The sequence below is a fragment of the Megalops cyprinoides genome, chromosome 11, assembly GCF_013368585.1.
Source record: "Megalops cyprinoides isolate fMegCyp1 chromosome 11, fMegCyp1.pri, whole genome shotgun sequence".
NCBI classification, from domain to species: domain Eukaryota; kingdom Metazoa; phylum Chordata; class Actinopteri; order Elopiformes; family Megalopidae; genus Megalops; species Megalops cyprinoides.
The window spans coordinates 18,013,099-18,146,710 of record NC_050593.1 but is presented as its reverse complement, the minus strand read 5'-3'; the positions used below and the strand labels follow the sequence as shown (position 1 = coordinate 18,146,710).

Genomic DNA, 133,612 nt, shown 5'->3' with positions numbered 1-133,612 from the left:
ATTGTCTTTTCCCCATGGGTTTTCACAGGCTGCAAATCCACAGTCGCCATTTAAAACAACCAGGTAAATCCCCCATGCAGCATGGTTCATGTCAAAATAAAACGCTGTTTTTATGGGTTGTGGCAGGAAAGCGCTATTAAAATAGATAAAACATATGAAACGGGCACCTGGAGGATTATAAAAAAAGAATTGCCTCTATAAAGCCACAAACACCCGAAGCTGCACTCTTGTCTTGATAGGCGAAGAGATTTAACAACCACGTGCTCTTTGATAACATTATGACATGCTGCCCCCTTCTGGATACAAATCGCAAATTTATTATTTTTTCCACAGATTTGCGATTCGGTGAGGTTGGTTTGATGCTGGTCTGTTGTAGAGATGAAGTCTGTCTTTCCTTTGAGGTGATTTTGCATTTCAAATGAATTAAAACTGTGTCCATAGTAAAACGTAATTGATGTTAAAATCATTGCATTGATAAATTGCTTAAATTATCCATCTGTTAATAGTGAAACATGGAGAAATATAAATGTGTCATTCTACTTACGTTTTTATTGTGTATTGACCATTGAGAGAAAAGGCATTGTTCTTTTATTGCTTCACAATACACACCTCTAATACATTTAAATGATAAAGCAGCTTTTTTACTTCTTCTAAGTTCATTCACATAGTTTGATTGAATGTGATTGGTATTTAGTAGCTGAGCACTTCTTAATGTACAGGACAGTGAATGGAAGAGCCCCCTCATATCTACAAGTAGTCTTCAAACCATATATACCACTGAGATCACTACACTCTGCAACCATGGGGCAACTGAAAATTAATATTCAGAAAAGTGTTGCCTTTTCTTTTTACTTTGATGTTATGAGTTACCATTTCTAGATCCACTAGAGATTCATGTTCCTCATATGTAAGTCATATTGATACTGTAAATGTAGAATGGTCCTAAAAGCCACAAATACATAGGAGTGTTTGTTATGTGAACGCAGTGCTTATAAAACAATGTGTTAGCATTATCTATAAGGTAGTATAAGGAGTACACATAATATTATTTGTGTGTGTATAAAGAGTAAAGTAAATTTTCACACTCTGCAAAGGATAAAGAGTCAGCCCTGGAGACCCAAATTGCTTCAGACTGTTTTAACAAAATATGCACAGGCTCATGAAATTGCCATTTATCCATACAAATTATGCATAACTTTGTTTTCATATAACTACAAGTTAGGAGGAAAAGGCAGGAGGAACAATGACAGGCAAAAGTTACAGCAGCTGGTTTTCTCATTTTAGCCAGACTGGACTAAAGCACAAGACTGCTCCATCCACGAAGAGATCTAGTTCACTATACTTCAAAACCAGAGAGGCTATAGGAGCTTCCAAATATGCAGTATGTGGAAGGAGCCTTCCAGAATCCAGGAGCAACAGATTCAACCATAAACCTCCAGGAAACTCTCCACCCCGAATATCACAGGAGCTGTGCCTTTATACAGGGCCCCCTGATTGATAGGGCCACAAGCAGCAGGCCCAGTGATCAGTGCCAAGCTGCAGCTGCTCCCATGCCTGTTAGTGGGTCTGACACTGTCCGCGGTCCTGCAGCACAGATACAGTAGCAGTAACAGTAATTGTTAACAATACATACCAGAGATTTTACAGTATTTGAATTTTACCAATTACAAATAACATCCTTTAGAGCAAAGCACATGAATATATTAAACAGATCAAAACCAGCTTGTGTCAAGTTTTTTTTTTTTTTCAAAAATGCATTCAAAATTACACAATCAAAAAAATTAATGCCATGGGGTTTCCAAATGATTTCTACAGAAAGCGAAGACTGTCCAAAAAGTAAAAAAATAAATAAATAAAAAAATACAACAAAAACAAATTCTCTTACTTTTGAGCGTAGACTAAAAATTGGTGTCCCCTTACAGCTGTGATTCCTTCATTTAATAAATCTTATCCTCAAAACGAGAACTCAGAAGAAAATGAGTAAAACCTGTCTGAGAGTGTTATTGAACCTTTTCTCTGGACCTGACCTACATGCAAGTTGCTGACATGTTGGAGGTGGTTGAAGATGATTTGCAAAAATGAAACAGATTTATAGGGATGGCATCAAAAACTATTGCAAATTTCTCTCAGAAACAAATACTTTCAAGTAGGCAGTTTGGGTGGTGGAAATGGTGCTTGTCAGATCTATGCAATACAGAAAATATTAACCACATTGGAAAGTTAATTGCATTCGCGACCTTGCAATGACAGAAGGGGTGGTGTGGGTACTGCTCCCATGCTTTGATCACTGTCATTCTTTCTTCTTCTATTCTTCCAAAACATAGGCAGCCTTCAGGAACTCAGACAGCAGCCTGACCTACAGGCATGCACAGCTGTGGTGATTGGCAGTCAGCCAAGGTTCGGGTCCTTGCCTCGATCAAGCCTTTCATCAAGGCAGCACCTTCATGCTTTTGAAGGGAAACATTCGTGGACACAGTTGCTGTGGGTTCAGACTCCCTGGAAATGTTTTTCTTAACCTTGTCCTGTAGGCAGGGGGGCTACCTTGGAGTTACTCTTATATGGGGATATTGTTCCGTTTGGTCTGTGGTTTCTTTAGTCGTTGCTTCTTTGTTTTCGCCTTGTTGTAAACTGTGAAAGGTAATAAAATGGCTGTGGGCCAAGGTCCAGTCATTTTCAGAGTCTGTGTCTTATCAAACCACCACCTGGCACAGTGTGGCCACAACAGACATCATGTCACAGACGTCCATTAATTAACTAAAGACCTGGTGGCACTGATGTGTCTAACTGTGTTTTATTATTCTACACAAAAGGTAGAATTATTGTCTTTTTTATTATCTTATCCGACCATAATGCTCATTGTTACAGCAGGATAACTCATGCCAAATATTCCTTCAGTTTTGGAAAAGAGGACCTTAAATGGTTAGGTCTCTTGTAGATTTAACCATGCATTACATCTAAGCTTATTTCTTTATTGTAAGCCCTAAATCACATTTACATTTTGGTCACTTAGAAGACAATACAGAGCTACGTACAAGATGTGAGAACATTTAACATTATGCTTACATTTTTGACCTCCTGCACATGCTCCTATCCAGAGAAATGAACATGATGAACACAGTTACCATTACATTTACATTTTTGACATCCAGCAGGCACTAACTAAAAAGATATACATTTGGTGTGGTGTAAATTATATTCACTCATTTGATTAATGCTCTTATGTATGATGCCCCCCCCTTTAACAATCAGAAAGAGCCTTGATATCATCCACAGATGTTAGCAGTGAATTGTAACTGGTAGGAGTTTTCATCTGCTTAAGAAGGGAGGGAGGGAAATATACCATTACTCTGGTGGATGACAGTTTTATAAAGGATGAAAATCTGGTTGCTAAAGCTGTAGATACAGGATGCAAAGATGCTTTTTTCTATTGTAGTGGCCCCCAAACCCGATCCTAGAGATCTACCATCCAGTTTATTTTCTATATCACCATAAGTCATGTTTAGCTGAAGGAGTGGGACCACCTAATAGCCACTTAATTAATACGTTTAACATAACATGTTAACAAAAATAGTTTGATGGACACCTTGGTGATATTATAAGGTGGTTACCGGTCTTAAATTTCCATGACAGCTTAAAAGCAATAAAGCAGTTATAAAGCATTATGTTTTCATATGTTTTGGTCTGATCCTCAATTGGCCCAAGTATTCTCTTTTGCCAGACCTCAGTCAGCATCCACATAATGCCCAAATTACACCCAGTATGTTTCATTTGTTTGTATTAATTTGTGCTGTGACAAAATCATTTTCACGACATGATTCATTTCATGGTTGCAACATTTGCCATCCTTTATGAATTGCGTGATATCAGGTAGCAAACCTACATTATCAGAAGCACACACAAAACAGCTACCACAAATTAATGACATATATTTTGTAAAATTTTGATACTGTTGTGGTGCCAAATGAGGTCCTTTAAAATATTTTAATATCCTCAAAAACTAAGGCATTGGAAATATGTTATCACAACACAACAGAGCACAAAGGAATTATATATGAATAATTGTTTGTGACATTTTTGTAGGTTCAAACATTAGTGAGCTAATTTTTTGTGTCAAAGAGAATCAGTGGTATGCTTATTGAAATTAGACTTCCATGACACTGCAGTAAGCATAACTGTGACAAAAGTCACATAAAAATATTGTATGCTAGCACTTACCATTTGGCTTTGTCAAAGGCCCAATCATTCATACACTAAGTCATAACTATATGAAAATTTTAGGTAAGGTTTTCATATGATTTTTTTCATTCATAAACTAATGTAGAGCTCTGACCATTCTTCACTTTACCTTGCCATCGATGTAACTCAGATGAGTTTTCCCTCTCTCATGCATTGCATGTATGGCAATAATCACAAATCCTATGTCATAACTGTATGAATATTTAGCTTTAATATGCTTAAATACATATTAAATGCATTTAGATCTTGACGTATTGTATTTAAATATAAATTAAATTTTAAACGATATATTCAGTACATTAAAACTTGCTTCATAAATCCTTCATCTATAGACATATAACTGGGATTTGTAGCCTATTTGGTTAGTCATTCCTTAATCCGGTTTTAGGAAACGATTGAAATTAAAAAATGCTTTCACGCGACATTCTGGAGTTGGCACGAGCGCAGATAATCGTGTGAATATTTCCGTGAATTTCCGTTACGATTCGGGCGAAGCTCGGATATATACGTAACGAGTTCGGCATGTTCCGTATCTGATTCGGTCGTTCTCGATGGTGCCGCTGAGTTGATTTTCGTCTCCCTCGTTCTCCGTGTTGTTGTTCCCGGTGACGCGACGGAGGTGTAGCCTGACGCGGTCTCTTACGTGTCGGCCTGAATAAAAGTGGAGCTCCGAAGGCCCGGGAGTGACGGAGGGAGTCTGTATCGGTAAGGGAAGACAAGTGTCCGGGGTGGGAGGGAGACAGGGCACGTCTCAAAGAGGGAGAGAATGTTGTCGTAGTCGACCCGGAGGAAACAAAGAGATCATGGCGGCGGCGAGCTTGTTGCAGGGAGGGGAGGCTGCGGCTGGAAGAATGCATGGAGCGGGGACTGCGGTCCACGAGGGAAGCGCGGCGTGTTTGCAGAACGCAGTCTGTGATGCTAGCTGTCTTTCTAAGGTCTCTCTCCGTGTCATCAAGCACGATATCACTGATGCAGTAGTGCGTTTGTAGATGACATTCTTCGTGATCCCCATCTTGGTTCTCTGCGCACCCGTGCATTGGAACCTTAGCCACAAGAATATTGAAGTGATGGTCTCTAACTTTTATTTGACCATTGGAAAAATACTGCTGTGTTTAAAAACGCTAGATAAGACAGAGCATTAGCATAGTGATTACTGGTTATCTGCCTGGCACGATTATCTGGCAATGCAGCTAACTAGTTAGCTAAATAGTCTGTCTTAGTTTTGCACGCTAGCTAGCTAGGTAGCTAATAATTGGGGCAAGTTTGCAAGTGAGTAACGTTAGCTGACTAGCTGCAGGGGAAAATTTAGCACCGCTCCAAAATTTGTAATGTGGAGAAGTGTCCTGCTTGGGGTTGCACTGTAAGCCTCTGCGATTTTTCGTATTTGTAATCTCGGTACAAATTGGGTACAACGGGCTGCATTCTAACGTATTGATTTGAAATGGGAAAAGGCGGTAACTTGCGTTGCTTGCAGACGACTCCAGCTTTTCAAGCATGTACCCGGAGGCAAGCAGATGACCAGCTGTGGGTTAGCTACTGCTTCAAGTGGCTATAACAAACCACGCGTGTGTCTATTAATTATTCTGTTGCCATATTGTACGACTGTGATTTAAACTTTGAAATAATACTTTGCAACGGCGGGGAAGACGATTTGTCTCTGCAAAAAAAGGTTTGCTGCGAGGCGAAGTTGTTTACATTGAGCTGTTGGTAGCGAGATGTACTGCTGTCTAAACCTAGTACACATAGTATCATTTTTGAAAGTCGCAAGCGACTGAACCTGACAGGCATTGAGCTGGCTACTGCAGAAGCGCACACCCCCGCAGGGGTTCTGAAATCGGTGAATCGTACTGGGTGACACCATCCCAGGACTCGGCAAACGTTTCGGAGACATACGGTGCCTCCCACTGCTCGTGATTCTGGACTTTTAAGGTTTTACAGCATTTGTCATAATCCCGGGATAAATAAAGTCGTCAGTTGTTTCTGTCACGCTACCCTGCTATTTATTTATTGTTTACGTGTCTCCTGCTGTCTTTGCTGTCATTTCATTACCGGCCTATCGAAGACACCATGCATTATGAATGGTTAGTTTTCACTGAGTGTTGAGAGTCCCTCGCTGCCCCTGAATCCCGACACTGAACGGGAATTCAGAAAAAGTGAATATCTACTTCACAGCAAACTCCGCCTTCATGCAATAAATGATCACTGTTCTCACCATAGCTAGGAGTTGGGAATTTCTTATTGTTCTGCCTTTGTTTCGCTAGTCTTAAGAGTAGGAAGTTTATCTTTATCAAAAAACTGAAATAATGAGCATACAAAAGTATTTATGTTCTTGTATGTAATTTACAGAAAAAAATGAGAAGCATATATACTGTTGATGTCTAATCACCTAAAGGAGGGACAAAAACTTGGGGCAATTCCTGGGAAAGTCCAAAAGGGTCTCTCTATAGCACAGAAAAGGTTGCCGTTTATCAGCTTGTATTTAAAAAAAAGTTTAGTGTTCTTGGCTGCATCAGTATTATATTAAACACCTTTTACTTTTTCTCTGCAGTGTCAAAAGGGAGTACATATTGCCCCCTTTATTTTAACATCAGCTCTGGCTGACTTCTGACTTTGTGTTTGCCATGCTCATGTTAACAGCAGCTCTGGTTCTGTTCTGGCTTTGTGTTCACGAGGGATTAAAGATGGGCCTGGAAATGTGCTCTGGTGCCCTGGCTTATGTCTGGCCTCAAAAAACATCAGTAGGAACAACAAGCTCTCTGAGGAAAATTTTAAAACCCTTCCTAGCTGGGTATGAACCTTTATAATTGGAGGGGAAAACACAAACAACCTATTAAACGAGTCTGTCATTGATTTGAGCGCTTAAATGATGCTTTCTTCAGTTTTTCAGCCACATTGTGATTCTTAGTGGAAGCTATATGTGGAATCAGTGGTTTTAAATATGGTTTTAAATCCACTAAAATATATTTAGTTTTAACCCTGCAAGGAACAAGATTCAGTAAGCAATTAATTACAAGTTTTAACAATTAATAACATTTTCCCAACATTCCTATGACATTTTCACACAGCACCATCCTTATGAGGAGGTTCTTTATCAGGTGTTATATTGTTTGTGCAGTGGCTAGCATCTAAGCACCATTTATTGGGTAAGACACTGAAACATTACCCTGGTGCTGCAAGGATATACTGTAAAGGGAAACATTACCCTGGAGCTGCAGGGATATACTGTATGGGCAGACATTGGCACTGCAGGGATACACTGTAAGGGGAAACATTGACATGGCTCCCCAGCGGGTAGCAGCTGCAGGGTGGGAAGTGACACATTCCTCGACCATGAGATGGATCGTCTGGTACAGAATAGAATGGTGCGTGTGTGTTAGAGCAAAGGTGTGTGTGTGTGTGTGTGCGTCTGTCTTAGGGCAGAGGTGTTTGTGAGTGTGAGAGTGTGTGTGTGTATGTGTGTGTTGGAGCAGAGCTGTGACTGTGTGCAGTTTGCAGAGTTCCTGCAGAATTCTCTCTCTCCTCCACTCCAGCGTGTCTTTGAGGTATTTCCTATGAATGCTCTCTGTGGAAACAAAATGGGCGCCTTCTTGTTCCAACTTGCGCAGCAGTTTTCCCTATCTCACTTGTTTTCACTCACTGTGTTCAGGAATAATTGTTCTTTTCCCCACTTCATAGAGTGGCATTCCATTCCCCTTTCTGTGTGTGTGTGAGCCATAATTAACCCCTGAGTCTCTGTACAGCTCTGCCTCTCACCTCCCATAGTTTCAACAGACCACGTCACCGTCTGTACACTGTTGTCAAACAAAGGTATCAGAAACAAGGATTTTTTTTCAGCTCTTAAGAGAAAGTGGAGAGAGAGCCTTATGACACTGAATCAATCAAATAGAAGTTTCCTCCTCCAAACCTGGCAGTGAGACAGTGGCAGAAGTGAGAAGCTCTGCTGCCAGTAGGAGTTTGTTTAGGGTTTTCACACTGTTAAGGTACTGGATCTGGGTGGAACTGGAAACTGGATGAGACAGTAGGCTTTAGAATCTCTGCTTCACACTGTGCACTGACACGAACCACAAACTACACCCCCCCCCCCACCCCCCGCTCCCCAGCCTGCCCCCCGTGGACGGGTGTGGCAAGATATCTCTGTTCTGCCAGGGTTGTTCCTACAAGGTCCTCTCTCTCAGCTCATTGTGAGTGTTGGGGTAGCACTGCAATGCAACTCTAATACCACTTAATTTCAGTGTGATTGATGCTTTGTGCTTTGTATCTGTTTAAGAAGCTACATGCTCAGGGAAGTTTAGGTAAATGCAAGCTTTTATTGCCATGCTGGTGTGTGGTTTCTACTGTGTTATCACTACTTTATCCTAAACTGCTGTTGTAGGTGCCAGTGTAGTTCCAGTGAGTACCCTAGTGTGTAGATGCATGGTGGCTGCCTCTTTGCAGTCCCTGTCAGTGTCCAGCCCGAGCTAATTCCATCCTCCTTGTGTTGTCATATTCAGTGCATCTATTACATATGCTGCCGCATATGCTGCAAGAGTCAGTGCTGGTGATAACAGGCACACCAGACTGGAACAGTACAACAGTGCCTTTGAACACCGTTCTTCCTCCTCTTCCCCTGTTGAGTGCAGTGTTCCCATTTACCTTGGTATGGGTGTCTCCTATGTAACATCCTGTACAGAGGGAGGAGTATTTTTCACAGGAACAGTTTGGAGTAACAGCAGCTGCTTGGAGCTGTGCCAGAAGTGGTTGCACGCGGTTAACTGCACGGCATGAGATGTTTATGTAAGACCATCTCGCGTACAGGTCAACTTTGTCGAAACATGCAAGGAGCACGTAGCTGAAACCTAACAGCCGTGCAGCCATTGGACGGTGTCTCTGAACCAACTCGGCACCGAAATCAGATACTAGCACTGTTGTTGTAATGACGTCTCGGCTCCCTGATCCCTGTGTCTGTTATGCTTTTGGGGGGATGAAAAAAGCTCATCCGTAGTGTGGAGAATTTCACCGCAGTCCCTTAGTGCCAAACAAAGATAAACCTCAAGAGCAGATATACTTTATTAAGGGCAGTCAAGGAATATCCCGCAGTGTTAGTGCAGAATGCACCTGGGAGAATATTGGCTCAGACAAAAAAAGAATCCCATTCTTCATTCCTCCTTGCAACGGTTGTCTGGACATTTTAGAATTGATTTTACAGATGTTTTACTTGCTTTTGACACATTCAGTGGTCTAGCACCAGGATATCTATCCCAAGTTTTAATGAAGTATGAGCCCATGTGTGCTCAGATCTGCTGAAGCTGTCCTCCTCCGCCTTCCTCTGTCAATCACAAAAGAAGTAGGGAGCCCATTTACACCTCTGCCATTTTGGGGCGTAAAAACTATCTCTCACAGTGTATCAGTGACAGTCAGTTGGTATTTTTACAAACCAACTATCAAAACAGATTCTTCTTCTTCATCATTTTCTGTGAAATGAAGAATGCAACCTAAAGTCTAAAATTTGGTTTGCTTGGCTCCGTTTTGGTCAGGACTTTAGAATACACAGCCTAGTTTTTTGAATGAAGAGCCCCCCCCAAAAACACAGTCAGACTTTGTGTATTGACGGCGGTCACCAGCCAGTGCTGTGCTGTTCTGTGTGTCCCCAGCTGAAGGCGGTAACGGAAACACTGCTCTGCTCCTCTTGTGTGTCCCCAGCTAACTCAATGACCATGGAATCAGCTGCCGAGTCACAGCAGGGTGCGGACACTGCTGTCTCTGAGACCGATAGCCAGCAGATTGCACAAGCGCAGATCGCCAGCCTGGCACAGGTAAGCTCCAGAGGACTGATCCAGAATCAGCTCGCATAACCCGTAAGCCTTCAAACAACCAGCATGATTTAAAAAGCTAAAACTGATCCAGCATCAGTGCACTCCCTTTCTGACAGAAAGGGTGCAAGGTGTAGATTCATTCCTGTTTTGTTGACATGAAGCCAAGTTCCACGCTGAAATAGTTCTTACCGGTGAAAAGAAATAGAATTGCTCATTTTATGCTTCAGTAGTCACATATTCTTCACTCAGTGTTTAAATTGCTCATCTTTTTATGCTGAGATTGTCATGTTGCTCTGGTGAGGCACATGTTATTTCCGTAATTTAGTCTGCTAGTCATCTGGAGGTCCAGTCTTTAATTAAATCCATTAATTAATCTTTGTTTTAATTAAAACTTAAAATAAAATAAGAGATCAGCACTCACTGACAGAATGGCGGAGTTGTTTTATCCATTTAACATGCCACACATTGTACTCTGGTAAGCACTGGTGCTCAATTAAGAGAGAAAGAAAAGTCACTTTTGTCCTAGGCAGGTGTGCAGAAGAGTTGGAACAGAAAAGGCTCCTGTCCCCAGTGTTTGTTCTGTGTCAGATGACAGAGCAACATGAAGGTGGGCAGGGCCAAGCCTGCCGTAGCTGGACTGCCTCCCTACCTCATGTGGTAGTGGCACAGTTGAACAGGAGCCTGCAGTGCCCCACCGAAGCACACATATGTTTGAGTTTGGACTGAATTCCACAATATGAGAAGCTGGGTTAGAAGTTTACTTTTTGTTTTTTTGCCAAGTCTCAGTTAGAAGTGTAGCCACGACTGACACTCTAGCTGAGGAGGCCTACTGTGTGGGAATGTGTGTTTGGTGGGGACTGAGTGCACCTGTGTCTCTCGTCTGAAGGTCTCCATGGCGGCTGCACATGCCACCTCAGCCAGCCCCACTGTCACCCTCGTCCAGCTACCCAACGGTCAAACGGTGCAAGTGCATGGGGTCATCCAGGCGGCCCAGCCCTCAGTCATTCAGTCCCCCCAGGTGCAAACCGTACAGGTGAGAACAGACCATGTTCCCTCTATCTCGTGACTGCAGCAGCACCGTGTGGGACAGCACTACTCTGAAAAAGGCTGTGCATTTATGTCATATCCCTCAGTAATACTAGTACGAGCTCATGACCATGGCATGTCCTGTAGTGAGAAGACAGCCTTTTTCTCCACCTACAGATTAATTACCTTAATTGGCTGCAATGGTATTGTCTGAATTTGTGTTCATAGGATAATTCCCCACTGATTCAACAATGCTGGCAAGTTGCTGATGCCTTGGATAAGTTGGGATGATAACTTGACTCTGCTCCGGTGCTTTCAGATCTCCACAATCGCAGAGAGCGAGGACTCTCAGGAGTCAGTGGACAGTGTGACGGACTCCCAGAAGCGTAGGGAGATCCTGTCCAGACGCCCCTCCTACAGGTAGGAGCAGAACTTCTCCTCTGGTGTGTGCCACCTCTTAAAGGGGCGTGCAGACTGCTTCAGATGTTAGCCATGGTGGTGTTTGACTGGAGTGTGTAAGGCAGGTGAAATTTGTGTGTGTGTTTCTGTACGTTCATCCCACATGAGCTGAGTTTAACTCCCCCCCACCTCTTCCACTGTAAGTATTGACGGGTGCGTGAGGCTTCATGAACCCTAAAACGGATCGAGCTTCCATGTTACTGCTTTGAACCAGTCATACAAAATATTTGCTGTGGGGAGCAGTCTCACTGATCCTACATGTTTCCACCTCCTCAGGAAGATCCTGAATGACCTGTCGTCAGATGCACCTGGTGTCCCGCGCATAGAGGAGGAGAAATCTGAGGAGGACTCCGCACCAGCCATCACTACCGTTACCGTGCCAACGCCCATCTATCAGACCAGCAGTGGCCAGTACAGTATGTAACCCCACCTGTTCTTCAAATTTACAGACATGACAAGCAAATACAGCAGAATATATCACGCTGTTCCTTTTCCCATATATACAGATTCATTATCTATTTATAACATAATATGATAAATCTTAATTACATCTGCCTCTATGAAGACTGCTGACTACTGTGTTTCGTGCCATGTTCAGTACAGGCTGTCTCCTCTTTTCTCGCGTGCAGTGTTCTTAATTGGTTTCACAGTTCCAGATTTTTGCACATCTATTCTAGTAATAAACCTGAGAATGATTAGTGTAACTGTTTCACATGAAGGAGTCCTGCCTAGAGCTAGAACAGCCAGCTCCCAATCCTTTCTGCCAGCAGGGAAAGCATCTCTCACATCTCTGTCAACCCCCTAGTCGCCATCACCCAGGGAGGGGCGATCCAGCTGGCCAGCAACGGCACAGACGGGGTGCAGGGCCTGCAGACGCTGACCATGACCAACGCTGCCGCTGCGCAGCCCAGCACCACCATCCTGCAGTATGCCCAGACCAGCGACGGCCAGCAGATCCTGGTGCCCAGCAACCAGGTGGTGGTGCAAGGTGAGCGAGAGTGTGCACGTGACGTCACCAAGCTGCACAGATGGGTGCAGCCAGTCTGCAGAAACGTCCAGCCGCTACGCAGACGGGTAGAGCATATCTGCAGAAGCACCTAGCCGCTGTACGAAAATGTATAGCATCTGCGCACGAAGGTGCCATGATTGCTTTGTTTATATTAGCACAGATACACAGTAATCGCACTCAGAAAAGCTGACTGAATCATTTCACTTACTTCTATGAACTGTTTTATTGACTTAAGCCTGTTTCAAATCCACTCTCTACTCCCACCCAACTCCTGCAGCCGCCTCCGGGGACGTCCAGGCCTACCAGATCCGCACAGCCCCCACCAGCACCATCGCCCCCGGGGTGGTCATGGCGTCGTCCTCCACCCTGCCCAGTCAGGGAGGAGCCGAGGAGGCCACCCGCAAACGGGAGGTTCGGCTGATGAAGAACAGGTATGGGCCGACTCGGTAGGGCCACCTGATGGTGTGTCCTTGGTATATACAGCTAAACCTGTTCCCTAGGTATCATTTTCAGTTCAGTTCATGTTTCCCAAAGAACAAAAAAATCAGTTAGAGAGGGTTGTGTGTCAACCTTATGATGTAATAAGCACGTATGAAAATTTAGTCATACTGGAGCGGTATGTGAAACCGCTGACCGTCCTTCTCCTCTCTGCCACAGGGAGGCAGCACGTGAGTGTCGCCGGAAGAAGAAGGAGTATGTCAAATGCCTGGAGAACCGTGTGGCCGTGCTGGAGAACCAGAACAAAACCCTCATTGAGGAACTGAAAGCACTTAAAGACCTGTACTGCCATAAATCTGAGTAACCCCCCCCTCTTCCCGCCCCGCTTCTGCGCACCTGTACAGAGACTCCGCCCAGCACTAACCCCCTGGGCACGGACACTCCTTTTTTCTAAATGTTTTTTAATGCTACAAACTGCCTATGAGAAAATACAGGAATAAGGAAAAGAAAAACTTGCAACCTAAGGTCAAATTTCCTCCCTTTACTTGCAAAGCATGACCTTAAAAAAAGGAAAAAAAAAAAAAAAGAACTTTTATCACAGAAATCCATTTTTATTTCTCCTGGTTGGTGAGAGCACACAGGATTGATGCTTCTTGGAGAGACGGCAGACTGGTTTGAAGGACAGGAGTTGAAAGGCTGAAGGTTGTATGGGGGGTGTGTGATTGAGGGCTCCAGGAAAATTCAAATATTTCAGGAAAATGTCTTCTGTAAGCTTCTGATGCTAATCTGGTCATTGGATGGTTGGACCTCAGTTCAGAAAGGAATGGAATCTATGTGTCATAACTGAGAAGAAAAAAAGCCTGTCATACCCTCCACATCCATACCACCCACTCCTTTCTGACTTCATGAGTATCAAGACGTCACCAGTAGGAGTAATGTAAGAGCCATCACTACCTGACCCCCCCACTCTTGAAGGGGAGGAATGGAAATATTGGAGTATGGAGTATTTGGATTTGAGCCCTGCTAGAGAGGGCATTGGTGTGAAACCCACGTTTTGTGGGTAATGTCTACCCATTTGTGTGTTCATTTCAATGCCTGTGTCACTAACATGGCTCTGAAGCAAGTGCAAATCTTCTGTTTCAGTGTTTTAGGTTGAATTAATTTTTTCCATACCTCTAATTTCAGCATTTTTGAATTTGTTACCTTATTAAACTATGGCTGAGGAGTGGTTGGCAAATATTTTGAGTGGGGTTGAGGACTGATCCCGGATTACTGTACATTGATTACCACTTAAAGAAACTACAGGCCCTTAACAGTTAGTAGAGATATCTGTTTGTAGTGTGCACGTATCACTATGCTTGCCAGGTAGACCTACTCCAGGACATACAGTCAGTAGTGAAGCCAGTGGAATTCCAGTTACACACTACGACCAGTGCACTCCTTCCTGTCTGTCACTGAGAAAGCTCTGCTCGTCCAGAGAAGTCTCTGTACAGTGCTGTGCTCAGACGTCCCTGTAATACACTCATGCCTCATAGAGCTGTTTCACCCTGCTTTCGTGTCAACATTGTTAAAACCAGTCCATCCGAGGCCCATTTGGAGACGTTGGGGACTGCTATTGGCGTGGAGATGGGGATGTAACCGAGAACTGTAGAACTGGAACGAGCCTGGCTCATTAGACCCCTCTTTATCTGCAGAGCTGGAACCAGCCTGGCCCGTTGTAGCCCTTTTCCACTGTAAATATGGAAATGAACTGGCCCGTAATACCCCTTTTCCACTGTAGAGCTGGAAACAGCTACAACTGCTTCCATCCTGCACTGTGTGATCTGGGCCGCAGCCCATGGCTACAGTTGCAATCACTTGCTCTCTCAGATTCACCAGCAGAAAAGAATCTAGCGGTCCATACAGTTGGGTAGTTTCGATTGGGTTACGTAGAAGACAGCTGTTTCTGCATTGCTTTTGGGACCATTTTTGCAGATTGTGTCAGCATTAGTAAAACAGCTATGTCTGGAAAAGGCACTACAGGGGTAAAACCTGGTTCACCTGTAAAGCCTGGGCCTCCAGCTTCAGAAGCTGGGAAAAAAATCCACTGAAAAGGAAGAGATAATGGGCTACTTCATATTTTCTTTCATTGGATTAAGGAATACCATATTGTATTATTAATGTAACTGTTATTATTGGAGCCAGCAGTCATATGTAGATTTTGCTTCATGCTTTTTTGTAACATTTACTATTTTGCATTAATTTGTAATTATATTTTTGTCTCAACCAGTAAGGAATTTGTTTATTTGTATTTAAAACAAAAACAGCAAAAAAAAAATTGTCTGCCGGGGCAAATATTACACTTTTGGCAGCTATTTGACAAAAAGGCCTTTGATATAGTCAGCGTGTGTTTGGGTGTACTTTTCTGTTGCGTGTATAGGAGGCTGTGAATGCCAAAACCAGCATTAGTGCCTGGCTACTGCATCGCTCATGAGTTTTCACATGTAAACAATGCAATCATTGCGTTATTTTTGAAATGGCATATGAATGTGGTGATATTGAGGCTGTGAAATAGAATTTATCCTTTCGGTTTAACGCATTGTACCCTTTCAGCACCAAATCAGCCGCATCTAAAATCAGCATTTGAACATAATAATGTGTCCTTGGGCTCGTATGTGCTTTGTTACAGGAGTATTTGGTTTCACGTGTCTCATTATGAAACATTAAACAAGATTCAGTTACATGGACATGGATTCAGCAATGAATTCTGGGTAGTTTTTTTTTTTTTGTAACTTTGTTGATCTTCCAATAAGGTAGAAAATTAGCTTGGCATTCATACCGGTGAATTTGAATGGGACATCACACTCCAGCAGTTCAGACAGTGACTACTCCAAGATTCTTCTGATTAATTAATCAATATCTGTATGATTTATTACTAATTTGGTTAATCTTTGTAAATTTTTTGCAGTTTGATAATCTTCATACCCAGGACACATAGGAATATGCTAAGTGTCTTGTGTGAGCTATACAGTCAAACAAAACTATTCTGATATACCTTGCAACAGTGTGGAGATGTGTGTTTCATATCTGTATTGGATATGATATAATCGATTGCTCTTCTGTATAGCAGGTCTTTTGCAATTTGAATGTCTGAAGCCATTTCAAGCAGCTCTGAAAAAAAATGCAATGTAAAAGTTTTGTTCCAAGCCTGAGGAATTTGTCCTGTATCAAAAATGGTATGAGGGAAATGGTTAATAAGAGAAATGTTTGACCATGTTCATAAACAGTTGCTATTTTTCCACTGTGGTTATTATACAGTACCGCTTTGCTAGCTTTATTTGTATACATTAAAGGATTGTTAAACTACAGCATTAACATATGCATTTAATATTTCAAGAAGGAAGAGTGAGGGTAGAAGGGTTGGTCACTGAGAGCAAGCGGTAAGCCTTTGACCTGGTTGTGTATCTGAGATTTCAGGCATAGTGGGTAGAAAGGTGTCTAACATTAAGCTGTTCAGCTGGTGTGCTATATTGGTTTAAATTATTTCTGTGCACTGTAACTCATGGTCATTTCCCTGTCTTCCTCTCTCCATGCGACCTGCAGAGAAACATTTGATATGCTGTTTGTCCGGTGGAATCTGAGTGTGACAGATTGCAGAGGTGAGACCTGGTGGCTGTTCTGCGGTAGACTTACCATGTGCCCTTTCATCCAAAGGGAGTGGGGGGGGGGGGGGGGGGGGGGTTGACAGGCAAGCACACCTTAAAGCACACAGTTTTGCTTACTAAGTTGGTACAGGTCTATGACTGTACATGTAAACTGCCTGAATGGTCTCCTGTTTAAAATGTGTAATTTACGGCACAGATAAAAAGGGAATGTAGATTGTTTGCTGTGCAAGGATCTGAAGGGGGTGGGCTGGAGCTCCCAGCATTCTTCATACAATCATTAGGCCAAAGCAATGACCTGACAGTAGTGTATTTAGGTCTCATTCAGTGAGCCAGAGTGCACTTCAGGAAAGTCACTGAATTTACACCCCCCTCCCCTGGTACTAGCATGTTTCTATCTATGTTCTTTGGACTCTAAACGGTTCCAGCCACGAAAAGCAGGCCGACATAGAAAACCATCTGAGAAAAGTGTGGATGGCTTATGTTCATAACTGTAGCGAAAAAGGACTTGCAGTTTTTTAACCTTTTGTGCTGTTTGTATAATGCCAATTTTACTAAGTAGGTATGGTTTTTAAAAACACTATGTATTGCACATGCTGTAATCCTACTAGCCGCTGCTTTCTTGTGTTCCAGTAGCTGAGCAGTGCACTGTATATACTAATCGCCTGATTCTTGACGGACTCATTGCTTCTACATTATCACTAACCTCCCTCCCTGTTTTAAGAGTACCCCGTGACACCGACCTGTTGTACCACCCTTTTATAGACATTTATGTAAAGCCACATTAAAATTGCTTTCAAAATTACTTTGTCCAGTGTCACTGATCTTTCCTCTGCTCATGCCACTCCTGAGAAGATGAATGTAGAGGAACGTGAGCTGTTCACATTATAGAGGGACTGTGAGAGACTGCCAGTTAATAGTGTTTTCTACGTAGTTTCAGAACCAGGGACAGCAATTTTTCTGGAGTGTGTGCGGTGCTGAATACCATGATTCCCGGTTCATATGGCGGTGCCGCTGAATTACAATGGCAAACAAATAGCAGGGAAGCTAAGAGCTACTTACACAGGCAGTTACAAAGACTATGACGCGGATTAAGGTAGACCGTAACACCAAGTCAATTAATGATTGCTGTTTATATTCCACGCCACGTCTCCTCACAGCAGCACCAGCCCTGATCAGTTCTTGGAAAGAGTATAGCGCTAATAATACGAATTAGGCATGGATAAGGGCAGATCGGAGAGCGGTGTGGAGTGCTGACGGTAACCTCAAACGCCGCGAGTCACCAAAGTAGCACACTTGTAATGAAAAAGACTTTCTGGACCCTCTGAAAATCCTGTCTGTCAGTTAGGACCCCATGTCTATGAATCAAACGTCTGAAAACAGCTTTCATTATAACAGATCGTGTATTGTAATATAGGGTTAAAATCGGAACTGGATTCACTCTAGTCAGAATGTCAATCACATCTCCATCTGCCAGAGCCGAAAGAATTAATCGCACTGTTGACAGTAGTAAAGTGAATCGATAAATCTCAGGATGCTATTTCAGGCTAAAATCATCAATCAAAAGAAGGAAACACGACTGAAATTCAAGTCTGCTAAATACTTCCGACCCTGACTGAATTTCAGCTGATGTTGCAAACAGTAGTTTTCTAATGTGGAGTTACATTAGTCTACTCAACCTTCCGTGTCTCGTGTTTTTTTTTTTTTTTTTTTGTCTAGAATCGGCAGTCTGTATGGTGAAAGCCCGCAGAATTTCATCCTCAGAGACTGGCTTTACTTGATGAAGCGTCCAATGTTGTCAGCGAATTTATAGCCTTTACACATGGGATGAGAAATATTTTTCTGGTACAACAGTGCATTTACTGAGATTTCATAATCGATTGAATTTTTACGAACGAAGAAACATTTTTAAACTGCAAACAGGCGTTTCCATTGGTATGTTTCATCTTTCTTGCCAAATCAAATTTAAGTATGCTATTCTTGATGTGGTTTTGATCTTATAAGAACTCCAAATAATTTATCTTGTATGACAGTATAAATTGAAATTGAGTGAAACAAGAAACGTTCTCCTTCCCACTCTAAACTTAAGGAGGCAACAGAGAGAACGTTACACTCTTCCCACAGTACCCCGGCTTGCTCAAAATAATACACGGAATTCTACTTTAAGAATTTTTTGGGCTGGTCTACAGTTTGTCCAACCACATTGAAGGGTTTGACGAATAGTTGCGACCCTGTTCACTTTGAAGGTGGGGTGAATTGATGGACGTAGAAAACAAGCCGTACAAAACAGGCACTGATATGTTTTAACACTGGAAGACGAATGAGGCGACAGAGCTGTGAAAGTAGGCGGGAAATGTAGAGCGTTGCGTATTTTCAAAATGACAGAAATGTTAACCAATGGATTTCTTCCATCTAATTTCGTTGTCCAATAGTAGGTAAGGAAGCTTTGAGGTGGGTGGTTCTTGCATTCGTGAGAGGAATCGGTGTTCGGAACAGATGGAGGTGGTGGAGGGGAGCGGATCGTTGAATCGGCCGGTGGGGAGGAGGGGATAACGTGGGACCCTCAGTACCGGAGCTGGGGTCCAAAGCCGAGCTTCTACAGATCAAGACCGAGAAAATAGTTGCTCTTTGACGCTGAAACTGCTGGGACGAGAATAAGGGGGTAGGATCGATTTCCAGCTAGGCCCAAAGCCTCGGGATAATGTTGGTGTTTTATCCAGGGTTGTAGAAAGATAGCTTTAGCTAGCTAAGCTACCTCGGAGAATCTGAAAACCCGGACCCGGGGCAGGAATAAAGGGTTGGAGCTGCACGTTGGAAACATCGTTACTTTATTTGATTTGACATAATTAAGATAGCTAACCAACTGCAGCATTGGGGGGGTTATCTCTAATAATGTAATGTTCACTGTAGCAGTTAACGTTAGCTAGTTTTTAAGCTTACAAAGTTGGCTGGGAGTCGTGATAGTTAGCTAATAGCCTTTTAAATAATGTAGCTAGCTAGCGAGTTGACTGGCTAGCAAGCTAAGTGAAGAATGGACGAATTACCAGTATTAGGTAGTTTCAAGTAATGTTTAAGTGGGCTGGGAGTATTGCTTGTTTAGCTCACTTGCCTAGCTCTGATTTCGATGCTAGCCAGAGCATAGTCAGAACCAGCACCGATTTTTCATCTGCAGCCGCCAGATCAGCTCGCCGTAATTCTAGTGCGTCTCCCTAACCGGCGAGCACACCCTCCAATGGAGACAGGCATGCAATCGGACACAGGCATGCCACTTTTTAAATATAAATGACCAGATAAAAGTCTCAATGTGTGGTAGCGCTCCCTTTAGCCATTTCAAACCCTCTGTATTAAACGAAAGCTGTCATCACCTTCAGGGGTTCATGCTAGTGTGAGAAAAGAATAATTCGTTGCTCAGTTGTAGAGGGCTTTCCACAGCCGTAGAAGTGGTAGCCAGCATTGGTGATCGGGTCGGTTCGGGTCAGAAATGGGGAACACGGTATCGTGCTGCATGTCTCCGGGCGGGAGCCCAAAGCTCCCGAGGCAACCAGACCTTGTGGAGGATTATCAAGTCAACACCGATCTGAGCGAGGACACCGGGCCGTACCTGCAGCACATCAGCGACAGAGAGGTGCCAGACGGTATGTTGGCGAGTTTTTTTTTTGAAGGGGGGTTATTAGTTACCTGATGGGTGGTTTATAGTGATGGTGGGGGGGAGGGTCGTGTTTACAAGGCGTGCTTCACAGGAGTCAATAGAGGATATGGCTCTGAAGTGTAAATTGACTCTCCCTCCGTCCGTCTTCCGGTCTGCCCAGCTCACACGGACAGGTTTACGCTTTGCAAAGGCCCACGGCTGCCTTCAGTCACATGAGAGGACAGCCAACATTTGTTGTGTTTTCCAGTATCTGCTACTGCTTCTGCAAGCTGAAATATTGGACAGCGGCATTGGTTAATGATTTAACTGTATTAACTTGTATGGTCCGTGTCCATCTTGAGAATGGCCAAGAACGGAGCTCTTTTTAGTTGAGAAGATTAAATATAGTCAGAATATTATGTAGAGCATTCACAGGCACGTATAACATTTCATCAAACAACTGAAGTACATGAGCTTCATGTTCTGTAGGCTTCTGTGGAACACTACTTGCATTAAGTAGAGGGTGTCCACCCAGATGAGAAAACACTGTTTTTAATGCTGGTCGGGGGTCTGTTGTCAGTGGACATTTCTAGCTTTTCTGTTTGTTGATTTTGTCGATGGCATTTGTCCCTCACAGTAAGCCACACACTAAAATAGCTTCCTGTTAATATACAGCTGACTTTGTAATCCACTTAGCTCTCCCAGCAGCTGCAGGAGTGCACCCTGACTGAGAGAGTGATATCCGCGCTGCTACAGGTCCTTCTGCCTGACACAGCCTGGAGAACTTTGTTCCCAGGGACTCTACCTGTCTCGAAAATAGTGCAGAAGGGGGCCGGGCGTTACAGGAACCCTAACCTAACCCAGATTATCCTTGGCATTCCAAGATTGGATTCTGCTGCACAGCTGCAGGTCACTACACACACACACACACACACACACACACACACACACACACACACACACACACACACACACACACACACACACACACGCACGCATGCATACCTCAAGCGTGCAGGCACACACATACACCACACGTGCATATTTCACACACACATGCACACACACCACACACATGCATGCATTAGGGATGTCAATAACACAAATTTCTGGCTGTCCATTAGTTGATGGCTGAGAAGAGCAATTATCAGTTAATTGGTGTCAGTGGAGGTTGAAATATGTTAATTAATGTTGACAAGTGTTTAAAACTTTGGATAGGATAAATTGCACCAATTATTTGGGTCAATACAGACAGTAATATAAAAAAATAAACAAAAAACAGAAACAAATGTTGCATGCTGGATATATTTTTTGACCAAAAATATCATTTTTGGCTACTTTGTGCACTTTGCAGGTTAAGGCAAGCTCTGTCATCATACTTTATCACAGCAAGCCCTGTCAGAAGAAGCCTAAATTGTTTCAAAAGACTGCAGAATAAGAAACTGCATTTGTTAAAAAAGTAAGGTGTTTACAAGTTTTTGCTAGGATATTGTAATGTAGCACCACTGCATTTATTTATCTTGCTGTAGGCCTCTTCATTATTTGTCTCCACAAAATAATGAAGAGGCCTAGTAAAAAGCCTTGGATTTTCTGTATGAAACAGTCTTCATAATTTCCATAACAAACATTTGGCCATTTTGGTATGTTACCTCAATTTCATAACACTTAAAGTAAGCTAGTTAGTAGTTAGTGACTGTACACTATTCATACTTGTGGCCAATTTGTTGAACATGATTTGGATGCTGGAGATCAGATGTTCTGTGAAAAGCATAAGGATTTTTTTTTTTCAAAGAAAACATAATTAAATTATAATTTAAATAGCTAGGTTATATTAACTATCTTGAATTTTAGACAGTAGCAGTAGAGCACAATGTGATGTCTAACAAGATGGCCATTGGTGAACTAGTGTACATTGGCGAACTAATCTGACATTACTGCTGCCAGATAGCTCATATGGGGGGGGGGGGGGGGGGCATAAATATATTCATGTAATCAAATGAATAGTTCTCACATTACTACATAGGACTGGGTCATTTATCAAAAGTGCATGAGTTTTTAATAATCAACTGTGACTGACAGTTGATTATTTGACAGATTCATTACATCCCTAGCATGCATACACACTACACACACACACTCACAAACTGCATGCTTTTGTGGCCAGTTTTGAAAATGACATCCACGCTTGAATGTGTGTTGAGTAAACACTTGTGTTAACAGTCAGGACCAGCGCGCACTCTGTTCTCTGATAATAGACCCTTTCTCTGGAGTGTTTATCTACAGAGGAGATTCTAAAAGCCCCAGAGAAACTAGCCTTGACCACATAATGAGTGCATAAAATGCACTGTCTGACAGCCTGGAAGGCTTAATTTTGTAGACCGGCAGATGTGATTGGCCTTCTGATGGGCCCATTTGCCTGGACTTGCTTTGTTCTCTGTTTATGCTGTGGTAACAAAGCTGTCAATGTCCCTTTTCACTTAAAGGTGCGTGCCATTCTGTGACTACACTTTGATTTTTTTTATTGGAACATTTAATCATGTCTTATCAAGCCTTGTGACATGTGTGGCAGGTAATGACTTCATGTGCTGCCAAGTTCAATATTGTGCTTGTCATTAGGATGTAAAACTGTGAATGATACCAGTGACATGCAGTGATTAAGATGATCACAGTCATGGAGTTGATGGGGAATGAGACATGGACACGCCCATGGAGTTTCTAGTTTTAACTAGCTTTCAATTAAAATGCAGCACCAAAAATATGTACCCCACATAAAATACTCCACACTGTATGGTGTGTAGAATGAAGGAGATTGGTTGCACCAGAAGATGAGAACGTGAAAATTTAAACCAGAAAGCTGTGTGTTTTCACAGTGCGAACTGCACCGCAACTCTCACCCAATGAAAGTTTACGCCTGTGCTGTGAAGTCAGGGGTCACCACAGTTATGCTGTGCGTGTCGGTGGTCAGGGCCCATGGGTGCCTACACCCAGGGCGGTTCCTGCAGTATGCCTGCTAGTCTGTGCCAGGGCAAACTACCTCACCCATCCCCTCCCCCACCCCCCTGTCTTGAAACCAGAGCTGCGAGGCATTAATGAGAATGCCCAATGGGTGCAGGAGTTGCCGGGGGGGGGGGGGGGGGGGTTCCCTAAGAGGAGGGCCTCAGAGCAGGGCTCTGCTTCACTGCTCACAAACTTTCTCTAAGCTCAGATTGTTCTTTTGTGTGTCCCTGTTAGCTATGAGGTTATAGTTACCGTGTGCGTCTGTTTGCTGTGAGGTTGTACTTAGTGTGCGCCTGTTTAGTATGAGTCTGTAGTTTGTGTGTGCCTCTGTTTGCTATGAGGATGTATGTCTTTGTTTGGTTGTCAAATTGTTCTTTAGGATACGAGATGTTTGCTCAGGTGGATGTGAGTATGGACACTGGGGGTCTGATGGAGGTTCCGTTTGAAGGTGGGACTTCGGTTGGATGGTTTCCTGTCTGACAGTATGTGGAAAGCCATGGTTGTCTTGCAAAGCAGTTAGATCTGAGGCTAGTTCTGTGGGGTTTAGGGATGTTTTTAATGCTATTTTCATATGCATCCCTGTTTGGAATTGCCACTTATATACTGCAACAGTCTCATTCAAGTACTCGTGCAAGAGCGCTGAAGCCTCTGACACACCCGCGTACAACCAAACACTATTTTGCACTGTAGAGGTCACACAGCGCAGCACAGTGAAGTGTGCACTACACCATTGATGTCATCCAAGCAATTTACAAGTGCCTGACAGATCACAGGGTGCCTGAGAGTGGTGTGACGCAGTCGGTTTCGAACCCGGGCCGTTGTGTTCAGCCTGCTCTCGTGGCGAACGTTTTGCCGCCTGAGTCACTCTGGTGTACTTTAGATGTCCACTTTCATACGTTTGATAATATGCATTTTCTGTAACTCTCAAGTTGGATTAGTCAAATAATTGGACCCCACTTTTTCTTGTATGCATTGTATGAAATTCTGATTCTTTCTACATGAATAATAACTTGCTGCAAAGAAATGAATTCATTCACAATTTCAGGAAGGAAAAAGGACATTTCCAGTAGATGAATCTATTTCATGCAGTTGGCTCTCCTACCCTACTGTTGATAAGAGAGAATAAAACTTCACATTTTCCTACATTTTTAATTTATCAATAAGTTTTCTGATACTGGGAGATGTGAGGGAATCAGCATCACAGTGCATTCTGGGAAGTAGAAGCAAAGAACAGAAAAGAAGTTAGAAGTTTTTATAGGGAGAAGTTTTTAGAAGGGATTATACTTGGCCTCAACTAAGCTATAAAAGAACTGTCAATATGTCAGTTAAAAATAAATATCTTAATGGGACTGCCATTTCTATGCTTTGAAGGGTCAAAAAAGGCAACTAGTTGAAGTTGAAGTGTCCATTCGTCACTTGTGCATTGGGGGGGTGTCAAAGCTTACAATCATTGCATTGTTTTGGAAGGAAATGGAGATTCATGTACTTCTGTGAAACCTTTTCAGTACTTTTCAGTATCCATATAGTGTAAGAGAGCAGTGTATTAAATGTTACATTTTTGGGGAAGTAGCCCTGTACAGTCAGGGATATTTGAGCCGTGGTCCCAGGCTAAGCAGCAATGCAAGGTTTATTATGAAAGCTGACTTTGGCACGGGGATGCCCACGTTTGCTGCAGTCAGCAGCACTGCCTGACCCTCTCTGACCTGCATGAGCTGGACGATGAGGACAGCAGGGCCGAAGCCTGGGGCTGTGGTTACTCACTGTGCCCGCGCCCGGTGCACATCTTGGGGTTCAGCCAGGGTAAATTCCCCTAGGGCCAGATGTGTCTGGTCCTAGAGAGGACAGGTGCCTAGGAATTATTTAGGAGCCCACCTGAATGGGGCTTTATTCCCCAAATCAACCATACACTGATACAAGTATGAGTTATGGTTCTGTGCTGTGCATAGTCAACTCGTGTGTCCAAGCTGATTCATTAGGGATTCGCTCGATGAGTCGTAGGCGGATTTTCGGTGGGTAATCTGTCTTGAAGGGCAGACTGCCCATTCTGTGTGCAGTTCTCAGCTGTGTGGAAGATGAGGATTTTTAAAGAGGATCCACAGCTGTTCTCTGAAAAATGACCTGTATTTCACCGTAAAATACCATTGAAGATGCTGATTTGCTTGGGGGTTAAACTTCATATTAAGTTCACCAAAGGAAGAAGTATTTCTGTAGTCAACTCCCAGCATGTGTTTTAGTTTTATGCACCAAGCACACAGCAAAGCCAGTGGACCCCATAAGGCTGATATATAAACTGTTGGCATGTGTGCCTCCTTCTAGGTAGTAGTGTGGCACAGTCGGTAGGGTATATGGAACCAGCCTGGTAAGCAAAAGGTCAAATCCCAGGGGAGGCATTTCTGTCCTGCCCTTGGACCCTGGTACTTAACTGCTTCAGTAAATATCCAGCTGTACAAATCGGTGATGTGTCAAGTATGGCAGTTGCTCTGGATGCAGCTGTCTGTTCAGCAGATACATAAGTGTAGTGATAATAGTTACAGTAGTAATAGTATTCACATACAGTGGTCTTCAATGTTTGCCTTTTTGTCATTCTCAGATCTGGCTCTGGAGTCCAATCCCTCGGACCATGCCCGGGCCAGCACCATCTTCCTCAGCAAGTCTCAGACAGATGGTGAGTCGCCATGGTGAATGTAGCGGAACAGTAGGCAGGCTATCTGGGATAGGATGTGCCAGCCCTTTGGAGTGTCTTATTTGACCTTTTCCTCTGAGGCACTTATGGCAGAATGGGACCCTGATGTACCTGGATTCTGAAGTATATTTTATCACATGTAAATCATGGACTTATGCCATTAAAACCCATTATTATTCCGTGTCAATGACATCCAAAAGGCTGTTATTTTTTGATTGTGACGTTCGATGGCTGTGTTCCTCTTTGGTTCCATCACAAAAGCAGTCTGGGCTCTGACACACCAGGTTATGCATGGCTTATGATTAAACTCAAGCAGGACACAAATTTGTCTTCCTCTCTTCTTCAGAGCACATACTGATTTTCATGTATCTAGGTCAAGACCACAGAGTTTGTTGTAACATGTGCATTAACATGTCTGCTTTTGTCTAATAACCATGTGTTTCCATTATGCACAAGGTTATTAGTCTGTCCCTAACTGTCTTTGAGTTTTCCGTTCAAAAGAAACCCTTACTATTGTTTAATTCTGGAGCCACTGTGAATGTTTACAACTACAATTACCAAGTTCTAATGATCTTCAAGGGTTGTGCCTTAAATGTTTGCAGTAAAACCTGGCAGAGGTGGAATAAAACGTCCAGTGCAGACTAACTGTGTTTGGTCATCCTAACTTAATATTGACGTACATGGTGATCACTGTAAAATACACAGGAATTGTCTATAGAAGATTGGAATTACCCATTGAATTAAAGCGCCTGCAATGTATTCTCTGTAGTGTATTCTCATGACAAGAAACACATTGTTGCATGGCTCTTTTTCTGGTTTCTGGTGTCAAGTTTCACTTTATTTTTTGTTTTTCTGTTTCAGTGCGGGACAAAAGGAAAAGTAATCACATAAACCATGTGAGTAATTAAGTGTAAAGAGTAATATCTGCTCCTTGGAAAGAGAGCAGTCTGCCCCTGAGTCCACTTTCCTCCACACCTCCACACCCTGCCATTGCTCCCATATGTTGCTGCTCCAGTTGAGACTGACTGCTTTCTTCCAGTTTTCTCCCGGCCCCCTTTCCAAGAAATACAGCTCCTGCTCCACCATATTCATCGACGACAGCACAGTCAGCCAGCCCAACTTAAAGAGCACAATCAAGTGGTGAGCTCATTTGGCCGTCAGCCTGCGCAATATACACTTCTCATCTTATTTTTCTTAAGATACTTTCTTAACGAGTATAAAGTGAAGCTGGAGGAAAATGGACATGACGTCCTTCTCCAAATAAGCATTCACTTCAGAAATGGAGATATGCGTATTGTTTATCAGTGTGTAGATATCCAGCGGGTGAAATAGTGATAATGTACCACTTGTAGCTGCAGTGTCCCACTGTAGAGTCAGCAGAGCTAACATCAGCTCCCAGGCTGAGAAACTCGCCACTCATCATGGTGTGATACGGATAGTGGAACTGATGCTAACAGCTTTCAGTCAGAAGCTAACACTCTGGGCACTGTTCTTAACCTCATTTTAGTGAGACTGGAACTGATGCTAACGGTGTTCAGTGAGGAGCTCATACCTCATTTCATTGAGACGGAGGCACATTTCAGTTGTATTAGAAAGCAGGAGACACAGCTTTACATAAATATTCATGAACTGAAAAGTGCATCACATTAAATATTCATGTGAAGATGCAGAAAACATTTAATCAGTACAGATCTTGGTATGGTCCAATTGCCAGTTCATATTAGGGAAGCAAATGAAATCAAATATCTAGTAGGCAGGGGCAGAGTCTCTAATATTGAAACGAATGAGTGGAGAAATAAATGGATGAATGAAAAATTAATGAATGTATGAAATGAATGGAGAAGTAAGTTAATGAATGTAGCTGCACGTGAATGAATGGATGAATAGCACAAAAATAGGAAAGGCTGGACATTTTCATCTAAATAGTTAGTCCTGTGTGTTTGTGTGTATGCATGTGTGTGTCAGTGCATGTATGTCGGCATGTGTGCATGTGTGTAAGAGTGTGGAAAGGAGTAATGTCAGCAGCTTCATGGTAGATAGTAACACTTGTGACCCTGGCTCTAACAGTGGCTTTACCTGAGATTCAGTGTGGTGCAGGTATGCAATGTTCTAAACATCTTCCTGTTCAGTTGTCAGAAAGAAGCTGTGTTTAATTGACTTTACTTCTCTCTCTTTTCCAGTGTTACATTAGCAATATATTACCACATAAAAAACAGGTAAGTTCTATCTGTGTTATTTCCTCTACACTTTTAACATGTAGAAGGTTGTGTAATGTGTGATGTAGTGCTTGGGTGATCATGATTACACCAGAGTGGGTGAGAGATGTGTACAGTCCATTCTGAGACTCATTTCTCATCATACTTGGGATCATGAGGAGCTTTGTTAAAGTGGACATGTAAGAAAGGAAAAATTTGGAAAGAAAAGTTCGCTTCATGACGTATCTGTTTGCCTGTCCTGGAGTTAGCAGTACAAGTGTGCGGGAGGTTTAGTTGTGTGTTGGATAAGCTGTTGTCTCTCCCTCTTCCCCCAGGGACTCCAACAGATCGCTGGACATTTTCGACGAGAAGATTCACCCCTTGTCGGTGAGTGGAGAAGGGAGGAGTACGGGAAGCCTGAACATGGCAAAGATTTCATGCTCAGTCAGTGACTAACCGACTTATGACTGGATCACATCAGTCAGTCACTGACTGATCAGTCATTTCATGTGCAGGGTAAAGCAGTTTGGTTTATATCAGTCAGGGAGTGACAGTGCATGGCAGCTCCACATTCTTGCTCAGCTCATTGCCTTAGGCTCTGAGGCAAAGCTGAGTGACAGCTTACATACACTTACACTTAAATACACACACACACACACACACAAACTGGAAGAGTCACTCATTATTTACAGTCACGTATAGAGAAACGAAATCAGATTTTCAGAGTAAGCCCTCTTGACTTGGAAGAAGCTCAGGAGCAGCTTGTTTTGTGTGGCTGGCCGCTGCCTAGAAATTTAATCCACGCGAAACGGTGCGGCGAAACGGATTACAGAGTTAAAGAGCAATCCGCTGCTTTAGAGCAAATCAGCTGCTGTGACTAAAACCAAACAATTCTGTCTGCCTAAATTCCCCTCCATGCAAAATTCCTGCCACAGACAACCATAAACCTGGCAGAAATGAGGAAGTGTATTCCCTTAAATTTAACAACCCTGTGTTTGCCACAAATAGAAAAATGTCCAGTCAGGTGTTTCATTTAAAGCTGTAAGTCCCAAACCTCAGTTTTATACACGCTGAAGGTCCAGAAGCCCACCATATCAGTTCCTCTCCTGTCCTGTTCCTAACTCCAGAACACTCACTGTCTCCACTAGGGACTCACACACTGTCTTGCATTTTGCTGTTTGCTCAAAGTGTCTATTATTTAAGTTATGGCAGGCATGTGTGATCATGAGTAGGCACAAATTTTTTTGAGATTGAGGATTCTTTGCTCATCAGGCACCCTGAGCCTGTTTCAGAACTGTGTTTCTCTGTGAGTGACTGGCTGGTTATCACAGGAAGACTAGAAGGATGAATGTGTCAGCAGATATGCTGTGTTATAGATCTGTGGGAACAAACATATGCATTGGATTACCTCTAAATAAAGGCATTACAATAGCACTTGTAATATCAGCTGTTGGTCTGAATCAATACCTGCTGGCCCACATAGCCAGAATCTATTGTCACTTAAGCATAGGATGGCTTCTTCCTATTTTTATGGCTCGGGTGCATGCAGGGCCAATTCACTGTAACTGTAACCATTAATGTGACAGTAGTACTTCTTTAAATGTCTATCCTTTTATTTAAAGTAAATGAACAAGGGAGTGCACAAAAGAGGAAGCATGTTTGTGTATCACTTGTGTGCGGGTGTGTTCTCTCGTCACACTACAGGGGAAGTGTTTGTGTCATTCATTTAGTGTTCATGGGGAGCTGTGTCTCTAAGAGCATGACCATCAGAGATGTTTAAGTGAAAGGCAATTCAGCTGCAGATTGGTTTGGTAAGGCAGATTATCTGCCTTATTGTTGAGTGCTCGTGAGCCATCAGTGGTGAACGCAGTAAATGTTACCAGGTGTCTGACCGCGCTTGAGCGCGGGGCTCTGACCTTGCGCTTGCTTTGCAGAGAGATCACGTCCCCGATGACTACTCCAGGACGGACCCCGAGCACAAAGTCATTTACCGGTTTGTCCGCACGCTCTTCAGCGCCGCGCAGCTCACAGCTGAATGCGCCATCGTCACCTTGGTGAGGAGCGGGCTGATCATCAGTCTTTCAAATCAAACTGCCGGTCCATTATCAGTCAGCCAATTGATCAATCAGTCAATCAGTCAGGCACACACAGTTCTGCAAAATGCCCGATGAAGGTCACTCTATTCACCTGTTGGATATATCTAGATTTTTTCCTTTAGCTGTGTTCAAATGACTTAAAATGTTTGTGAATTTAGATACAGTGCAGCTACATTTCAGGAGACCACTAGAGGGTGGTATAATACAATCAGCCAGTGTTAGGTCAGCATACTGTCCCTTCGCTTTTTGTTTATAGTCTTTTAGAGCTACATTGACCAGCAAAACAGGTTCTTGGTGCAGGTCTTAAACTGGTCTAAATGTCCTTCTGGTAAAATTTGGACTTATTGTTAATGGAGAGATTTGACTTCTAAGATCTGACTGATGTAACCCGCCACCACCGCACACACACACACGCACACGCAGGTGTACCTGGAGCGGCTTCTCACCTACGCGGAGCTGGACGTCTGCCCCTGTAACTGGAAGCGCATGGTGCTGGGCGCCATCCTGCTGGCCTCCAAGGTGTGGGACGACCAGGCGGTGTGGAATGTGGACTACTGCCAGATCCTCAAGGACATCACTGTGGAGGACATGTGAGTGGCTGTCGCAGGCATTGCGGCCCAGAATAAGGCGGAAAGTTTGGCTTCCGTTCGGGAAGCATTGAGCAATGTTGGCCAGACTGCTGAAGTTTGCTAGTCTTTATTACTTGTGCAGAATTAAGAAGCAGACACAACAGCATGAGTGGATTGGGCCAGTGTGTGAAACCAGTGATATGTTCAGGGTACTGAGAGCCATGCCTGGAACAGAAACACAGTGAGATGTGGTAGCCAGGGCCTGGGGCAGACAGAGGTCTATTTTCATGTTTCTGAGTGGGGTCATTTCAGTAGGCAGCGTGTTCCTGAACTTTTTTGTTTTTTACCTAAGCTTCAAACAGGACAGGCAGTAAAGTGTAAAGCCTCGTGCAGGAGTTGGACTTGCTTGTACAAGAAAGACCCTCAGAGCAGGACAGGCCATGTGGCTGATTTTACATTTTACATTTTGTTACATGAATTTAGCAGATGCTCTTATCCGGAGTGACTTCCAGCACAAGAGAACAGAGCTGTATCCATCTGAGTTACACGAGCTTCCATCCAAGTTATATTATTTATGCTAGCACCGCATCGCTTCCTCGAGAGGGATTTCATTTCAGTCAATACGTATAGAATGTACCAGCGTTAGCCGTGTGCGCGTGTGTGTGGTTTCTCACCACATTTCATCACACTCATCACCATCTCCCTCTCCGTCTTAGGAACGAGATGGAGAGACATTTCCTGGAGCTGCTGCAATTCAATATTAACGTCCCGGCCAGCGTCTATGCCAAGTACTACTTTGACCTGCGCTCGCTGGCTGACGACAACAACCTGAGCTTCCCCCTAGAGCCACTTAGCAACGAGCGTGCCCAGAGACTGGAGGTGAGGGAAGGGGCCAGGAGGGGTCAGGAAGGGATGAAAGCATGTAGAAAGTGAAATAAAGTAGCAGGACTGGGTTTGTTTTTGTTTTTTTTTTTGATGGGAATGTTGTCAGATGGGGTTAGTAGGGATGCTGCTGTTGCTTTCATTTTACCTGTCTTTGTCTTAAAGTCAGTACAGAGGACATGGAACATCCCCAAAAAAGATATCGAGACAGAATGAGAAAGTGAGGGTGGAGAGAATGAACAACCAGAGAAAAAGCTGTGAAATGAGCTGAGCTGCAGCAATTTATCTGCAGAGGTATGTGGCCACTCATGTTCATGTCCTTGTGCTGCCCAGGCCATCTCCAGACTGTGTGAGGACAAGTACAGAGACCTGACCAAGGTGTGCATGAGGCGCTCCCTCAGCGCAGACAACCTGCAGAGCTTCCGCCGCTCACAAGCTGTGCTGTCATAGGGGGCAGAGCCACGGAGGACAGGCCGCACACATCCTTAGACTGCGCCAAAGACATTTCCTCAACGGAACGACCTCCAAAACTCCGCTTCAGCGCAGAGGAACCCAAGTACAGAGACAGAGAGAGACTGTATTTTTTGTTTTTTGTTTTGTTTTTTTTGCTTACTATGTAGGCTACTAGCTGTGAAATTTGTCGGTTTTTAATTAATTAAAATCATTTGCAGATGGAGTATTTTAAATAAACACTAATCATGACAAATCTGATATAAATTCCACAGACATATTTTGGTTTTTGTATGCAGTCATCTTGGGTGGGCAGTAGTTTCCTTTGCATTTTTACCCCCAACCAATGTTTCTGTGAACAGGATTGGTCAAATGTTTATGTCTGTCAGTCATGGCTAGCAGTGCTGTTCTGCTTGACGCGAGTTAGAGACTCACGTGAATTCTAGGAGGACACAGTGGGCGGAGCTGTTGACAGTAAGGTGGAAGCAGTGGGCAGAGTTATTTAATGTGAAGTGGACACAGTGGGCAGAGCTGTTGACTGAGATGGAGGCTGTGGGTGGAGCTGTTGATTGTAAGGTGGAGACACCTGGTGACAAAGATCACTCTGACCCCACAATGAAGCTCATCTGAGATGCTACAGGTCAGTTCTGACTAGACCAGTCCAACTTCCAAGAAATGGAAGTTGTCGAAGTCTCATAGTGGATAAGGACATCTGCGAAATGAATGATTTACAAAGAATCTGAACCAACCAACAAGAAAAAGACACAGAATCCCTGTTCTCCAAACAGTCCTTTAATACAGGGGCTTACAGACACACAAAGACTGAACACACAGATCAATGAATCCACATCACCCCCCTCATGTTACTGCAGTAACATAAAAATCACAGTGGCTGCATGTCTCTAATGCCTGACATGTACAAGGGTGGGGGGGGGGGCGGTGTAGTGTGAGTGGACTTTAACCTACAGCTTAAGTACTTCACAACAGCTTTACTGACGACTGACCTTAAAAACCAAAACAAATATACAGTAAACATGTGACCATTCAGCAAACATGGGGGAAAAGAGCTTCTCCAGCTCTCTCTTGGCAGCATCAAATGGTTACGAGCAGACCAGCTCATTAAAGTAGTTAAGGCAACAGGGCAGAGAGTGGGTGATGGGCGGGAGTTCAGATCTCATTTCGGAGACCTTCTCCAGGGTGGTGTAGCCTGAGTGAGTTGTGGCAGCATGGGGGAAATCCTGACTGGCTGCAGGTCACCTACTCTACTTCTGCATGCAGACCCACAGATACCTTGGCACCGTGGTAAGGGAGGTACCCAACCAGGATAAATGTTCCCAACAGGAAGGAGCTGGTCTGCTTTGGTCCCACGCTGAAACAAAGGGCTCGGATTCAAGGTTATGTGTGTGTGTGTGTGCGCATGTGTGTGCATGCATGTGTGTGTCAGGATCAGAGTTTGGGCTGGCTCGACAGCTTGATCGTCAGGTTCTCCGCCAGCTTGTCCAGGAACTCGAAGGTATTCAGGTAATCTGAGCGCTGGACGCTGGACAGACAGAAAGAAAGTGTGAGTGAGAAAAAGCAGGAAAATAGGGACCACTCCACTGACAAACTGAACAATATGGCTTTTTTGGTATTTAAATCTTTCTTCTGAGGATTGCTAAATAATATCCCTTATTTCCTGTATTATGGAACAAACAGTCAGAGCTGTGAGTTAAAGATAAAAATGTATTAACACACATGTCCAGGAGAGACACACTGACACCACACAAGTCAGATGGCTCTCAACAAAGCCAAGGCAGATGAGGTTGTCTGCTACAGCAGAGGAAAACCATGGATCTGGGAAGGTCTAAAGCTTAAATGAACCACAGTGGTCTCAAGGTCATTTGGGCACCCAAAGTTGCTCATTATGTGAAAAGACAAAGACACTAATTTTCCTAACAGAACATACACAGAGCAAGTTTCCCATCCTTGACCAACACCCTTATCACATTCCTCAAGCCTAGCATTCAACGATTGAAAAAGAAATAATATCTCACAATGCAGGAACTACAGAAATGATTACAGCTGCTCAAGAGGGTTGGAAGTCATATTAGTATTTGTCTTACAAAAACAAATATAGCTTCATCTTCACTGCCAGGTATGTTATAATTAAGAAGAAATAATTCTATTTCAGAGTGCATATTGCAGGTCTCAGATTTCAATGGATCTGTGCTGTTGTCCCCTAGTGACCCTTCATAGCTGAACTTTCTGGTCAGGGTGGACAGGCTGTCCCGTCTCCAACACTCTGACGGTCTGGAATCTGACACAGAATGACCTCAGAGAATGATTGACAGGAAAGTGATCTCACTTGGGTAAGCCCTTGATGCAGGCAGCCAGGTCCTTCGTCATGAAGCCCGCCTCGATGGTCTCGATACAGACAGCCTCCAGTGATTCGGCAAAGACCCGCAGCTCCGTGTTGTTGTCCAGCTTTGCCCGGTGGGCCAGCCCACGTGTCCACGCAAAGATGGAGGCTGGTGGGTTGAAAGGGACCAGAACAGGACACATCTTTATGCCGTCACAGACAGCCTTACTAGAAAGATGTTTGTTCTTTAGAGCTTTAGTGTGCTTGCGTCAAGTGCGTCAGTGAATGAGTGTGTGTGTGGGTGTGTCTCTTACCGATGGGATTGGTGGAGGTCTCCTTGCCCTGCTGGTGCTGCCGATAGTGTCGAGTCACTGTGCCATGAGCGGCTTCGGCCTCCACCGTCCGGCCGTCAGGACAGACCAGCACGCTGGTCATCATGCCCAGAGAGCCGTACCCTGAGGGGACAGAGAAACGCGTCAACGCCACCCGTCACTCCGCAGTGCCTTCTGTCTGTTCATTAAAAGGACGCCTGTGTATCCAGCCTGAGCAATACCTACATATCAGCACGGGTGATCACGGACAGATCAGAGCCTGCCTGTCTCTTACCCTGCGCCACGGAGTCAGACTGCACGTCCCCATCATAGTTCTTGCAGGCCCAGATGAAGCCCCCCTCAGATTTCATGGCCTGGGCTACCATGTCGTCGATCAGGCGGTGCTCGTACCAGATGCCCTTGGCCTCGTACTGTGCCTGATATTCCCTGCGGCAGACACAAGAGGGCGCTGATGCTGAGGCAGGCCTTCACCCAGCTGGAGTATCATACATTACCCTTCTTCACAAGGGTTGCATTACTCCTTTCTCTGTGTACAATACACAGTCTTTTCTGATTAGCCAGGATTACCTCAGCAAATATGTGGAGTAAAAAGGCGCTCTGCATTTTGCTGTTTCCTGTAGCTGTGCCTTTTCAAGAGTTTAGCATTTCTCTCTTACAGTTATTTCATCTAGATATCCCTTTTAACTGTTAAAAACAGCAATGATTACTTGAAAATGAAACATTGTGAATTTTTACTTATTCAAACAAAATGCCCCGTCTAAGGCTGATACGTGTTATTCTCCCAGGAAGAGGCAGAGGATGACCTCTGAACTAAACTGAACTTGCTGATAAAGATGGTTATGCAACACAATCACACCAGTCTTCCTCAAAACAATCCACATGAGAGCGCTCTTTGCTTTTCCCCCCCATAAATCTACTGGAAAGAGAGAGGAGAGGGAGGGCCTTTACTTTTCATAGATCTCCTGGAAGATGTCCTTGAAGCGGCCATCATACTTCTTGAGGATGGTGTTCTTGGTGCTGAGGTACATGGGCCAGCCCTTAGCCAGGCCCATCTGGAAGGAGCTGTGGGCAAAGTCCCGGATGGACTTGTCTGTGTTGTACATGCCCAGGGCCACACCCCCTGTGCCTGTAGACACACAGGTAACACACAGAGCCAGGGACACAACCTTCAGCATCACATCACAACCCTCCAATCAGCACACTGACATTACAGATGCTGAATTCATCTATAACACTGCACACTGTTACAGGCAGAACCACAACAGGACCGTATATGTATCAATTTGTTTGACATAGAGAAAAAAATGTGCATACTTCAGTTATCAAATATTATGTTTTGAAGACAGCCCTTAATTACTAGCTGGTACATGTTTTGTACAGACACAGAATAATCCAACTAGGAATAATACGAACAAGATGTGGTCAAATGTCCACTCAACAGGTCACCATAGAGTGTGATTATTTTCAGATGAACAGGTTATTTCATTTGAATATGGTGGTACAGTCCCTGCACTCAGCTTCTACTGATCCATGTCTGTAATACAGGGGGAAGAGAGGGCAAGTCCAGCCATCCAGGACCAAGAACTGATTACCAAAAACTAGTCAGGGGGACTTCCTGTTCATGTAATGCCCTCTTTTCAGATGAGGACACATACCCATCCAACCTGCCCTGTAGTAAGGGACAGCAGCATGATGTCACACGTCAGAAAATGCATCATACCTTCAAAGTCATGGACCACAAACATGATAGGCTCCCCACTCTTGGGGGTGTACTTCATCTCCACACGTCCTGGCCCAGGCACCACAAAATCTGTGGCCTTGTACTGCAGGGGGGAAGAGACAAGGGGTTTCTTCTAAGGACAACTGACAAAGAAGGCTGACACCTGGTGGAAGGAGGTCACGCAACACCCTGGTCCAGGTTAGGTTGGACCACGGATCACTGTGCTACGAGAGATCTGGATGGATATTGACACAGAGTGGGTTGTTAGCAGAGTCGTTAGCTCAGACTGACAGTCTGGGTTTCTACAGCATCATTATCCCGGTGTCTTGGTAGGGAACACATTGGATGATTAGATCCACAGAAATACACTTTTAGTCCCACTATGAGTATGGAGTTTCAAGTGTAATGCCTATGCTGCAGTCTAAAGGCCACTCAGATGAGTGTAATCAGTAACTCTGACCCATTCAGACACAGAGACAAACACCCTCCACTCACAAAGGTAGCGACAGGCTCACATTCCACTCAAACAACCAGACATACAGAGAGGGAGAGTGTCCAATTCTAAATCTATAAACTGTATTTCCATGTACAGTACCAGTCAGAGGTTTGGACATACCTGATTAATATAATGGGAAACATGCATTCAAAGACATTAGGTCTAAAGACTTATATTTAAATGCTTGAAATTTGTTCCATAGACAAACATAAATGTTGACGCCTATGTATGAATTTCTTTCCAAAAAAAAAATATTTTTGGCTGTTTTGAAGAATCTAAAATATAAAACAGTTTTGATTTGTTTATAACACTTTTTGGTCACTGCATAATTCCATTTGTGTTACTTCATAGTTTTGATGTCTTTATTATTCCAAAATGTGGCAAATAGTAAAAATAAAGAAAAGTGTGTTCAAACTTTTGACTGGTACTGTATACCCATGAAACTAAAGCACATTTGAATAAAACATGTACCATGTACCAAACATGAGAGAGAATGAGAGAGACAGAATGAATCTGAGAAACAACGAGAGACAGACGGAGAGCAGTACCTGGTCCCCGTGGGCGTGGCGGCCGATGATGATGGGCTTGACCCAGCCGGGCACCAGGCGGGGGATGTTGTTGCAGATGATGGCCTCACGGAAAACAGTGCCGCCCAGGATGTTGCGGATGGTGCCGTTGGGGGACTTCCACATCTGCTTCAGCTTGAACTCCTCCACGCGCTTCTCGTCGGGCGTGATGGTGGCGCACTTGATGCCCACGTTGTAGCGCCGCACCGCCTCGGCCGCCTCCACCGTCACCCGGTCATCCGTGGCATCGCGGTTCTCCATGCCAAGGTCGTAGCTGGCCAATAAAGACAAGCGGCATGAAACTCACAGCCCACATCCAATAGTGCACTGTCTTTCACCTTAGTGCACAGCGCATGGGGTGTTTGGTTGGACCTATGAGTGCTCACTTCTGCCATGGTACACAAACACAGAGGTTAGGTGAGTCTGACGTGATGTACTACTCTTGCCTCCTTTGTGGACTGAACTGGTGCCTAAAATGGTGATTATGTTATATCTGGGTCTCAAATGGAATTCCTCTGAGGGTGGAGCCAATTGCCAACTCCACTGACATTAAGACAATGATTATTAAAATCTCAAGTCCCATGTGACATTTAAACTTTCAGAGTGCACATGCATGCACACAATTGGACAGCAACAAAATATACATTTAAGCTGACATTGTCATCATTTGGCAAACACTCTTATCCAGAATGACTTACAAAGTACAAGTACAAAGTGCATTTAATAAAATATAATGAGAAACTGCACAAACAGGACACTACTACTCATATTCGAACATGCCTCAGTGCCAAACACAGTGCTGAAATCACAAGTGTGCACTTGATTCAACACGCAAGTGCAACACAATATCTCCATTATGTTTCATGCAATAACTACACCATCCGAGCAGGAAGTTACCACATATCTTGTTGTAAGACTAACACATATAAAATTACACATAAGGAAAGACATAAAATGACATTTAGGTAGGGGGACAGATACAGTCTGAAGAAGTGGGTCTTCTGTCTGCGACAGAAAGTGGCCAGTGACTCCACTGTTCCGACCTCTACAGGAATCTTGACATGAACAGAGGACGTGACCGAAATGTGCAGCCGTGAGTTGTGAGGACAGCAAAGCTTCTTCATGAAGCAGAGCACCAGTGGCCTGGCTGGTGTGTAGGGTCAGATGACAGATTGAAAATAAGGGGAAGCTGTTCCCTGCACTGCCCAGCATTTTGAAACAGATGCAGGCTGTCATCAGTAGCAAGTGGAGTGAAGTGTAAATGGGTGAGACATGGGAGAATTTTGAGGCATTGTTGAGCAGCCAAGCGTTAACATTCTGGGTGAGCTGCAGGGCTTTGACTGCACATGCAAGGAGAGCAGCATGTAGGGAGTTGCAGTAGTCAAGGTGGGACAGAACAATGGCTTGCACCAAAACTTTGGTTAAGTAGGTGGTGAGGAAGGGTAAGATTCTTCAGATGTTCTACAGGACGTATATACGTAACTTTAACAACCTTGGCAGGGGTTTGAACCTAAAGCTCAGATCACTGATGTCTATAGATGTGTGACTGCAGTTGGCTCTGTGATCCACCATCATCTCCTTAGAACATTCACTCACATGGATTTGCCTAAAGTCCCCCGGTAGAACCCTGTTCTGTAACTCACAGTAAGGTGTGTGCCTGCCAAACATTTCTACAAAGAAGGAATACAGAGGACAAAAGCAGGACTCTGTTGATCCTTCAAAGACACAACTAAGGACCAAAACTTGTTACATGAAGACAGAGAACGTCTGAGATGATATACAGTGAAATTCGGATAAGGTGAAATAACTAGAGTGTCCCAAATTCAAGTATTCTATTTCACCAGACAGAGACACAATGTTGTGTGCAATACATGAAACGTTAGCTCTGAATATTACATTCTCCATACTAAAGCACAATCAACAAAGAAAGGAAAGCAAGCAGCTAAATATGACATAAACAAGGTGTAGTAGTAATACTCAAAGTAAGCTTTATGTCTGCTGTGATAACAGGGGTGTTGGCTTTTCCAGTGTGTGTGTGTGTGTGTGTGTGTGTGTTGGGGGGGGGGGGGGGTATTACAAAATCACATGTCCTCAGAGAAGCTGCAGTTACGCCACAGGAACTCTGCAATCAAGACAAACCGGGTCAGATTTCTCCCGCAGCACAAAATAGGCTGTGCTAAAGAAATGAGTCAAAAACTCCCTGCACAAAGGCGGTTCAGACACACCACCTCCGACGTGACCGAACTGAGTAATCAATCTCTGCACAATGGAGGCTCACATAAGGAGTGGGAGCGCTAATCAAAAACCCCACACTTCTTTAAGGACTGTAGACCATAAGCATGTGTCTGAGTCGTTCAAGACTCCAAATAAGAAAATCTATGCAGGAAAAGCCATGAGCAGGACGTATGCCAGTTATCGCCAGCTCCAAAGCTACACTGTACCACTGACAACCTTTCACTCAATGCCCCCCTCTGCAATTCCACCCCACACTCACTACTTCAACAGTGTGTGCATTCATTGCTAAACTTGGACCCGAGGTGACAGTTTGCATGACAAGCAGTTGCCCCTCTCCACACAGCAGCAGACCAAACAGAAAGAGTACTAGAGAAACACCTTCATCCGAGACACAAGCAAAAGCCCTGCCCCCACCAACCACGAGTGACCCATGGTCTGAGGTGACCTGACTGCCCTTTGCTCCGCCCCCATCCCGATCCACTGCACCAACTGGAATGCACAGGCATTTCCCAGGGAAAATACCCCATTACAGGACAGGACAGGCCTCTTTTGCAGGTTTGTGCTGCCTGGGTACATGACACGAAACTGGCTGCAATAGCCATGTTACATACACTGTGATGCAGAGGCATTTCACTGTAAAAGGGCTTCAAATGTGGTATCTAAATGTGTTTACCCTGACACCCCATAAGGTAACAGTGGTAGTAACACTGTAAGTTTATCACACTGACAACTCTGCTGCAATCAAAGTCCTGTATCGGCATCACTTGTCAGTCCACAGTCCAAAGATCTTACACAAATGAGGCTTGGGTAACCAGCAACCTGTGTGTGCAACAGATCGCCAGAGCCAAATACACTGTGACAGAAGAGAATGTACAGAAGGGGAGACTGTAATAGCAATTACAAGTATCTCTATTAGTTAACCCCAGTTAACCCTAAAGCTCACGACTGTCAGCTGATTCCCTTTCAAGGAGACACACCAGAGGAACTGATTGATTGACCCAGAACTGACTTAGTGTGATTGGCTTACCCACGCAGTCCATTTTGTGGGGTCAAAGCCAGCACATCTGAGGGGAACAGTCTGTCCTATGAACTCAGCACTGCTGTCACCACCACAAAGCAGCCCACCTCGTACATGTCAGAGTCAAAGGCGCACCACAGGGGCCGCAGTGCCTCACCTGTGCAGCTCTAGGTCCAGGTATGGAAAAATGAGCTTCTCTTTGATCAGGTCCCAGATCACCCTGGTCATTTCGTCCCCCTGCATCTCCACCACCGGACCGGCCTGGATCTTCTTGGGCGACATCTGTGGGGAAACACATGCCATGAGTCAAGTGACCTAAGAGAAAGCTGAGGAGAATCAAGACAAACACAACCAGTATGGCAAGTTCAGCGAAAACTGAATCAGCAAAATGAATTTTTTTAAAAATTTCTACTGAAAAAAATCAAGTCAAATATTGATTGAATTCAGGCCTGTGTGTCAGCAGACTGAAAGTTGGTCTCCTTCATCAATTCATATGAGGCACCTTATGTCCCACCCTAATTACTTTGAAGTACTTCAGCAGTCAATTGTCAAGACTATGTTTCAAAGTTGGTTTGCTGGTCATCAAGACCACCTATTCCAACCCAGTAAGACACAGGACTCCTCTCCTGTACATAACTACTGCATGGTCTCCACCCTCCCTCGCCTCTCTAAAACGCTAGTTGTTTTAATAAATTGTCCCATTTTCTTACTCAGACTGACCTGCAATACCCCTACCAGTCTGGCTTAAAGGATGGCAACTCTACCAAAATAGCTCTTCTTTCTGTGACAGATGCACCTCACTCTGCTGCCCTGATTCTTCTAGACTTCTCTGTGGCCTTTGATACAGTAAACTATCATGTCCTTCTGTCTACCCTGGCAGGAAATGGGTTTCTTGGGCACTATTCCTAGCTGGACAGAATTCTACACCTCTGCAATTTCCTACTAAGTGGCAGTGGGCCCATATCAATCCATTGTAACATTTCAACAGAGGTCCCTCAGAGCTCTTTTCTTGGTCCTCTTACAGTCTCACTGTACACAAGACCATTTAAGATAATTCATTATGTGTTCCCAAGGTTTCTCATATCACCGTTATGCTGATGGCTCTGTCTTTCCCCTGAAACTAAGGGCTTGTTGTGCATCCTGTCTTGCCTACCTGTCATCACATTGTGGATGTCTAATCATCACCTGAGGCTCAACTTGACCACGGCCTAGTCCTCAGCCGCCCAGATTCCCAAGAACCTTGAGGTGACACTCAACTGTGTACTTGCCTTTGTGGAATACATAGCAGTAGTCACTTGAGCCTGCATATTCTTCCTTCTCAGTGTCAGAAGACGTGTCCCCTTCCTTTCTACCAAGTAAACTCAGCTCCTGGTCCAGGTACCGATCCTCTCCTGCCTGAACTGCAACTCCCTCCTTCCTGGCCTCCCTGAATGTGTGACCAGGCTTCTGCAGCTCATCCAGAATGCTGATGCTCAGCCTGTCCACAGTCCCCACAAATTCTCCAATGCTGCAGCCCTCCTAAGCTCTCTCCACTGGCTACCATTATCCATTTCAAATCACTGGAGTTACCCTACTAGTGGCAAGCAGAACAACTCTGTTACCTTTAATCCACCATCAGACACACTTCTTCATACTGCACCTCAGCTTGTCTACTCATGCATAACTCAACTACTACTTATATAACAGTGTCTTGTAACTTCCTTCATGCCACATCATTAGATGCAACTTGTACACACTTTGTCTGTCTCTCCAGATAAGAGCATCTGGTAAATGCATGTCATGCAAAATGCTCTCATCAGATTTGTTCCATTGAATGTCTCTTGTGATATTATCACATGCAGAATCACAAGTGGATTAGTCTAAAAAGTTAGAGGCTATCAGGGTACTGCTAGAACAACAGATTTCTCACTTGTAAATGAAGTGTACATAGTGTACATACTGTAAATGAACAGTACTGTATGCCATACACCTTTTAAAACTGTTTCGTCAAAACTTGAGTCATGAAAACGAAGCAGTAACAAACTACCAGTATGAAAGCTCTATAATGAACACAGTGATAAGAGAAGTATTGTAAAAACAATGTTTAAAATCTTTATACAAGATTCCCAGCTACACCATGTGGTTGCTTAACCAACCTAGCCGTCACGTTCACACCTTGACCAGCATTGACCACAGTGTTAATAATTATCTATAAAAGCACAACTATGCTGTGCTTGCTGAATGAGTCTCATTCACAGACCAACTTGAAAGACCAGTGAGTCAGCATTTTTCAGTGAACCACTTTAACCCTGTTAGTGCTTGGGTCGGCTGCTGTCAGCCTCTCACTTATTACAGGTACCTATTTACACACAACTCACATTATGTTAACTACTTCTCATTCATTCGCTCTTACGTGTTATGTGAAGAAGCAAAGGATGACAAAAGATGTAACTTAGCAAGTCAAGCTTGTTCGATGCCATTATTCTATCGAGGAATCCCGTGTTGTGAGACAACTGGTTAGAAGGAGACTGATTCTGTTGCCACAGGAAAAACGTGTCAGGTTACTTGTAACTTTTATTCGTTGTGTAATATAAACACACAGCACAAAGCTAAGTATTGATGATTCTTAGCAATTAATTGATACAGGGTGTGGGACAAGCAAGACGTCCTTTCCTAAATACAGACAAGAGCGAATTATCTGGTCATTACTGAGACAAGAACTGCAATGCAATCCAAATGCAATTTCAAACCATCTTTACATTTCTGATAAGTGCCTGCGGATAGTTAGCTCAAAAACGATTCACCGTCTCAATCACGGCTATGATCAGTTTACATGTCAAACCAGATTTTAGGATCGAATGCAACGCTTCCAGATAAGACGTTAAATAATATATCCTGCTAACGCAATGTGATATTGTATCTCAGTAGAAACCATAAAATGTTGCAAGCCTACCTTCACTAGGTGAGTTTCCCCGCGGATATTACGATGCGTTAAAAGGATGATCGAGTGAGGACGAAACTTGTTTCCCACCGGCCGAATCTTCAGAAGGCTGCGGCTGCGCGGAGGGAGGCGGCTCGATTTCAATAGAGGCGTCGCCCTTGTTTCGCCGAAGATCCCGCCTGTTCCCGGGATAGAGCCCAGCGACCAATCGCGGAGACCAGGAAACCCGGCGGGCCACAGCCAATAGCCTCGGACCACACCACTATCGGCTCAAGAGGGCTTAAAGGAAGGTTGCCAGCAGGATAGCCTTTTTCCTACCTTTGCTCTACATTCAGCGCAAACACAGCGCCTTCTAGCTTCAGCGAAACTGGCGTGCAGTCTCCATGAATGAAGCCCAACTAATTCAACATGAATTCATTTTAGGTTCGATTCTAATCAATTTTGTACTTTGTTGAAGGGGGACACATGTGCAGTGGTTAATAACTGAACAGAAATGGACCTGCCTACTTCTAATTCTTTCTTACACAAAGTATTTCTAGTGGATTACAAGCATGTCCTACACAAACTGCCAAAAGGTTCTGCTATACAATCCAATTTCCCTTCATTTGCATATTTGCATAATTAGCTCTTCAGGACAACCACGGGTGCTTAAGTGGTACTTCTTTACCAGCATAACTGGTTGTCAAAATGAATTGATCGCAAGCGTGAATCATAGAATGAATTCACCAATAACTGTATCAGTCATGTGAATTGAATTACAACTTAATTGCTGAACAGTATTTTTACCAGTTTTACAAGTAGGATGGTTGAGATTGTTTGTAAGCGGGACAGTACGCCTACATGCGGTTTGTCCTTTTGCCAAAATTGGTGGCATAGCAACTACTCCAACAATATCTCAGCAGATGGCGCTATTTCTCTGTTAAGGAATGACAGCATGCGGTGAGACAAGGCCGTGTGATCAAACTAGCTGATTAGTTTGTCACGTTGTCAATATGATTTCATTTTGATAAAAATACTTCACTGTTTTATATGTAATCAGAGCCTTAATTAGACCAAACCTACTGTAACATCCAAACAACCGTCTGAAATCATTTAACAACATCCAACCTTCAGTTGTTTTCCATAAAACAGGTTTCCACAAAGCAGGTTACAGCTAATATAATTTATCAGTGTAAATAAACACCTTAGAATAGCTTTGGTAATGGTATAACACAAGTGTGATGTTTTTATGCAGTGCATTGACTTGTGGCTATGCTCTGCTACTAACTGTGTGTTTCAACAGAAAAAAATCCGATGCAAATTCATTACATGGACTTCAGGTACAGGCGTTGCTGCTCAAAGTTCAGCGACTGCGCGCATTCTAGCGGTATTTACCAACTACAGGCATTCGCCTAGTCAGGCATTCTTCCTTGAGAGTCGATAAATGGCCTAGGTACTCTAGATAGCGCATATCGAATTAATGGCTTTTTCTTTGATTACTTCTGCATTCGAGTAAACCAATTCCAGATGCATTGTTTGGCCAATATTGTAGAGAAAAGGATCTAGTATGCAATTTCAGGTGCGATACTTTATTGGACGGAGAATGTTGATGTCCTTAATTTCGAAGGAAGACGCGGCAAAACTGTAATCAAAACCAATCAAATTCTTTCCTTACATTGTTTTTAATTATGAAATGTTTTAATTGTTGCAGCCATGACTGTCCTGGATCACAACACCACAGTCGCATATCGGTCGTTTCATGGTAAATGGAACCGACTTTGGCTTTAGGTTCATGATGCCCACAGACGGAGCAGGCACGTTCACAAGTCAGCCCAGGAGCAGCATACTGTTGGACACGTCAAGCATGCTGCACATACTGTCCTAGTTATTGAGTTTCTGCCCATAGAAATAATCGTTTCAGTATTTAAAATGCAAGCCTTACTAGTTATCAATGGTTGCCAGATGACTGACCTCTACCAGCTTTTCTTTAGAGAGGAGTTTTGTTTCTTTCTACATTAGGCCTACATTACATTTTTTGTCATTTAGCAGACACACTTATCCAGAACGACTTACAATTTTACCAATTTATACAGCTGGACTGGAAATTGTAACATTTGAGTCATTTGAAACTGAATACTCCTACTACGTCTCTTGCATAAGTAATCTGTCAAAATCTACTTATTTTAAAAAGCTTTTCACCTTACTTCTTTACTTTCTTTTTTTTTTTTTTACTTTTCTTTCACTTCTTTCATCCTTTTAGAGAACAACACAAAAATCCTGACATATTATTGTAAACTGTAAGACTTTTTACTTCTAATTCTGTGTTTTTCCAGTCATTGTTTCATGCAACATCCATCAAGTGGAGGAAAAATCAGAAACACACTGTTTGTTATGACCTATCCAGCCACAACCAGTACTTGAATTATCCTGTAGATGGAAGCAGTGAGCTGGAGTAGAGTCCAACAGACACAGGATGTAAGGCAAGAGTCTGGCTGTAATCCATTGCAGGGCACACAACAATTAACCTCAATATCATCTGTCTGGACTGTAGAAAAGAAGTGGCATTCCAGGAAAGACCCATGTGGTCATGAGGAGACTGTGAGAGCCCCACAGAGAGAGTTAGTTTCAAACCCTACACCCTAACATGACAATGCCCGCAGCACCCGAGCCACAACCTTTGCCTTCTCATGACGACGATGAGGATGATCATTATAGATTATATAATTCCTCATAAAGTCTAAAAACATTGCTAAAAGCCGAAAACCACGGAAGAGATTGATGCAACTCATATCATAGAAGAGGATCAGCAGTTGGAGAAAGACACGTGTTTATTTAGACATGTTTATAATTCTGAGTGCCTCATATTTTTTGCAGATACACATTCACTAACAGATGTTGTGTTCATCATCACTGATTGATTCTCTGGGGCATCTGGGTCGGTCATCTCCTTTGATTTCTGTTTACATTATTAGTCATCACGATGTGTCACTGCTGTTGTAGCTGGGCCTCCACTCTTCAATGGAATCAGTATGTGCAAATTAACCCAATAAAAGGGACAAGAGAACAGATATGATCTCCGGTGTTAATGAGGTGAACTTAACAATGGAAACTATGAGGGATAGTTCCGGGCTCAGCAATGAACTCTGTCTCTATCAATAACAGCCATCATCGTTCAGGGTAGAATTAATCTTGTCATGACTTTTTGTTTAGTTTTTTTTTTTTTTTTTTTGCTGACCACTCTCTTTGAAGCTTTTCCTGCACTATCTTCAATATTACACTGAGATGTTGTTGATTAGAGGGCTTGGCTGGCTTTTCAAATCATTTGAGAGAGGATTCCTTGCACGGGTCTGCGGTTTTCTCCATGTGGCAGTTGGTGATCACCTGGCTGTGCATCTGATAGGGTGGTTGCGCACACCTGTCCTAATTTTCCAGGAGAATACACCTCCAGCACATGTCTCTGCAGTTCGCTCATATGGTTAAATCATATGGTTCATCAGATTGTAATCACCTGGGTCTGCCAAAAAGGAAGGGAATAGTTGAATGAATATACTGGAAATTACCTGCTCGTTTTTGACAATTTTACAGTCTTAATTTCATTAAAACTAGCAATGTCTAGTTCAGTCAGCTGTAGAAAAAAGAGAATATTGCCCACCTGAACTAAGGACAGAGGCATGAGTGACAGCTTCTTTTAGCTCTACGTCATGTATACGTCAAGTGCATGTGTAAGCACTGTGTGCGCATCTGCAGGAAGATCAGATCCTGGCGTCATTCGAACATCCACTGTAAATCAATAAAATCTTTAAGCTGCCCGTAACGCCAGAGGAAGGATAGAGTTTATTAAAATGCCATTAAGTGAGTCATGCCGTAAAATCGATTTCCATGGACCTTCACAAACGTAGTGGAGTGTTTAATGTGTTAATGGTCACTGCCTAACTATCTATGACACAAACACTGAGTCACCAGTGTCTGGCATGGGGCCAGGACAATCCAGGTGGCAGTTCTGCTGCACCGCACAGCATTAACTCAAACCTCCTGGCTGCTGGAACACACTGTTCAACAAAAAAGAATGTACATAAATGAATCCCTCAAGTCTATATGAGAACAACCAACTTAGCTGGTGTAGTTTTATAAAAATATTTAATATGGGTTTTAAGACAATCCCACACTCACCTGGTTGTCTCATGTTGCATAAAAACTCATCATCATTCGCCTCCCTGTTTTATCTGGTTTTCTGCCGCCATCTTCCCTCCTGTTTCCCAGCCGATGGTCAGATGTAGTTGCTATATAGGCCAGGTGAAATTGGTCATTGTCACTGGCCATGACCATACATAGTTTTGTGTATTACCATTTGGATAGGTTTCCCAATAAGTTTTAAAGGGCACCTTAGGACTATTTATGTAGCTATTATTTAGCATGTAGCTATTTATTAGCATATTATCAGCATTTAGCATATTTAGCATTTAGCACTCACACAAAGAATGAGACATTTTCAAAGTATACGAAGAAAAGACTTTTAAACCTATGGGTCCCCTCAGGACTAAAAGACATAAACACTTAAATGTTTTCAGTAAAGGAAGACCAATACAACACGGTATATATATCTCACATGGTCACTTTAATAATTGGATAGTAAATGCTGATGATTCTGTGTGCTTTTGCTGTGTATAAACAGAGAACGTGCAGGAGTTGAATCCATATTGTTAACATTTACATTGTTTGCAGACCCATGTAAATGTTGATGACTGCTACATTTACAAGAGGACAACACTTTCAAATATTTTCAAAAATACAGGAACATGTGGATGTTTCCTACTGGCTTCACACAAAGATCTGTGGTGTACTGGACCAATGCAGACTTCATGAAATAGTAACATTTATGGGAAGAATATTGTATGTATGGTTGATTGTGTATATGAAGGGATTCCCATCAAATATAACATTTCATTAAAAAATATTTACTGAATACTGTGTCATGTTGTTCTGTGATACCTACATAAGGGGACCTGTAGATTTAACACACATGAACAGCTAAGCTGTCTTTTAATTGTTGGTGACTACTCATATCGGAAAATTACTTTAAAAATGCCTTCCTGTTTTATCTTTCACCTAATGTAAACTTAACTTCCTCTGTACTGGGGAAATATAGAAAGTACAGAATGATGTCATCACTATCTGACTATGCATATTTTCTCACCAGAAAAAAGTTCTCAAATGTGCTCATTGATTTGCACCTGGAAAAGTGATAACCCCCCACACCTTCCTCTCTCTCTTTCTCACGTACTGGAACACCGGAAGAAACCCATACACCCACAGTAATGGCAATTTCTTTATTGTATGCAGGTAACAGGGAACATCTTGTCATGACTATACACATGAGTTATGCCCCATTTATCTTCTTTTATGACCAAGTAAGGCATACTGGGGTATCTGACTAGCTGGCAGGCATTGGTAATACTGTGTGTGTGTGTGTGTGTGTGAGAGAGAGAGAGAGAGAGAGAGAGAGAGAGAGAGAGAGAAATTTATCATAATAAACACAGCTTGTGCTTAAATTTAGGCTCCCCTTATACGTGTGAAAAACACGGGTGCAAAATGGCCTGTAGAAACTAAGCAAAAATACTCCACATAAGTTTTATTTCATGCTGTAAAGGTCTAAAATGACGGAACCTATTAATTTACTTTTTATTTAATTATATGATAAAACACAAGCAAAAGGGCCTCTCTTAGTTTATGTTCTTTCGGTTGTGTTCCCTAGTATAGTTACATGTGAGAGCTTTGATCTCAAAATGCGTATATATAGAGTGAGGAAGTGACAAACATAAGACTACTTGTTTAGTTTACAATATGCTATACTTCTTTTGTTGGTGATACTTCCACCCTGAAGTGCAGCCTGGCAATTCATCTTTCTCATTTCTGACACTCATCACAAGCATTTGATTCAAGATTAAGGTGAGCAACAGTCCTCTGCTCTGACAGGAAGCATTAGAAGCGTGCACGCAGGCGTAGCTTTCGGCTCAGAGTGCAAAGGTGATCGCAGTGCAGAGCAAGAGAATAGCAGACCTCAGGGGGGAATTCCCAGGTTTCAGAAATGCAGCTTTGGCACGGATCAGTTGATTCATCTGGTGAGGGAAACACTGACGTCCTTCTTCGTATTCTGGCCCCCAGCGGGTTGCCCCCTCACCCACCTTGTTTCCCTGCGTAATGATTCAAACCCACACACTTCTCTTTCAGCTTCTTTTTTCTGCCTAAATTCAATGTATTTCCCCCCCCCCCCACCTTCCCTCACAGTATCCCTTCTGTATGGGCCTATCTTTAATGAAAATGAGAAGAAAAAAAAAACAGTATAACTGAAAACATTTGCTCTGCCTAAAAACACCAAAATGCCACTTTGACCACAGAGAGTGATACAGGCAAAATTAAGTGGAAATCACATTACATATTTAATCCATCTTGGAAAACCCACAAACAGTTTGGTAATGTTTGTGTACTTTCATTCCGTTCTTCAGTGGTATTTTCTAGATTGCAAATTTGCTTAAACTGAATTTTGAGTGAAACTCAGGACACCAAATTTATGCTGTATCTTGATTGTATGAAACTTTCAGTCAAAAGTGAGAAGTTTTTTTGGTCAATACAGCTGTGATTTTTAAAACTGGTAAAGATTAACAATTGGTCAGTATTATGAAAGATGTACCTTAACATGCTACAGCACTATAAGCCATGTCTTATTAGCTCTGTATATTGCTGTAGAAGACATTGTTTATTCTAAAAGAATTAGAGGAGGTGGCTGACAAATATGTATAAAAGCGGACAGTGGATATTGATTGATTGATTGGACTAATCAGGTAAAGCTTTTGTCAACAACTTATATTAGATCAAAATCAGTTGAGTCAATAAACAAGTTAAATATCACTGTGAGCTCATGTACAGCTGTGTGCCCTCTGGGTCATCCCCTTATGTCTGTCCATTATAGCACAGACACTCTTTTTGTAGTATTCTGCATGTTTCTAGATGTGCATTTGGGGAGAGATGCTTTGCATGTAAGTTATAAAAATATGATATATATATATATATATATATATATATATATATATATATATATATATATATATATATATATTAGGCTGTTAAGATGTGACGTGTTACATTTGTCATTTAACAGACACTCCATCCGGTACAAAGGTCCTCCTCAGTCTACTCATGCTAGTACTTGTTCCAAAGTGCTAGTACAAAGTGCATTTTTGTCATCAGTTTAAAGCATTTCAGCTCTGGATACTGAAACTAACTGTTGAATTTTTACCTACTGCCAGCTCAATCATACCCAAAAGGAGTGGGCGAGGGACTGAAGCTAAACTAGTTTTCAAAGTGACTCAACAGTTCCTAAAGAATGACCTGCTAAAACGACTACTCCCACACGGTCCAAATACAATTATAAAATGTACTATTTTTAAATCATATAAACCCACTTCATTTAAATATTTGAATTCAATATAAATAGACATATTTGGCTTTTCTCTTCAAATAGCGGTGATGTTGTTTCTGACGTAGGTCCCAAAAATCTTGAGCATTTGTAAGATCAATGGCTGTCGCAGGCATGCCGCCATATGCAGCTTTTAAATCTTGCAACGCTTCTGGTTACCTGGCAACTCAAAAACCTTTTCGACCAATCATGAATTCCGTTTAGCGTATTAATACTACAAGTCAAAGAATGTCTACATTGCACAAAGATTGCCGACGAAAATGAGTATACTTTGTATTTATTTATTTAATTTATTGAAAGTAAGCTATTTTAAATCTTTACTGCATGCTTATATGTAGTGCTGATATGGCATACAAAAAATGGAAATAATTATAGGGAAAGTAGTGCGGCATCGTAGAAGTCAGGTGTTCTTCGGCCTATAAGACGGCGTTCGCTTCTAGTATTTTCACAATACAGTCGGTAGTGTAGTTACGTGCAGCGTGGAAGTAGATGCCAGTGCCAGACTGCAGTCATTGTATTCTGTTAATTGAATGCCTTGAGAGGAAACAGTTTGATCAGTAGGTAGCTATAACTTTTATGTACTTGTTTCGTCTTCTCACTGTTTTATCTATGATGATTTAGCTAGCTAGCTTGCTGTCTTTGGTTAGCCAACTAGCTAGCTAGCGAAGTTAATAAAACCTTCATGTTTGAAGTCATGCAGTAGTGCAGTCATGTCAGAATTTTTTGGATCGTAGTTTCCAAATGTATGTGGGTATTTATTTGTAAGCTGTATCTTTTGGAAGCATAGCATTCGCTAACATAATCTAACGCTAGCAAACATAAGTGTGGCTATTAGCGACCCTGCTGACTTTAGCGAATTTGGCTAGATCATGATAACTAGCTGGAAAGTTAACAAACTTAACTAATGTCTAGCTAGATAGCTACGTTTTAGTTTGCGCTTACTCGTATTGCTTTACAATTTCAATACAGATATTTTTGTGTTTGGGTTTCATGGTTGAGTCCAGTTTAAAGCATGATTGGTGCTGGAGGTTTTGTAATGCGATGTGTTGGATGTGTTCTCAAAGTTTTCCAGCTGGCTAGCTTGCTAAAATGACTTGAATGTGTTTTTTTGTCCACATTGTTCTGGTATTGTGGAGATGTGAAAGCGTGCTTGCCGTTCTGGAACCACGGGGAGGCATTACTAGCTAACGTAGCTAGTTAGTTTTTGTTTTTTAACTATTGGGTTTTATCCACATCATGTGCAACTGGTGTCACAACGCATGTGTTGATCCTCAATCAATTGAGAATATTTAGCTGACATTAGTATTCAATCGTGCGCGTGTTCCTCGCCGGAGTGACAGTACTGCCGTCAGTATGGCCAGTCTAGCTGGCTAATTGTGCATTCAGACCTGAGGCGATTGTACTTTGGTATCAAAGCGATGCGACTGTTAGGTCTTTGCAATGAGCACTACTTGTTGATTCTTCTTCTCCGTGTCCGTTGTCATTCTAACTGCGTTGTTATCACCCCCTCCCCTTATTTTGTTTAAAGAACCCTAGAAGATAACATGGCAGAAGCTACAGGCAGTAGGGCGTGTGAGTCCTGCAGTGTACTGAGCTGGGATCAGGTGAGCCGCCTGAATGAGGTCTTGACCAAACCCGTGCCGGTGCATGGACGGGGCAACTTTCCCACCCTGGAGGTGCGACTGAAGGACATTGTGCAGATGGTCTGGAGCCGCCTGGAGCAGCGAGGAATAAAAGTTAAGGACGTGCGTTTGAATGGCTCCACCGCAAGCCACGTGCTGGTGCAGGACAACGGCTGGAGCTACAAGGACCTGGACGTCATTTTCAGGGTTGACCTGCCGCAAGAGGCTGAGTTTCAGCTCATCAAGGACGTGGTCCTGGGCACCCTGTTGGACTTTCTGCCGGAAGGGGTGAACAAGGAGAAGATCACCCCCGTGACTCTGAAAGAGGCATACGTGCAGAAACTGGTGAAAGTCTACACCGACCTGGACAGGTGGAGCCTGATCTCCCTGTCCAACAACAACGGCCGCAACGTGGAGCTGAAGTTCGTGGACTCCATCCGCCGGCAGTTCGAGTTCAGCGTGGACTCCTTCCAGATAATCTTGGACACTCTGCTCTCTTACTACGAAGTGTCGGAGAACCCCATGTCCGAGCACTTCCACCCCACCGTGGTCGGGGAGAGCGTTTACGGCGACTTTGGCGCGGCGCTGGACCACCTCAAGAACAAGCTGATCGCCACCAAGCGGCCCGAGGAGATCCGCGGAGGGGGCCTGCTGAAGTACTGCAACCTCCTGGTGAGGGACTTCAAGCCCACAGACGAGGAGGAGTTCAAGACCCTAGAGCGGTACATGTGCTCCCGCTTCTTCATCGACTTCCCAGACATTGGGGAGCAGCAGAGGAAGCTGGAGTCCTACCTCCAGAGCCACTTCATCGGAGAGGAGAAAAGCAAGTACGACTACCTCATGATCCTGCGCCGGGTCGTCAATGAGAGTACGGTGTGCCTCATGGGACACGAGAGGCGGCAGACACTCAACCTCATCTCCCTGATGGCCTTCAGGGTGCTAGCGGAGCAGAATGCCATTCCAGACGCCTCCAGTGTCACCTGTTACTACCAGCCGGCCCCCTATGTCAGAGACCTGAATTTCAGTAACTACTATGTGGCATCGTGCAACCAGTCTATTCCAACATGGCTGCCGTGTAACTGATGGACTGACCTGAAAGGACACTGACTCAATAAAAGGGCAGAGAATCACAAATCTGGTATGTTACTCTGTAGATATAAATGAAATGTTTAAGAAAAGTTTTTTTTTTTTTTTTTTTTGGTTTCCTTTTCCCTTCTCATTCCTTATCTACAGAGGTGACAAGATTTTTGAACCCAAGGTGACCTTTTTAGTGTTTTCTTTTTTCCCCCCGTTTCTTACACATAACTTGTCAATGTAAAAGGTATTTTCCCCCTAATCTGACTGTCAATAATTTAATGTCCAGATTAAAGAAAAGTATCTTTTGCCCAAAAAAGAAAATGTACATAAAGTTGTCTTCAAAAAGGAAAAGATGGATAAGGGGAAAGTAATAGAGATGGCTCATGTGTGTACAAAAAAAAAAAAAAAAAGTTGGAAGAAAAATTACGAAATTTTGAAATGAGGAAAAAAATATATAGGGAGGTATTTAAATGAGGCAAATTTCACATTTGTTTGTATTCCACAGGTGTTTGAAATGCCATGTTTGTTGGCTGGACGTTGGCGTTACATATATAGCCTATATTTTGAATTAATTTTAGTTTCATAAGGTGACTTAACCTACCTCCCTATCCAGCCCCAAATGGGAGAAATGGGAAAGAAACAAGCTGCTTATCTTTAAAGAAAAAAAAAAAAAAAACGAAGGTGGAAATATCACACAAGTACGCTCCGGCTGCCAGGCTGTTAGTGTTGTGAGTTTGTGGGGTGGGATTTGTGTAAATGTATTGCACTCTGAATGTAAAGTTCACTGCATTTAGCCTTTAACATGTATGAAGGATGTGATCCTCTGCTGGACTGGATTGTAGGAGAGTCCGTCTACTACCTTCCCTTAAAAGGATCTGTGAGTGCCCCCTTGGAGTTGCTCACCAGCCTTTGTGCTGCCGTGTGCTGAAATGTGAAAGGCCAGCCAATGGCAAGGCAATCTATAATTATCTTTAGAAGTAGTCAAGTTTGGGGCGGGGGGGTTAGAGTTGGCGCATTGACCACCATCTGTGTGCGAGGCTAACTTTTTCCCCTCTTGGTTGCTGTGTATGCAGGGAGGAAGGTTCCCTTCATTGCAGCGGAGCCTAGTTTGCAAATTTGTGGAAATGTAAAATTGCCTGTAAATGGATTCTCTTTCCAATTTGGACGAATGCCATGGAGTTATGCAAAAGCGCAGTCTAGTTCTGCATAGTCAGTAAGTTTCCTTAACGAGACTTAAATTCCATGGATTGTGAAATTGACCAGCTGGCACAGGCAGGGTTTGGTGTGCCCTGGCTGCCCCTGTGTAAAGCACCATCCCTGCCAAACTTCATGACCCCGACACATTTTGCTTCGCATACCTGGGGTGTTTCTCTACAAAATCACGTCACTTCATCCTTTTAATGTGTTGAATTCGGAGCTCGAAATCAATCTCCAGCTATTTGAGCATTAATTCGGGGTGCTTTCTTGTTTGATGCACCAGCGTTTCACCAATAAATGGACTGCCAGGTGAACGCTCATCACATCCGACCAGAAGCTTGCCCTTTGTGCAGAGAAACGCCCAGGGTTCCCTTTAACTCCTCAGTGAACTGCTGACTGTCCTCCATGGTGCACGTTTCCTAACTCGGGGGTGGTTCAGCTTGTACAAACCTGCTGCATGCAAGATAACCCGTGTCTCCCCTTATCTTCGCTGCACATGGGGAGCGACTGGCCTTTTTAAACGCGTTCGTTTGTGGCGGATGGGGTCACTGTAGTCCCTCTGCTTCGGTCGGGCATGCCCCTGGGTCAGCTTGCCCAGTGGGTTTGTAGGGTTTGCGGGTTGGTGTTTTTTGTTTTTCCTTTGAAGGGATGTTGGGAAATTTAGAGTGTTGACCAAAGTCTGTGTCCCAGTGATGATGCAAAAAAAAGTGCCTTATTCTTTTACGCTGGATGTTTTTGGGAGAGTAGATAAGGATTTTTTTTTTTTTTAGTCTGTACGTGGACTTTTTTTTTTCTTTTCCCACACCCTCTTGCAGTCCCTGTCTGTCAGGAATGACATATTTAGGAAGAAAGGTTTGGGGGAACAAAGGGACTCTTTTTTTGCATTAAGTTAAATTAGAAATGGTAACGTTCACATAACAGGATTGAGTGACTTTGAATATGGATCTGGTTCAGGCAGACTTGTATCATGTATATAGAAGCATTTCATTTGTCCCATCATCACCAGCAAGCTTTTCCTGACCCACAGGAAGCTCCTCATTACAGCGGCTGTTTCTGTCCCGTTTCGTGTCTTTCTTAATCGTATCGCTAACCTCTGATACGTTTTTTGGATATATTAAGTGCCGCTTTAATTGCTGCTTCGTTTCTTCTACTTTTTTTTTTTCATAAAGCCAAAGTCTCAAAATGCAAAAGACGAGGCAGTAATAATACCCTGAAGTGGAGTGATGAAAAGAGCCAGATTTCGTTCATGCACTTTAAAGCCCTGTGCAGCTCCAAACCCAGAGAGCTGAGAATGTAGACGCTGTTGAATAAGCGAGATTAGAGAGTGGGGGCTGAAGGGGAACATCTCAGGGAGATTTTTTTGTGTTTAATGGGGGGCGATTGCCCACTTAATCTTTTGGGATTAGCTACTGTACTTACAGTGAATGAATTTTTAACATTGTGGTTGGATTTATCCCCCCCACCTCTAGATTAGTGACTGTACTGTCCCCTTTCTCTTCTGTAATGTTTACTGTGACCAGACTAGTTTCTGTCACAGAAAGACTTACTGTAGGATAGGGTAAAAGCCTAAAGCAGTCCAGATCCTCTGAAATGGAAAGCCTGCTCTAGTCTCTGGGAAGGGGATTTCTTTCCTGCGTTTGCACAGTAATGGGAATGGCAAGTTTTTATCTTGTCACGATGCACTTACGCCGATGATGCTTGGCCGTCTATCACTTCCTTCTGTATGGGTTCTATATATGTTTCGACAAGGAAGTCTTGTGTTAGTGATTTCTTGCTTAAATTATTTTAAGTTTGCATAAAGAACTGAAAAGGGCATGCTGTTCACTCTGTCCGATGTCTTGGATGTCTTACCTGCTTGTTACCTGAAATGTGGGAATTCCATATGAAATCCTTAGCGTGATTTTTTTTTTTGCCGTCTCCCCCTTCACTGTTTAATAAGTGTGCTTTTCCTTTTGCCTGCCTCACTTTTCCACTTTGCGTCGGAGCGTCAGAGGAACGTGGCTCAGCTGGTTGCTGATGCCAGGGGTGGGGTGAGGTGGGGGGGTGCGGTTAGAGTTATTGACATGCTTTATTAATGTGCAGGTTTTACATGTGGGTTGTGTTGGAAATCTGAAGGTTTTTTTTCTCCCTATTAAGATATTTGGAGTCAGAAGCAGACTGTGTGTTTGTGTTATGCGCACATGTGTGGGGTTGCGTTTGTGCATTCAAATTTGAGTGCAAGAGAAAAAGAAATTGAGGGATATGAAGTCCTCACAATTCCATGAAAGATTTAACGCAAAGCAATGCCTGCATCAGCTTCACTATACATATATTTCGTTTTTTAGCACTTTTCCACTCACTTTAGTTTTCCCTGGAGGGAAATGTACATCAGGACATATATGAACAGAGAGAATAAATGAATAAAGTATTTGAACCCAGTTCCTTGTGTCAGTGGTATTTCTTTCTTTTAAGCTGTGGTGAAAAGCATATTGATAGGTTGAATGCCACCCACAACAGCTACACTTTGTTACATGTGCTGCTTTGTTAGATCACGTTTGGGCTCCTTGTGAGGCTGGTCAGATGCTCTTTGAATCCTTACCATCTTCACAAATTGTAATAACAATAAATGAGCATTACTTTATCCTCAGTGTTGATGTGAGTATGTAATGTAAGAGAAATCGGGCATTACCAATAAGCATATCAATGTGTTATGTAATGTCCACACAGACCTCCAAAAACATGTTACATAAGAAAGCTTCAAAGCGACTCTCACCTTAGAATCCAGTTGTTTTGGGGGACTTGTAGTGCTTCTGTCACCCTTCTGAGTATGATTAAAAAAAAAAAAATGACATGGCTAAACTTGGCTTGTATTATGTTGAATGTGATGCAGGATCCAGGTTTTTTCTCTCCCCTATCTGTAAACGGGAAGGATGCGGTGTTCACAGTTGAACTTTCACCCGTTTTGTAAAGGGGTTAGGGGTCCACGTGCGTAGTCCTTCCGCTCTGAAAAACGCACGGTGGGGAACCCCCCACACACCATCTGGTCCTTTAGTCAGGCCATTCTGCCTCGGTCTTTGACAGGGTTGCCAGTTTCTAGGAAGGACATTAAAAATAAAACCTGACCTGAGCACACTGACCCTGTCACGCTGAGCAGCGGCGTCCTGTTCTAAAGATATCCATCCCATACTTCTTTGTTTGGTAGTGGATACGTTGGCATACATGGGCCTGTGAGTTGTAGGAGGAGGGTGTCGTTTTAGGTGTAGTTTTCAACACGTGCCCCCCCCCTGTGTGGAGTTTTAACTGGGTCTGTAGCCCTGCAACATAGAACAGACCAGAGTTCAGCTGCTCACATACTGCATTTTACCTTATGTGAAACCGCTGTCAAGAGAATGACGGAGCTTTATGCGTGTGTGTGCGTGCGTGTGTGCACATGGGTGCTCAGTTCATTCAGACACTATTACTCACTCTCTCATCCCAGTCAGTTTCCACTGACTTAAACCACAACCGTAAACCTCGTGTTCTTCAGACGTCAGGCTGATAAACTGCCTATTAATAAAACCAAAAGATCACTGAAAGGAATTTCATTTGTGTGCTCTGACTGACGCAGCAACGCACCCATATGGGCTCCTTCTATGATTTCTCAATGGCTTTTTCCACTCCACTTTCCTCACTCCAAGGATGTGAGAACAACACAGGTGTTAAGCTGATCTACCTGCCCTCTTCAGCTTGTGGGAACAGTGCTGCTGTGGAAGACACAACTTTATTTTGGGCTTATGGTTAGAGATGTGGAAAGCATGGCCTTGATCAAATGGCAGTTCTGTTTTAATGCCATAGAACTAAAGGCAGCTAAACATTCTCTTACTGTAACATGGAGCTTTTTTGTGGAGGATAGGAGAAATTGGACCTGCAAGACAATGTTTTACTCTCTATTATTCCCAATGTCAGCATTTTAATGGCACAATATGTTTAATTTCCAACCCTCCCATGTTCTGTACTTCCAGGCTTTTCTTGCATAAATAAATAGGTTTTGTACTCCATTGGTAGCGTGGGAGAGGAACATTGTGATATGTAAAGAGTAACAATGTGTACAGGCATCAATAGTCTGTATTGGTATGATTTCTATGCCATCTGATTAACACTTAGATATAAAATGTTATATTCATAAAATTGCATTACAAAAATCTTTAATTACATGCATATATTTGCATGTTTTGTGTTTTGGTTTCAAAAAAGTTGAACAAAACCTTCAAGTTATTTTTTATTGCTAAATCTTTGTAAGTCAACCATCACAGCATGGCTTTGAATGCCATTCTCCAACTGATTTGAAATGTGTTCTGTTTTGTCAGGTTTCAGGAAATTATGTAGATTTGATGAAGACCAAAGAGTAAAGGAACTTTAAACTCCATTAGCACATATATATTAATGCCAAGCAATAGTGTGTTGTCTGATTAGTGGAGTCCTGTCTAATCATTGAGGTCTGGAAAATTTCTTTTGATTCTCGTATTTTAATGAGAGAATCCTGAAACTGATGTGTTGACTTGAAGAGAGAGAGACTAATTGCATCATATACTTCTGTGTGCTCTTTGCCCCCTGCTTTGGGGGAAAAGATTACACAAATGGTCTCTCAGTCTTAATTTAGTCTGAAAGATCCAATTTACAGAGAACAGCAGCAGGCTTTTTGCCTGTGTGTTTGTGTGAATATTTTCTGTGTCTGTCTGTACATATGTAAATTTGTGTATGTCTGTGTGTCAGGGCCTTTTCTCAGTTTTACTTTACATGTGTATTTTGTGTATGCCTATGACATTACATATCATCCTGTGTGATTCTACATGTGTACTTGTACAAGTGTGTGTGCGCATGCCTTAGCGCATGTTAACCCTATGTGATTGTGTCTGCCTGTGTTATTGTATGTGAGTGCGTTTTCTGTCAATTGTTTGTTTTATCCTCATGTTATTGTACATATGTACTTTGTGTGTGTGCATGCTTCGGTGAGTTTTATCTCAGCGTGATGGCACATGTATGTACTGTGTGTGCATGCATCATTGAGTTCCATCCTGGTGTAATTGTACATGTGTATTTTTAGTATGCCTATGCTGGTGCATTTTTTCTCTGATAATATGTATGTACTTTGTGTGTACGTGTGAGTGTGTTTTCTCCTTGCCTGATTGCGCATATGTGCTCTGTGGGTGCATGTGTTTGTGAAGGTGAGTGCCCAACTGTGCAACAGCCTCTGTGCTTCCCTTTGGCCTTATAGTATCAAGACTCTAGCAAGAGAAGAAACCTAAGACCAGGAACCTGAAGGCCCTGGTTCAGTGGGAAAAAAAGTTTTGTGAACACTTAAATTCACAGGAATGATGTGGCTTCACACCTCTCAGATCAGCTAGCCACGAGGCAGAAATGATCATAATGGAACAAGCCCCCTCGTATGACCCACTGTTTGACTGAGGGGGGCACAATGAATGATTTCTGGAATACTGCTGATAGAAATGTACAGGGAGAGACAAAAGAAACACAGCACACAGCAGAATGCTCACAGGCAGGCAGGCAGGGGAAGAGAAACAGCCCTACTGTTACACCAGCACAATGACCGGGTCAGCGGGAAGAGTTTAACTCCTCTCTAGCCACTGCCTCCGGTTATTGCTGCTTCAAAGACACAAACACACACACCAGGGTGTGATCAGGAACTCATGTTTTGGCAGACTGTCCCCGCACACAGATGTTCAGATCATACAGTTTAAAATGTGCATGCGTTTTTTTTTTTTCTGAGTCTCACAAAGAATATTAATATCAGATGACTTCCTATTTGCATAACACCAACAGCTAAAATGTTGGTAGACATGGTATCCTGTTTATTTCAATCTGGGGACAAATTTAAACTACATTAGTCTGTGACAATGATGTTATTATACTTACAATATGCATAAGAGAGATGGCTTAAGAGGAAGAGCAGGTATTAAACCTCAGTTTAAAAAGTATAGACCCATATGCTTATGTCTGTCATTATATCAGCTGTGACTTTGCTAAGCAAGTCCTGTTTGACAAGTCAGCGTTTTTGATAGATAGCAAGTTTTTTTTATCACCTTCTGCTCCACAGATATGGTGGAGAGTGAGAGCACCATAGTTCACATAGTTCAGGAATGCCTTGTCATGTATGCACAGTAATATACAAGCACATCACATTATGTTGATTCGTGATTGTTCATATAGACACATTGATACATTGTTTCCTTTTGGTATTAATCCAAAGGCTCAAATACCAGGAACACTTATATGCTCTGTAGCTAATTAAGGGTTATGTAGTGCAGCTATGTAGTTCAACAGATTGTGTTCAATAATATATGGCATCATGATAAAGAGCCCTAATCAGGTCTGCTTTAATCATTTCAGTCAGTGACAGGCTGAGTGTTAGAGTTTGATGTATATGCCGAATGGATATACAAACCATATGCAGAATATAGTTTCTCTGTTAGCTGTCCAAAGGGGGTTATTGCACTTGACCCAAAGCTTTTGAGTCCTGACCAGAGTGAAAAGATATGTCTTCAGCTGTGACCTGCGCAACTTACACTCTGACGGGCAGAACCTTCAGCCATGACCTGGGGAACCATCATCCAAGATGACTGAACTCTGTGTGGTGATGTGTATGTGTTGTGTGAATACTGTATGCAGCTCTCACCACAGGGCTAGCTACAAGAACTTTATACCCATATGTTTTACAGCCACTGGAAGGACGTTCCGATCACTCTGATTAAAGAGCTTTGGCACTCACTGGGGATGACGGCGACCTCTAATTCAGGTATAAAGCTGAACAATACACCGCAGTCCCTTTAGCTTGAAGAAACTTAGCAGGAGTGATAGCCATGTGAGAACAACAGCTTAAACAAACTATCTTTCTTTTCCAGGAAATAGGCAAGCTGTGCAAACAGCAGCCGCTTACCCTGAAACACTGTCTCTGAAGGACTGCCATTTATAGGACTCTAAAGTGCCGAGAACTGGGCGAGGGGTGTGGTGGTGGGGGGTGGGGGTGTGTGTGTGTGTGTGTGGGGGGGGGGGGGGGGGGGGCGGCGGCAGATGTTCCTGTGGCTGAAACAGAGAGAGTGCTGCTGCATCCTCCTTGCCAGCCAGCTAAAACATTTCCCAGAAACACTCATTTTACCCCTTCCTCTCACCCCCTGACTCAAAAAGCTTTTTCATCAATGCAATGTTGCCACCAGCCCTCAGGTCCCTTGTCCTTGGGAACATGTGTGAGGGGACATTCAGACGGCTGCATAGGATTCGTGAAGCTCTAGGGCCGCACTCCAGGGGCTCCTTGTGTTCCATAATATTCCGATCAAAAAACTCAATTATCAAAACAATGCTTTCATGTCTACAAAATATCTCCTGCGGCAGTGTGTGTGTGTGCGGAATTTGACTTATGAGACAGATTTTACCAAATCCAAGTGAAGGTGGTGATGATGATGCTAGAGAAAAATGATAACCAAACTGAGAATGCAAAAATTCCACACACTTTGAAGTTGTTACATAAAGCATAATCTCCTATGTGGATGTGTGATGTAAATCATTTTAACAGGGGTCATTAACAACTAATACGTTATTGTTAGCCACATGTTATGTGGTGGTTAGTCTACTGGAATGGTCTATAAAGTATAGATTTGTGTATGCTTTATATGTCATCCTGAACACAGGGATCTGCCAGGCAAATAAATGAACAAACAAATGTACACCTCGCATCTGTTGCTTTCATTGTGTATAGCGAGACATCAAGGTCCTGGACTTCTCTAGTACCCCCAAGTGGACAAAGCTATTCACTGCACATCAATTCATCTTCCCCCTTCTGAGAACTCCTACTTGTTAGGTACTTCTCAGGAAAAGGCTAGCAGCAGGTGTTCTGTTACGTATGTTGGAGGATGCTTTTTGTACATTAGCAATAAAAAGTGTCTTTTCCCTGGGCTCAGTGAGTTTTTATTCCTCTGTTTCACTGTTGCCCCAGTGCCATCCTACCTCTTCCAGCCTTTTTAAATGGAACTTTTTTAAATACAGTATTTATATTTAGATATGATCAATACAAACAAAATCACAGGTGTGCTCTTGGTCCTTACCTGCATGCCTTCCTACTTACAACTGCACAAGTGCAGAACGAATTTCCACCTACAAATCCAGGCCTGATCCTCCACATACTTCTAAGTTCTAGTGCTTCCACTAATAATTATTATTTCAGCATTCTGTCATTCATTTATGATGTTGGATTTTACTAGTGAAACTAGTAAAGGTAAAGCACCTTGCTCAAAACAAAGCAGTAGTTTCCTACCTGGGATTCAAACCACAACTCACAGGTCCAGAGTCCATTTCGGCAACCATAAAACCATATGATGCAATTTGATAATTTCTTGGTAGCTGGTTACTGACAAGTGTCACATAACCTTACAAAAACATGGCAGTAGCATTGAGTGGAGATTATGCTTTAGCTAGGTAGACACTGTTTCATTTGCCCAAACATTACAAATCAATTACATTGTATTGGGCCAGCACTACTACAGAACATTGATACATGGAGATATCAGTGTTATTTTTTTTTTAGATTTTGGGGAAAGATGCTGTTGATTTCAACAATATTGCAAAGCCATACCAGGTATTAGGAGGATCCATGCTGATCCCTCTTGGTTTCCAAGATGTGAGCCATCCAGTTGTCCTGCCACTGTTGGTCACCAGCCTCTACTGAACAGAACAAATGCAGTCCAGGTGTCCATTCACTATGGTGCTGTAAAAGCTAATCCGTGCTTCACACATACTCACCCATGAATGATGGATTTTTTCATCTTGGAGCTGCAAATGTCACACAAGAAATGACCTCTCATTTTCCTTGTTCCTCAACCTTGCCTTAATCCGTCCATGATTAATAAAAAGATAATAGGGAGAAGAGGAACTTTGGATAGCACCTATGTTTTGATGTGGCGCGTAATTGGAAGTGCAGGTACTGCAGGCAGGGAACACTGAATGGTTTTAATCAGAGGGAGCTTCATTTACAGGTTACTAGAAGACGAAGAGGTTTCCTTGGAAAATCCAGGTGAAGTGGGGTAGAAAAAAAGGATTCTGCACAAACACCTGCTGCTGTCTGTCCATTTTCCATCCACCTCCTCTGACATGAGAGGCAACAGAAAATGGTGAAAAAGAGTAGCATCCTGTGTCTGGGTGCTGTTGATGCCAGTAGAGCTGTGTTTATGGACCAGGACAGTGTCTGGGTGCTATCTTTGCTGGTAGAATTGTGTTTGTGGTCCAGGATAGATTTTGGGTGCTGTCTTTGCCAGTAGAGCTGTGACTGTGGACCAGGATAGTATCTGGCTGCTGTCTATGCCAGCAGAGCTGTGTTTATGGACCGGGGTAGTATCTGAGTGCTGTCTATGCCAGCAGAGCTGTGTCTGTGGACCGGGACAGAGTGTCTGGATGCTGTCATTGGCAGTAGAATATTTGGGAACTGCGACAGATTGGGTGCTGCTGTTTACAGTAGAGCTGTGCTTGTGGACTGGGAGTGGTGGTACACTGGCTGTAATGTAAACTACTTCTGCAAAGCTGTACAACACTACAGCATCCACGCCTTTTAAAACAGAACAAAAACACATGGTCTTTGGTCAGAAACTGGGTATTGCATTGTACATTAAAATGACAGCTGCTGGATAACTTCTGTAAGAATCACAGGCCTTAGTCATTCATTGTCTATATTTTTCCTTGCATGACTGTCTTCTGTGGAATTTGTTGGCAAAATGTATTGAGTAAATGATGTCTTCAATAAAACAGCAATCTGCTGTTTGTATGATAATCTAATGCACATGAGATGTGTTTATTCAGCTCCCATAAAATTCAATATGTTTTGTGATAGTTCTGTTCAAGGAGACAGAGGAGAGTCAACGCAGGGTGAAAATTCTTTTGTAAGAACAAAAACTAATATGCCTTTCAATAAAATATAAAAATTGGCTAAAGAATTGTTTCATTTCTTCTCTCTGGACTAATACAGATAGATCTGAGAATGTTTACGTATAACAAAGCATGCTGTTCAAACAAAAATCCATACCCATTAGGCCTATTCTATATACTAATCACAGTACTGCAAAACCTTCAAAGACGTAAGAAGTTTACTGTAATATTTCCCGGGGCAACAATAAGTGTCTTAGCTTTATTCCACTCTGGCTCCACCTCAAAAAAGCCACGAATCCATCATCTGCTGTTAGCTGTCCTTTTCACTATATGGTGTTTTTACTGGCCATCTTTCTCACACAGTAGTATCCATGAGGATATCCATCTTTAGAGCGGATATAATAGTGCACACATCTATGTTTGATGTGCTTTGGTCCCCATAATTTAGAAAAGTCATACCATGCATATGTTCTAGTAAGTGGCAAAACACAGGTCCAATGCTGTGCAACAAATATACCACATATACTCCTGCAACATCAGTACAAAATCCTAATAGCATTGTGTGGCTTAGATTTAAGACATTTTCATTATCATAGGATCCTCAGGTTGATTTTAAGCAGACACTGTGAGCAAGCTTCATGTATGTGTGTATAAGCTAAAATGCAGTCCTGCCCAACTGGCTTCAGATCCCATGGAAATGGGCTTTGTCAGCTGGTAGTATGGGGAAAGGATAAATAGGAAACCCGTACTTTCCTGTCCCATTTACTGTAACTCAGCTGTTCGCCATGTGACTTGTGTATTTTTTTTTTGTCCAAATGGAGACATAGGCAAGAGTGACCTCTGCTGCTTTGAAACCATCTTCTTCATACTATGTATTGAGACATGGAGTATCCTGTGCTCTGTATGGCGTTGCATCTCTCCCATAGCAAGCAGGTCTTGGAGGCCAGGGATGATGATGCGTCCCAGATGTTCTGGGGGGGGTTGAGGCTGGGGGCTCAACACAATCAAATCATACCCCCCCCCCCCCTTCCAGCCTACAGACACAACGAAATCGGCCAACACAAATAACCTGCTTCCAAACTCCCACTTCACTCCCTGCTCTCTCAGCTTAAAGGACATCTGAGGACAATGTGTTTCATTATACAGTAACAGGACCAGTGATGCATCCAAACACTACAAAGGAGACGCAGAGCACATCCCTCCCTCTCCTGCCTTTGAAGCATGATGCGCATAGAAACCTGTTCTGACTTTACATTCAACGCTCACTTCTGCTTTCAGATACGGCAAACAAGAGATTAAAAATACCTACAAATCTCATCCTTAATATGTTAAGTTCCCTCTTCTTTCTTTCAGATTCCTTATTGTGACACAAGAGAGAAGGACATAACTCATCAGGGTGCCTCTGTCCATCAATCTAGGGTCAGAAAAACCAACCCTAATCTTAACACAGACTATTTTGTGGAAAAGGTTGAAACTGATCAAGGGTCAGTGCTTAGAGGACACACAGCTGAAGGAACAATTGAGATTTCAGGGTGTTAAAGTGGCACAGCGATGCTCTAGTAGTAGCAAAAAAAAAAAACTGACACAAAAGCTGGAATGTCTTTTTTTTTTGCTATTTTCTCCTTTTTGTCAAGTCTTCCCTCTTCATCTAAAGGAAAAATATCTTTGTTGATATATTGTTGGAAAGAGGCAAATACCCTAATTTGTATTTTGTCTCTCTTATTTTGACATTTTCTTTGCTATTTGCTGGCAGGATTGTTAGTAGTTGAGAAAAACAGAATGTCTAATTTAAGGCCATAATCTGTGTTTTGTGGTCATTTGTAAGACTATACTGTTTTATATATTTAATACCACATTTATTCCTTAACAAGAATTATGAGAATGACATGAGCATACTCACATAAGTAAATGTGACTAAAATAACAGGTATAAGTAAAACAGGATATATCCAAAATTAAGAATGTTGTTATATAATAGCTCACTTCAGTGTCACAAGTGTTTTTTTTTTTTTTTCAAAGTAGCTTTTGTGGGTTTTCATAGTGGTTTTGTAATCCATTCAAAATTTAAGGAGCCTTTAAAACCAAAGGCATTTTCCTCCAATTCTTTGTGAATGCTTGGAACTTCGGATCAGACACTGTCAGGTATTCTGTGAGAGCATAAACAGAAATACTCAATTAACAACGCTTAACTTGGAGCACAAACATACATTTGTAAAGCAAATGAAATCGGCAGTGGCGGTGTAGCATAGTGGTTAAGGAGCAAGACTTGTAACTGAAAGGTTGCCAGTTTGATTCCCTGCTGGGGCACTGCTGTTGTACCCTTGGGTGAGGTAATTAACTCACAATTGTCTCAGTAAATATCCAGCTATAAAGGGATATCTGGGGCTGTTTTTCAGGTTTTGGGCTAGGCCCCTTAGTTCCAGTGAAGGGTAACATTAATGCTACAGCATACAAAGACATTAGACAATTTGCTTTGTGGCAACAGTTTGGGGAAGGCCCTTTCCTGTTCCAGCATGGCTGTGCCCCTGTGCACACAGTAACGTCTGTAAAGACATGGTTTGACGAGTTTGGTGTGGAGGAACTCCAGTGGCCTGCACGGAGCCCTGACCTCAACCCCATTGAACACCTTTGGGATGATCTTGTGGAAAGCCTTCCCAGAAGAGTGGAGGCTGTTATAGCTGCAAGGGGGGGGGGGGGGGGGGGCAACTGTATATTAATGTGCATAGTTTTGGAATGGGATGTCCAATAAGCTCATATAGGTGTCTACATACTTTTGGCCATATAGTGTATATCCACATTTTCATCTCCTTTAAATGAGATTCTTCCAAATGAGAACTAGACATGTGCAAGGCAACATGTGTATCTTCATGTTAGTAAATGTAAATGACTAAAAAAAAGATGACATTTCATTTCAGATTTTGACCCCCCTGACCCCCAATCATGTCTCCATTTTTTTTTTTTGCGCACATGGATGTAGTTTAAACATGAAACGCTAGTGTTACATGGTCACTGATTATACACACAGATCAACTTTAATAAACTCAGATCTTTATTTTCACTTATCCACTTTCTAATCATATACATCAAGTCTCAGCTTGTTCCAATTCTCAGACAATTCCAATCTTTTATACCAATAAACCTGGTGTATTGCCACTAGTGAAAATACAGCTGAGTACAAATATACGCAATAATGGTAATGTACAATGCATGATAATTGACTGACTCCCTCATTCACCAGCCTTTCTTAAACCATAAGGTGTACCTCAGAAAAGGAAAGTCTTAGACAGTAAAGATAAACCAAGAAACACTGCATCTTGGTTAGAATTCACATATAAGCTACTAGAGATTTCCACACACCCAGAATGACAAAATCTCAATGCACTGTGTACCAACATGTACATTTGACACAAAGTGTTGATTCCTGTTTGAGGTTCAGTCCTTCCTTGTATGACACAAAAAAGACAGAGAGGAATGTGCAGGCTCTCATCCAGGACAGCATAATCATTGGTGTCGATCGTTTTGCACAGGCACCTGTACATGTGATCACAAGAACTAGATTTTAACACTTTCAGTGAAGCTCCGATTAAACATGTTCCTTTGATAAAAACTAACCATTGCCATGAAAGAAGCAGAACCTGGTTTGTGACTTACACATTTAAAGTTCAGGCAGCAAATTTACATCATTTCCCCTGTTTTTGGTGTACATCTTCATAGAACAACAAAAAAAGATCTTCACATTCACATTGTATATATCTGATTTTTGTGTTCATTCATCTGAGTGCTGTGAACAATCCGTGAGCATGCACAACTTCACAGCTCACTTTCAATTGCCGTGTTCCCACTGTCGATGAGCCTCCGTTCACTATAAAACATAAATATCAATAAATAATTTTAAAAAGGAAGAGCCAAGTAATAATGTCCCTTCGGGGATGTTGCTGAAAGAACAAAGTGATGTTGAAAAATGATGCTGAATACGAAGGAGTGCAATGAATGAAGCTGATGATGTATTCAAACAGGCACAAGGAAACACTTTCCATAGAGAAATGATCAATTAGTCTTCACAAGCTGTGAGCAGCATTATTCATGACCCATTAGGGTTAATTACTTCTTTAGCTCTGGAACAATGTTACATGACATAACTCAATGTGCTTCTGGGTGCTATTACATAGTGCTCATGGAAATGTTATATAAGCTATATGCAACCCACTTCGTGCGCTGTGCTACCTACAGTACAACAGTGATTAAGCAGAGACATACAGATAACTCTTCACGTGGACTTTGGCTGGATACTGCCACATGTGCAGACCTACTCACACGTGCTAAACCAGCTTGTGAGGGGAAACACTACACGACCAGACCAGTGACTTTGTGCGCAGAAATTGATAACCAAAAACAACAACAAAAAAAACATACAAACACAAAAATTGAAGGACAAAATGTTAACAGGACATCCACGTCAGTGGAGTGAGCAGCTTGTGAAAACAGCAAAAAAAAGACAAGGCTCTTTTCTTAGATCAGTGAGTGTGGATGGATTGTGGATTTCTGCTCTGCGTGTGTCTGACACCACTGTGGCACTAGCCTTCTGACTCTTATGCTAAATATGTTTTTATATGAGTGTCCTGCCTGGGTGGCACAGCACTGTAGACAACAACCTGCAGCACAGTCACCCAAATGCTTGGAAAATGAGGGTTTCCGCTGAGGCCCTTATGCTATTACACACATGGGTGTTTTACAGCGCTCCTCCACCTTTAACGGCATGACTGTGATTTGGAAAGGCAACGTCAACGTAAAACGCTTAGAAAACTCAAAAGCGTTTACTTGAACAAGGAACGATTATGGATGAAGACTGACACTCAGCTTGAACTTCTCTTCTTTTCAATTTTTTTGTTTTGTTTTGTGGCTTATGGAAAGTTGATGAGGAAAAATGATTTGGATCGCAAACCACATGTGGTTCTGTTGAGGCACAGCACAATACCAGCTGCATGAGTAACTGAGCGGCCAGTGAAACTTTCACCGCGATAGACAGAGTGCCTCGGAGGGATGAGAAACGCCTTCTGGCAGTTGGGGGAACCAGCGGGTGGAAGGAAACGGCACAATCACACACGATCCACAATCATTCAAGACCAGGTTTGGCAGCACTGCTGAGAGACAGGTAGGGTATGGGATTTAAGACACTTCTGCGGTGTACCCTTGAACTGACGCTCAATATGCGCAGGGGGCGGGGGGGATGGGGTTGTATGGCTCCCGGAACATGCAGCCACCCTCTCTGATTGTATTCAAACGGTCATAAAGTAAAAAGGGCAAGTCAGCCTCTCCGTAGAGTCCCTGCAGACAGAGAAAGGTCCTCGCAGGCTTGCTGGTGACAGAGGACTGGGTCTGCCTGCACCAGAAAAATCATACCTTTGGCCACTGCCTGGCTGCGGTGTGATACTCAGATCGTGTGTATCAGACGTATTTGTGGCATCACCGGGCTACTAAAAAAACCAAATGCAGAACAGGTCCAGGTCCAGGTCCTGGGGTCAGGTGCCACGTTTCTTCAAAGACCGGAGGAGTGGGCTGGGTGGTAAGGTCCATTCACCTACAACAGTGTAAATAGGACAAAGGTTACATATTTCGAATACACCGACAACCACTTCATCAATTTATAAGGAGTAAAGAAGCACTCAGGGTCTGGGTGCAATGATGGGTGAGTTTGGGCAGTACTGTACATAGCGCTGAGGGTCAAATGCACAAAATGGAAAAAACGACATTTCTAAGCAGTAAGCAGTAAGACTTGCAATGTAAATGGCTGAGAGCTGAGTATTATTGTACAGTCTAGCCTTATTATTGTACAATCTTTTACAATCATAAACAGCCTTTCTGTCTACACATGGGAGTCTTATCACACTTAACAGCTGTGATATTTTTGACATGGCTTGGCAGAGCTCAAGGGCCCCTGCGGAAATTCTCCAAAATACTGAACATGGCCATCTTATCTTGATGCAATAGTTTTATGGCTTTGCTTTCCATTTTCAAGGAAAAAAAAAATCTGCTGAAGGAAAATCTTAATACATTTACATACGCTTACGTTTTGTCATTAAGCAGATGCTCTTAGCCACAGTGATTTGAAAAATAGCCATTCAAATAGCCAAATCTCAAAAGCATTAAGCCTACACAGTAGCACAGTAGCAAACAGGGTGTATCAGACACTAGAGGTCAGCACAGCCTGGCACAGAATCTGCTGATGACACCACCTTAAAAGAGCACTATTCAACTGACGCCACCTTCAACCAGCGGTATTCAACTGATACCACCTTAAAACAGTGCTACTCAACCGACACCGCCTTAAAACAGCTCCTCTTACTTGCTAAGGTCCAACCAAACCAAACACTCCTGGCTGCTCCCACCCACCAAGCTCTTAACATGTGGCTGTGTTTCTGTTGTGTGGCAGAAAGAATCCATGAAGGGTGTCCTCACTTCAGCAAGGCGGCAATTTGGAGATGTCCCTTTGATTTAAAAAAAAAAAAAAACTCTTTTCTGGGCTGGAGGATGATGGGGGCTTGGCTGAATGGAAGCAGGAGGCAGGAGGCAGGAAGCCCCAGCCCCCTCCATCCTGAGAAGTATACAGACTCTAAGGCTCTTTCAGGCACAGGGAGAAAATCTGGCACAGAATTGTTAAAGAGCTCCAAGGGAAGAACATGATTTCTCCATGACCCCCCATAAAAACATAAAAAAATAGTGGGATTAGTGTGGAACAAAATAGCTCCACTGAGTATGTGCCAGGCAGGGAGGCCAGAGGCTCAACAAATGATGCATCAGCACCAAAATAAACATGACCTTTTGCTTCACCATGTTTGTGATAAGTTACGAAATTAGTCCACTAATGTGAATCTCACGTAACGTCCCACCGATACCGTGCGCACCTGGGAGTGCTGTCGGGAGAGAAAGCACGTATCCACGATTTCAACTGCGCATTTAAAGCAGCAAAACCTGACACGCACTGGAGTGAGAGGTCAATTAGAGCCAGAGGCAGCTACCATTAAAGGCTGACACAATCGGCCATTTCCCCTTCCTGCACATTACCTGTAATCAGAGACAGACAGGAAATGCCACTCTGTCGGTCTTCCTGGGAAACAGCAGCCAAGACACAAACTTGCAAACGCAAACCTTCCGACAAACAGAACAGAGAGATGGATGTACGAAGGGAGAAAACATTCCTCATCCTCACTGCATTTACAGCAGTGGCTTTTTGGTTACACCTTTCCCCTGTGAATAACCGGCAGTTCTCAACAGGATTTACACCAGCATGGGGTGATTCCGAGGCTAAGAGACGTTTTGGGGGTGGGACTGTAGCCATGAGATCCGGACCATGGAGGACACCAGCAGAACCTGGCAGTGTTATCCATCACAGAGAGACCCCTCTTCTCCTCCCCAGCCAATCAGCTTATTCACAAAGGGTTGTTTTCCCATCAGCGACAGCTGCAACACATAGATTGCGCCTTAAGAGTGTAATATGAAAATCCAGGGATGATATTTCTGATGCTACTTGGAGCTGTTGTGCCAGTGTGTCTTTGCCAGGGAGAGTAAGCACAGCCAGACCCCAAAGAAAGAATCATGGAAAAAAAGTCAGACATAGGGCCTGAAGATAAATAAACTCTCCAATCAAGAAAATGGGATTCAAACATTTCCTTCTGCTGAATACACAGGGCTCAAACAACCCACAATGAATGCGAGATTAAAGAAGGAAATAAATCATCTGATTTCTGAATATTAAATCCTTTAATTCCCCTTCGCCCCTGCTGGTAAGGCTATTAAAGACAGGATCCACATGGGACTGCTCAGGCCATAGCATTTACTATCCCTTTGCATAACACTGACAGCTTGGGAAACACTGCCAGTAAACAGATCAAGAAATCAGATAGGAAAGGCAGTCTAGATTTGGCATTGTGGTTTAGTTTTTTCCACAACATTAATGGAGGACACTGCATGTATAGGATTGATTCCTCCACAGTACACCATGTTCCTTTTTGATAAGGGCCAACAGACTAAAAGCCGTGCTTTTTGGAAAACCAGGCTCTGGCCATAACTATGGCACAGCATATTGCAAACCGTCTGAAATACCTTTCAGAACTACAATAGAGTGGAAACATACGGACGTGGACTTTGAAGCTGCTCAGTATTCGAACATGATGAGATCCCACCAACAGTGCCTGAAACAAAGTGTCCTCAAGGAAACATGCTTTTCCCCCTGAAATGAACTATTTAAACAGAGCAGAACAAATGCAAGCGGTGGTTTGTGTTTTTGGTCAAGTTCCTTGTTTTCAGAACGGCATTCATCAGCCTGGTCTCAGCTGGTGCACACTGTTTAGGTCATAGCCCTGAAACACATTATGGAAAACAAAAATATCTATTCTGGCCACTCGTTTTGGCAAGAGGATTCCAATTAACTTCCACCCCCACGCCATCCTCATTCCTACTTTAACAAATAACACCCTTGTTTAGTCGTCTAAGGCAGCCTGTTCGCGTTGCTGTGCTTAGTAGCTTCCCATGACCTTGCCAAGGCATCAGTGCTTTGAATATGATGAAATCTCACAATTTCACAACTGTTGGATAAATTATACTAAAATAAATTGACAATAATCACCATGCCAGTTGCACTCCGCAGTAAGTGTTTTGTTTACCCAAACTAATTGGAGAACATTATACCCTCCACTTTTGTCTGTACCTACACAGTACTTTACAACTTTGGAAGAGGCCTGCAGAAGGTCTGAAGAAAGACATGTTAAGTCATAATGGATGACAGTTAAGACTGTTTTCTGCTACAAACAGAACTTTAATTTTATGACTCAATCTTTTTTTTGCTAAAATGCGGTTGTTTACTTTCAACATAAGTTAAGGATCTTGATGTACAGCCATCTAAGACCCCAACTTCCCAGTAATAACGGTATTTATGAAGATCTGGGCAGAGCAAAGGTATCAGTTGTGACACAAATACAGTCTCAATGGGGGGTGGTGGTAAAAACGTTTCACTAGGAGAAGTATTTTTAATCAAGACATTTAAATATAATTGCTATCAAAATAACTAGGCTCATTAACTAAGTTGGATGGGCCAGCACTTTAGTAATTACTGTACTGTATTAACATACAATTTTGCTATTTTGTATGCGTGTAACATTAAAACAGGTGTGTACTGAACAATAAGGGAAACAGTGATAGTGTCAGAGTTGGAGTATGGGGACACATCATTGGCAATGCCAGTGTAGGACTATGGGGAGACAGCATTAGCACTACCAGTGTAGTACTATGGGAGACAGCATTAGCACTACCAGTGTAGTACTATGGGAGACAGCATTATCAGTACCAGTGTAGTACTATGGGAGACAGCATTAGCACTACCAGTGTAGTACTATGGGAGACAGCATTAGCACTACCAGTGTAGTACTATGGGAGACAGCATTAGCACTACCAGTGTAGTACTATGGGAGACAGCATTATCAGTACCAGTGTAGTACTATGGGAGACAGCATTATCAGTACCAGTGTAGTACTATGGGAGACAGCATTATCAGTACCAGTGTAGTACTATGGGAGACAGCATTATCAGTACCAGTGTAGTACTATGGGAGACAGCATTATCAGTACCAGTGTAGTACTATGGGAGACAGCATTATCAGTACCAGCGTAGTACTATGGGAGACAGCATTATCAGTACCAGCGTAGTACTATGGGAGACAGCATTATCAGTACCAGCGTAGTACTATGGGAGACAGCATTATCAGTACCAGTGTAGTACTATGGGAGACAGCATTATCAGTACCAGTGTAGTACTATGGGAGACAGCATTATCAGTACCAGTGTAGTACTATGGGAGACAGCATTAGCAGTACCAGTGTAGTACTATGGGAGACAGCATTAGCACTACCAGTGTAGTACTATGGGAGACAGCATTAGCACTACCAGCGTAGTACTATGGGAGACAGCATTATCAGTACCAGTGTAGTACTATGGGAGACAGCATTAGCACTACCAGCGTAGTACTATGGGAGACAGCATTATCAGTACCAGTGTAGTACTATGGGAGACAGCATTATCAGTACCAGTGTAGTACTATGGGAGACAGCATTATCAGTACCAGTGTAGTACTATGGGTGACAGCATTGTCAGTACCAGTGTAGTACTATGGGAGACAGCATTATCAGTACCAGTGTAGTACTATGGGAGACAGCATTATCAGTACCAGTGTAGTACTATGGGAGACAGCATTATCAGTACCAGTGTAGTACTATGGGAGACAGCATTATCAGTACCAGTGTAGTACTATGGGAGACAGCATTAGCACTACCAGTGTAGTACTATGGGAGACAGCATTAGCACTACCAGCGTAGTACTATGGGAGACAGCATTAGCACTACCAGCGTAGTACTATGGGAGACAGCATTAGCACTACCAGCGTAGTACTATGGGAGACAGCATTATCAGTACCAGTGTAGTACTATGGGAGACAGCATTATCAGTACCAGTGTAGTACTATGGGTGACAGCATTGTCAGTACCAGTGTAGTACTATGGGAGACAGCATTATCAGTACCAGTGTAGTACTATGGGAGACAGCATTATCAGTACCAGTGTAGTACTATGGGAGACAGCATTATCAGTACCAGTGTAGTACTATGGGAGACAGCATTATCAGTACCAGTGTAGTACTATGGGAGACAGCATTATCAGTACCAGCGTAGTACTATGGGAGACAGCATTATCAGTACCAGCGTAGTACTATGGGAGACAGCATTATCAGTACCAGCGTAGTACTATGGGAGACAGCATTATCAGTACCAGTGTAGTACTATGGGAGACAGCATTATCAGTACCAGTGTAGTACTATGGGAGACAGCATTAGCACTACCAGTGTAGTACTATGGGAGACAGCATTATCAGTACCAGTGTAGTACTATGGGAGACAGCATTATCAGTACCAGCGTAGTACTATGGGAGACAGCATTATCAGTACCAGTGTAGTACTATGGGAGACAGTATTGACAATGTCAGCGCAGCATGAGGATGGGCCAGTTTTGGCAGTGCCTGTGTCAGACTACGAGGGGACAGGGTAGGGATAATATTTAAGGCCCCAGTGCTAGCACGGGGTAACTGGAGTGCAGGTATTTGCCCGAATGCCAAAATGCAGGACGCTCACCCGTGCGTCATACTCCAGGACGAAAGGTGGGATGTCGATCTGCTCTGGGACAATGCAGGTGAACAGCTGCTGCAGGGTCTCCACATGATGGACCTTCTCCTTGAGACCGGAGACACTGAAGGTGGTGAAGAACCATGTGGACACCTGTGAAAGGGAGGGGTGTGCCTAAATGTGGCTGAACACATGAAGCCCTTTGTTCACAGAGATCTCTGAGCCAGCTTCACCCTAAAGCTGGCAGTGACAAACCTTACCTTGGAGCGGAACGTAGGATGTACGAAGTAGAACGCCCTCAGGTTCTTCTTAAATCTACAGAAACCAAGACAGAGCAATCACCAAATAAATTCAACAACTGCTATAACTAATAAATCATGCGTGAATTATGAAAAATAACTGATTGTTAAAAGAAAAATCGTATTCTTTAATCATGTGTTCAAAATGTCTGTGCACCCTCTCCTTTTTCCAACAGTACATTACAGAACAGAGACAGCCCCCTGAAGAACACAGAAAAGATCACTGACAAGCCTGTAAAGAATACAGAGGTCACAGACAGCCCCGTGAAAAACCTAGGCATGTTCAATACGTTCACCCAGACACATTAATCATCTGCCACCAAAGATCACATGTCTAATTCTCCAGGATAATCACCCTGGCACAACTAATTCACTATATACAAGGACCATCTCAATAATTCCACCTAAATCCCCGCTCCCTACAACCTGCTACCTCTATTATTTGATATTTATTTTACGTGTAGTATTGTGATGTATTTTGGAATCCATATTCTAGTGACTGATGTATCATAGCATACCTGGCTTCCGCTGCCTAGTTAGATTGCACAGGTTAACTTGTGGTAGGACTTGAATGGTGTTATGCTCAGACTCACTGGTCTGGGAGTGTTGCTCGTTTAACTTGAATGGATACACTTATATTCTATTGTGCTGGAAGTCACTCTGGATACGAACGCCTGCTAAATGCATGTAATGTAACTGACTTAAAAAATCTCAGAGTGGTGTGCTGATCCCCAAATTGGAAAAGCGGTGATAGACGTGTTAAAAAAAACTGGGATTTAAGGTTGAGATCTGGCAAAGGGTGCGCTCTACGTATGGCTGAGATTAGGGGTTATATGCAGCTCTAAGGCCTTCTTTAAAGGTACACTTCTGAGTTTACAAGGACTTCCAATTAAGTGTACCACACACAGGAGGACACCTTTGCACACCTCCAAGTGGCAGAATGGACACTGCTCTTCTCTGTAATCGTCACAGAGATGTGCAATCAATGCGAGTCAACAGGGGAGTCCTCTAATGCTCCCTCTGGTCCTGGTCCAGGTCCTTTGGCCCCTGTTCCTCTGGCCCCCGAGAGCTGAAATGGAGTCCAGTTCCACTGGCCAGTTGCACATTAATCTTGTGTTTCCAATGGGACATTTTATTGGTCTGATTTCAGGTCAGCCTGTAAAGGCTGTGGCAGACAATCAAGTGAGCAAAGTCATGGAGCCAATTTCAAATAACGAACAGAGAGAACTGCCCTCCTGCACTTCTGTCTCTTTAGAGTGAAGCTAACGGACAGGCAGTCACACTCACGTCTAGGTAAATTTCTCCTCACAGTCCTAAATGGAGCATAACACAGTTCTTCCTGTACCTGTTTTGGGTTGAAAGATTCCAAACCTATGCACACTTACAGTCTAGGAAAGAGGTATGAAGTTAAGGATGTGTTTGAATTTTAACTTTGTCAGTGTAGTTTACAACATCAGACGAACGGTCACGTCACCTATGATCCTACTGTAGGCCAAATCTAGCGGTTTACATTAGAGATTCCAAAACAAGAACTATGCTGGTCTTCCAGGACACAGAATGCAAATGCTAATAAAAATTTACTGTCTCCGATTTAAGTCCTGCCAGTGTGGATGCGTCAACACCTGGATCATTCTCAAAGCTTAGAGGTCTCCTTCAGAATCGACTCAGTGTTTCCAAAACTACAGAGAATAACTAAAAAAAATGTATACTTTGTCCTCTTGATATCTTATGTTTGTGTTTGCGTGTGTGCGCGCATGAGTGTTTGTGTCACTAATGACTGACAATGAGAGAGAGAGTGAGAGTGTGTGTGTGTATGTGTATGTGTATGTGTATGTGTATGTGTATGTGTATGTGTATGTGTATGTGTATGTGTATGTGAGTGAGTGAGTGAGTGTGTGTATGTGTATGTGTATGTGTATGTGTATGTGTATGTGTATGTGAGTGAGTGAGAGTGAGTGTGAGTGAGTGTGAGTGTGAGTGTGAGTGTGAGTGTGAGTGTGAGTGTGAGTGTGTGTGTGTGTGTGTGTGTGTGTGTGTGTGTACATGTGAGTATCTCTGAGGGGATTCGGCTAGCACCAGCCCAAACACTATCCAGCCAACCCCTGAGGCAGGGGATCTAATCCTGTCCCAGACAATGAGAACAACCATGGAACATAAAACAGAAACAGAAATACAGAGTGATTCATCCCCGCATCAGCTGCGCCTTGCTGGAGCGCTAAGCGCCATTTACAGAATCCGAAGGGGAGCCTGGGCACCGCTGCAGAGGTGTACAATAGATGAGGGGACTTCCCCGCTCGCTAGAGAAGGAGACAGGGAAATCTACCTACTGTCAGAGACATGATGACAGTCTCACCCTCCTGTCTTCTCACTTGCGTAAGCTTGTTAAACAGCCAGGACGGAAACTCCTAGGACCACAGTCCTGGTTCTTTTTTGGAGAGTGAGGCATTATGAGCTCCTTAAGTAATGATGCCTTGTGCTGTCAATCACTGACTGACACAAACCACTCAAACCACTGGCTGCCGCACTGAAACACTTTGACTGGTTGAAACCGCCTAACTCTAAGACTATCTGAAGACATCTGGCACCTGTCACTGGCCCTGCGCTCCTCATTGTGTGAACTCACATTGTGACACAGTCTCATCCACCTCCCCTACCCCTTTTCCCACTCACTTGGGATCCACGATGTCGTAGACCTTCTTCAGGAAGTCTGAGTCCAGATGATTGTGTTCACCGGTGAGCGTGTGGAAGTACACCATCACGTACTCTTTCACCGCAATGTGATCCATGACGTGGATGAAGTACAGCAACGCCTGCGGCAGGCACACGTCACGTCACGCAGATACACGGGCACTCGGGATGACAGGGTGCAAGGCTGGCTCACCGATCACTTCAAGCAGGTTCTCCAAATCTCAGACTTTGGTGGTGGGCATTAAAATCAACAGCACTGACGCACAACATGACCGCCTGCCTTACCTTTTCCATGTCTATAAGCGTCACTGGAATATTCCTCCCCACAAGGACCATGACCGTTCGCCCACAGATGTCCACCCCTGCAAACACAGACATACAAAAACTACAGCAGGGCCTACTTTGACCTCAGAAGACCTTTTGTGTTTTGACCAAGGGACATGCAGGACTGAAGCAATGCGAGCAAACTTTGTTGGGCCTCAGCAATGTAGAGACGACGGTTTTAGGTTTGTCAAGCCATTCAAAAAAAAAAATTAATAGCAATTTTAATCTCATTTTAAACAGTCCAAGAGTAACATCCGAACTGACAATATTTCTTAGTAAACAAATCTAAACATGCAAATAAAATATTTTGTTTGGAAGGTGCTCAGTGACAATGGCAAAATAGAAAGAATACACTTCTGATGGAAAGTTCCGCTTACCAAAAGACTTGGCCTTCTGCGCTATCATCAAACCAAAGGCTTATTTTTATTAAAAATAATAAGTTTATTCATTTTTGTACAATCACCTTTAAACAACAAACCACAATTTACACAACCAACATTTGCCTGGATCTAATGTAATAAACTAAGAGGAAAAATGTTCTACCCCAAATCCATGCACAATGCAACAAAGCTGACAAGTTTACAGAAAAAGTCATTTAAGAACTAGAGAATTAACTTTATGTGCCTCAAGAATAACATTTTATATTATAATAAAGGTTGTTTATTTTATGTTCTAATGTTATGTTTAAAATATTAACCATGCTGTGGCCTCTTGATCTTAAAGTGTTGAGAAGCCTGCAGCTGGTATATATTTTCTATTAACAGCAATAGTTGAAGGAGTCATTGGATTCATTTGTTTGTATAGAGATGGTTCTGCAAACTTTATATGTATTTAATGATGTATATTCAGCCTGACAACAAATATGTAACCTTCTCTTATACAAAGCATGGAGAATTGCACCTTTCATGCAAAACTCCTATACTTTCTACACTTGTTATTCTCCAAAGGTTTTTTTCCCCGTTTGTCTTGTAGCAGACTAGCCACCATATCTCACTTCCACATTGCCAACACAATAAAACAGGACTGGAAGAAATTACTTTTGTGGAGCAGAGTTTAAAGAGCTAGGCTTGGAACCCTGCAGCAATGTGTGTGTGTGTGTGTGTTTGTGTGTGTGTGCGCGTGTATATGTATGTATGTACGTACACAACCGCAGACACACACTTTGAATTTTTATACTCTGATGCATAAGCAACCAAAATTGTGTTTGTGCATAAGAGTTGCCTTTAGGCTTTTGTCTTGTTCTCATTTCTTAAAAGAGGTGTTCCTAATGAAACACAAGACCATTTAAGTCCTGATTTCATTAGTGATCGCTGTACTGGTTGTACCCTTCATGGACGAACAAGGACACATGAGCCTCCTGCCAATCTGTTGTCAATTCAGAGCTCGTCTTCGCTGTATTCCTCAAGCACAGATATGACTTATTCTTCTCAGGCAGCTTTTTGGTTTGTCCAGTTCTGGTTTGTCAATTAAAGACCCGTGTCTGTATTTCCTGAATACATTTCACATACAGAAAACTGAAAATCGAGGAATGCAAACTATTTCATTATATCACAACATACACTATACAGAATGAATGGGCACAAATTCCCACAGAAACACTCCAAAATCTTGTGGAAAGCCTTCCAAGAAGAGTGGAAGCTGTTATAGCTGCAAAAGGGGGACCAACTCCATATTAAAGTATATGTATTTGAATACAATGTCATTACAATGTAATGGTCAGGTGTCCAAATACTTTTTTCCATGTAGTGTACTTAAATGTTGGCTATTGACTCTCGAAATCGTCTTGACTTTAACTCAGAGTCACCAGTCGCCTTAAAAGTCTTGTGGTTGTCTGCAACATACAGTTAATATTTGAGGTGCAGTACACTATAGGATGTGTGTTTTCATTGAATAAATGGCTCTGAGTTGCTTTCTATGCACCAACTTGTATTCGGTTTGCTTGTTTGCCATTTGTAGCCTAAACTGTAACTTCATAAGTTCTGGAACAGAAGATCAGCAAATCAAAGTCACCCTGAATGAAGATGGCTGTGTAAATAAATTAGCACTCTCTCTGTAATAAAAAGCACTGGGGACTGTTTGCCCCCTAATGGCCAAACAGTGCCACTGAAGATATGGAGTGAGAGTTCTGTAATTCACGCACATAGTTGCTGTTGGTTTCTTCCCTTCTGGTAATTTAAAGCAGTGCTGGAGGCAGTCACAGTTATGCACGTGTGCTGCTAGATAGGTAACACTCTCATGGCGTGGGACAGTGTAGAGGTGGCAAAATGCGCATCTTCCACGGGGGCTGTACCAAACACTTCGAACACGCCCTTTTTATCAGAGCGTCAGCTCAGTGTCAGTTCTGCGGTCGGGACTCGTCCCACTCCGCAGCACCCTACACCTGAGACTGCAGAGAGGGGGACTTCCCAGGCGCCACAGTGACACGTTATTTTTTCATGTGAAACTCTATATCGAGGGGACAGATTATGACAGCAGGCGTTCAAGAAAAGTTAATGCTGTGATCAGCGAGCTGGAACTAAGGCTTGTACCATCACAACTGCTATGGCTTTTAAAGCTCTAAGAGAGAGTCTTTACTTCAGTAAAAGGAGAGCACTGTCTACAGCATCTGAGGTATCAGTATTAAACTTAAACTTAAGCATGGCAGTAAACACACATCGGTGTGCATGCACTGACACACACACACACACACACACACACACACACAGACAATATTCATACATGTCCATGTTATGTAATTAAAAGGAAATTATAGAGATTTTTAATGATAATTTTGATTACACAGAGGTTTCTCCTGTGTCTTTACTGATGTAGCTCAGGTGCTGTTATTCAGTGTGGTCCCCTGGTAGCCCTTACGTTCCTTCACAAACACACAGCAATAGGGAGGGAGTCAAATGCCAAAGAATCTCTCTTTATACCTGAATTTCTTTTCATGAGTCTTTGATAAGACTCAGGGGGGCACTGTTTGTTTGTCTGTTTGTCTTGTTTGTTTGGGCTTAGTTTATATGGATCAATAGATTTAATGTACAAATACATTACACACATATTAGACATGCATTCACATGGACACACATAAACACAGAGACATACAAATGTATGCAGGCATGCACACACACACAAAAATGCATAATTAGACACAAAGACATGGTGGGAAACTGACCAGTTTGGTATAATGCTTTAAGCGCTGCGATGTCGGACAGGTCCTCGGCTCTTGCTCTGCATAACCAGCGGTTATAGCTGCAGGAACAAGGAAGAGACCAAGATGCGAGTTAAACGGGCGAGTCCCATCAGAGCCTGTGTGAAACCAAAGGGGATCGTGGGAAGGTGGGGTGGGGTCTCACTTTCTCTGGTGCTGCTTCTGTAGCGATGCCTCGGACATCTGGCCCTGAAGGATGAGCCTGCGCTGTTTGTCCACGTCCCCTTCCATACGCGCAAAGGCGTGGGTGCCCACCAGGCCCAGGTCTGAGTCCAGGCTGTCGTCCTCAGAGTCCTCTGAAAACACACATGCACACAAACAAATGTAACCTCCAGTAGGCATGTGGGCACAAGAAAAAAAAACTGTAGAGATATTTATATCCCAGGAATCCAAAGTCTAACTGCCAATCAGAAAGCATGTCCAAAGTACAGTAAGAGCTGTAGTTTTGAGTATAAAGGTGCATGGCTTGTAACCCAGTGGTTGAAGGTTAAACTCCTTGCACTGGTGTAGTACCCTGGGGCAAGGAACAGAGCCCTGATTGTCTCAGGAAACACCCAACTGTGAATACGAAACATATAAAAAGTGTAGCCCATGTAAGATGATCTACACAGGAGTGTCTCCTAAGCAAATCTAATGTCATACTACTTTAGGGGCACTAAGCCAGCCAGGCCCACATGAATCCCACTGCCCACTGTCACTTCTGAGGAGGGGGAACAATGACAAGAAACTGTAAGGTCTGAAAAAAAACCCTCATGGAAACACCATGGCTGTCTGATATGCCACACCTGCACTTCCTAATGCAGCCTTCAGAAATACATGTATAAACATAATGTTCATTCATTTATCTATGCCCATGTTATATGTAACAGAAATGTAACAAAAATGATAATTTCAGTCACAAAGGGATTTTGCTTTTGTCTTTGCTGATGTAGCTCAGGAGCTGTTATTCAGAGCAGCCCCCTGGTAGCCCCTACATTCCTTCACAAACAGACAGCAGGGAGGGACACAAATGCCAAAGAAGTTCTCTTTATTCCTGGGTTTCTTTTCATGTGTCGTTGCTGAGAATGAGGGGGGTGCTGTTTTGCTATTTATATTATCTTATTTTATTTGGATCACCAGCTCTCTCTCTCTACCCAGATGGCCAGCAGGTTTGAGAGGAGAATGCATGTCAGTGGTAGTCTTCACACACAAACTCAACAGAGCATAACTGTCTTTGCTTTATTAAGATCACAAGCTCTTCTGACTGTTATTCCACCTGCTCTGCATTAACCAAGCACACAATACCAGCTGACTGCTGCTGCTAGCGTATCTTACAGAGGTCATCCATGGAGAGGATCAACCATCAAGAAAGGATAGTTTTTTTTAAACAATTAGGGAGATTTGAAGAAAAGTTATTATATTCTTCTACGAGATAGATAGATCTCTGTTACCCTTTCCACAAATTACTTAAGCTCTCAATTTCTGACACAAACTCATGGCCAGTCAAGCCTGGATGTATTAATTGGGAATACTGTGTCTGTGTGTGTGTGTGTGTGTGTGTGTGTGTGTGTGTGTGTGAGAGTGTGTGTGAACTCAACACACTTCAACAATTAAAATAACTCATATAACAAGTGCAAGAAGGATCCAATTTCGTGTAAAATAACTCCACGCGGGCTCTCAGGGCCCTTGTATTCGGCTCTGTCGGCACGCCCTCCACAAGGGGAACCACACCATGTGACTGCACTTTATCACACCGCGTTCCTCTGCTTGCTAACTCAATCAGAAAGGCACAGTTGTGCCTCACACCTGTGGACAAAGCAGTCTTTGTGGCACCAGTCAGAGGTGCTTTCAGGCTCAGACAGTTAAAATGAGCCTGAGTTTGGGTGCCTCACAGGGCTTATCCGATTTTCTGAGTCCTTGTCTACTACACAGTGCCAGGCAGAGGCTATGGACACCAGAGAACGACTTGGCTGGGCTGAGAAGCCACACTCTCCAATGTCTGAACACAAACATTACACTGACCACTTGGCAAGAGGCATGTTGCTATGGTGACAATCCCCCTAGCCGAGACAGGGGCATGTTGAGGCTGCACTCACCTTCCAGGGTGCCTGGCTTTTCCGTAATCCGGATCTGTCGCTCGGGGACCACGGGCTCGCCCTCGGAGTTCCCGATGTCCGGAGGGAGGAGGGGCAGACTGGCGCGCTCCTCCTCCTCCGAGCGTGGGTAATACAGTGGCAGCAGCTTCCTGTATACAGGCTGCAAAGGTCACCATGACAACACGCAGAAAGAGGGTCACTATAACACTCATAGGACCTGCATGGCACAGACAAAATTAGATTACATTGCATTACTGGCATTTAGAAGATGCTCTTATCCAGAGTGACTTACGTAGGTTACGATATTTTACATGTTACCCATTTATACAGCTGCATATTTACTGAGGCAATTCTGAGTTGAGTGCCTTGCCCAAGGGTACAACAGCAGTGGCACAGCAGAAAACTGGACCGGCAACCTTTTGGTTCCAAGTCCTGCTCCTTTCCGCTATCCTACACTCCTGCCAAAATGAAAGCCTGAGATGCGAAGGAAGTGTTTTGTACAAACGTAGCGATCCCTGACTGAGGGGGCTCACCTCTTCCTGCTGCGTCACTGCAAACACCACCATCTCTACGCTCTCGCCGTGGTTCTCCAGAAACCTGCGCACTGTCCCTGCACAGAGGAACAGAGGACAGCGCGTTCAATCAGCCAACCAACGCACCAACAGGTCAATGCCATTTCAATTCAAATTCACTGCACGGATTATGGAAATCAGTGTTGCCATGATAACGTGACTGCAGAGACAATCTTAGAAGGCAGGATAGTGGCCAATTTTACGCAAATACCACATGACATATACCACATATACATACAGACCCATGAGTTAGTTTGGATTGACTGAAACCACACTAACTGTGCTGCACAGTGATACACAAAATTCACTGCTGTCACTTGTACCTCTATTCTCTTCCTCTGCAGCCCAGCTATCCTTCATATCACTATATATTACAATACACATTACTGTGGAAGTAGTGCATGCCTGCAATAAGACAATGAATACAGCGCAAGCACTTATTTCTGCATGATGTACATGACGGTTGAAGACTGTTTACATATGCCTCTCTTCCCAACAAGGAAACAGTTGACTTGGTTACTATCCGAACTTAATGTCCCCAGACCTGACTACAGGACATTGGAGGTAATGAATGTGATACCGTGGGTCCTGCACAACACATTAGTTTGGCTTTACGAGGACTAGTTCTGTCTGGTTAAATCATTTTTGATTGGTGGATGAGCCTTGTTTTTCCAGCCCAATCTCTGCGCTGATCTGAGCAGTCGCTGTGGAGCCAGTGTGTGACACAGAGGCAGTGAGCCATGCTTTAGACCTCATTAATCACACTGATGGGCAATACGTTGAACGAGTTCAATCTTTGCTCATGCATTAACACAAATTCCATGACGCAATGCCCAGAGTATTTGCAAATCACATTACATGATGAAACCTTTAAACCTCCGCTGAGCTAATGCCAGGTAATGGGAGCGAACCGACAGCGCATGAGCTCAACATGGCTTTTTCCCCTGTTTGTTCCGCTGCGTGCGCTCGGTGTTTCATTCTACTGTGCGTGCGTTCACTGCGGCCTTCGGTCTCGCTTCTTACTGAGTGCTATGTGAGTGGCGTCTTCGAGCGGGTATCCTCTCTTGGCCGTGCTGACCACACAGAAGGCCACAGACGCCATGGCCTGCTCCCTGGGAAACAACAGAAAGAAAGGAAGATTTCCAAGTTTGTTCTCAGAAAACAGTTGACCGAGGGACAGCGTTTGGTTGGCGATAAAAAGAAGTTATGAAACTTGTATGGGGTGGCTGTGTAGCACAGTGGTAAAGGGCAGGACTTGTATCCGAAAGGTTGCTGGTTTTGATTCCCTGTGGGGGCACTGCTGCTGTACCCTTGGGCAAGGTACTTAACCCAGAATTGTCTCAGTAAATATCCAGCTGCATAAATCAGTAACATGAATTAAGAGCATCTGCTAAATAACAAATAATATGATGTCATGTACTCTGCCAGGTATATGCAAACAAAACACTCAATCGGGGAGTAGTGGCAGACAGTAATGCATGGAGCAGGTGCCTGCATTACCATATTACATGCTGATATATCAATAATATAAAGTACCCCAATAAAATGCAAAATCATGTAATATTACATGGGTATTAGCCATACACTGCAACACTCGAAACCACATTAAATAATATGATGTTACACTGAGGAACATTAAGCAGGGTAACGCACGACTGTGTCTTACTTGGCGAGCTGCATGACGTTCCTGTAGCAGCTGTAGAGAGAGCTCTCGGCCGCCGTCCTGTACTTGGCCTTGTACTTGGGTCCCACAGTGTGAATGATGAATCGAGCGGCCAGGTTGAAGCCCTTGGTCATCTTCGCCTCACCTGTGCGACAGCCTGAGAAAGATCACACACAGACACAAGAGAGTTTACACTTGGGCCTCTTCTGCAGGTGTGAAAATTACAACTTCTCATAGCCAGACGTACGGACAGAAGAGAATATGTCCTACACATTCCACATGTGATTATAGGAATTGGGGACTAAGATAGAAACTAGAACTACTGGTAATTTAGGTTATGATCTGGGGACAAATCTTTACCATAAGGACCCACGTGTTAGTTTGGATTGACTGAAACCCAGTAACTGTGTCACAGTGAAACACGAAATGCACTGCTGGCACCTCTACCTCTTTCTTCCTCCTCAGCTGCCCAGCTATCCTTCATATCACGAAAACAAACTGAATTTCCCTTTTCTGTTGCGCAACTTCAAACATGTGACCTCAGCAGCATAACACAGAAAGCAACAGTAGAATCTGAGCCAGTAAAATGGCCACAGTGGATTCTGCATGGAAGAGGCTGTTCTAATACCTTCTAGAATCAATTTCTCAGTCTGCACATGCATTCATATCACTGTTGTGGACAGGAATTTGAAATACATGCCAGAAAGAATACTCCATTACTACAGGACTAATTCCATGTCTATGAGTATATGAGAGGTATATGAGACCCCCACCTCCCCAGTTCGATGAGTGGCCCAATACTAGGTTCAATCACAGTGTATACTCTTAGCAATGTGACCAGACAGTGCCCCCAAGCCCTTTCAATGAGTCAGTTGCAGCTTTTTTGTTGCATAAAATGGTTGGTGTTAGAGGCAATGCTGGGGGGGCTCATTTTACAACAGTGCTCAGGAAGACAATACCAGCAGGCTTAGTGGCACCCTCTACCTTTCAACTTGAGCAGTTCCTCTCTGAGTTCAGGCCCAGCCTGCCTGTGGATGCTGTCAGAGACAGGATTTTTGTCCGACAGCGTCTCATTACTTGTGTTGACGATTGCTGTGCAGTTCAACAGGGCCACGTCTCCAGTGCTGTGGAGAGGAGAAAAACAAGAGGTGCCTCTTCAACCACTAATTTTCACGTTTTTAAAATATGAACATTTAAAATGCTAATAACGCACTAAATGGTGGAGGTAAAAGCAAGACGGAAGGAGCAGTTCGCTGGACTCGATCAGTCACTGTCGTCTAATTTGCTGTCTTCAGTGTAGAGACACTAGAGATATGCGTGAGAATAATGTCAGACTGGGAGAGAGAACTGCCTTATCCTGGGGCTCAAGCAAGCCACTTACCGTGACAGAGTACAGCACACTAGGATCTATTCAGCAAGCCATTTCAAAATGGCTCTATGAGAATCTTCAACACTCACAAAGCACACACTCATAAACACTTTATACTTGCAGATCACGTCAGAAGGTTAGATAATAAGTTACTGATACACATGGATGGTACAGTTGGCTATTTTAGAATTTAAGTACTGTAGTTTCACAAGTATTACAAATGACTTGGTATAATAGACTACTTTAAAATTACAATGAATTGACCTCTTTCTAGAAAGGTAAAGTGAAGTGAATTTTCCTTTAAGGTGCAATTAAAGCATACAATCATACAGGCAGTCCCAGCTTTTATTACATAACACATTCCTTGAATCACCGTCACAAAGCAGATGATTGGTAACAGAATAACTTTTTGCTTTAGATGGAGTGTTATAAAAAGAGGTTATGTCCCTGAAGACAGGCTAAAGGAACAATTTTTCACAAAAGGTTCAATATAAATGTGGAATTATTCCAAAGGTTTTCATACAGCACAAATGTTCTTAAACTTAAAACTACAAAATGTTAAATCTAAATCCTACACATCCATAAGAAGCTGTAAATACGCAGTGTTTTGACACTAAGTGCATGATGTGCATTAAAGCCTTCAGACCAGCCTTCAAAGACTGAGAGAGATACCACACACAGAAGGGATGAAATAAGTCTTCTTTAGATTTACTGAATTAATGACCAATGACCAAATGACCAACGAAACGTAAGAAGACAACACAAAAAAATATAAAGACCCCTGATGGAAAGGAGGGGAAAAAACAAACAAAAAAAAACTTTTTTATCTTCACACTCATTCTCAGCACCCAGCCTCTGCTGTCCCCAGAGTTAGGACTTTATAGGACAGCAATCTTAAGTGCACAAACTGTTGTGAAATGGTAGCTGCCTGCATATGTACTTCCCTGATTTTTTCCAATGATTTTTTGAATGTTGAGCAGTCATGTGACTCACCACAACTATGAGTAAGGAACGTGGTCAGAAATGTCTTTTTTTTTTTACTTTTAACAGTCGATTAGAACTCCTGCCTTTTACAGGGGAGTTAAAGCTCCTGAATCAGAATTTAACTTTACTAAAATGGTAATTCTTAGAAGCCATAGTTGAACTTTTTCCACTTTAAAATAACTTCAGCAGGAATTCATACAGAACTGTGAAAGCTTGACCAGGAATGCAAGCACGTTCCTCAAAGGCCATAGTCACAGCAACCCCTGGCTTGTCATGTGCTGTACAGAGCTCAATAAAGAGGATTTATGTCAGAGGGCAGAGGCTGTGCTGTGGCACTCAGAACCGTTCAAAGCAGAACAGAATGAATGTGAAAAATACCTCAGGGTTTGAGAAAGAGAGAGATGGTGAAACTCACAAGAGAACAATCTTCCTGTTGATGTCCTCCCGGAAGGGAAAAGGTGAGGGGGGCGCCTCCTGCTGGCCAAACAGACTGTCGTTCTGGCTGCCGGTTTTGCTGCTGGGGCACACTTCACCGTCCGTGTCCCCTTCCTGAGGCTGGTCCCAGATAGGCAGTGTCTGGACATCCACAAACTGGGAACGCGCTCCCAGGGGATCCATGGCTCCAGGACTGCAGAGAGCCAGCAGGGAGCTACTGCAAAGCCACCACTAGAAGTCTTCAATAGTTCCAACACTGCCTGCTCCCACGGAGGCACAGAGTAAGTTAAAAAAAAAAAGAAATCAGGAGAATCAGATATACTGATTAATGTGCAATCACAAGACAGAGTCAGAGTGAGTCCTTACCAGCCTAGCTGTGATTGGTACACTTCAGACCCTAAGACACATTTCCCATTACTGAGTAAGGGTTCATAGAAAACAGGGCATATATCTTAAAGCCATAATAAACTTGGAAGAACTTACAGGTGAAACACAGAAATAATTAAAACAGGTAAATCAGGAAAGACATGTCACTCTATGAAATGAAGTGAAATGAAGGGTAAATCTTTAACAAGGCATAATGCCTCACAAAATCTCAATGTATTGCATCTCACGATACTGCAATATAATTAGTTCTTTAATTAGTTCACACCCACACACTAATATCTAAGGTGACTGAGGTCTAGACAATTTACGTAGGAAATTCAATAAAATCTTAACTGACAAATATGCGGAAGACCCTATCAGTTGTCTAGCCACCAAATGAAAGGAAAAAATGCTCTGGGCTACATATGTCACTGCCTACCTCCTTTCCAAAGTCTCCTAAATCACATCACATGCATTTGGCTCCTGGAAGAGAAAACAAATTCAGCCTTGTGCTTGTGTGTTATCACTTACAGTATGAGATTATGATTTCAGAAATGTCCATGTTACAACAATGTGTGCTCCTTAACAACGTGGCTGGTTCAATGCCAAGAAAGGGAGAAACACCACTGAGACCTCTGTGATCCAGTAGTGAATGGAGTAGCTTTTCTCATTTCAAGAAGAGTCTGGCATTTCATAGCTCCAACAGAAGCTTTCTTTCAAAACCACAACTACGCCTCAGACACACTGAGAGGAACTCTGTTTTAGAAATTGGATTAACAGCAAAAGGGCAGAAGAGAGCATTAAATGGGACTGAAATGCGAGGAGGACAGAACTGCATTAGGACAAGGGAAAATCATTATTAGTCTTTATGACTTTAACAATTCAAATAATGTGTCTTACCAACAAATTACAAGTGGTGTCAAAGTATTATGTTCTTACAATAACGTTACGTCATAGATCATGCTCCAGGGGAAAAAAAAGACATACCAGACTAAATACACCAACATTCTCTATAAACTTAAATAAGCGTAACTTCAAGTTACGTACCTGGACATGCAAACTCCCATTAAACTGACATAAAACCTAGCTTGATATTTGTTGATGAAAATTTCATGGAATTACATGGACATACAAGCGGAAAATTAATAAAATTAATCATGTCTCAAATTATGTGGCACGACTTTTCTTCGCTCTTCACCTTGACAGAAAATCTTGAAATCTGAGAGGGTCATGCCAAAATGTGGCTGTACACGAAATAGTAGCTCTTCGAAACAATACCGGAGATAACAAAAACGTTTATTCCTCCTCGGTTTATTTACAGCAACACAAGGCAAGTGTTGTGCTAATCTTAACTGTGTACGCTTTGCTGGTAATCACCTATCAGACAGACATGAAAGACGTTAACTTGCCTGACGTGCCTAACGCTGGCTGGCTAACTTACCTGCTGAGCTTCCAAATAACCACCTGGCTCACGAACCAGCTAGCAAACTACAACCATTATAACATAGCATCTGATATATTTCGGAAATTTAACAGCAAGCGTTAGGCGGTCTAAATCAGTCACCTAAACTGGCAAGCTAGCTGACTCGAGATTCCGACACTGACTTAACTAGTTACCAAGCCGGCGAAATGTTTTATCAAAGAGGAAATAAAGAACATTAATCAGCTAAAGTTAGTTATTTTAGCAAGCACAAATCAAACATACCAAGCGTTGTTCCTCAAAACTGGATTAGGTGGCTATCGATGACTTGCTAGCTGTAGCTTTACAGCTAGCTAGCTAATCTTTCACGGGACCACAATAAGATAACGTTAGCTAGCTGGCTAGTTAATAGCTATTTAACGTTAGTTCTCAGAGAAAGGGCACGATGTAACCTTTCGTCAACGTAACAGCTCTGGAAATGGCGTTACAATAGTCCTTTCTTCATACACCATTGCAAAATGCAAGTTAGGAAATCCGACGGTTTCCATCACATCCACACTATCTACAGTTATTAATGTATGTTCCTCATCAGCTGATTCACGACAATCGGACAAAAAGTCAGCATCATCCTCATTACTTCCTGAAAGGCATTAGGGACTATGATTGTAATAGATACCCATGTCTAAAGCGCACATATGCCAATATATGTAATTTCACCGTAAATAAAACTAATAAATGTTATTACTTAAAGCATAATTGCATTCTAATTACTTTAATTGCTTAACAAACACGACAGGGTTCGTTATTCTTTTTTATTTTAGCTACAGCCTGCTAGCTCCTTGATTTTCTTAATGTGCCCTTTCAAAGGAAGCTGGCAGACTGAACTAGTCGATACAAGATAAAATATGGTTGAGCCCATTCAGGGAATATTTCCTAAACAAAAACAACTCAATTTTGAAAGCAAAATGTACTCTTTTATCCTGCGTGGATTCGACACAACTAAGTGAATAAAACACAGTTCATAAATTCCCCAATGGTCTTTAATCTATTTTCAGTACTTGATTGGATTTGCCTGGCTATTCAGCGGGCAAGCGTTTTGCCTTGCATGCTCGTTCCGGAAAGGCTGCAGGTTAACTGGTACAGTAAATTTTAAACCTGTCTTTCATTTTAGGCAATATATGACTTAGGGCAAGAGTAAATTAAAAAGCTGAATGTCAGTCATACTGTAACGTGTCAGAAAATGTACTCTTCCCACTTTGCCAGTTTAGCAAGCTAGCTAGCTAACGCGTGCGATGTGGCCGGAGATCCACCGAAAAACACCACGTGTGCTGATGTTTTCCCACGAGCCTGGTTTGGACTCGCTGTGCACATCTAGACAAATTCAAATTGTATTCAATTTAACGCATTTCTTGCAAAGTATCTTACTTGCTAAGGAGCAACTATCGAACTAGTAGTGATATTATTTGTAACCACGAGTTAGCTGTTAGCCAGAAACATGTAAGTAAACATAGCTAACTACCCAGCAAGCTGCTAGCTTGGTTTCGCATATGTCATTCTAATCTAAACACGTATCTAAATGAGTTGTAGTATTAATTTTTTGTGGTGTTTGGAAGCAATGTTGTGACAGATCCAGGGGAAAATGGTTGATATTTTAGAGGTGGTGTAATTGGCTTTGTGTGTGCTTCAATGTTGAGTGGTTCAGCGAACTGTGGTGTGTGATCGTTTGCTAAGTAGGTTTTGTTAGTTCCCTAAAGTAGCTATATTCGTAGAAAAGGTATTTTACAGTATGTTTAACAATTATAATGTGATCCCAGTTAAGGTGGTGGAATGGCATTCACTTTATCGTCGCCCTGTCTAACCCGTGGGCACCTGTAAAGCGTCTGTAGGGTTTGGTGAATGTTTTTGACAAATGTAATTAGAAACAGCCTTGGATTCATGCAGGTAGAATTTTCAGACTGGTGCCTCTGGATTTCTTGTTTTTCGACAACGTAACTACCTTATTACCAGTGAAACAACTCACATATGCTCTGTCTCTGTGTACCACAGTTTGTGACAGTATCGTGTGGCTGGTCACCATGGGGTTGACCAAGCAGTACCTGAGGTATGCTGCCAGCGCTGTGTTTGGAGTCATTGGGAGCCAGAAAGCCAACATTGCCTATGTCACCCTGAGAGGAGGAGAGAAGGGACGCTATGTTGCTGTAGCTGCCTGTGAACATGTGTTTATATGGGATGTCCGCAAGGCAGAGAAGGTGAGCTCTGTAGTTGAAATTCCATGTGTGCATCTCCTGATAATATTGTTCAAGTTTAGTTAACCCTTGTTCTTTTAGGACAAGTTTACTTAGCCCAAATCCTGGAGGAGGTCAAATTCAGCTGAGCCCCTCACCCCTTGTCCATGAGAGTTTGAGTCAGCGTGTTTTCTTGCCATTAAGTGTCAATCAGATGATTTCTTGGTTAAAACAATTGAACATCTCGTCCCAGTTCTGAGAGTGTCAGTGATTCAAAGAGGGACAAATATCCTGGTAGCATTGTGTCCCTCACAACTGAAACATTTTTTATCTCCATGGCCTCTTTTCTTCACAGGTCCTGATTCTCCAGGGAAACAAACAGGAGGTGACTTACCTCTGCCCATCTCCTGATGGCGTCCACATCGCTGTGGGTTATGAAGACGGTGCCGTCCGCATCTTCAGCCTTTTGAGTGGCGAGAGCAATGTTTCCTTCAGTGGTCACAAGTCTGCGGTCACGGTCATCAGATATGATGCACTTGGAGCGAGGCTTGTGACAGGATCGAGGGTGAGCTCTTAGATAACACTCAGAGATGAGCAGCAAACAGAACATCAACAACATCAGACTGTGACCCAGACTCAAATCTGTGATCCTGTTGCAGTCATGGAGCAGATGTCACTGTATGCCTGACAAAGTGTTCAGTGCCTGGCTTTTGATACACACTAAATTTTCCTATTGTCCCGGCAGGACACAGATGTCATTGTGTGGGATGTGATCAATGAGTGTGGTCTTTACCGGCTGAAAGGACACAAAGATGCCATCACACAGGCGCTGTTTCTCAAGGGCAAGAATCTCCTAGTTACCAGGTAATGCATTACTAATGCTGTTCACCAGGTATTGTACAAGCAGAACTGTTCAGTGGTTTGCATATTGTTAGTACCATTCACCTGGTCATGTACTATGCCAGCAATATTGCTCTTGGGGTGACTAATCAGCTGTACTGTTTGACAATTACAGATGCCTGTGTAAGATCATACATTCTGTTATGGCTTGTTTCCATTAACCATACTCAACTACAGCTTGAGAGTTCCTAGGGCCATCTATGATATAGGCTGCTCATCCTGTTTATTATCCTGAGGTGCATTTTGCTTTGGAAGGAATCTCTGAAATGACTATCCATAAAGTCAAAAGCACAGTGACCTCTTCCGGTCAACAATTGATGCCTCAGTTTAGTTGGACTTGTATGATTTTCGCCATTCACAATGGCATGTATATAGATTACGTAATTTGCATGCAGTTGGGTAAGGAGAGTTTTTTTCTCAACAAGGTTCCATAAACTCATTTGCATCCACCAAATGCAATATAACAATGCCCTGGCCACATCAGGTATTAGATACCCAACTGCACCTGCAGTTAGCCACTAATAAGTCGCACATGTCTTTATGGTGTGGCAACATTCAAACATACTTGGACCTGGGTTAGTTGAAATAAGCCATTACTGTATTGTGCTGATTGATCCACTATGTGTTTGTTTACATTTTTCCAGCTCTAAGGACACTTTTGTAAAATGGTGGGACCTGGACACACAGCACTGTTTTAAAACCATGGTTGGACATCGCAGTGAGGTACAGTTTCTGTATTACAGTGTAAATGAAAAACACACAGAGGGCACAGCAATTAAAGTAGTGGAGTGAGTGCATTTAGGCAGGTCTTTCTGTGTGGGAGAGCTGATTGGTTGGTTCTGTCTCTATGTGAGAACTGACTAGACGCCTGTGTCTCTGTCACATTCACAGGTGTGGGGAATGGTGTTGCTGAACCAGGAGAGGAAGCTACTCACAGGCTCAGCTGACAGTGAGCTAAGGGCGTGGAACATTGATTACCTGGAGGAGGTGAATGGAATACTGTCTTTATAACCTGTCACATTTATATCAAGGATCATCTGAAGGATTGTGTATATCCAGAGTGATTTTATTCTCATAAACAGTAAATAGTACTGTCAAAGCTGGGAGAGCACTTTAGGGTGACCTCAGAATGGTGACAGGTGACTAAGTGTAACAATAATGGATGTAGTTTCATGCACTTGGTTTGCGTGACTCAGGGGAAGGAGGTTGGAGAGCCCAGGATAAAGAAGGTCAAAGGTCTGCTGGATGAGGATGATGAGGTGGAGGAAGGTCTGGACGAGGGGCCTGAGGAGGTACGGTGTAACGATATGTCTCCACATACCAGCCCTGTGTCCTTTGGTTTATAGTAGTCAGTGCTATATGCACAACATACCCTGTGATAGTATAACGTGAATATTAGTCCTTTAAGTTTATGAAATTACATGCATGCCCTGTAACTGGTTAACATGTGGAACATGAGGTGTGCGTGTTCTCGCAAAATAATTAATTAAAGCAAGAGTCAGAACAGAACTGGTTAGTTCTGTTAGTTCTGTTAGTGCTATAGACTTTCAGTTCTCACAAGCCCCAGGCATGACATATTTGTATGTGAAGTGTTGTGGACCAAATAGAAATGTGATAACGTCATATATCTTTTCCTAATCCTTCCTCAGAGGATCCTGAGCTGTGAGAAAGCTGGCTCTATTCTTAGAGAATCCAGGGACAGGGTCGTTTCCATGACAACTGACACCAGAGCCAAGGTCTTGGCATGTCATGTGAGTATGGTTCTGTGTATCTTGTGCTCTTACGCCACTATGCACTTTTCTTTGATCTTCCTGAGAAGAACATAGGTCGGTGTTTTTCCCCAGGTCCTCCTAGAATATACAGTATATGTGCTATTCACCAGCTGGAACATCCATATTGAGAAAGAGTTTTTCCTCTGTAAATAACAACCATAGTATAAATAACATATTTATTTAACATATTTTTTCATGAGTTAAGTTCTTTAGTTGAGGATCTCTGTATGTTTGTGTTATTCTAACAATCCAAATCAGGATGTAATTTGCAAGTATGTTTTACATTACTCTGATTTTTCTTGGCTTTTCATTGCTATGCATCTTCCAGATGTTTGAGTCATACTTTCTTTAAAGTTTTTGTTTTTTTCATAATTTTTGTCAGGGTAATAAAAGTTTGCATAATATTGAGATAGTCCCATTGATAGCATAAAAAATGGGCTAATATTGTCTTTTACAGCAGTCTGTTGGCTAATTGGCTATTAAGACTAAGAGGCTCCCTTCTTATAGCTGGGAGTGCACACAGACGGAACAGTGTGTATCTGTGATGGATTGATGATTGATTGATTGTGTCATGTGTCTTGCCAGGGTACAGATGCAGTCCTGGAGGTGTTCACTATATTCCCTGAAGAGGAAGTTCAGAGGAGGATGGAGAGGAAGTTGAAGAAGGCCAAGAAAAAGGCCAAGTAAGTTAGAGAAAAATTGCATGGAAACTACTGAAAAAAAGACTGAAATAAATAGAAGAATTGAATAAATAGAAGAAGAAATCTCACAAGTCACAAGTTCTCAAAGTAGACTGTAAATTCACTCATCTCTAGACTAGGATTCACTAAATGGGTGATCATTATCACTTTGGATTTTAAAGTTTTAAAAATGTTTAAATTTGTTGACCATGTTGATATTGCTTTGATAGAGCATACAGCTCTGATTCATTTTCCTAACTGGTTTTGCTTCTGATTGCATTAGCAAATAACAAAAACAAATCCACAGTCGCAGTGTTTTCATCGTGGATGTGGCATTTCCTATATTTAAGATGAAAGTCTTTCACTTAAATGTCGGTATTGCCTTGAGACCACAAGGGCCTTAATGCACGATGTCTAATCACCATGCTGACTGTAGATCAGAAAGTGTAAGCACCATGATGACTAAAAAGTGGCAAGTGTGAGACTGAAAGGTGACCTCTGACCCTGACACGTTTTGGTTCAGGTCAAAAGGTGGGGAGGAGGATGGCATAGAGCCCGTGGTGGAGCGGAAGTTGGAAGATGAGATCCAGAGGCTTGTTAACATCAAGGCCTCCTCCAAGATCAGGTGAGTAAAGACGCTTGTGTCTGTGTGTGTGAGAGAGAGAGAGAGAAAGAGAGAGTGGGGGGGGCAGATCTGGACACAGTGTGTTTCAAACCCTCACAAAATCTGTGAAAAATAACTCAGGAGCAGTGCTGACTTTATTATAGAAGGTTTTTTACAAGCATCCTTGTCAAGGAATGGACTGTTTCATTCATGTTATTATGCCTCAAAATTTTATAATGCCTGCTTTGTATGTGCTGAGAGAGGTAATTGATTGATTGAATGATTGATTTGAGAGTTGTGCTTCTCTCCCTCAGGTCGGTTGACTGCCTTCTGTCTCCAAGTGGGGAGATGAAGGTGGCTCTTCTTCTTCAGAACAACACAGTGGAGACATACACCTTAAAGACCACAGAGACCAACCCTCAGGGCACAAAGACCGCCCGCCTAACCCTGAGCGGGCACCGCACGGACGTGCGCACGCTGGCCTTCAGCTCCGACAACATCGCCGTGCTGTCCGCCTCCGCTGAGACTGTCAAAGTGTGGAACAGGTGGGTCAGAGATGGCCTCAGATCTGTCAAGAGTCTGGCACAAACCACAGAATGTTTAAGATGTTAGCATCTCCGTCAGGAGCTTGGGAGCCAGAAAAGAGTCTTCCTCTGTATTTTCCTTTGGCTCAGGAAGTCTTTCCCTCTGTCTCAGGTCTACACTGCAGGTCATCCGTACCATGGCTTGTGAGTATGCACTCTGCTCCCTCTTCGTACCTGGAGACAGACAAATCATCATAGGAACCAAGGTAATGCAACTGTCTACACAAAATCACACTGTTTTCTGAGCAGAAAGATCTGGACTTTTATTGGAGGATTGTACAGACATGTTTCAGTCTGACAGACATCCACTGTGTGGCAGCTTGGTGTTTAGCCTGTGTCACTGAGGAAACAGTGTTTGGTTTTAAGAGGACACAGTCTTTGATGCTGTATTGAGATTGTATCCCCTGTATTTGCCATTCCCTCCTCCCAGAGTGGCAAGATCCAGATCTTTGACCTGGCCTCGGGAAGCCTGCTGGAAACCACGGATGCCCATGACGGAGCAATGTGGTCCATCTGCCTCTCTCCTGACCAGGTACGGTCAATCACTGTGTTCTGTCTGTCCCTTTTCTCCAGCTCCCTCTCTCCTGACCATGTATGGTGAGTCACTACTTTCAGTCTATTCCTTTTCCCCTATCTCCCTCTCTAACTACAAAATCAAACAGTCTGTGTCTCCCTCCCTGTCTGCTGATTCGGTCGAGTCAGCCGGTCTGCTGTGTGTACCTGTTTGTCCTTTTTAAAAAGGTGGAAGTGTTCTTACATTGAAGAATAGTCAGTGTTAAAATTTTTGAAAGCAGGATGTTCACTGTTACAGGCTGTGGTTTATAATCTCAGAGGCAGTCCATTGTCATCAGCTGTGGTTTACATGCAAAAGTGCATCTGCTATAACAAGCCTCAGGCTCACCATTACACCAGTGTATTTATTCCCGCTGTCTCTACTTTAGGCTGTTTAATGTACGTTATTTACAGTCCAATACTTTCCCCCTTATTTTTAATGTTGATCTTTTATAGCCCACTTTTTATCCCCCACTTTCAAGGTCTAGTGCGTGCCGTCCATTAGTATATTTACTGTTGTGACGTATGGTTTACGATTATTGTGGTGGTCGGTGGTATCACAGCATGTGTGTTCTCGTTCAGAGGGGCATTGTGACGGGCGGTGCTGACAAGACCGTAAAGTTCTGGGAGTTTGAGCTGGTCAAGGACCAAGAGTCTGGACAGAACAAGTAAGTAGCTTCTGTTTGTCTCAAAGCGTCCATTTAGACAGCCACTGGCCACTTTGCAAGAGAGTAAGGACCTGGCAGACTTTCAGAGTCAGAGTGCCGTACATCAGGCCATGTGATTCAGAGTAAGGGCAAACATACATGGCGGTGCAGACAAGCTCAGGGCCTTCTTTGGGTTTACAGAAGGCCTGCATGGAGAGATCCCCTTAGGGGTGGGACTGATTGTGACTTTGTTTTAATAACATGAATTGTGAGACTGAATCTTTTCGGCTCTGAAAAATCACGGTACCATGTGTTCGGTGTAGTCATTGTGTTGAAGCACTCCAGCCATGCTCTTTAGTTCACCACTCTTGACTGTTTCTTCCTGATTAAAGCAATGCTGTTACTCCTGCTTCTTTTTGGAAGCAATTAATATATGGAATTGGAGTGTGGAATTGTTAATGTGAGGGACCTCCCTTTAGCTGTAGCTTAGTGTCAGAGATTCCAGTGCTGGTGTCAGTGTTCCTCCGCTTGGCGCCAGCGCTGTGCTCAGACTGGTGCTGGTGCGGCTGGCGTGACGGTGTGCCCTGTTGTCGCGCGCGCGTGTCGCTTCAGGAGGCTGACAGTGAAACACACGCGCACCCTGCAGCTGGACGAGGACGTGCTGTGTGTGCGCTACAGCCCTGACCAGAGGCTGCTCGCCGTGTCCCTTCTGGACTGCACTGTCAAGATCTTCTACACAGACACACTGAAGGTACGAGGCACACACCTCTCCACCTGAGGTGCAAGACATTCACCTGTCCTACACCAGTAATACCAAGGTATAAAGAATGCACAGCTGTCCTGCCGGCCCCCAGAAGTGCAATTTTTGTTTCTCTTGTCCGTTGATCGTCAGCAAAGGTCAGCACGTCCCTGTAGAAACCCAGTCGCATATCGGTGAAGTCATCCCCACTGGATATTAAAATGCTGTAGTTGGCTTTTTCACGTTTTGCTGAACATGATTCCATTTCTCCCTTCCACAGTTCTTCCTGTCACTTTATGGACACAAGCTGCCGGTTCTGTGCCTGGATATTTCTCATGTGAGTGGCCACCAGTCTGCTGTATGTGTGTCTGCCCATATCCGCAAGTAAGTGTGCATCAGTTAGTGAGTTACAGCTGCGTTTTTACGTTGTGTTTCCCAGGACAGCACACTGATCGCCACGGGCTCTGCAGACAGAAATGTGAAGATCTGGGGTCTGGACTTCGGAGACTGTCACCGATCTATGTTCGCCCACGACGACAGGTAATAACAACGGAATGCCCCTTTAAAGAAGGAACACAGAGGAACATGAATCCAAGCCTGTTGAACTGTGTCTTGTTTAGCCTACTTGGGTTCTTCATTCACACATTACATCATTCATTATAATTTCTAAATATTCATTGTTGTGAAAGTCATTGGCAAGTTGTGATGAGGTAAGCATTTGATTAAGGGTGAAGATTTGTTCTGGAAGTTTTCGTGGGCAGATTTGAACCTGTGAATTTCTATGAATCACAGTGATGTTGCAGGTTATGTTGGCTTTATACTGTCCGCTTCATTTAAGATGTTACCGAAATCCAATGTTATGAGACTTGTCCTGCACATTCCCCAGTTTGAGTGCATGTTAACATTTAATGCCTGTGCCGTGATATAAGCTGGTTTGTGAAGCATCCGCCTCATTATTTTTCATTTTGTTTTTTAGCGTCATGTTCCTGCAGTTTGTACCCAAAACCCACCTGTTCTTTACGGCCGGAAAAGACAAGAAAATCAAACAGTGGGACGCTGACAAGTTTGAGCACATCCAGACCCTGGAGGTGAAATTAATCTTACAAATCATCCTTCATACAGATGTTGAACAGCAGGCTTTTACTTTTATTTTAGATCTCGCTGTTTTATGTCATTGTTTCATGGCCGCTCATCTTTTTTGATTATTTACTGTAAACTGTGAGTACTAACTCCAGCACATCGGTCCTACAACCGGTATGATCACCTCTGATTACCTGTCCTCAGGGTCACCACCGCGAGGTGTGGTGTCTGTCAATCAGCCCCAATGGGGACTACATCGTCTCTTCATCCCATGACAAGTCCTTGCGTCTGTGGGAGAGAACAAGGGAGCCCATCATCCTGGAGGAGGAGAAGGAGATGGTGAGTGTCACTATTTTTGAAGTCTGTACTGATTAGAATGTTAAGGGGCTCAGCTGAATGTAGAAATACTGTAATAATTTATTGTGAATTTATTTGAAGCAGAGATATACGCTTGAACGTCACCTTGCTGAAGACTGCAGATTGAATTAGACTTTTGGCTTGTTTTTTGTCCAATCTTCAGGAAAGAGAAGCAGAGTTCGAAGAGAGTCTGGCCAAAGGAGAGGAGCCAGTGGTGAGTGATTCTGTTCCTTTTGCTGCCAGATTTCCTTCCATAACACTATAGTTCAAAAAGCAGCCAGTCCAGCTTTTCACTCGTCTGTCTGTCATCGTTGCTTAGGAAAGTTCTCTTTCACAATTTTTCACAAGGCTTTGTGTCTCACTGGTGTCCTAATGTGTCACTCATTGATATCTCATCGATAAGTAACTTTCACTTTTGTCTCAACAGCAAGGACTGTTATGTCTTTCCCACTGCTGTCTCATCGATCTTACGTCTCTGTCTCACCGAGTTCCGTCTTTGCTTCATTGCTGTTTCATTAATCCACATCTGTGTCTCAGTGCTGTCTCTCCAATTGCTCTGTGTCTTACAGGTTCCTGGAGAGACCAAAGGAGAGGCAGGACCAGCGGGGAAGAAAACCATAGAGACAGTTAAAGCTGTGAGTGCTCTCTGCAGGGCAGTGTTCTCCGCAGACATAAAGAGTTCTCTGCCTTTTCCCAGTAGACATACAGTGTTGACAGATTTGAAGATAAAATACTGTAGACATTTATGGCTCTGCAAGTAAGAGGATAACATGCATGTGCAACAAGGGGTGAGTGGGTGTGATTGTGTGTAAGAGTTTGGGATCGTTGGAGAGCTGTTGTGAATGTGTGTAAGGGGTTTAAGTAGCGGGAATGGAGCTGAAGACAGTCCACATCCTGCAGGAATTTCCTGGTGAGTGAAACACCGGTGTGACTCTCGCTCCCTCTGTCTTCTCAGGCGGAGCGTATCATGGAGGCCCTGGAGCTGTACAGAGAGGAGAGTAAGAAGCTGGAGGAGCACAGACTAGCCTGCGAGACAGCAGGGAAACAGGTAAATTACCAGGGCCAGGTGGACGACATCAGCTCAGGCAACACTTCTTGACTAGATCAGGTCAGGCAAGATGCCTGGACAGGGTAATTTCCCTGCCATTTTTAATTGTTAAACTTCAGTTTAAACGGATTACACTGAGTAAAGTGAGTTTTGCAGGATTTGATACTCATTTTTTTCTGTACTTTAGCTCCCTCCTCCTAAGATGAATCCTATCCTTGTTGCCTTTGGAAACGTTTCGGTAAGTTAAATCATCGGCCAGCCTAACATGTCAGAGTTATCAGTGTTCTCTCTGAACTGTACAGGCTGTACAGGCTACAGCTTGTAGGAATGGATGAATACTACTGTTCTCTTTATAAATTGTATATATATATATGAAAATGCGAACACAAAGTTCCTTTTTGCAAACAGTTTAGCCCTGAGCATTGTTCCCCTCCTTAGCAGTCCTTTTTTAATAGACGCTTGACATCCTTCACTACATGAGCCAGGGTTGGGCTCAGTTTCTCTACTTCAGTGTCTTTAAAAGGGAGGAATGTGGCGTAGACCAAGAGTTAATTCCCACCTTAGATAAAAAAAGCCATTTCAAAACAATGTATCTGCACATATGACCACATGGTATCCAAGTGGTTACTTGATTTAAAATTCCCATGTGTGCTTTTATCTCTTCCAGCCCTCTCGCTATGTGCTGGACGTTATCAAGAAAGTTAAATCCAGGTAAGATGTCAAACCATGCAGGATGTCATCTGAGCAAAGAAATCTTTGAAAATTAAAACGAGTAGCTTGTCAGTTTCACAAGGTCTTTCGTGTGTCAGATCTAATAAGGAGGGAGTGCTTCATACCATGATTAGCGAGTACATTTCACTCCCTCTGTTGTCTAGCTCCATTTTAGCTGGCTGTTGCTAGTCACACTGCAGTTATTTGGAGGGCAGTTAACCCATGAGAAGTGTTTGGAGTGACCATGTCTCTTCTTTTCTGTCCTCAGTGAACTGGAGGTGTCTCTCTTGGTCCTGCCCTTCCCCTATATTCCCGACCTGCTCTCCCTCTTCAACCACTTCATCCAGGAAGGCTGGGAGGTGGAGCTGGTCTGCCGATGCCTTTTCTTTTTGCTCCGGTATGTAACATTTTTACATATTCCTGAAGGTCGGTCAGGCACTTTGCTCACCTGACCGAGTGCCACGCTCATCTCCTTTCATGACCAGTGAGTGCCTGGGTGACTGCTAAACACTTGACTGATATTGTCAGGTGTTTAGCAGTCACCCAGGCACTCACTGGTCATGAAAGGAGATGAGTGTGGCACTCGGACAGGTGAGCAGCGGTTGTTAAGGTCACAAAGTGGTCAGGGTTCAGGGAGTCCTGTCAGGTGCTTAGATCATAAGCATTTTATCTGAAGTGTTCCGTTAGTGATAAAGCACCTGAGCCAAGGGTAAAGCCCTGTCAGGCTGGAAGTAGAGTTTATGTGTCTGTTCTCGCCAAGCTTGGCCCTGCTGTGTAGCATGGAGGAGATATGTTGCGTGTGCTAAACGAGCTGGCTCTGAATGTTCCCTCAGGGTCCACTTTGGACAGATCTCCAGTAATCAGATGTTGCTGCCTGTCATCGACAGCCTGAGGAGCAACACCATCTCCAAAGTGCAGGAGATTAGGGTGAGTGCTTCTCTCAAGCTGAAAAAACAGGGTGGGTTAAAGGTGACTTCTGATGAATGGAGTCCCGCAGAGCTGGGGTCAGAGTTCATGGGGCTGTGTTTCAGTGACACAGCTCACAGGGTCTTAGCTTACCCCGGGTTCTGAAATTTGAAAGAGTATTAATTATAGTATGCAATGGCACCGGTATACCTTGCAAGTAAGGCTGAAGAACACTGAATACTTCTCTTCTTTTCAGGATGTTCTTGGGTTCAACAGTGCAGGCTTACAGTTTCTACAGCGTGAGATCGAGAGCAAGGAGGATGTGATGTTCTTCACTGATGCCACTGACCGCTTTGAAGAAAAGAAGAGGAAAAGGAAGAAGAAGGAACGAGCAATTCTCACCATCTCTTGAAAGCTTCACCCATCTGAACTTGTCATGGCCTGTAACATGACTTCCTCAGGCTCCGCACCCAGCTCGGGGCAAAAGTGTTATTCAGTTGATGAAATGAATGTCAGGTAAAAAGGACTCATCTATTCATAATATACCTGTTGAAGATGACTGCAGAGTCCACACTCTTCACAGGGTGAATCTCTTATTAAATCTTAAATGTCAACTGACTTTACAGTGTCACCTTTTTGCTAACATTTATATTGGTTATTTCTCAGTGCTGTACAACAAATGTTTCTGTACAGGATTAATAAAACATTTCTAAATATCTTTGAACCTGAGTTTAATTCTGCACCACCCTCGCAAGTTTTGTTTTTCCTAAGAAATGAAATAAGATTTCACCGAAGCTCACCGAAGCTCATCCAGACAGGCTGCCATGGCTGCGCTGGAAAGTAACAGAAAATTCAATCTAGAAAGCACCCTTACAGATAGACTTTGGTTAAAAAAGTAAATACGCTCTACAAGGTCATTTCATTAGCAGAAATTTCATTACCAGAGACATAAACCTCATGGTATATGTATGGGTGCATTCCAGGATGTAAAATGTGGGTAATTGCCAAACTATCATTAACTACTTAAAAAATGACATTAAATGTACCCTAAACTTTGAATATAGAATTATTTAATGAACAAACATTTAAGATGCACTGACAAACACATTTTACCCTTTGCATGCTGCACCGAAGTCTTCATCTGCATGATTCAAAGTGTTTTTCAATGTTAGCGGGGGTAATCTGAACAAACATGCCACTTCTCATGAGCTCTCCTTATAATCTGCATTTTAGTATCTACAGTATTTGACTTACGTTGTGTCTTTAGCCTGTGATGGCTACTCACAGTCACATTATAGCCGCCAGTTTGTGTGAGATATTGCCATTTTAATCTGATCCCTCACTATATATGGCCTCAATACCTCCCCAGCTTATTTGCACTCGATGTCTCGCATGTCATAAAACATGCTGATACTGGGGCTTCCAAGTAGTTAAGGAGCTTGACTTGATTGCAAGCTGTGCCCCAGGTTCAATCCCAGGTGTGTTATCAGCTGGTGATGACCAGGAGCCCATAGCAGGGCTGTTCTGTTCTTCAAGGGATAGAGAGAGGGGTGGATATTTTGGCAAGAGTCTCCTCATTACACTGCTGTCAGGCATTCACTGCAATTTCTCAGGCTACAAGTCTGCAAGTTGCTTCGATGTCAACAGCGAAGTAGCATCTATTCTCCAGTGAGTGCGAACTCCACTGTACTGTGCTGTGTGACTGTGTGAGGTTGTTGTTGTGAGATGAGCGTATGATAATTGGTGATTCCAAAATACAGTTTCATGAAAGGGAAAAAAAATCATAAAAAATAAACAGTGTTGATGCTGATTATAGATTACAGAGTTTAGTCAGAAGCAAGCTGAGCAGAAAGCTGTCTGACACCCAACATTGATTCTCCAGGCAGTTCTCAGGTGACGAGGAATGCCACTGGAAGACAGCTACAAATACACATCAGATTAATTGACAGCAAGCGATGCCAGAGACATGCTGATTTCTCCTGTCTTTAATTTAACCTTTGGCAAATCTATACTGAATATACATTGTTCAGTGGGAATAGGTATTTTTTAAAAGTTTTGTCATCGAGGTAGAGTGCAAACCAGCAGCTTTGGTGAATATCAACATAGTTTGTGAGGAAATATCCATTGCCTGTAACTGGGCCCAATGGTAAGCCGATTCAGAACTCAGGACTCAGGACACTTCATATTAAATCACAACAGGCTTGGGATGAGTGATAAGCACATGATTAGTGGGAATGCATTCCCTGTCACAGTGGCTTCGTGAGGCAGGACTTCAGTCTTCATAACCTTCAGCGACACTTCCACAGATAGCATGCAAATTAAGGTTATTAAAAAAATTGCGCCCCCCCCCCCAACCAAGCAAAGAAGTTTGTTTAATCATGGCATAATTACTCCATTGTAACGCAGCAATGTAATTGAATGCAATGTTCTATGAGGATACAGTTAACATATTACATAAATTTTAAACAGACGTCTTCTCTTCTTGAACTGGGATGACTTATTTCCCTTTCTCCTGCTTTTCCTGTACTTCGGCCCATGGGTGCTTACACGGGGAAAAGTGGAAACCCCAGTCGGGCCGTCGTGCTGAGAGAGTGATGTCAGACCTGTCACCGTTGTCTCAGACCACCAAGATGCTCCCCTTTCACCACTGTGTTATTCTAAACTGGGGTAGTGTGAGAAAGAGAGAGAGGGGGAGAGAGAGGGAGATTCAGCCAGACTTTACTGCCCTTGCAACACTTGCAAAATTTACGGGCGACTGGACTTCCAGTATGTGGCACATATATTTTTTCAGTCAGAGAGCGGGGACGGAATCCCCAGGCTGTTTCCTTCTCAGTTTTCAGCATGATATTTTCTTAGAACACGGGTGGCAAGAGTGTTTTTCATGCCCTACTGAAATTCAGTAACAGTTACGTTGTTTTAAATTAGGATTAAGTTTAGTGTCCACATTACTCACGGCATTTTCAACTTGTGTTTATTTCTCATGAAATAATTAAATTGAGCTTTTAATTTTTTTCCTTATTTCTTTAATCTGAAGACAAAACAAAGCTTACACCATAGTAGGTGACAGCTTGTTATGGGGCTGAATTTGTTTTTTGAAATAGATCAGAGCGATTTAAATTCTTCAGAAGCCAAGCTTACAAACACGTACACACAGACACACGTGCACTTGTTGTGTGATACTCCTGATGGGCCTTGTAACAAGGACTATAAGACTGACAAAAGACAACAGAAATATATGGCTCTCCTTATTAGTTGTGTCACCACCACAGGGCAAAAAAAGACTAGAAGAGTAGTCATAGCCATTGAACGGTGCCTGTCCACTTGTTTTAGAGCACACATTTGATGGGGAACACAATAGGGAGCTTCACTTTTATTCCTCTTGCCAGATGTATACCTAAAATTATCCCTGAAATTATGGCAATCATATTCACATCTGGACCATGATCACATCTTCTAAACAGAACACAGGAACTCTTCGCCTGTCCTTAATGCTCAGACTTTCCAGAGCCTTCCTAGGACCCTCCACCTTCTGCTCCACCCTCCTCTGCAGATCCTTCCCAGGATCCTCCACCTTACGCTCAACACGCACTTACAGGTCATTGGCCTTGATCCCTTGAGCAGGAGGTAAGAGAGCAGCTTCTTATTTGTGCCCAGGAAGGATCTTGCTTAATTCCTACTTCGGGAAGCAGGATGTAAAGTGTTATGCATGCAGCGAATCCATTCAAATATTTTCACATAAATATATATATTTTTTTTAATCAAGGAAAATTTTGCTGTTTGAATGAGCAACCGAAATGCTCCCTTGTTCCGTTTTATGAGCATTCTTTCATTGCTGTTGAACTGGCCTTCAATGGAAGTGAAACAGGGGAGTGGAGTTGCTGCATATGTAGTGGCACCGCCCTCCCCACGCAGTACGGCTGCTCCTGCCCAGCACCACCACCATATTTTGGCTGCGTGTTCTTTCAGTCATTCCTTTCATGAAACAAACACGCATGCAATAAAGACCAAGAGTCCATGAAGCAGGCAGCTGTCCACATATTGGTATGTTTGACTTTTTTATGGCTGCTGTTTTTACGACTTGTTGGCAATGCTTTTTACTGCCTCTCGCTGACACCTGGCACGCTTCCCCTGCGGGCCCAGTAACCTCACCCATGACTGTGAAAACTCATTAGGAACTTATTTAATTCCTCTAGCCTCGATTGTACCCAGCACAATTTTCCCAGTCTTGGAATGTGCCCCCTTTCCAAACTCTGTGTCAGTAATGTCCTTGTAATACTTTCCACATTTTTTTTACATGTCATATTTAAGCCAAGAATAGGATGCTTATCATGACTGTAACAAATTAAGTGCAAATGACATGTTCTTGACATGTTTTTTTCAGTTCCATTCCAGTGATCTGTATTGGCTGCATATGGCTTTGTTTTGAGTTATTGCATTTCAGAACAACAGAGGAGTTGTACTGTTACTGGGACACAGAAAGTCCAACTTTATTTCTTTTGTCAGACAATGAATTCCAGCTCCATGTGTACGTACTAAATTCATCATACTAATTCATGCTCTTGGCATAATGAAAGTTAAGCTGATTTGTTCAGAGCCAAGGGGAATACATAAAATGTGTTTTGTTACAAAATGGTATTGATTTTGTCAATATGCCACAAACAACACATTTTTTGCACAACACACCTACAATTTCATTCCATACATGTTCTAAAAACTCAGTCTGAAGGAAAAAATACCTCCTAAAATAGGATCATTCTTATATTTATTTATTTATTTTTTTAATTGGGTTTTTTGATTGCTTGGTTAATTGATTTGTGGATTATATTAACTTACAAAAATCAATTCATTCAACTATTTTAAAAAATGTCCTGTTGGACAAACAGAGATCAACTACTAGTAAATTCATACATCTATTTTAAGATTTTATCTGTCACATATCTCAATATACTTTAATTGTTTACACATCACAGCACAATTGCTGTACACTCAAGAATATTATCTGCTCTGTGAATTGCATATCCTGTCCAACATGGCATCAAACATGACCACACAGGACAGACAGACCTTCCCAGCACTTTTCAAGTGTCCTCTCTTGAGACAACAGGTGTGTGACAACAATCTGCAACTACTTCACACTAAGTTCATATGGAGTAATTATACAACATATGTTTTAAATGGGACACTAGTGTGGGAAAATGTAGGTACTTTGAAATATACAGCAACAATATATTGTATACTCTGCCCTGGTGATTCATTGCAAAATGTATTAATAAAGATAAAACTTGTTTAAGGTTTACATTCTTTAGCCTTTTATTTTAAACTTTGTTGAGAAAATCTCTAAGGAAATTATGTGAAACATCGTGCGCGCGATGTCAGCACATGAGGGAAGTAGTCCCCGCGCTATAGTAAAACAGCACAAGGTGGCAGTGTTACCACGCCAAACATTAAAAAATGAAAACGAAGAAAAAGAAACTGTCAGGAGTGCCAGGTTTGGGCTGAATTATCACTGATTTTGCAAGATGGACTCATTCCTGAGCAGATGGTTTTGAGGTGTGTGTGTGTGTAGGTGGGGGTCACACTAAACAAAACTAAATAAATAAATAAATGAACGACGGTTGACATAATTCATTTTGCCCTTTGTGGGTGACAGATATCACTTTGGTTTGGGATTTTGGCATCAGGTTGGCAACACTACAGTACAATTCCTGACTGACATACCTAGCTATTCAACTACAAAGGTATGACTTGTATGTTCTCTAACATGCAATTTAGCTTACTACATTGCTACTGAATGTCAATATTCCAAAGCCCCGTTCTGAATAAATAATGATGATATGGTACATACATTTTGCCATCTAGCGAGCTGGAAACTTCACCACTGTGCAATAGACACCATGTTCTGCAATTCAGCCCATACCAGCTACAAACTGGAAAGGAAATCACATCTAAACGTGTGAGTTCAAGAAATCAGTTTGAGAATCCGTATTTACTGAGTAACAGGCCCACATACACACCAGTAAAGTAGCCAGCTACCCACCTGACTACCAGTATCTACCTAAACTGGCTTGCTTGTTAGTTAGGCTAACATTGGTCAAAGTCAAACGTATAAAAATAAATATCGTGAAATTTGTCTGTAACCTCGAATTATTTGTTGCGTCTATTTACTGGTTAACATTGTACAGTACCTAACAAACGAACTAGGCTATATTTTAATAGATTAGTATAATGAATAATATATGTATCACTGCAACGTTAATAGTTTCCCAAGTTTTATTTCCAGTTGCTAGAGATTTGTCTCCAAAGGAGCGTTCCCTCATTCAGCTAGTGCGCCAACCGGGTCGACATATCGAATTTCTGGTCTGCGGCCAACTTTATGGTGAAGAGCCACTTTTTACTCGGTCTGTCTCAACCGAAATTATTTCCAACTAAATTATTCTTGCTGTGTTTCAGAAATGACGAAGAATTATGCCTGACATAAAAACATAGATATTGAACTTGTATGTATGCATGCATAATTGACCTTAGTAGGTTTATTTGTGGTCTACTTTTTGCCTTCTGTACTGACCGTCGGGACGCTCCTTGTTACTATTAGCAACCACGGGAGAGCCCGGGGAACATGTGGACGACGGCAATGCAGAATTTGGATGGCTGAGCGCGAAGGAGACACCTGCTGAATGACCGTGTGCGTTACAACATGTGGCAAACAAAAGCGCTGCAGATGAGCTAAGAAATTCTGAACAGTGTTTCATGGAAAACCACAATTTCAAACATAGAAACCGTTGTCCACAGACCTGTGAGTCATTTTGGGTAATTCAATAATCTTCTTAATCTGACAAAAGAGAGTAATTTTATCACTGTATTTGCAATTTCATACAATAGACTGAAGTTGCTTTTTTTTTTTTTTTTTTTTTTTTAAGATTGGGACACAGTGAAACATGCAAGTGAATATTTCACTTCATAAGAGGCGTTGTGCTTTACGTTTCTGTTAATTCTGAATTTAAATGTAATATAAAACTGGGTATCAGTCTGTGAATCAGACAGTCAGCCAGTCCAGTGCGGTTTAACTTTGGCCAGCTTTCACAGCCAACACCCCCAGTGAAATGTTTCATGAGCCTTACCTTCCAAGGCAGTGGAAGAGGTAATGGTATAGCCTAGTAAGTAATTCTGGGACAGCTGAGGTGTTATATCACACATCTAGGCCCAACATGTGCAAAAGCTTTTAAAATTAAATTCTTTGTCACATAATTTTTAAGCATAGCTTTTTTAGCATAGCTATTCATTGTACTTGCTTGTAATTCCACATTCCACAAAGTCTCAGGCTTTCAGGTAATATTCATCTTTTGATATTGAAAAAAAGAACGGATGAGGAATTGAACATCTGAAGACAATCTATATTCTGAGTCTATATATATTTTCTTTTTTTTCTTTTACAGTGGGTCAGGAATCTCCCACTCATTTGGGAGGAAGCAGGCAATGTGTTTTCATAATTGGGATCTTGAGAGATCAGGGGAGAGGAAACCGTCTCCCCTCATACTTATGTCAGCCTTTCCCTGGCCACATATTAAATCTCCCCACCCCCCCACACACATACAGACATGCTGCTTACTTTTCTCTTTTTAAGAGCTTTCTGTAGAATCTGAGCAGCTGATGTAATTAGTCGTTTTGGAGCCGCACACTTCATATTACTGGCTATAAACAGACATTCAATACTTTCCTTTGAGAGGGCTGTTTATATTGGGACTTTAAAATTCGTTTAGGATTTTCTGTGTTTATACTTTGCAAACAGTAATGGTACTATATTCTACCGAAGGAATGCTATTAATTTGTTCAATTTAGAAATATGGGTTTTTGTTGTTGTTTATTTTGTTGAACTTATTCCTGAAATCATTTTGAAATAACAGTGTTTTTCCCAGCTAGAATGATTGTTTTATACTTATAATGCAAACAAAAAAGTGACATAGACAAGGAACTCTCATGATTTTGACATAAATAAGACACAAATAAATCCAATCACACACAATAATAAGGACTTATAATTTGTATTATTTGTAACAGATCGATTGTGGTGAGTGATTGAAACTGCAAGTAGATAAGATCATTATCTTCTCTCCTGGGTTCATCTGTAATGGCTCTATTGCACCAAGAGCAACACTTTCTCATTGGGGACAGAAAAAAAAACTCTTGAATCTTGAATTAAAAAACTGAAAAGGTTTTTGTTTTCAGAGCAGGATGTAATTTCTGCTTTTTTTCCATACTGCATTACCGACAAGGTGTCAGCAATTTTGATTATTAACCATTTAAAAAATCTCTGAAAACCTTCCTGAAACCTATGTGTGTGTGTGTGTGTGTGGTGGGGGGGGGGTCTTGTTGTCTTTCACTACAACACTGAATCATTAGCCTAGATCTTGATAGAGTGGCGCTTGTTCATACGGTTAACTTACCTTTATGGTTCACAACGAACAGAAATGTGAACCTTATAAACTGCAAAACACTGATGTGTGCTATTAGGAAAGGGTGCCAGCATGCAACCGTGAAAAATTGTAGACGTTTAAATGCAGCTACTTTCAAAAATATGTCACACTCTGTTTCTCTTTTTCCTGCAGTGAGGTTTACAGAAGGCTGGAGATTGAAATCCAACATGTACAAGGATGTTTACTTTGTAGCTTATTTTCAGAAAAAAGGGGGAAAAGAAATGGAAAAAAGTTTTAAAAGTGGTGACTGAGGCAAGCTGACAAAGACCTTCCACCTTTGGACCACCCAGTCAGATGATGAGCTTGTCAATCACAGCACCACATCTGAAAAGAGCCCCACACCAGCACACAGCACCCTTCCTTTTCCTTCAGACAATACTCTGTTGTGGCATATGACTGCAGTTCATGGCGAATGCGACATTTGTAGATGGCTTAAACATTTTACCTATCAATAAGGGATATGATTTTGGGGGTCTGATGTCAGCAGTTTCGGGGTGAACGGTGGGGGGAGAGGGCAGCACACGTCATACGTATTCAGAGTTCACACTGAACTCGTCCATCATCACATCAGAGCTCAGACTGTTAATCCTGCCATTACTAATAACAACCCCTCCTGGAGCGATGGTGGAAACTCGGGGGGGGGGGGGGGGATTTCGGCCCCCACCTTTAAATTCTGCCCAGGCCTCCCAGAACAAACGGAGGTGGACTGACTGCTTCATATTAATGTTTAATTAAGTTAAAGTGGGGATGGGGGGGCTCTTCTCCCCATAGACGTTAAAACACAACTGAAGTCGTCTATTCTTTCATGGCTTTGAGCTGGCATTCCGATGGGCTGGGATCACTGCGTCAGCCTTTGACTGCTGCTATGTGATCTCTCACTCATGTGATTAATTCAATAAAATCATTAAGCACTTTCAGCCCCGCACCGCCCCAGTCCCCCTTGTACCCCCTCCAGGCACTCCCTCACTGACAGATCTCCGCTTAGCACCTTCATACATTACAGATAACCTTTTTAGCACCAGCTGAACAGAATCAGACCCTTGCTCCAGAGATTGCCGGGGACTGATGGAAAACATTATAACCAAGCTGTTTTTTGGTTATTCTATCAGCTTTGAAAAGATGTACAGAGAAAACAAGTCTGTCTGAGATCACTACCGCGGCTCTCGTAGTGTGTTTGTGTGTGTGTGCCTGTCTGTCTGTCTGCCTGTATGTATGCATGCATGCACGTATGTATATCCATATGTATGTCTGTGTGTATGTATGTATTTGCTTCAGATATAGATGTTTAAGTTGATTGTATAATATTTCACTTGGGTTACTCTGAGATGGAAAATGCAAGCTCAGGACAGTTACCCATATGCTTCAACTACACTGCTTCAGTTATAGTTTTTATTTTGTATTTATTTTTTGTACTTTTCTTAAAACAGGACATGGTACATTCTGAAGTTATTACTATTTTTAAACCTTTCTGAAATTTTTGAATGTAAACTTCTGAATGTAATCTTTTATTTCTGTGTATTTTTCAAAATGGAGGTAATATTCTCTGTGTAGATAAAATCACAAGCTGTTCCATGTGTCTTATTAAGCATGTAAATGAAAAAACAAAACATTCAGACACTTGAAAAGTCTGAGGAATTCGAAGATGCACATGATATGGTTTGAAATGAGATGGTTTATGACAGTCTCTGTCTCTTTCAAGCTTGACCAACTTATAGGCAAAGTGAGACAGAGTGGAGGGGCTTCCTGTCCCCTGAGCTCAGTAGTTACCTTCCAAAACCACTCCCTCTTTCCCAAACGACCACAGATCTGTGTTCAGCAAGGACACATTTCATTTAGTGTTCTGAGAGCTGATCCACGATTAGTCGCGTAGAGAGAGTAGAGGGAATGTGGGGGGGGGGATGGGAACACCGCCAGCCTCTCAAAACCAGCAGGGGGCCTCCTTTTTAAGCTGCCTCACACATTGCCTGAGGAGAATATAAATCACACAGAAGGGAACTCCTCGCTGGAATTAAATGATAACGCAAGATGGTCAGACGTTCAGAGTGTCAAAATAGCTTTCACCCCCCCGTCTCGGGGCCCACCTTGCAGGACCACCTGTGATGTGTTGGTGTAGGGCCTCTCACACTGTACACACATGGGTTGGTGAGAATATCTGTTTCATCCCTCTGCATAAGCCACAAAGAATCCGCCATTTTAAAAACACAAAGATGAAGACGACATCCAAGCATAATGGAAAGCCATCAGTCATGCTAGAGTTGTGCTTGAATACCGGTCTCTCAAAGGGGGGGACGGGGTTAATGTCCAACTCACTCTACGTGAGGAGAGTGAGGACAGCTCAATGCATCCCCTCGGAAATTTATAACCACGATCATTTTCGTTATTATTTTTTGCCCTTTGAACTCACAGCATTGCATCGTGCCTTGAACGTATCTCACTCTCACACGTACTCTGATATTCCCAGATACTTTTCCTGGATTTCGGCATCTCAGTAAATCTGAGCACCCCAGGTCTGGGGGGGGGGGGGGGGGCATGTGTGGGATGCGAGGGGGTTCAGTGTCCAAAGCTCCCGGCTGACATTTGGCCAGGAGTGTGGCAGAGATCCCCCCCCCCCCCCCCCCGTCCTGGAGGTATATTTCGGAGAAGTGTGCAGCTTTAAATGACCAGTCTGACAGGTCAGCTTTCAGTGAAAACCTGTCCATGCAGATGCCTTACACCACTGCCCCTCTTTCACCATCCTTCCCACATTCCACTTCTCTGCTGGGGGAGAGGGGCCATTTAGGCCCCAGGACTTTCCATGAGCTTTCCTTGGCTTGAAATTAAACGGACATTGAAAACTGAATTCAGCGTGAATCTCGTCCTGAGTAAGAATGATGTTTCTTGTTTTTATTGTGTATATCACTGTTTCCCTAGTCATCAGAGCTGATGTGTGGGGCGGCCCTTCTGTTGATGGAGGGAGGTTTGCTTACGTTATGTTTACAGCTCTCCACGGTCTCATGAAACAAAGGCCCTGAAAAGTCAGTTTCAAACATGCATACTCGACTCAAACTTATAAAAGTCCCAGGTCATCAATTGATGGAAAAGACTAAGATTTCATCTTTTGGACTGATATGTGTGTGTGTGTGTGTGTGTGTGTGGGTAGAGTGGGGTGTCTGTGTATCTGTGTGTCAAAGATGACTTTACAAGATGCAACTTCTGCTGAGGGCAGAAGACTAGAGGGGTTTGGTGGGATGAGGAGAACTAACAAGTGCGGCAGCATACTCGTAGCATCGTAGCACTCCTTGTTGCCCAATTCTGAATCCATGAATTCAAATGGGTGTGAAATAGAAGATGGGCTCCCAGCAGGACTGGAAGGTTTTCCATCACAGATGCTTTTTAGTGCCCTTTCACTCTGATGGCTGCACGTAACTGATGCCATCTCCATCGATGCGTATCTGTCTATGTGTGTGTAAGAAGAGGGTCATAAATTCATCAGAGGGTTACGCTGTGGTTGTAGACAAAAAAAAAAAAACCTTGGAAATTCACTTACAAGATTAATATGCAGTTAATGTGAAGGTTTTCACGACAGGGTGCCAACAAATAAACACAATTCAGAAATGCAAAGTCCCCCAGGGCGGACTGTGGGATAGGGGGAGTCAGTCCTCGGGTGAACAGACACCACCATTCCCCGAATTCCACAGAAGCCACAAAGAATCCGTCCGCCATTTTAAAAACACAAAGATGAAGACGACATCCAAGCATAATGGAAAGCCATCAGTCATGCTAGAGCTGTGCTTGAATACCGGTCTCTCAAAGGGGGGGACGGGGCTAATGTCCAACTCACTCTACGTGAGGAGAGTGAGGACAGCTCAATGCATCCCCTCGGAAATTTACAACCACGATCATTGTCGTTATTATTTTTTGCCCTCTGAACTCACAGCATTGCATCGTGCCTTGAACGTATCTCACTCTCACACGTACTCCGATATTCCCAGATACTTTTCCTGGATTTCGGCATCTCAGTAAATCTGAGCATCCCAGGTCTGGGGGGAGGGGGTGTGGGATGCGAGGGGGTTCAGTGTCCAAAGCTCCCGGCTGACATTTGGTCAGACGTGTGGCAGAGACCCCCCCCACCGTCCTGGAGGTGTATTTCGGAGAAGTGTGCAGTTTTAAATGACCAGTCTGACAGGTCAGCTTTCAGTGAAAACCAGTCCATGCAGATGCCTTACAGCATCGCCCCTCTTTCACCATCCTTCCCACATTCCACCTCTCTGCTGGGGGAGAGGGGCCATTTAGGCCTCAAGACTTTCCATGAGCTTTCCTTGGCTTGAAATTAAACGGACATTGAAAACTGAATTCAGCGTGAATCTCGTCCTGAGTAAGAATGATGTTTCTTGTTTTTATTGTGTATATCACTGTTTCCCTAGTCATCAGAGCTGATGTGTGGGGCGGCCCTTCTGTTGATGGAGGGAGGTTTGCTTACTTTATGTTTACAGCTCTCCACGGTCTCATGAAACAAAGGCCCTGAAAAGTCAGTTTCAAGCATGCATACTCGACTCAAACTTATAAAAGCACCAGATTATCAATTGATGGAAAAGAATAGGATTTCATTTTTTGGACTGATATGTGTGTGTGTGTGTGTGTGTGTGTGTGTGTGTGTGTGTGTGTGTGTGGGTAGAGTGAGGGGTGGTGGGGTAGAATGGGGTGTCTGTGTATCTGTGTGTCAAAGATGACTTTACAAGATGCAGCTTCTGCTGAGGGCAGAAGACTAGAGGGGTTTGGTGGGATGAGGAGAACTAACAAGTGCGGCAGCATACTCGTAGCATCGTAGCACTCCTTGTTGCCCAATTCTGAATCTATGATTTCAAATGGGTGTGAAATAGAAGATGGGCTCCCAGCAGGACTGGAAGGTTTTCCATCACAGGCGCTTTTTAGTGCCCTTTCACTCTGATGGCTGCACGTAACTGATGCCATCTCCATCGATGCATATGTGTCTATATGAGTGTGTGTGTGTTTGTGTGTGTGTGTGAGAAGAGGGTCATAAATTCATCAGAAGGTTACGCTGTGGTTGTAGAAAAAAAAAAACCTTGGAAATTCACCGACAAGATTAATATGCAGTTGATGGGAAGGTTTTCACGACAGGGTGCCAACAAATAAACACAATTCAGAAATGCCAAGTCCCCCGGGGCGGACTGTGGGAGAGGGGGGGAGTCAGTCCTCGGGTGAACAGACACCACCATTCCCCGAATTCCAGCCCGGGTATTGGGTGGCCTGGCTGCTGATATGCCAGAGGGGAGGCAGCAGGGCTGTCCCATTCAAGGAGAAACAAAATAGAAGCAAATGAAAAAGCCGAATGCGGCAACCACAAGTTCTTCTCTAAAATTCATTGTTGCTAAATGATGTCAAAATAAACTTTGTTTGGAAAATCAGTTTGTGTGTGAAAATTAATTTGTTTCCAGAAGCTCTGCAAAATTCTTGCAATATTCAAAATCTGGTCAGCAAATTCAACACATGAACAAAAAATACATGCAAATGAAACATTTTATAATGATTTTTTTACCATGATATAATTGGTGAAAAAGGGACACATGTATTGAAAGGCAAAAGACAAGATTCTGTCAACACAAGGTTCTCTCTGTAATGCACTGAAAGATAAAATGTGGCTGCATACAGTACATTATCATGTGTACTGTGTTGTTGCCTTGATCTGAATGTTTGTACATTTCATTTTCAGTATAGCCATTTTTACAACCCAGTAGCCAGCACTGGGCTCAGGGCAGATTATGATTAGATATGGGCAAGTTGCGTAGACTGGAAGCCAGCACTGGCCTCAGAGGAGGGTCATCGCAGGATTAAGATCAAAGATGAGCCATTTTAACAACCTGTTAGCCAAGACCGGGTTTAGAGAGAGTCACGGTTAACGGATATCACTAAACTGGCTGAATCCTACCGTGAAACTTCTGCCTGTGTGTCAGCCAAGGGAACGATGATCAGTGTCATTCATCAATGGTGGCCAACTGTTATTAATAACAGTTGTGTTTAATATGCATTTTTTCATGGTTTTCTAAGCCCAGAATCCTCCATACATCCATAAATATGCTAACTAATAGCTCTTGGGTTAAAACAAATGGCTAATGGCTTGAGCAAAAGCAAATCGTTTTGTTCACATTTGGCTGCGGTGGCTCCCTCCTATGTATGCGACTGATAAGAGCAGCATGAACCACAGGAAACTTCAGCTGCAAATACAGGGCCACTTTAACACCCACTTAACATGAACACTAGACACCTGTCACAGACACACATATCTAATAACAGAAGGAGAGGACAGTGAACAGCACAAAGCTCTGACTCCTTCACTCAGGGGATGACACAAGTGGGCTTTATTATACTGGGCCAACAGTTAAAAACCCTTGCACTTTCTCCCCCTCCTTACAGACACATCTTGCATATTACATATCTTGCATTTCTCAGAACATTCAGTGGACCTCAAAATTAACCTGGGCCCAGGGAGCTGAAGCTGCCCCACCTGTCGCTGGCTGGCTGCTGTCCTCTGTGCCTTTCTTCTGTCCTCTATTCCCCCTCTCCATAAATGGAGGTGTGTTCAAGTCATGCTGTAGAAAAGAGTGAAAAAAGATTAGTGTGTGGATACAGAGAATAGGGAGACAATGCTGGGACATTTAAATAGCCTAGTTATCCATCCTTTCAGTCAGAACCAGCACCAAATACCCTCAGGATTAATTCACAGGAACCCCCCTCCCCTTCCTGTGCCAGCAGCTCCCCCAGCAGAAATCGGTGATACTTGCCCACAGCTGAGAGTCCCATTCCTTGTATTAGCCAACAAGAATGAGAAACACTCCACACAATTTGATGTGATTGATTCTGCCTTAAAACACTGTGTTATGTCACAGGTCAAAGAGCTTTTGAGAATAGCATAAGAGACATATACACGTGCTCACCCTTACTAAGCACAAACTACACTTGCATTACAGAGTCAAATAGAAAAAAGGGAAAACCCTGCTGCACAACACTTAACCATTCAACACCATTTGGCCCTTCCTCAGAAGCAGCAATGCTCCCTCTCATTTGGCACGGCTCGTACCATGGGATAGTGTTGCTCAAGGTGAAGACGGCCGTGTGCCAGTATCAGAGCTGCACTGGAAGCTGACGGAGGGAGGGGGGTGGTGGAGGGGGTGGATAACGTTCTGCGCCCATTCCAAGGTCACGAGCCCACATGCCCCCCCCCACCCCACCCCCGTCGGGGAGGATTGTAATAGCTCCGCTGACAGACACATTTCACCAGCTGGGACGGCTGCAACTCACACAGGGGGTTAACCCCTGCATAGCTGAAGAGTCTGGGGACTCAGGGGGTTGGCTGTAGGAGTAGCAGAAAACCAGATCCGCAGGGTGATGCAGTAGTCAGGGTTTCTGGTTCGAATCCCAGGTGCTGTATTGTCTCGCAATGCATGTAACCTGAATTGCATCGGTAAACATCCAGCTGTATAAATGGACAGTATGCGGAATGTCAGCTATGAGCATCACGCTGGAAAAGGGCATCCGATAAAAGTAAAGAGCAGAGGTTAAACCCCTGCAAAGCTGAGGGGGTCCTGGGACAGGAAGAGGGGGTCTGTCTAGAGGTGTGCCAGCTTGGGGAGTGCAGAGGAGACAGGAGGACATTAGTGTAATTCACTTTCATGGCGTAAAACTGACATCAGGGGCAGGAACTGTGGATTTCATATCTGCATCTGCATATTTTACCTGCAGTTCATGGATATTACATAATACTGTTCTTCAGTTGATAGAATCATTCAGGATTAAAGTAAATATATTACAGTACCATTATCATATTGTCAAAGACGTGTGTATGTGAGTGGGTGTGTATTTTTTTTTGGGGGGGGGGGGGGGGGGGTAGGTAAGGGTAGGGTTAGGGTCAGGGCTAGGGTTAGGGTTGGGGGGTTGATGCGGGACTGAGTCATCTGTAAGATTTCAATGTTTTCTTCCAGAACAATACCAGTCCATACCAGGCCCTATGAAAGAGGCCCTTGGTCTCTCCCTCAGAGCAGGCCCTATGAAAGAGGCCCTGTTGCTCCCAGCCAGAAGGACCTGGGGTCTTGTTTTGTGAACAGCTGTGGAAACACGTGTCATGTGGGGTTGGATTTTCCCTCAAAACAACTGGGAAAACAAAACATTCAGGACCCCACCCAACCCCCAGACCAGTCTCACAGCCCCTTTGCCAACCCTTGCCAAAAACACCATATGCAGCATGCATCTCACTATTCTCCATCGTAATTGTTGCATATTACTTTCCACCATTGTCTGTAGTGGCATTTTTTTGGAATTTAAAATTTTTTATTGGATAATGGTAATATGATGTAAAGATTTTTATTGTGAAACCAGAGATTTGTGCATGTGTGTATACCTTCTCACATGTGTGCGCATCTGTGTATGCATGTGTGTGTATGTGTGTGTGAGTATAACATGAGCAGTGTACATGAAAGAATAGGTGCTGAGCTAAAGACTGAAAAAAAGGAAAGACCACATTTTTAGAATCCTCCTATTCGTCCAATAGGTGTGATTATAAATCTCAATTAATGTAAAAACAATTTATTTTAGCAGGACAGAAGTCCCATCCTTTTCTCCTTCTCATGATGGGTTTTATTTATCTCCAAACCTTATCAGCTTTAGGACTGAGGGAAAATTTGAGAAAAGAGTCAGAATTAGGTTTAAAGCCCAGGTTAACATTTCCTTTAAGGGTTGTTTCTATAGTACATGCAGCCATATAAGAAATCCAATTTAACAAACATACACATACACACACACACACACACACACATATACACACACACAAACACGCTCCCACACACATATACACATCCACACTTCACAACTGCAGGACTGTAGGTTAGGCATATGGGTTATGGGATATTTTGACTGTGTGTGCTCCATTTTATTTTGCCTACGTTTACCTACGTTTTCTGCTGAAAATCAGAGGAGGAAGGCGGGGAGAGAGGAGAGGATGAAGGAGGGGGCAGCGGCCTGCTAGGACAGCACTGGAGAGGAGAGAAAGTGTGGGCAAGAGAGGAGAGGAAAGGGCAGAGGCGGAGTGCATTGATAGATAATGAGTTGCGGGCCGTACATCATGTTCAGAGGGGATCATTAACATGTAACAACATTGTTAACAGCTTATCAAAAAGTTCGTCTCACACCCTGGGATGTCTTCGGCTCGGCAACCTGACAGATCATCCTCGCTGACAAAGACGGATGGGATCAGAATGTCATCAGCGCACCGGGCAGAGCCTGGGGGGAGAATGAGGTTCTATTCAGGCACTGGTGACTAATTTTAGGGGATGGGGGGTGGGGGGGGGGGCTTGGCAGGACTGTGCATGGCATTACTCCCCACTCTAACATAGCTGTTATTCACACAAGAGTAGAAAATGCTTTGTGGATGAATGTTGAGTGTGCGTGGCTTCCACGTGTTTCCAAAGCTGGGACACAGATTAGTGGAGATTATGTGTGATTCGGGGCTGGCATCACCTAACTGTAAAAAAGGCAACTTAACCCCTCGACTGTCAGCATGGTGAGTCAATTTATAGCACCCCTTCTCCTCCTCTCTCCCCCAAGTGATTCTCAGTGTAACTGTATCCACTAAATCCAGATGCCCCCGCCCTGAGCATACTGTGCCCTGCCAAATCCGGCCCCTCTTATTCACCTGCTCGTCATGGCCCAGCGCGGCCTGTCTGTTCCCCCTCCCCTCCAAACAGGCACATACAATCTGCCCAAGTCAGATTTCCACTGCTGTAACCTTTCACATTAAAATCAACTCAGTCCAGCCAGTACTGGAGGGCGGGGTGCTGGCATTAGGCACTTTGGTCCCACTCAGCTGTTTGTGTTCATAACATTATGACAGAATATCGACCCCTGACTGACAAATGTAAAAAAAGAAGGAACCCCGAGGCTACATTCCATCCTTGTATGGGCTGTGTGTGTGTGTGTAAAGTAAGAGAGAGAGAGATTTTTTGAAGACTGAGACAGGTGGACAGGGCTCATACAATCACACACTTGATTGCACTTGACTTTCAGATGCTGCACTTATTGTAAATGTGGTGGTACAACAAGCCTTAGTACTACTGGTGGACACAGTGGCAGTGACAATGACTGTAATGTTATTATCATTATTATTAGTAGAATTTGTTACAGCAGTAATAGTTGTAAAAAGAGAGAAAGAGAGAGAGGAACGACCATGCCAACACCATATTAGTTGTATGCATATTAGTTGTTTGCCTTCATTCAGGTTAATAAAAACCTGAATTTTGCTAGTCATCCTGGGTCCCAGCTCCACTGTGGAAAAGCAATATTACAGAGTGTCATCTGTTGCAGAGTCAGGGATAAATCAAAACGCTGAAGTGTTCTGGTCAAAACAAATTTTAGAGTGCAATATTTTCATTTGTTAGCCTTTTTCATGAGGTTTGGAAATATTTTCACAAAAAGTGAAGCTGTACTTGAGCCATTCTTTTTAAATGGGTCATGCTGGCTTTTGCTATTGAAAAAGCCCTTTTATCCTCCCTTTTCTCTGAGCTCATCGCCATGCAGAGCTCCATGCTGTGGAGTGCCCAGTCTTTGACTGTTCACCACTAAACATTCCAGAACATTCCACTGGCCACAGGCAGTTAAGCTTTCATTATCTTTAAATGATTTACATTTCAATTAAGAGACGTTTGTTTTCTGAAGTCAAACTCCATATCCAAACTCGTCCTGACATGAGGACACATTTTAGAAGGCAAAGGTCAAGTACTTACACAGTTTAAACTCATTTCAAGCTGAAGCACTGCCTATTTTTTTTATTTTCAAGCAGGATGTAAGCAAACCCAGGAAGACTGGGGTTAATCATGTTGTTGCGCAAAAGCTTGTTTTGTTATGAGATTATTTTTTAGTATCTAACAAGCATTTAAAAATGAGAACACGATAGCAGGTATTGTCAAAATTAGTCTGAACACCTGTAACACTTCTAAATGCAACATTTACCATTTATAAATTTTTCCGTATAGAAATAATCTTGCACCGTATGACATAAAGATACTTGTTGTATAGGTTTATAAAAACATAGTTCATTAGGAAAGGAAATTGCAGATTGACTGAAATGAGTTTAGACTCATGCATTGGTGGAAAAGTACAGTATTAAATTGAATGGTGGAAGGTCTGTTGGGATCTTTGCCTTGACATGGAGTCCAGTCCTTCTGTACTTCAAGCACGTCAGTGCAGCAGTAGGACAATGCTGAGAGACCCCACCCCCACGGACCTTCTGGAGCAGAAAGGATGAGACCTGTCTATAGAACATTGGATCCAATTTGGGAGAGGGTCAAACCCAGGCAGAAGACCCTGGAACACCTCCTAAATCAGGTGCAGGAGACAAGGAGGAGGAGGACCTGCAGGAGACAAGGAGGGAAGAAAAAGGCAGACAGCGGAAAGGAGGCATGGTACATGAACAGTTGATACAACAGGAAGAGAGATTAGAAGGTGATTTAAATACATCACTTGCTGGAAAAGGCGTGGGTATAGTAATTTCAGGTCCTCACAAATTTCAATTTTTAAACTTTAATATGTTGGTGGATAAAGTGTTATATACTTAATGTTGGTGGGCAGTGAGCTGAGGCTTGGAGCTGGAATTTGTTATTCTCTCTTTGCCAATACTGGTGAAGCTTTGAGGTCAGAGGTCACCAGAGGAGGTATGGTGGTGGGGGGAGGGTGGTGCACCGCTCTCCTGGAAGCCAGATGTGTTGATGAGCGATCGGTTCTCCCCCCTGAAGGGAAAGGTGCCTGGGGCCTGCAGAGTGACACAGACCCCGCGTGTGCATGTGTGTATGTGAGTGTGAAGGCGTTTCTTTGGGGGGGCGCGTGTTTGGACACAGCATTTCATTAAGGCTGACTTCAGCTTCTTCTTCAAATAACTAAATGGTCTATTCCTCCACTAGGCCATGACAGCAGTGATGATTGAAAGATGGGAATGAGAGGGAAAGGGTAATCTCCACCCATGCAGCAAAACAGTTTCTCTCTCCTTGCCCCTCACTCCCCCAGTGCTGTTCCCCAAGGCATATCCACGAGGCTCCACTCCAGATGACGAGATCCGCTGGAATACACCCGTCTGTAGAACCCAAGAAGCAACAAACACACTGTGAGCAACTGTGACACAATGTAAGCAACACGAGCTCACTGCACACCGCAGTTGCTCTTCCACGGAACATTCCAGGACTTGACATTTTTAAAGTAAAATAAATTCTGAGAAATGCTAAACAGAGAGGCTCACATCTTGTGTGGTAGGAGAGACCGCAGCGGTCCAGAGACGCTCACAGCCAATGGTGCTGACTTCCTCCTTGCCGAGCGGAGGTGTCCCCAGGCCCGTAAACCCAGCTCTGCTAAAGTTTTACTGTACATAAAGGCACTGGAGATGAGGTGCTCTTTAAATTGCCATTCCTCTTTAATGCTGTAGCAATTCATGTAACCCAAACCCCCTTTTGTTCCACCCTCCAGCGCTGCTCCCCTGTACGGCCCGCTGCAGTGAGCCCTCTGTCTCGGAACTGATGGCTTTAACAGAGGGGGTTGCAGCCCCCGCCTGCGCAACAACAGACTGAAACTCCCGCCGGTGCTCACACTCACACATCATAACACAAACGCACCATTAACAGGTCAAGTAAACACTAATAGGACCTAAGAACCTCACGGAGGTGACAAAGGATGCATGGAAACATATTCACAACTTCCGCGCCTGAACACTTTAAAAAACAGGTTGCCAGATCAGCATTTCGCAAACCTTATGGTGAGTCAGGCTTACAGCATCTGAATCCATGGCCATAAAGTCAGAAAATGAGGCAGAGACCAGGGATCAGAGATATGAGTCAATTGCACGGTGTCAGGAACATATATATATATTATATTATATATATATTATTGGCATTTTAGCAGCCGCTCTCATCCAGAGCAACCTGCAGTTTTATCCATTCTGTTTATCCATTCATACAGCTGGACATTTACTAAGGCAATACTGGGTTGAATACCTGGCTCAAAAGTACAGCAGCAGTGCCCCAGTAGGGAATCAAACCAGCAACCTTTCAGTTATAAACCCTGCTCCTTACCACTACACCACACTGCCACCCAGGAACCAAAGCAGATGAAGACCAAAATCAAGATCAAGACAAAGACCAGGACCACAGCAGGGTCAGGATGCAGACATCAGTCTAAAATCGACCTGGTGTAACATGGCACAGCTGTAATCCGAAAGTGGAAAAGACCATGACCTCGGACAGAGACCAAAACAGACAATAATGACTAGTACACGAAAAATTGTCATAGATATGACTTCAGAGAAAGGATTTAAAACTCATTTTGCATCAGCTTAAAAAAACAAGAACTGTAACAGTTAAGGGCTCAGTATTTAAAATAAACCATGCAATTGTAAAACATAAAAATGTTTATGGTTGCATCTTATTAGGAATAATTTTTATGAATGGCTTCTCCCCAATGCAAATTCCATACAGGCTATTAATCACAGGCTATACCTGAGTTATTAAAAAGAAAAGTGTTTACTGTATTTTTTCCAAGACCATTTCTTCATCTCCAGACTCTGCCAGTGAATAATGTCATTGGTAGTTGAGCTGAGACTCTATCCGGGAACAATATCATGTGAGCCATAGCTGAGGCTACATCAGCGAACGTTATCACATGTCATAACCAACACTCTATTAGTGAATAATATCACATGTAGCAATGTAGCTGCTCACAGGATACTATGAGATTCAAGGTTGACATCACTGCTATAGCTTAATGTTACATTTGTCTGCTCAAGTCATTTCATACCTTCCAAACTACCAAGAAAAATTCTAGTGTAGAGTCCTACACTTTTTATCATCTTAAATCTAGTACTTTGAATTAAGAAATAAATGAAAATAGCAACCAAAATAAATTCATTCACGACTAAATACTGAATGTGCCATTGTTGAAGTAGCTGGTTTGAAAAGGGCTATAACTATTTCAAGGCTAATGGAGCCCTAAATTTAATGGAGAATGAGGAACTGTCTTGCAGAGGAATGCAGAATTTAAAAAATAACATAAGCGATAAATCATATTGGCAAAGTAGCCAGGCACCAGCTAGTCAAGCTGAACTAATGTTTCCCATCAGGTCTCCAGTCCTGCCGCCTGGCACAGGCTCTGGATGATGTTGACTGACATGTGGCCAGTGGCAGGTAGGTGAGGGTGGGGGAGTTAGTGGCAGAAATGAATGGAAAACTTGGGAGTGACAGCTGAAGAGTTTGGGTGTGGAGGGGTTATGAGTCACATTCACCGGAAAGGTCATCTGGGGGCTTCATTCAGAATTCACCATCGACTGCTGACTGTGGGCTCCTAAGTGTTTCAGCCGGTAAAGGAGCCCAGGCTCAAAACTGGACATGCCACTTGCTGACAATGACTAAGAGCTCACATTGGCCTATCAGATTGCCTTTGTTCTGCCAGGGCCAAGCTGAGTAGGTCGGCCAGGGTCCCGTTGCCACTCCACCCTCAACAGCCTGGTTCTGCTGTGACTGCCTTTTATTCACTTATCTTCTCTTAGCATTTATCTTCTGGTGAACTGTGGGCTTTGTATTGTGGGAAAACATGCAGGTGTATCAGAGGATTGCATGTGCACTGCCCTGCACTCTCAGGTGAGGTGGTGAAGATCTTATTAGCAACCACTAAAATCAATGTGGAATTATCATTTTGTGTTCCAGCTTCTTGTTGTTGACTATGATGTCAAGCCCAGGTAGGAAAGCGTCTAGCGGTTTGCCGCTGGCTTTGTGCGAAAAACTTAGAGATATTTACAGCTTGTAGACACTCGAGGCTCACACAGATAACAGGGAAATGGGTATTACAAATGACAGGTGCTGCTATGGTTCTTTGGTTGAGAGTAAAGGTGATTAACCACAAGTGAACACAATTTACAATGGCTTACACGATTCAGATCTCTCTTGCGAGAATTTCACAGTAAATCGGGAGGCTAAACATGGGTTTGTTGACATATTTGAATGAAAACGAAAACACTGAGATGATTGCACAAGCACATGCTGCGGACCTGAATCAGTTCCTCGACATAAGGAACACGCAGCGATTACTCATTTTTAGGCAGGGAATAGTGCCATAAAGGGATGTCTGCGGTCCTGAAGTCATGAGGAGCAAATATTTCAAGTTGAAAAGTTTTTTCCTCCTTGATTCTCAGTCTGGCAGCTCTTTCCCCTCAGAAAATTTAGAGCGCCAGCATCAGGAGCAGCAGGCAGGAGAAAGAATCTGAACACATGCGGCGCTGACGTTCTATGCTGCCATTTTTGTTCATTAAAAAAAAGTCTCTGCAACTTAAAATATAGTTTATGGAGTTTGACAAAGTGGAAAACCTGCTGCACAGCAGGCCTGTAGGAATAGGAACGTTGAGTATCCCTACAATATTCCATGCAAAAATGACACAACAACTTTTTTTACATTGAGGGACATGCAGTACATTTCATATGTGCTTTTCGTATGTGCTTCTCATATGTGTAATTTGCTTTAAATAATCACTGCACTGACAATGCCAAACTGCTGTAAATAATGATGCTAGCTATGTTTAATAAGGTGGATTAAACTTAAGTTGTACAAACAGAAATAAAAGGCAGAAATGAAAAGTAATGGCCATGTATTCATAGCCATGACATTTCATTAAAGTAAAGTGATCCAAATTGTATCTACACTCTCTCGCCAAGAGTAATCAGAATATTAAAAAAAAAAATAACTTCTGTGAGACCAAAAGAATCCTCTATAGTCAGGAGAAGCACTCTGCACTGGTCTTTTGGTCCCACTTCTCCTCCCTGGGCCAATGCTGTGCATTTGTTACACTCTGAGTCTAATGTAACCAGAAGGAGGGAAGCGTTACTTATGAGAAAAATGATTTTTTTGCCAAGGTGAAGTGCTGCCAGGAGCAGCTCTTACCTTGTCTCATTCCATTAACCGTATAAATATGAAATTCACCACTGATTTTATAGCAGATTGAATAAAGGGTTGAAATACAGCCCACTTCCTAAGCCTGCTGTCTAAGCCTCTGTCTCATCTTGCAGTGGTAGAGGAAATGGTTGACCGTTGAGCTCTCCTTGTATTTTATATCTGTTTAACGCCGACCCCCCCCCCCACAACATTCTGCTCTGCATAGTCCATATCACATCCAGTTTTTGCTCTTAGCATCCAGACTCGTCTTTCTCTTTCATTTATTTCTCTCCTGTATTCCTGACGTGGAAACTGCAGAGCGGCCAGACCCTATTACACTCCATGGTCAAAGGCCGTTTTTAATCATTCTTTGTTTTGAATCATTTTTATTGCTCCTACTGGGAATCGTAGGAGGAACAAAATGGTAGTTTATCACTGCATGTTTTTTTTTGTTCTTTTTTTACTTCAAAATCTGCAGTCATTTATTTACGTTTGTTTAAGCACGCACTGCTTTCCATCATTTTGTGGTTGTGCACAGGTCTCTAATAATATGTTTCAGCCAGACTAAGGGAACTTATCTATAAGAATGATTTGTTAATTGCCACAGGTCAGTGGCCTGTCTTTTGAAATGTCTGTCCTTTGACTCAATTTCACTACAATACAGTTTGTTTTTAATGTTGAGCAGATGTTACTGTTTTTACAATCTCTTACAAAAGAAAGGAAAAGATGTAACTTTCCTACATTTAAGGATGAAGTATTCCGTGTTCAAACTGAACCTGATTGTGACTCACGCTTGCACACACACACACCTGCACAACTAGACACGAGGAGGATTGTCAAGACTGGGCAAAGGCATCCATTGCCAGTGTTTCTGTTCTTCTGATCTTCACATCACTTTTTATCATTGTCTCACTCTCCTCATTCTCAGAAGTGCCTCTATCCTCATGGGCCTGTAATCAGATATACTCCTGGGACAGAAAGACTCCCGGCTCAGCACTGACTCTGAAGTGGTCTGATCACATTGTTGCCACACTGGGCCAGCACAATAAGTTTCTCACTATTCGTCCTCCCACGGTCCATCTCCCGCCACAGAACCCACCAATGTGTCGCCTCCTATCACAGCATCGCACCCCTCTCTATTAAACATTTGTCACTTGTCCCTTGACCTTGCAAAGATAAAACATGTGGCATTCAATAATGTCACCCCTCCCGCCTCTCCCCAACAACTGCTTGACACCGATGCCACTCTCATTTTATCACTATCTCGTTAGAACACAACACCACAAAAGCAAAAATACACTCCTATGCGCTTTCGAGGACACCTGGTGCAGTGGCACACCACTTGAGAAATATCCCTCTACAAATCCCTCAGCCCAGCCCCATCTATGTGTGTGCATGTGTGCATGTGCATGTCTGTGTGCTCTGACAGCTGTTTCCCTGAGCCCTGACTTCCTGCTCAGCATCTCTTTTTTCCATGGGAAGTCATGTTCGCGGCGACGTCTGTCACTCTCCGCGGGGATTATCTGATCCCGAGAGAGGCGGCTCTGGAAAAAATCTGATACGGGCCACATAACATTTCAGTGACCACAACTGTAGAGGGTGCTGAGTCTGCGGTCATGGACTTTTATTGGGCACGAGGAAGGAAAAATTAGAAGCCGTTTGGAATTCATAGAACGGAGGCTTTCCCCAGAAAAGGCGAAGACAATAAAACCGTCATGGGCCGTTGCTGAGCCGTCTGTGCGCGATGTGCATTTGCCCTTCTTTTTGTAACACCGGCCATATTTAATCCCCTGACTTTTGGCATGTTTCCAATGTGAAAGGGCACACTTCTGTAGCGCTGACTTCCTCCAGCTGCCCACAAAGAGCCGCTGTTATCTCACTGTTTCTCTCCAACAGGTGGGCTGCCCCCGTGACATGTGGGGTACTGTCACCATGACTGAAAATCAGCAACACCCATACACATACACATAAACACACACACACACACACACACACACACACACACACACACACACACACTCTTACTCACATCTACACATGCACACACATGCACACATTCTCTACCATGCACACAAGCACACACACACACACACACACACACATACAGAAAGTCATTCTCTCTCCCACACACACTCAGACACACAGATATGCATGCATAGACACAATCACATATGCGTATGTTCACAATCATGCATGTACATGCACAAATATGCTCTCACGCAAATACACACACAGGGTCACAAACACACTGACTTTCAGTCTATGAAAACAATTGTTCATTTCAATTCATTTCCATGGCGTATGTGCCTTTTTGCACGCTGATTTGGCCTCTCGCTAAGCCCAGCCATTAGAACTGCCACACAGTCCAGAACTGACACCTTAGGCCAGGATTTAGTTTTGAGCAATGGCGGGTGTTAGAAAAACATATGATGTGGGCAGTTGTTTTGGGGCGAGAGGAGAAGGGGGGGGTGGTGATCATAAACCCTGGGTTTATTAGCTGTTGCTTGATTTGTTCCTGAAGCCCATGGAGCAGACTCTAAATCAGAGTGTGCAGCTGCCACTGGACCTCTCTCTGGTCACAGCAGGTGTATGGTCCAGGCCGCCTGTCAGATCCCCCCGCTCACATACCAAATAATAAGGGCCTGCACACACGGCCCATCCATCATGGTTATGGCCAGTCCCGAGGAGACCGCCGCTCAGACATACACTGCTGTACTCTTTCTCTTTCCTCACAGCGACGGGGGGGGGTGCGGCGCAGGCCAGAGAATAAATAACATTCCCCGTATCACTACGCGGTGGACACATTCTTCTCCTCTCGTCCTTATTTGAAAAGATTTTTGAGTTTCAGAGTTTGCAGGAAGGAGGAGATGGTGGGTGGTGGGGGGTGAAGGGGGGGGTGGGGGGAGAGACCTGATGTATTTATTTGACTTTAAAACACAATAGCCATATTGTGGCTGGGCAAAAATCAATTAGTCTTCGTAACAGCGAGGGTCCACATCTGGTGTTATTTAATGCTGGGGGCTAGGGTTGGGGCCAAGGTGGGGGCTGAGCAGAGCCGGCAGCAGCTTCAGCAGGTGATGGTAGCAGCAGACTCCACAAGGCACCACCAGACACCAGGCTCTGCCCGAGGGCTGAATGAGGAGAACCGGTTGCCATAATTTAATTTAGCCTCTCATTACACACTCCTTAAAAAACGCCTGGATCGCCCCACTGTCTGAGACCCTGACGCCCCTTTTTTCAGAGTCTCCTTCCTCCTCTTTGAGAAGGGCATTAATCTCGCACACTAATACTACTTTACGGAGGGTGGTGCCAGTTGTTCTCTCTTCACACACTTGATTTTATTGTTTATAAGGCCCTCAGCCTAGCTAAGAATTTTCCCCTCTGTTTTTTGAGAATAAATGTGTAGTGCCTAAGTTTTGTTCCCAGCTAATGCACAGCTAGCAGCAACTAGTAGTACTGCTGCAACAGAAACATTAAGAATATTATATATAATATACACATAAGATATATTTAATCGGTTGCTTTTGCCAAGGCTGCTTTTAACTTTTCCATAAGTATCCCTGACATGGCACACGTCCACACCACCCAAAGCAGTCACACTAGTATTTAACTCTTCCAGATTTGGTCAGAAAACCCTCTTTAACTTCAACCAAAATGACCAGATATCTTGCACATGCGTTTCCGGCTCTTTATATTGCAGAGCAGAAGACATTGAATGTAGCCATTGACCACATTGCACTCTCACTTAGAGCGTGTGAGAGAGGATATTGATCATTATGAGAATCAGATTTACTCAAAGCACATGAGGTCACCATGAAAAAGAAACAATAAGCCTAACTGGCCAGAGATAAAGGGTTTAGTCCAATTACACTTACAGGCTGGGAGACAGGGGAGATAAATTTCTCTCCTTCTTCCTCTGGAGGAAGTCTGTTTGCGGGTCCCTCTCTCACAGGCTCGCCATTAGCGAACCCACTCCACACCATGCTGGGGATTATGTGCTTTTGTCTCTCTCTCTCTCTCTCTTTAATAATGTGCTCTGTGTGACATGTGCAAACTAGTGTGGTGTGGGGACAGATCATGGGGACAAGGAAATGACCATATCCTCACCAGCTCCCTACAGCTGGTCCACAGTTGCCCTCTCTGACACTGAACACATGAAAGAGAAACAGAAAATAGGGGCGCAGCAGTGGGGATCACTATGAGACATTCAGGCCTCGTAAATCAGACCTGAACTGGTGCATGGCTTTAACAGAACCAGCCACACGTGTGTGTGTGTGTGTGTGTGTGTGTGTGTGTGTGTGTGTGTGTGTGTGAGTGAGAGAGATAGAGCATGCCTGTGTGTGTTTGTGCGTGAGTATATCTATGTGCATCTTGTTTTGTATATGTGCATATGTGTGTGCATGTCTGTGTGTGTATGTTTGTGTGTGTGTGTGTGTGTGTGTGTGTGCAAATCAGTCTATATTCAGGAGTAGACTATATGATGCTGGGTGATGGGGAACAATGTGTCCTTCAGACAGAGGCCTACTGCTATGTCACTTCAGTGGAATCTTACCATCTCTCATTCTCACGTCCTCTGTTTTCACATAGTAAAACAGAAATATTTATTGCATGACAGTCCATCCACGTGTGGGGTTTTTTTGGACAAAAGTTGTTGTGAGATTATTGACTGCAGTGTAGCATGCAATGTGTGGTGGTGTTGAGTATTCAGCTGGAGCAAGTTTCCAGTGTGGTGCTCACTGCCCATCAACTGCCTATGATCTCTTAAGGAAGGCTGAAGATCACTGAAGGGGCATAGCGTATGAGTATGTCACCAAGGTTGGTATCCAAAGGATCTTGAAATTCCCTGTTCTGTTCATTCTTTTAAAGGACATGATGAAATAACCTG

General features: G+C 43.2%; 6 protein-coding genes across 8 annotated transcripts; 4 read left to right on the top strand and 2 right to left on the bottom strand.

The window, feature by feature from the left end:
• Window positions 1-4,791: 4,791 nt before the first annotated feature.
• Window positions 4,792-15,141, top strand: LOC118786062 (cyclic AMP-responsive element-binding protein 1-like). Of its 2 annotated transcripts, none has more exons than XM_036541094.1 (8): window positions 4,792-4,941; window positions 9,916-10,028; window positions 10,915-11,061; window positions 11,374-11,474; window positions 11,790-11,929; window positions 12,319-12,501; window positions 12,800-12,953; window positions 13,180-15,141. In XM_036541094.1, exons 2-8 carry the CDS (start codon window positions 9,924-9,926, stop codon window positions 13,322-13,324), a joined length of 975 nt encoding a protein of 324 aa, XP_036396987.1. In that variant the 5' UTR covers window positions 4,792-4,941; window positions 9,916-9,923; the 3' UTR covers window positions 13,325-15,141. The 2 variants fall into 2 exon arrangements, with proteins under 2 accessions (XP_036396987.1, XP_036396988.1); XM_036541095.1 differs by lacking the exon at window positions 4,792-4,941 and adding an exon at window positions 4,953-5,171.
• A 4,389-nt stretch (window positions 15,142-19,530) lies between these two features.
• LOC118785779 (cyclin-Y-like protein 1) lies at window positions 19,531-32,314 on the top strand. Its single transcript, XM_036540711.1, has 10 exons — window positions 19,531-20,236; window positions 25,817-25,891; window positions 26,771-26,805; window positions 26,949-27,049; window positions 28,090-28,125; window positions 28,440-28,491; window positions 30,039-30,158; window positions 30,624-30,790; window positions 31,486-31,648; window positions 31,985-32,314. The coding sequence occupies exons 1-10, from the start codon at window positions 20,083-20,085 to the stop codon at window positions 32,099-32,101; spliced, it is 1,020 nt and encodes a 339-aa protein (XP_036396604.1). The 5' UTR covers window positions 19,531-20,082; the 3' UTR covers window positions 32,102-32,314.
• Window positions 32,315-32,892: 578 nt separating this feature from the next.
• Window positions 32,893-43,859, bottom strand: LOC118785627 (isocitrate dehydrogenase [NADP] cytoplasmic-like). The gene is made up of 9 exons (XM_036540443.1): window positions 43,739-43,859; window positions 40,964-41,088; window positions 37,536-37,827; window positions 36,492-36,594; window positions 35,720-35,897; window positions 35,046-35,197; window positions 34,754-34,894; window positions 34,446-34,608; window positions 32,893-33,641 (listed from the first exon to the last, which is right to left on the bottom strand). Exons 2-9 carry the CDS (start codon window positions 41,086-41,088, stop codon window positions 33,548-33,550), a joined length of 1,248 nt encoding a protein of 415 aa, XP_036396336.1. The 5' UTR covers window positions 43,739-43,859; the 3' UTR covers window positions 32,893-33,547.
• Window positions 43,860-51,647: 7,788 nt separating this feature from the next.
• On the top strand, window positions 51,648-53,989 carry LOC118786087 (terminal nucleotidyltransferase 5C). 2 transcript variants are annotated; one of them, XM_036541124.1, is made up of 2 exons: window positions 51,648-51,736; window positions 52,708-53,989. In XM_036541124.1, exons 1-2 carry the CDS (start codon window positions 51,669-51,671, stop codon window positions 53,882-53,884), a joined length of 1,245 nt encoding a protein of 414 aa, XP_036397017.1. In that variant the 5' UTR covers window positions 51,648-51,668; the 3' UTR covers window positions 53,885-53,989. The 2 variants fall into 2 exon arrangements, with proteins under 2 accessions (XP_036397017.1, XP_036397018.1); XM_036541125.1 differs by having other exon boundaries at window positions 51,648-51,740.
• A 15,509-nt stretch (window positions 53,990-69,498) lies between these two features.
• Window positions 69,499-92,102, bottom strand: gdap2 (ganglioside induced differentiation associated protein 2). Its single transcript, XM_036540918.1, has 15 exons — window positions 91,792-92,102; window positions 90,526-90,569; window positions 89,701-89,980; window positions 87,917-88,056; window positions 86,936-87,089; window positions 86,293-86,381; window positions 85,231-85,307; window positions 84,698-84,857; window positions 82,768-82,918; window positions 82,587-82,663; window positions 79,391-79,467; window positions 79,088-79,227; window positions 76,379-76,433; window positions 76,128-76,271; window positions 69,499-70,537 (listed from the first exon to the last, which is right to left on the bottom strand). The coding sequence occupies exons 3-15, from the start codon at window positions 89,901-89,903 to the stop codon at window positions 70,496-70,498; spliced, it is 1,509 nt and encodes a 502-aa protein (XP_036396811.1). The 5' UTR covers window positions 89,904-89,980; window positions 90,526-90,569; window positions 91,792-92,102; the 3' UTR covers window positions 69,499-70,495.
• Window positions 92,103-92,600: 498 nt separating this feature from the next.
• Window positions 92,601-104,937, top strand: wdr3 (WD repeat domain 3). Its single transcript, XM_036540876.1, has 27 exons — window positions 92,601-92,643; window positions 93,553-93,755; window positions 94,087-94,296; window positions 94,477-94,595; window positions 95,276-95,354; window positions 95,523-95,618; window positions 95,828-95,923; window positions 96,281-96,382; window positions 96,989-97,086; window positions 97,607-97,708; window positions 98,002-98,232; window positions 98,384-98,477; window positions 98,702-98,803; window positions 99,406-99,491; window positions 100,083-100,221; window positions 100,490-100,546; window positions 100,649-100,749; window positions 101,186-101,297; window positions 101,494-101,628; window positions 101,810-101,860; window positions 102,216-102,281; window positions 102,602-102,694; window positions 102,882-102,932; window positions 103,362-103,405; window positions 103,674-103,802; window positions 104,239-104,332; window positions 104,568-104,937. The coding sequence occupies exons 2-27, from the start codon at window positions 93,582-93,584 to the stop codon at window positions 104,721-104,723; spliced, it is 2,817 nt and encodes a 938-aa protein (XP_036396769.1). The 5' UTR covers window positions 92,601-92,643; window positions 93,553-93,581; the 3' UTR covers window positions 104,724-104,937.
• Window positions 104,938-133,612: the final 28,675 nt, after the last annotated feature.

Excerpts from the sequence above, each read along its gene's own strand:
- LOC118785627 (XM_036540443.1), bottom strand. The coding sequence starts at position 41,088 with ATGTCGCCCAAGAAGATCCAGGCCGGTCCGGTGGTGGAGATGCAGGGG. Across the intron at positions 37,828-40,963 it reads CTGGACCTAGAGCTGCACAG|CTACGACCTTGGCATGGAGA; the intron begins GTGAGGCACTGC and ends TTTATTGGCCAG. Across the intron at positions 36,595-37,535 it reads GCCACGCCCACGGGGACCAG|TACAAGGCCACAGATTTTGT; the intron begins GTACTGCTCTCC and ends TCCCCCCTGCAG.
- LOC118786087 (XM_036541124.1), top strand. The coding sequence starts at position 51,669 with ATGCCAGTGCCAGACTGCAGTCATTGTATTCTGTTAATTGAATGCCTT. Across the intron at positions 51,737-52,707 it reads GAGAGGAAACAGTTTGATCA|AACCCTAGAAGATAACATGG; the intron begins GTAGGTAGCTAT and ends TTTTGTTTAAAG.
- LOC118785779 (XM_036540711.1), top strand. The coding sequence starts at position 20,083 with ATGGGGAACACGGTATCGTGCTGCATGTCTCCGGGCGGGAGCCCAAAG. Across the intron at positions 20,237-25,816 it reads CGACAGAGAGGTGCCAGACG|ATCTGGCTCTGGAGTCCAAT; the intron begins GTATGTTGGCGA and ends TGTCATTCTCAG. Across the intron at positions 25,892-26,770 it reads CAGCAAGTCTCAGACAGATG|TGCGGGACAAAAGGAAAAGT; the intron begins GTGAGTCGCCAT and ends TTTCTGTTTCAG.
- wdr3 (XM_036540876.1), top strand. The coding sequence starts at position 93,582 with ATGGGGTTGACCAAGCAGTACCTGAGGTATGCTGCCAGCGCTGTGTTT. Across the intron at positions 93,756-94,086 it reads ATGTCCGCAAGGCAGAGAAG|GTCCTGATTCTCCAGGGAAA; the intron begins GTGAGCTCTGTA and ends TTTTCTTCACAG. Across the intron at positions 101,629-101,809 it reads TGGAGGAGGAGAAGGAGATG|GAAAGAGAAGCAGAGTTCGA; the intron begins GTGAGTGTCACT and ends TCCAATCTTCAG.
- LOC118786062 (XM_036541094.1), top strand. The coding sequence starts at position 9,924 with ATGACCATGGAATCAGCTGCCGAGTCACAGCAGGGTGCGGACACTGCT. Across the intron at positions 10,029-10,914 it reads AGATCGCCAGCCTGGCACAG|GTCTCCATGGCGGCTGCACA; the intron begins GTAAGCTCCAGA and ends TCTCGTCTGAAG. Across the intron at positions 11,475-11,789 it reads TCCAGACGCCCCTCCTACAG|GAAGATCCTGAATGACCTGT; the intron begins GTAGGAGCAGAA and ends CCACCTCCTCAG.
- gdap2 (XM_036540918.1), bottom strand. The coding sequence starts at position 89,903 with ATGGATCCCCTGGGAGCGCGTTCCCAGTTTGTGGATGTCCAGACACTG. Across the intron at positions 82,919-84,697 it reads AAAGCCAGGCACCCTGGAAG|AGGACTCTGAGGACGACAGC; the intron begins GTGAGTGCAGCC and ends GTGTGTTTTCAG. Across the intron at positions 82,664-82,767 it reads CAGAAGCAGCACCAGAGAAA|CTATAACCGCTGGTTATGCA; the intron begins GTGAGACCCCAC and ends TTGTTCCTGCAG.